This window comes from Scyliorhinus canicula, chromosome 1, assembly GCF_902713615.1.
Source record: "Scyliorhinus canicula chromosome 1, sScyCan1.1, whole genome shotgun sequence".
NCBI lineage: Eukaryota > Metazoa > Chordata > Chondrichthyes > Carcharhiniformes > Scyliorhinidae > Scyliorhinus > Scyliorhinus canicula.
Window position 1 is genome coordinate 98098596 of NC_052146.1, and position 144179 is coordinate 98242774.

The window sequence follows — 144179 nt, forward strand, 5'->3', positions numbered from 1 at the left end:
CTGAAACCACCAGCTACCCACCCCAGGGCTGCATCCGTCAGACTGTCTCACACTATGCACTTTCTGTTTCCCCTCAGAATAAGACCGCCCATACCAGTGGGAGTAGGAGAAGATGAGCGGGACCGCTGTACCTGCGGCCCCTCACCAAATCAGAGCAGCGGGCTCTGGATGTGGTTGGTGTGCCCGAGGAAAGGGCAGTCACTGGGGTGGAGATCGATGTCGGCCGAAGAAGTGAGACCCTGCTGAGTGGCGATTCCTTTTGACGCATATGTCACCCCCCCTCACCCTGACACCAACCTCACACCACCCCCACATCACCTCCTCACCCCACTCCACACACGCATCCCCCCGCCCCCGGTTTGTGGTCGAATCGTGCATCCTGTTTTGTGTTTTGCAGGACCTGGTTATGGGGCGGGACCTTCAGGTGTCTCCTGCCCCTATCCACAGCCAAAACCAGAGCCCTGGGTGTCAAGCAGCAGCGAGGATGATACCGACACGGACGGGAGCCATCAACCTGAGACCCAGACTACCCCGGAGCTCGGGTCAGGGGATGACACTGACTTCCAATCTCAGCTGTCTCCAACAACGTCCACCAACCCAGAAACACTCACCTCGATTGGGCACTTAGTGAAGAGGCTCCTTGGACACTATCTGGTGTGCATCACACAAACGCTCTGGTACAGCAGGTAGAGGTAGGAACTCCCAAGGGGGCGGACAGTTGGAGGGTGGGCCGACCCCAGGAACTAGCTCCGTCCAGACCTGTTCCGGGCTTCTGGAACAGACAGTCCCAACGATCGTCGAGATGCAGTCACAGAGCCAAGGTCAACATGAGGGGTTGTCGGCGAATATCCAGCACCTGCAGGCGCAGGTGGAGGAATCCAACTCCATGCAGAGCATGAGGTGGCATCTGCGATGGAGGCCTTGGGGGTGAGAAATTTGGCTAAGGATCAGCATGTCCAAGGACTGGGGAAATCCATGCAGATAGTGGCCAAGGCTCAGGACAGGGCTGTCTTTTCCCAGGCAGCCATGTGGCAGTCACCTGGACATTGCAGCCATTCCTGAGCGTGGCCCAGTCACAGCAGGTGATGAATGGGAATGTCAGTAGCATTGCTGGCCGATGTGGCACAGAGGCAGAGGGAGGTGGCTCAATCCCAGAGGGAGATGGCACAGGCATAGAATCATATAATTTACAATGCAGAAGGAGGCCATTCGGCCCATCGTGTCTGCGGCAGCCCTTGGATAGAGCACCCCACTCAAGCCCAAATCTCCACCATATCCCCATAACCCAGTAACCCCAGCTAACACTTTTGGATGCTAAGGGCAATTTAGCATGGCCAACCCACCTACCCTTTGGTCTGTGGGAGGAAATCGGAGCACCCGGAGGAAATCCACGTAGACACAGAGAGAATGTACAGACTCCGCACAGTGACCCAAGCTGGGAATCGAATCTGGGACCCTGGAGTTGTGAAGCAACAGTGCTAACCACTATGCTACCATGCCGTCCACTGGCTGATATGGCACAGACTCAGAAGGTGGTGGCACAGTCACAACGTGATGTGGCGCAGTCCCAGTCGGAGGTGGTCTACTCCCTGTGCTCCTTTGCCGTGAGCATGCAGACCCTGGTTGAGGAGGCAGTGGGCCTCCAGGACTGGCAGCACCAGGTGGCGGGGAAGCCTCAGGGGATAGCTCCACTTGGTTCCTGTTCCAAGGAGTACCCCGGCGGGTGATCATGGGGAGGTGATGTGGCCTGTGCCGGTGACTGCCGCAGGAGAGGTGCCGGACCACCGCAACACCTCGGATACCCCCCTCCTGCCCTTGGCACGTCTGGTGGGCACCAAGAAGATCAGGGCGGTACCTGGGACACCCAATCAGCAGCCGGCGCATCCAGGCCCAGTCGCCCCAGTAGACGCTCGGCGAAGGGAACCCAGGTCACAGGGCGGGAATCACAGCAAGCCGCCTCCACCCCTGCTGTACCGTTTGGGGAACCACCTGAACAGAGTGTTAGAGCCATAAGGCTAGAAAAGTAGACACCATTAGTGTCATGGGTGCAAGGCACAGTTTAGGTAGGGACTAAGGCACAAATCTGTAAATATATTCTCACATTAAACATCTGTGCACTATGTTACAACCTGCTTCAGTGCTCTGTCAGAAGGGTGTGATGGGTGGGCTGATCAGTGCGGGCTGCAGAGGGGGCACAAGTGGGGGGGGGTTAGGATGGGCAGACGTTGGGGGTGGGCTTGTCTCAAGGACCACAGTTTAGCCAGTGCTCACCTCTACGGTGTTCCACCCCTAACCCCTCACGATCACTACCTCCACCACCCCAGGGATTTGATGGGACCATAAGATGGAATGGCCAACTCACATTCAGGAATCACCCAGGTGGACGTTGGAAAGTGCTACCGTGGGCAGGAGTCACACGTTATCAAACAAAGCGGAGCACCAGAGCACATCCTAGATCGGGTTGTCACCATCTTCCATCTCATGGAGCAGATCCACTGTTACTGCCAACTTAGGGCCTGCACCCCGTAGAGGGGGTGGTCAGCCGGAAGGAGTGGGGGGAGGCGGTATCCATGCCCCTGGCCAGCTCGCCCCCATCCTCAAGTCGGTGAACCTGGAGGCGCTCGGAGCGTCTTGTGTGCGTTGGCCCTGGCGCACACATTGTACGGACTCTCATGCCTGCCTGAGCTCCATGTCCTGTCCATCCTCACCCTCCCGCGCATCCTCCTTGTTGGACGGGGATTGTCATTCATCCTCCTCCTCCAGCACATCACTGCTCTGTTGCGCAATGTTGTGGAGAATGCTGCAGGCCACCACAATACGGCCAACCCAGTGCCGTACTGGAGGGCTCCTCCAGAACGGTCCAGGCACCTGAACCACATCTTCAGGAGATCCAGCACTGGCATCTCCACATCAGGTTAGGTGGGGCTATGGAGTTAGGGTGGGGGAGTGGGCCTAGATGGGGTGCTCTTTTGGAGGGTTGGTGCAGACTGGATGGACCCAATGGCCTTCTTCTGCACTATAGTGATTCTATGGATTCTAGAGCAGCATTCATAATTTGGAGGATTAGGTGAGGGAAAGTAAAAATATGTATTTTAGGACAGCTATGATCTGTACTACAATAAGTTTATAAAAGTGCTATCCTTCTCTATATAATTGTGAATTCTAACGGTGGGAGATGAGGACTGCACAAATATTTGTCCACAATACTGGAGTAAATCACTTTGGAAAAATATAGAATCATAGAATTTACAGTGCAGAAGGAGGCTATTCGGCCCATCGAGTCTGCACCGGCCCTTGGAAAGAGCACCCTACCTCAGCCCATACCTCCACCCTATCCCCACACCTCCACCCTATCCCCACACCTCCACCCTAACCCCACCTAACCTTTCCTGGACACTAAGGGCAATTTAGCACAGCCAATCCATCTAACCTGCATATCTTTGGACTGTAGGAGGAAACCGGAGCACCCGGAGGAAACCCAGGCAAACACACATGGAGAACGTGCAGACTCCGCACAGACAGTGACCCAAGCCGGGAATTGAACCTGGGACCCTGGTGCTGTGAAGCAACTGTGCTAACCACTATCCTACCGTGCTGCCCTGTTCCCTGTCTATCAAGTGACAATGCCTGTTTCATTTCGATTTGTTTTAATGCATTTTTGGCAAGCAAGGACCAGCCAACACATTGATTACCACTTGAGATCAGTCTTCCGAGAACACCAGTTTGCCCTGGTTGGAAATGAGGTAAAATTGGGCAACAGCGACAAAAAAAATGAATGATAAATGAATATATGGACTGACAGTGGGCAATTCCAAAGTCTCACTGACAGATGATGCCATGTGCAAAATAAAGTTAGAATTGTCTATTAAATGTAACACCTGTGGCTATGACTAATCTTTCATTCTCACTCCACAGTATATTTCCCACTTTCTGTTTTTTAGCTTCCACAAAGGGTCATCTGGACTTGAAACGTTAGCTCTTCTCTTTTCCTCCAGGTCACGGTGCCGCTAGACCTGCTGAGATTTTCCAGCATTTTCTCTTTCGTAACAACATTTTTGTTTAGTTTTATTGCTGGTTTTGTGAGGTGTGGTTGAGAGATGGAGAGGGAAAAACAGATGCATTCCCCCACCAAGAAAAAAAAGCTGTGAAGCTTTTTCTAAGTTGTTGTTGTCATGTGATGTGGGAGATAGAAGCAGGAAGTGGCGAAGTTCATCCATTCCAACCCGGGCCGTTTAACGGGTCCTGAGACCGACCAGGTGATATTAAAACCGAACAGCCTGCCCCCCTCCTCTCTTCCCCCTTCATATGATACTGTCCTTTTTGGAAGAAAAAAATTACGACCCCATAACAACATGGTCAGATTTGTCTCTAATATGTACCATGGAAGTCACAGGTGCCTTTTCTGCCATGTCCGAACTGGAACCATCATCCTGACCGCTTCTTACACGGTGAGTGAGATAAATGGACTAAGTCATTATTAATAAATCAGAAATAAGTTTTGTGTGAAGTGGTCAATTCCCTCCTCTTCACGGGCGGCGGAGAGAAGATATTAGGTTCGCCGAGGGAGAAAGAGAGACAGTTTTGTCTTTTATCCCGAGGCCTTTTTTAAAAAAAAACATGAGTGAAAAAAGGAGCCAGTTAACTGTGAGATGGACATTTGTGGTTTTGGGTTTGTGGGGCTGCGGAATTTGAAGAAGCGAGTTTGTCCTCTTTCCTCCCTCCGCTCCAACCGCCTCCAGGCGCGGGCGGGCGCGAGGAGCAGCCGTTACCAACGGATTTCCCGTTTGAAATTCAAAAAAAATTTGTTTTACTCCCCCCCCCCCCCCCCCCCAATAAAATGAATGTTGTTTTGATCATTATAAACACTTTAAAATAGCTCGTGGTGTTTAAAAAGGAAATGGTTGGGGGGGAGGAGAGAGACATGCAAGACTTGCATTTTTAAATGTCCGAAATCTAGCAACTCCTAGAGGGACATAGATGTAGTCCATTTGGCCCTTCACCCCTGCTCCGTCATTCCATAAGATCATGCCTGATCTAATGGTGGTCGCAACTCCACTTTCCTGTCTACTGCCTAATAACCCTCGACTCTCTTGTCTCTCAAAAGTCTCCCTCACTCAGCCTTGACCATATTCGATGACCCAGCCACCACTGCTGCTTTCTGTGGAGAATCCCACATGCTAATGACCATCTTGAGAGAAAACATTTCTCCTCATCTCCTTACGAAAAGGGTCACCTCATTTAAACTGATTCCCCTAGTCTGAGCTCCTCCAAAAGAGGAAACAGGCTCCTTCTATCCACCCCTGTGAAGTCCCCTGAGGATTGAGTATGTTTCAATAAGATCACCTCTCATTCCTCTAAACGCCGATGGATAATAGCCCAACCAGTTCAACCTTTCTTCATTAGATACACCCTTCATCCCAGCCAAGTGAACTTTTTCTTAACTGCATCTAACACAATACTGTAATATCCTTTTTCAAATAAGGAGACCAGAACTGTACACACTACACCAGATGTGTCTGACCAAGGCCTCTACAGCTGTAACAAAGCTTTTCTACTTTTATATTCCATTCTTCTTTGAGTAAATGCTGCAGTGGTTCAAGAAGACACTTCACAGGAATGTTATGAAACAACAATCTGACACCAAATCACATAAGAGAAATTAGGGCAGCTGTCCAAAAGCTTGGTCAAAGAGTTCAGATTTAATTTGCCTCTTGAAGGAAGAAATATGAATTAAAATTGAAGTTTAGAGAGATAATTCCAGAGCTAAGTGCCTGGGCACCTGAAGGCTCTAGCCGCCAATGCTGGAGCAATGGAAATCAGGGATGTAGAGCTGCACGGTGGCATAGTGGTTAGCACTGCTTCCTCACGGCACTTGGGACCCAGGTTTGATCCTGGCTCCGGGTCACTGTCCGTGTGGAGTTTACGCATTCTCCTTGTGTCTCACCGCACAACTCAAAAGATGTGCAGGCGAGGTGGATTGGCCCCTTAATTGGGGAAAAAAATTAATTGGATACTCTAAATTTATTTTTTAAAAATCAAGGATGTACAAGATGTCAGAATAGAAGAAGTGCAGATATCTCTGGAGGCTGGAAAAGGTTACAGAAATAGGGAGTGGTGCAGCCATGGTGAGATTCGAAAGCAATATTTGACATAGTGCTTAACCAGGAGCCAATGACAGCCAGCAAGAACAAGGGTGATGCAAAGTCATGAGCAGCGGAGTTTTTGGATGACCTCAATTTTACAGAGGCAGAGAGACCAGCCAGGAATGTGTTAGGTAACAGACATGGATGAAGGTTTCAGCAGACGATGAGCTCAGGTAGGGAGTTGAGGTGGTGTAAAAAGGTGAAAGTATCTATATAATAACACTTTAATATGAGTGACTCATTTTTATTTTTAACCCTTTTGAATTAAATACTTTTTCCAACAAAAATGTGCTTTGTGTAATTCCACTTGTTTTGAGAAAACTTATGCTGTTTTAATTGTTTCCAGTAATGCATTTTTTGTATTTTTTAGTTGGTGTCAGCAAAAATGTAGGAATAATGTCACTACACTTCCTCCTTTAAAATGTATATTCACGTAATCACCTCTACCTTCTCTGTAAACCTTGAAGTCATCCCAAATGTGAATCCTTCCTACCACCTTACAAGCTCTTTATAGCTTGTTTCAGATCAGTTATGTGGTTCAAATCATTTAGAAACCAGATTTATATTTTATTCTAAGTGCTTCACTGGTTAACTAGAGTATTGCACAAAACAAACCAGTCTTAAAATCCATCAACCATCATCTTTTAATAGGTTTTTGTCCTTGAGTTTATTCTAATCTATTTTCAAAAATAAACTAACTCAAGTGATCTGATGACTGTCCTGCCACTTTTCACTGTGCTGAGCCTTTATCAAGGACCATTTACCAGAAGCCCTCCACACAGCAGGCTTTCAGAAATGTAGACCTTTTGGCATATAGGGTGCCACCATTGCATTGAGTGGGACTGCTTTAGTTTTCCAATGAGGAATAATAATATAATCTTTATTAGTGTCACAAGTAAGCTTGCATTAACACTGCAATAAAGTTACTGTGAATATCCTCTAGTCGCCACACTCAAATAAAACACAAATCAACAGAACGGATCAGTTATATGTAATAAAAATAGAAAATGCTATAATACTCAGGTCAGGCAGCATCTGTTTACAGAGAAACGCAGGTCAATGACCTTCCATCAGAACATCAGGTCATTTATTATTCAATGTACATTGAAAGCTGCCAAATGTGTATCAAGAGGAGAATGAATGTCTTTCCTTTCAAAACAAATTTGTAGAACTGATTGTGGACACAAAATATGGTAACGAGGATTTTTAGCAAGATGTGCACTCCTGTAGTTAACTATGGGAAAATAAGGGTAGAGATTGAGAGGCATAGAAATAAGACGAGTATTTCATTAAATATATATGAACGTTACAACATCAAAACTGGTTATTCAGTGAAACCAGTTTTGACTGGTTTTAGCTTATTTGGCTGGTGCCAGGTGGACAGTTAAAATTGCTGAATGACTTGCCCTCTGACATCCTGTATAGATCCTGCCACCTTCAATTTTAACCTACTGTTCAAAACAGGTGACAAAGCCACTGACCTAAAGCCGGCAGGATCCTTCATCAAAAATAAAGATTGGAGTTTGACAATTTAATTGGTCTCAATGTTGCTTGATTTCTTTTTCTCAACACACCATGCCAAGTTTTTTTTTCTTAAAAAAAAATGTATTTTGTTACAAACATGTATCAACAAATAAACACCCCGGGAAACATGCTTCCCAGCAATCAACTACATAGTCTGTACAAATTTATTTCCCCTCCCCCCCGCGACGGACAGCTCCTCAAACACGGTCACAAACATTCCCCCACTTTTGTAAAACCCCTCTGAAGAGCCCCTCAGCTCATACTTTATCTTCTCCAACCACATGAAGTTGTACATGTCACCCAACCAAACTACTACCCCCAATGGCGATGCCGACCACCACTCCAGTAAAATTCGCTGTTGGGCAATCGGGCATTGACCTTCCTCCTCTCCATGTGTTCCGGCTTCTCTGAGACCCCAAATATTGCCACCAAAGTGTCCGGGTCCACCTCCTTCTCCACTATCCTGGCTAAGACCGCAAACACTCCTGCCCAGAATCTTCCCAATTTTTTGCAACTCCAAAACATGTGTGCGTGATTCGCTGGCCCCCACCCGCACCTCTCACATTCATCTGCTACCCCCTGAAAGAACCCACTCATTCTCGCCCAAGTCATATACACCCTGTGCACCATCTTAAACTGTATCAGGCTCATCCTTGCGCAGGAGGAGGTCCCGATTACCCTATGCAGTTCCTCACTCCATATTCCCCAATTGATCTCCCCTCCCAACTTCCCTTTCCATTTCTGCTTGATCTTCACCACCCGCTCGCCTCCCTGCTCCACCAGAGACTTGTGTATATATCCCCAATTCTTCCCTCCCCTTCCACATCCGGAAGCAGCAGTTGCTCCAGCAGGGTGTATCCGGCAACCTAGGGAACCTCCTCCAGACCTTTTGCGCACAATCCATAACCTGCAGTTACCTGAACTCACTCCCCTTCGGCAGCTCTACCATTTCCCTTAGCTCCTCCAGACTGATGCACCCTTCCCTCAAATGTAGATCCCTCACCTTGACCAGCCCCACTTCCTTCCACCTCCAGTATGAACTATCCATCCCCCCCCCCCCCCCCCCCCCCCCGGCGGCTTAAACCCATGATTCTCGCACAGCGGCATTAACACCGATGTCCCTTTAACCCCAAAATGCCTCCTCAACTGATTCCGTATCTTCGCCATAGACTGCACCACCGGGCTCCCTGAATACCTACTCGGAGCTATTGGCAACGCTACCGTCAATATAGCCCTCAAACTAGACCGCTTACAAGATTCCTCCTCCATCCTAGCCCACTCTACCCCTTCTCCTTCCCACCACCGCCGCATCTTAACCACATGCGCCGCCCAATAATAATGAAGCAGATTCGGCGAAGCCAACCCCTGCTCTGCCTCCCAACCCTCCTCACCTACCCCGCCCATATAAAGTCCGAAATGATCATGTCCAATGTCCGAAAAAGGCCTTTGGTATAACGATTGGGAGAGCCTGAAAAATAAACAAGAGCCTCGGCAGAATATTCATTTTCACCACTTGGACTCTCCGTGCCAATGTCAACTGCAGTGTATCCCACCTCTCAAGATCCTCCCTGGCCTCCTCCACCAGCTTTGTTAAATTCCACTTATGGAGCCCTGTCCATTCCCTCGCTACCTGAATCCCCAAATAACTAAACCTATCCCTCGCTACCATAAATGGCATCCCCCCCTAAATTAGACATCTGTCCCAGCTCATTCACTGGGAATACCTCGCTTTTCCCTACATTCAGTTTGTACTCCGAGAACCCTCCAAACTTCCCCAGCTGGCCAAAATCCTTCCCATACTGCCCTGTGGATCCGAAACATACAGCAACAGGTCATCGGCAAAGAGCGACACCCAATGCTCCCTATGTCCCCTCATAATCCCCTGCCACTCTGCTGACCCCCTAAGAGCCATCGCCAACAGCTCTATGGCCAGCGCAAACAGCAACGCCAACAGTGGGCACCCCTGCCTCGTAACCCTGTGTAAGACGAAGCTTTATGAACTCACATTATTCATTCTCAGACTCGTTCTTGGTGCAACATACAGCAACTGCATCCTTGCCACAAATCTCGCCCCAAACTCAAAACCTCGAACAAGTATCGCCCCTCCACCCAATGAGATGCCTTCTCCCCGTCCATGTACACCACCTCCAGTACCAGAGCCCCCGACGGATTCATCACTACATTCAACAGACGTCTTATATTACTCGCGAGCTGCCTGCCCTTCACAAAGCCTGTTTGATCTTCTGCAACTATCCCCGGGACACACTCCTCCATCCACCCTGCCATCAACTTAGCCAATACTTTCACAAACGTGTTCAATAGTGATATGGACCGATAAGACCCACGTTCCACTGGATCCTTCTCCATTTTCGGGATTAGCATGATTACTGCCTGTGTCATCGCCTCCGGCAGCTCCCCCTTCTCCAGCGCTTCATTAAATGCCCCCAACAGATGCGGTGCCAGGTCCGTCGCAAATTTCTTATAAAATTCCACCTGGTACCCGCCCGGCCCTGGGGCCATCCGCGACTTCATATCCCTGATACTATCCAGCACCTCCCTCAGCCCCAGGGGCTCCAGCAACGCCTGCCTCTTTGCTTCCTCCACCTGGGGAAATTCCAGCTCATCCAGAAACGCCCCATGTCCCCCTCCTCTCCTCCCACATCTGCCTCTCATACAGTCCCTGGTAGTACCCTTTAAACGCCTCGTTTATCTTCCCTGGCTCCAACACCACATCCCCAGTCCGTATCTTCAATATTTTCCTGGACGCGGCCTGGTGCGCCAGCATGCGGCTTGCCTTCTCTCCAAACTCATATTGCACCCCTCTTTCCCTATGCAGTTGCCCTACCTGTCAAACTGCCCCTGCAACCTTTCCCTCCTCGCCAATCCCTCTGCGGTGGGCACCCTCAAATACTCCTGTCCACCTCCAGTATCTCGCTCACTAGACGGTCATGTTCCTCCCTCCTTTCCCTATCCACAGGAGCCTTTAATAAAATAATTCTCTCCCCCCCCCCCCCCCCCCCCCCCCCCCCCCGGACCACTGCCTTCAGTGCTTCCCAAAAAATGGTCACTGACAACTCCCCATTCTGATTCAGCTGCGCATACTCCTTAAATTGCTGCCCGCACCTTATCACAGAAACCTCCATCCGCTAACAGCCCCGAGTCAACCCTCCACCCCGGCCTCTGCTGTCGTCCCGATCTAAACCAAATCTCCAGCCAGTGGGGCACATGGTCCGAGATAATTATCCCCGCATACCCTGCCCTCTTCACCCAACCAAAATCCAACTCACTACAATATCAATCCTCGAGTACACCTTACAGAATGTGAAAAGAAGGAATACTCCCTTCCCCCTAGTTTCTGAAAGCACCATGGATCCACCATACCCATCCTCTCTATAAACCCCCCAGCTCCCTTGTCATTCGTACCCAACCCATCGAGTACACCGTTTTAAAAAAAATATCTTTTTATTGGCATTTAAAAAAATTATAAACAATTATGTACATTGTTGGCCGTGTTCATTCACTGTACAATACAGAAAAATTTGTTTTTTCCTTCCCTTGAATGCCCTCACCCAGACATAGGAACAGCTTCTTCCCCACAGCTACAAGACTCCTCAATGACTCCCCCTCAGACTGATCTATTCCCAGTAAGAACACTGTTCACAACGCCCTATGTTGCTCTTGCTCATCTATTTGCTTTGTTTGGCCTTTTGTTTCGCACTGTAACCAATTGCTGTTTGTTGATGTATCATTTGTCAATGTACTCTGTTGATTATTCTTTTGTCTATTATGTACGTACTGTGTACGTTCCCTCGGTCACAGAAAAATACTTTTCACTGTAATCCGGTACATGTGACAATAAATCAAATCAATCAATTAATAAATCAATCCCTTGCGTTCTCCTATTTACGGTCTGCCGCCATCTGGTCTGCGTGCGGTCCCTCCCCCCCCAGCCCACCAATTCCTGCCCACCCCCATTTTGTGTGTGTCCCCCCTGGTCGGTTTTAGGGGGGTGGTGTTTCTTCCTCTCTTATTCCCCTCTTTCTTTTCTTCCCCCGTCCGCTTTGGCCGTGTTTTTACTGTGGTGGGGGGTGGGGTTGCCCCCTGCCCCTGCGTTGACCCTTTCATATCTCTCCAGCCTTATCACATCTCCCCCCCCCCCCCCGGTTGTAGTTTCCAATGGTTCACCCCTGTCTTTTTCTTTTTCCTCTCCCTTTTCTTTCTAACTTTCTTGTTTCCCTATTCAATGTTACTGGCCTCAAACAGGTTCTGGAACAGGCCGACGAACTGCTCCCATGCAATTTGGAAGCCTTCCTTGACTCTTGGATGGCATATTAAATCTTCTCCAGGTAGAGACATTCCAAAAGGTCAACGAACCAGTCTGCAGCTGTGGGTGGTGCTGCTGATTGCCAACTCAGCAGGATTCTTCGACATGCGATGAGGGAAGCGAAAGTTAGGGTGTCTGCCCTCTTTCCCATGTGTAGCTCTGGCTGCTCTGACCCGAAGATTGCCACGTTTGGGCATGGCTTCACCCTCACCCCCACAACCTTGGACATTGCCTCAGAGAAGGTTGTCAAGAACCCAGCAAGTTTGGGACAAGCCCAGAACATGTGGGACTGTTCACATTTGTCCTCCACCTCTGGGAAGAAGCTGCTCATTCAGATTCTCGTTAGGTGCGCTCTGTGCACCACTTTGAACTGCATGAGGCTGAGCCTTGCGCAGGAGGAGGTCGTGTTGGCCCTGCTCAGTGCCTCGCTCCAGAGTCCTGACCCCACTTCTGTCCCCAGTTCGTTCCCCCATTTCCGTCTGGTAATGTCCAGTGGTATTTGGGCTCTGTCCAGTAGCTCTCCATACATTTTCCCACTGAGTCCCCTTTCTTTACTGTCTGTACTTATCGGGTCCTCCAGTAGTGTAGTCTCTGGGGCCCTGGGGTACCTTCTGTCTCTTGCGGAGAAAGTGCTTTATTTGCAAGTGTCTCATTTCCTGTCCTGTCAGCAGTTCCCACTCCTCTGTCAGTTCGTCCAGGGTCGCCAGTCTTTCCCCTACGTAAAATCCCTAACTGTCACTGTGCCCCGTCCCATCTCCATTTCCTGAAGGTAGTGTCTAGTATGGCTGGGGGGAATTTGCGGTTGCCGCAGATTGGGAGCCATGGGGGACATCCTAGTCAGCCTGAAGTGCTGTTTTAATTGGGCCACATTTCAGTGTAGCCGCTACCACTGGGCTTGATGTATATTTTGCCGAGGGGGATGGGAGTGCTACTGTAACCAAGGCCCGGATGGTTGTCCCCTTGTAGGAGGCCTCCTCCATCCACACCTACTCTGAATTGGGTTTGTTTACCCATCCCCTCACTTTTTGCCGTTGTGTTGGTTTGGGAACTCTCAGATTCTTACCCCACCCGGGCTGTTTTAAACGGGAGCCCCTCCAGCTCTCTCTCCCCCGTTTGGTTTCACTGGGAATGCCTCACTTTTGCCCAGGTTGAATATGTAACCCGAGAAGGTTCCAAACTCTTTCAGATGATTGCATGATTGCCTTCCGACCTTCCTGTGGCTTTGAGACGTAGAGGAGCAGGTCATCCGCATAGAGTGAGACTCTGTGCCCTCTGTCTCGTCTCTGGATGCCCTTCCAGCTTTTCACGGCCCGCAGGACTATCGCCACTATCGATCGCTAGCGCGAACAAGAGCAGGGAAAACGGGTATCCTTGCCGTGTGCCTCTTTGCAGCTGGAAGTTGGTTCAAACACTCGCTTTGGGAGTGTTGTATAGGAGTCTCACCCAGGCATTGAATCCCACTCCTAGTCCCGCTCCAGTACCTCGAGGAGGTACCTCCATTCGACTCTGACAAAGTTTTCTGCATCCAGGGAGACGATCACCTCTGGTGTTCTCTTCCGGGGGGGGGGGATCATTATTATATTCAGCAGCCGTCTGATGATCACAGTGAGTTGCCTACCCTTGACAAAGCCCGTTTGGCCCTCTGCGACCACCTCTGGTACGCAACTTTCCAGCCTTATGGCCAAGACCTTTGCGAGTTTTTTCGCGTCTACATTCAGCAGCGAAATGGGTCTATATGTTCTACATTCTGTCTGGTCTTTATCTTTTTTCGGTATCAGTGAGATTGTGGCCTGCGCTAACGTAGGAGACTATGTCACCCTTCAAGCTTCTTAGGTGGGCAAAGACTCTGGATCTTTTCACCGGGCCGTTAAGTCCCCTTGCGTTCCAGGTAATAATCCTGGTGGGGGATTTCTGACCCCCCCCCCCCCGGTCCTGCAAGATCAACTACACTTACCTGGTGGATGCGCCACTGCACTCTGGGGTTTTCCTTTGTTAGGGGCCGTCCAAAATGGGTCGCCTATTTTTCCCCCTCCAGGTTCACCTGGGCCTCCGTCTCATCTCATGAGGCCACTGGTCCGTCCGCATGTTGCTCTTGCCCCTTTCCTCCGCTTTTGCCTCTGCCTTCTCGTCATCCCCTCAAGCTGCTTTTCGTGGGCATCTTCTTTCCTTCTCGCACTGTTGATGCCTTTTGTATTTGGGGCAGGGGTTTAGGTGGCTTTTAGGGCCAAAAACTCAAATATGTTCACTGTGTTGGGTCCAACTGGAAGGAGAGCCACCTGATGTGTGTCCGCTCAGCACATCGGCACCGTCCGGCTCCAGGACACAGTTAAAATCTCCTCCCATGATCAACTGGTGCGTGACCAAATCAAGGATCGCTGCTAGCAATTCATTCATAAAACCCACATCATCCTAATTTGGTCATACACATTTACCAACACCACCGGCGCCCCTTCCAATACCCCACTCACAATCACACATCTCCCACCCGGATCCCTCGCCTCCTTCGCACTCTCAAATCCCATTTTTTTGCTCATTAAAATCGTCACTCCCCTCGATTTCGAATCAGACCCCAAGTGGAAAACCTGCCCGAAGAACCCCTTCCTTAACCTAACCTGGTCCTTCACATGGAGGTGCGTCTCCTGCAGAAATATCACCCACTCTTTCAACCCGCGACCTTTAACCGGCCCATTCAGTCCCTGGACGTTCCACGTTGCCAGCCTCACCGGAGACTGGCATCACTAATCCTTTCTACCGTCCGTCATCTTCCCCACCTAACTCCCGTCCACCTAATTCCACCCTATACCTAACCCATCCTAGATGGCCTGCTTCTCCACCCCTGAACATGTCATCTCTCACCCCCTGCCACGTCGCAAAAAATTTGTGGAGTCTCACGATCACCGCCCGCGTAGGCTCACCAGCTCTAGGCTTTTGCCTTGGGGACCGATGCACTTGGTCCACTTCAGGGGCCTTATCTAGCACCCCTTCCACCACCAGCCCCGCGAGCATCTTCGGGACGTACCACGTGGCACTCGCACCTTCCACTCTTTCAGGCAGGCCCACTATTCGCAGGTTCCCCCTTCTCGAGATATTCCCCTGCTCCTCCACATTTGCCCTCCATGTTTTACAAAGGTCTCCTAGGAGCCCCACCTCCAGAGCCACCACACGATCACTGTGGTCCGAGATCACTCCTTCGATCTCCTGAATCTGCGACCCCAGCACCTCCAAACCTGCACCTTCTCCACCTGTTCCATCAAACTCTTCAGGGGTGCCACAGCTCCTTCGATGGCCGACAAGCTATCCTCCCGCATTTCCTTCCTCTGCTGGCAGAATTCCTCCTTAATGAAAGCCATCAACTGCTCCAGCTGGGGCTTTCCACCTTGCACCAGCCCTTCCCCCTCAGCCACCTTCATCATAAGACAAGTCCTTCAACCCTGGAATCAGTCGAAGGAACCTTCTTTGAACTGTTTCTAATGTGTATCCTTTCTCGAGCAAAACTGTCACAGAACTTGAGATGTGATTCTTTTCACAATTTAATTGAGATGTGATCTCAACAAAGCTCTGTACAACTTCAGCAAGAGATCCCTACTTTTATATGCCATTCCCTGTGCAATGAATAACAATGTCTCATTTGCCATAATAATCACTTGTACCTGTATACAAACGTTTTGTGATTCATGTACCAGGGCACCCAAATTCTTCTGTACATTCATGCGACATGGGCATCACTGGGCCAGCATTTATTGCCCATCCCTAATTGCCCTTTCAGGGAGAGGTTAAGAGTCAACCACTTTGCTGTGGGCTGGAGTCACATGTAGGCCAGACCAGGTAAGGATGGCAGATTTTCTTCCCTAAAGGACATTAGTGAACCAGAGGGTTCACTGACAATACCACTATGCCACTGCCTCCCCGCCATCTAAAATTTAGTAGCCACACAATCCGTCCCTTCATCCAAGTCATTGATCTAGATTGTAAATGGGAGGCAGTGGTGTAGTGGTATTGTCACGGGACTGATGAGCCAGATACCCAGGTTAATACTCTGAGGGTGTGTGTTCCAATCCCACCAAGGCAGATGGTGGAAATTGCATCCAATAAATATCTGGAATTAAGTCTAATGATCACCATTAAACCATTGTCAATTGCCGTTTAAAAAAAAAACACAGCTGGTTCACTGAAAGTCCTTTTAGGGAAGGAGATTTGCAGCCTTCACCTGGTCTGGCCTACATGTGACTCCAAATCCTGAACAATGTAGTTGACTTTTAATACCCTCTGAACAAGCTACTCAGTTGTATCAAACCGCTGCAAAGTAAATGAAAAAGAAAGAAACCGGACTGACCACCCAGTATCTACCTACGAACTGGAAACAACAATGGCAAACCCAGCCTTGTTGACTCTGTAAAATCCTCCTTACTAACATCTGGGGGTTTGTGCCAAAATTAGGAGAGCTGTCTCACAGACTAGTTAACCAAAAGCTTGATGTAGTCATTGTCACGTGAATGACCCTTTAAGAAAGGTTTTTGTCTTATCTCATGCCATCAATTATGTCATTGTGGGTGGAGCTGGGCTGTGGCTGTGTGAGCTGTTTTTGGTTTCACTTTCACATTTGGCTGCTGTGGACTCGGACAGAGAACAGAAGTGTTTTGGCCTGTCTCTCTATTTTCATTTTCGAGTTGTTCCAAGAAAATAAATATTGATTTATAACTACCTGCTGTTTTGGTAACTTAAAAGATATAGTTTGCTTTCCAACGGGTTTAAACCTGCTGATGAGACATAGAACATACAGTGCAGAAGGAGGCCATCGAGTCTGCACCGACCCACTTAAGCCCTCAGTTCCACCCTATCCTCGTAACCCAATAACTCCTAACCTTTTTTTGGTCACTAAAGGCAGTTTATCATGGCCAATCCACCTCACCTGCACAACTATGGACTGTGGGAGGAAACCAGACCACCCGAAGGAAACCCACGCAGACACGGGGAGAATGTGCAGACTCTGCACAAATAGAGATGGGGTCAGAATCTTGAGAAAAGCCTGTCTGATTCAAGTGAGAATGCAGAGTGCTGGGCCACGCCCTTAAAAAGCTGCCTTTGGTTTATGGGACTTTGTTTTTGAACTGGAACAGTTAAGGGGGAATTCATTAATTATTATACATAGATTAATTACTGTAGCTGTGTGGAGAGACAACCCACGACCAATACCATCCAGAAAGACAAGTACAGCAGATACATGGAAATACAATCACCTGGAAGCTCCGCTCCAAGTCGCTCACCATCCTGACTTGGAATTATATCGTCGTTCCTTCACTGTCGCTGGGTCATAATTCTGGAATTCGCTATCTAATAGCACAGTGGGTGTATTTACACCACATGGACTGCAGCAGTTGAAGAAAACAGCTCACCACCACCTCATACTGAGTGTGAAATTCAATCATGTATGATTACTGTTACGTAGAGGCTCCTTTACAATGGATTCATTAATGAATCCTGTCTCATTGCACATTATTATACCAGGTTTCAAATAGCCTATCCTCTGGTTAGCTCTAGAACATGCTAATCTAATAAATTGTCATGAAAACACAAGATGAACTCATCTTCCAGGCGACCGTTGCCAATCCAATTTGTTTGAACATGTATGTAGATTAAAATCACCCAGTTATTGCAGTAATTTTCTTAGCCTCCATTAATTCTTCCTGTAAAGTTTGTCGTACAGTATGCTAACAAGTGATTTTTTTTATCTGCCCAAACTGATTCTACATCTTGATATTTAGAACAATGGTCATCTCCCACTTATGTATTAATGTCAACCTTAATGAACTCAACAATTAAGAGCTACCCCATCAGAAAGCTTACAGCCTTTGTGACTTTGCATATGTGGTGTTTCACAATGATCAGTGGAGGGAGCATTGCTGTTCACCATTTACATTCACAATTTGGACATTGGGATCAAAAATGCAATTACTAAAATGGCAGTTAACATCAAATTGGTGGGTGAGAGATAGTCAATACTGAAAAGGACTGCAAAACATTGCAGGAGGGCATTAATAAACTTGCAGAGATAGGTTACTTGTGACTTGGAAAGTGCAAGACTCTTGGGTAGAGAAATAAAGAATACAAATGCACAATCACTACAAGTTGCGCACCAAGTTAGCAAGTATTAAACAAAATAAACTAAGCATGAGGCTTTCTTTTAGAGGGATGGAATTGGAATTAAAAAGTATAGAAGTTATAATAAACTTGTATTGAGCCCCCTCCATATCAGAAAATGGATGCAGAGGCACTGTAAATTCTATGATTCTATGGAGAGGATGCAGAGATGATTTACAAGGATAATACAGAGCCTACACATCAAGAATGGATTGATAGGCTAGGTCTCTTTTCTTTTGAAAACATGAGGCTGAGGGTGACGTAATAGAGGTCTTTAAAATTATAAAACGTTTTATAGAATGGATACAGAGAGAATATTTTCTGTTATAGTAAATGGTACAACTAGAAGACATTGATTTAAGAGAGGGACCAAGCACTCCAATAGAAAATGTAGATGAAAGAGTGCAGAGCATGTGAAATTTGCTACCACAGGGAGCTGTTGAAGTGCAAAGTATAGATGCATTTGAAGGGAAAACCAGACAAGCATGAAGGAGAAGAGAATGGATGGCTACAATGGTAAATCTATCTGAGAAAAGTTAGGAGACAGCTTAAATGGAGCATAAACACTGAAATGGACTGGTTAAGACAAATGATTTATTTCTGTGCTGCATATCCGATATAATCTCTGCAATTGAGCAACATCAAGACTTGGAATTCTCACTTGTGTCCAGTCTTGTGCATCTTGTAGCTCACCAATGGACAATCACTATTTCAATATGCATTTGGAAATAGCAAAATGATCTTTTTTTCATCTTGCAGATTGTTTGGACAGTAATGGCTGGATTTGAACTGGTGAGATTGTTCAGGCCAGATTCAAAAGTAGATGTCTCTATGATTGGTATTCATCTTCAAGGTGTCTTTCATAGAGGTAAATTAATATTTTGGATGCTGTTACCTTAATTTTTAATGATTTGGATTAGAAAATCTGCAGTATGCTGTGGAAATGCTTCACGCGTAGTATGGCAATTAATTTTAGCACTAGATTGTGACGAGCAATCTTGCATATTAAAATGTTAAATTCAAAGATTCACTATAGATTTTCACATGGCTCCACTCTATATCAATGCAACCAGAGGTGATGAAATAAATTTAATGTGGCCTGGTAATGTAACGTTTTTGATTCAAGATATTAATTGAGCCTAAATTTGGGTAGATGAAGGGGAGAAAGTGAGTTATTTACCTTTGGCAGCTGCTTTTAAGACAAATGAAAATTGGTCTCCCTTTGATGCTACATGTTGGCTTTGATGCTCATATCTAGATCAAATCTACAGTGCTGAGCACAATTTAAACTATTGTTAGACTCAAAAAAAATACAAATACAAAATGTTCTGGTTTAAAGATACGTTAATTGAATAAAACTTTGGTTCTCAACCTTACTATTAAAAACAGGCTAATTAAAATGTTATGGAATGTTTTTAATTTTGAATAAACTAAAGATCAGTAAGTAAAGTAGCCATAGTCCCAGATGACCATAGGCTGCTTCCCCTTTGAGGGGGAGGGATGACATGGTGGTTTAACCTGAGGATCACAACACCTCAGGCAAGGGGCAAGATTGAGAAGGCGAGCCTTCTTGAATAACCTCAGCCAATGCGATAATTGAACCTGCACCTTATTCTGCCTCACAAATTAGCTGTCCAGCCAACTGAGCTAAACTGGCCCCCAAAAGCACTAAAGATGCACTGCTTCTGTCATTCATTATTGTTAAGGCAGTTTCCTAACTCACTTGATTAATTGTCCCAGTTTAATTCTACTATTCACGGCTATTTTCCATTAATACTTGGAAATGTACTATGTGTTTCAGTGGAGACTTTTACATCTCTTGTCTTTGACATTTTAATGTCTACCATCAGTGGCTTAGGAGTTTATGGAGTTATTAAGGTAAGGATTGACCAATTTTCTTTTAAAGTTTGCAGACTGTTATTTGCATTAAAAATCTGCTTAAATCACATGAGGTACCAGTCTTTGATAATGTAAAACTTACATTGCATTAGTTCAAACTTGTGCATCTGTTCTGGGATTGCCAATCTGGTTAACAAAATGGTGAGTGCACTCAATGTGGCACAACCTTGAATAGATTGAGCTACACTGAATTTTCTCTGTAACTGAATCTGGTATAAAGCCTATTTTCTAAATTTCAAAAATGAAAAGGTCATAGTGGTTTTTCACGGGATTGGTTGGCTTCTTTTAACATGGAACAGCAGTGGTATTTTTTATAACAACTGCAGAGAGTTGAGCTTTCAGCAACCATTATGCCTATGCATGCACAGGAGTTTATTTTGCTCTAGTTCTAGGGTTGCTTTAAACTATGACTAACACTATCTGCAATTTTATTTTCAAATAGACCCACAAAAGTTTGCCTGTAAAATTTTGTTCCTTCCTCTTTGAGCACAGCCACAATCCAAAGTATAGCCTGAATACATCCTCCCTCCTATTCCAGGCACAAGTGTGCTGAAGTCCTGGTCCCCACTCTATTCTGTTTTGCCAGAGGCCAGAAACCCAAGCCCTATGTCCCTTTCCAGGTGTGTACAAGAAAAGCTGGCGTGAAAGTGTTTAATTTGAATAACTTGAAGTAATGAAATAAATGTGGATTCAAAGGGAGAGAGAAACAGTCAAATGAATGAATCAGATGCTTTTTTACATTAATTGATAGTTTCATGGTCACCATTATTAATACTGGTTTTCATTCCAAGGTGTTTTAAATTTAAACTCCACTAGCTATCATGGTGGAATTTGAACTAGTGTCGCCAGAAATTATCCTGGGCTGCTGGATAACTAGTCCAGTGACATTACCATTATGCCACTATCTGCTCATTTTTTTTTTCAAATCCTTCCATGGCCATTCTTTATCGCAGTAACCTCCTACTGCTCAGCAACCCCATGAGCTTACCTTCACTCCTCCGATTCTGGTCTCTTGGGCATTAACAATTTATAATCGTTCCACCGTTGTTGTCCAGGCTTTCAACTGCCAATGTCCTAAACTCTCCACCTTTCTACCTTTTCTTTCTTTCAGATGCTCCATTAAAACCTACCTCTATAACCAAGCATTTGACCACCTGCCCTATTATCTCAAATATGTCAGTGTCTCATTTGTTTGGTAATGCTTCAATGAGGTGTCTTAGATTGCTTTACTCTGTTAAATATGCCATATAAACGCATGTAATTGTTGATCTGCCCCCTTTCTGAATCCATGCCAAATGCTGGATATGAGGTTATTACCGTATAAATAATCTTGGAATGCAAACCCATAGAATTAAACTGACAAAGGCAGCACGGATACAAAATTGACTAAGGGACAGGAATCTGTGTAATGGTGGAAGTTGTTTTTCGGACCAGAGTGAGTGTGCCTTGGTGTTATTCAGGCACTGATATTACGAAAACCACTCCTTTAGAACTCTATGAATGGAATGGACCTGGGCATCCAGGGGTAATTCAATGTTTGCAGATGATGCAAAACTCAAATGTAGTGAACAAGTAGGAGGACGTAGACCAGCTGATAAAACGGCAGATTAAATTTTAATGCAAGGTCGTGTGAAATAATAAATTTTTGTAGGATGAATGAGAAACGATTTTAAACTAAATGGTACATTTCTAAAAATGAGAAACAGATACACAAATTTTTAAAGGTTGAAATGGAAGGTGACAAGGTTGTTAAGAAAGCACGTGAGATCTGTGGCTTTGTTAATAGAGAAATATATAATAATCTTTATTGTCACAAATAGGCTTACATTAACCTGCAATTAAGTTACTGTGAAAAGACCCTAGTCACCACATTCCTGCGCCTGTTCGGGTACACAGAGGGAGAATTCAGAATAGCCAAATTACCTAACAGCACGCCTTGCGGGACTTGTGGGAGGAAACCAGAGCACCCATAGGAACTCCACGCAGATACACAGGGAGAACATTCAGCCCTACGCACAGAGTGAGCTATGCCGGGAATCGAACCTGAGACCCTGGAGCTGTGAAGCCAACGTGCTACCATGCTGCCCTGACTGCAAAAACATGGAAATTCTGCTTTAGAAAATTAGTTAATCTTTAATTAGCTGGAGTATGGAGTTCAATTCTGGACATCATAATTTAGGAAGGATCTCAAGTCCTTAGAGAAGTGCAGAAGAGATTTGCTAGAATGGCTTTTGGGATGAGGAAAGACAAACTTTAGTTATGAGGAGGAGAAGCTGTGGATCTCCTTTGAACAGAGAAGGTTAAGAGGAGATTTGGTGAGGTGTTCAAAATTATGAAATAGTTTGATAGAATTATTAAAGAGGAACTGTTTCCAGTGGCAGAAGGGTCAGTAACCAAAAGACACAAGTTTAAGGTGATTGGTAAAAGTACCAAAGAGGAACATGTTTTTTTTTCCACCGCCAATTGTTATGCTCTGTAAAGCACTGCCTGATGGAAACATTCGGTAGCGTACGTTCAAAAGAGAATTAGGCAAATACTTGAAAGAAGAAAAAAATACACTATCGGAAAAGTGCAGGGGTCGAATTGGCTAGTTCTGAAAGGGAAAAATAGTGATGACATGAAAATATTAGGGAAATCAAATAAATTGGAATGTCTCTGGTTGTATATTCTTAACTATTGTAAAGTGGAAGCTGCTTAAAGGCAGGGACCATTTGGTTGTGTTAATGGAACTCGTGCTTTTGATATGTTGATGAGCCTAGCAGCTGCAAACAGTTGGTAATAATGGGGAATAGAACATAAAGGTTTAGAATAAGGTGTTAGGAGGTTCAAAGGATGAGTCAAGGTGTGAATTTGCAGTTACATTCTGAAATGAAGGTAATTAAGTTGTGGAATAGAATCCAAGTTAATGGGTCTGTAGTTTCCTGTACCTGTTATGTCATCCATTTAATTATGGACACCATATTGATCTGATTGAGCAATCTTCTGATAACACCCCAGAATCGAACAAATCCCTCAATAATAGTCAAGTGTTTCACAGATCTCTTCTCTAATCTCTCCCAGCAATGTTGGATAAACAGCACCTATCCGTAGGGATTTATTTGTTTCGAACCCGATTAAAATTTCTATCGCATTTATAACAGTTTTTGAATTTTCTTGGGAAAGATGTGTTTGCCCATAACTTCATATGTGAATGCTTGGAGAAAGTATTTGTTCAACTTATTTGCTATCTTTTGCTCATTCTCAGGTCTTGATTTTTATGGGGGGATGTAAGGGTGCAAGGATGCCGAGTAGTGGACAACAAACCCAAATATTTTCGGGGCATCATCAGAACCTCATTTAAATAAATGTTTACGGAGTCCTGCCTGACACCTGTCCAGATTTATTAATTGGCTGGCACGTGGTGTGGGGAATTTGTTGTAGGATGTGGCAGCCAAGGACCGATAGGAAAGGTTTGCAGCTGTCAGTAAGGGAAGGAAACTTTGTAATCATGGGTATGAGGAAAGACAAATACCAGCAGTACCCAGGAGAAATGTACTCCCATGACATTAAATTAAGACATTTTCAATAAGTAATTATTTCAGCTTTTCAGTCTGTTATCCAAGAAACATACATGGAGAAACATGTGCTTCTAACGACTTCTTTCCTTTTTTTTGATCCAGTACTTTCCACATTTTCTGACTCCATTTGTATGTTACCTGGTAGGTGACATCATCATCTATTGCATAGAAGTGCTTGGCATCTATGTTGAACTTCCACAATATGTGCACGCCAAGCATTATGTTCAAAATGTGGTAAGTTTTATCTCTCAGGGTCTTGAATTTTCTATTTGGAAGTGAATAGTATTTGTTCCTTTTTTTTTAACTTAATTTTTCTTTGCATTTGTGTTCTTGGCTGAAGATAAGATTGATAATGGTGATTCCCTTACCTTGAGAACTGTCCCCAACTGCTTTTGGAAATCTGTTATCAATTTCTCCCCACCCAAAAAACACCATCACCTCACTATCTTTCCTAACTGCCACCTTATCCCCATGAATTGCTGCCCCCTAATTCCATGTCCATTTTTCTACAGCTCGGTTTGAACATCTCCAATTAGATTTCTGCAATTATCATGGTACTGAAGGCAGCCCTCGTTAAAGTCCCAAATGGTATCATCTGTGTATGTGAGCCAAGTGCACATTGCAATCTTTAGTATGGTTGGCCATGCCATCCTTTATTTTTTTTAAAATTATGTTGCCCAACTAATGGGAATGCCTCTGCCTGGTTCCCCTTAAACTTCCAATTGTAAACTGCAAATATCCTGTAATGGCTCTTAGTCCCACCCCATGCCGTTAACATTAGAGTCCCTCAGGTGCTATCCTTGGTCACCTACCATTTCGCATTTGCCATGCCCCACAGCAACATCATTGCCATCTGATTCCACAAGCAGTCTCTGATCTACTTCTGCATTGTCAGCCTTTATGCCTAGATCTGTATAAGTAACATCAAATGAGCACTGAAAGATTGAAATCATTGACTTTGGCTGTGTCACAAACTCCACTTCCTTGCCAGTGATTCTGACTGACTGTTGTGGGCTGAACCAGACTATTTGAAACTATTGCTTCCTATTTGACCCATGAGCTGAGCCATTGACTCCATATGTTCTCCCATCATAAAGGTGACTCCTTTAAAGGTGATTCCACCCATTATTCATGAAGGCCCCAACTTCTCAACCTTGCTCCTCAACTGAGGTGTGATCCTAGGTTAAATCAAAGGGGGAAGCAGCCTATGGTTTCTGGGACTACGGCAACCTTTACATTTTATCACCCACCTCCATCCCTAACTCAATTGCCCTGCTTTTTTTATTTGTTCATTGGATGTGGGTGTTGCTGACTGGGCCAGCATTTATTTTATTGCATATCCCTGGGAGCATTTAAGAGCCAACCACATTGCTGTGGATCTGGAGTCACATATAGGCCAGACCAGATAAGGACAAAAGGTTTCCTTCCCTAAAGAACGTGAACCAAGTGGGTTTTTACGACAATCGCCAATGGTTTAATGGTCATCATTAGACTTTAATTCCAGATTTTTATTTAATTCAAATTTCACCATCTGCCATGGCAGGATTCAAACCAGGTCCCAAGAGCATGACCCTGTGTCTCCAGTGACAATGGCACTATCCCAGTGCCTCCATGATTTTACTACCTCCTATAAACCTGAACTTATCCAAAACGTTGCAATCCATATCTTAATTATCCTTTTACTTTCTGACCTAGATCTGCTCCTGGTGTATCAGGAGCTTGAATTTAAAGCTCTCAACCACATGATCAAATCACTCCACAGCTTTTGACCTTTCCATTTCTGTAATTTCCTCCAGCTGTACTATCTTCCAGCCCTACTATGCTCCATCTCTGACTTCCTGTGCATTCTGCACTTTCTTTTCCCACCATTGGCTATGCCTTTTAACTGTCAAGGTTCCAAGCCCTGAAAATTGCCTAAACTTGTCTCCTCCCCTCCCTTAATAATCTCTTCAAAACTCGACCTTTTAGTCAGCCCTGTTGTATTTCCTTAACTCTGTCAAAGTTTGCTTGATAATGGAATATTTTTCTACATTGAAGGCAGTATATAAATATAAGTTGTTCAGACTTGATTGTAGATGTGTAATATCACTTGCTTTTTGATCAAACAAAAGTAGAGAATTGATCACGAGTTAGAGTCCATTATTGCAACACAATGCAAGGATTCTGATCTCATGCCATATGGTGTCATTCTTTGATGTAATTGTCGATTTTATCTCTTAATTGTAAAAGCTTGCTTATTTGCCTAAAACAGTAGGGTTTTGTCATCCAGATATTGAGGTAGGTTATTTCAGAGGGCATGTAAGTGTCAACCACATTGCTATGCATCTAGAGTCACATGTATGCCACCCCAGATAAGGATTGCAGATTACCTTCGCTAAAATCAACCAGACAGGTTTTCACAAAAATCAACGATGGTTCCAGATTTTTAAAAATCAAATTCAACTTTCCCCATCTGTCGTGTGGTATTCGAACTCAGGTCCCCAGAGGGTTACTCTCGGTCTCTGGATTACTAGTCCAGTGACAGTACCACTACACCACTGCTTCTTCCTGTGTTACAGCCAGCATACAGGTGGGATCTTCATCCCATCAGTCTAGGCTTGATTTCAACTCTGCTTTGAGATGTTAATCATTAATTAATGTACCATCCAGTCCTCTTTTAACATGCCTAAGAGGAAAAATAGTCTGATATATTGGAACACCCTTATTGATGTGAAGAGTCATGGATGTTTAGATTTTTCTTTTTATTATTATTATTTTCAGTTAATGTTACATGGTTTATATTTCTAAGTAAATGATCATTTTCCTGCCAAGTTTTTTTTCCCAGAAAGAGAAGCTGTGATTGAGACAGGCTCCACTAAAACCATTATAATGTACACCGTTCTGTTTCTATGTTTTCTGGCTTTGAAGGTAAGAACTTCAAATATTGTTGAATGCTAAATTTATTTGGTGTCTTAAAATAAGCAACATAAACTGTATCCTGTTGGTAGGCTATTGTTATGATAACTAAAGACCTAATACTTAGTTTAAAAGCCAATACTTAATCAAGAATATCTGGAGTCCACACTGAACCCACTGGATATTGCCAATATTAGCGTGACTTTTTGTAGATTCATTACACTGACAGTACAGGAAGGTTATTTAGCTCTGTATTAATAGTTGATCTTGCATCATAGAACTATAGAATTCCTACAATGCAGAGGAGGCTGTTTGGCCCATTGAGCCTGCACCAACCCTCTGAAAGAACACTCTACTTAGGCCAACTCCCCTGCCCTATCCCCGCAGCCCCATCTAACCAGCACATCTTTGGACTGTGGGAGCAAACCAGAGCATCTGGAGGAAACACGTGCAGACACTGGGAGAATGTGCAAGCTCCACACAGACAGTCACCCAAGACCAGAATTGAACCCGGGTCCCTAGCACAGTGAGACAGCAGGGCTAACCACTGTGCTGCCCCAGAATAGGTACTATAATCTATTTATCTACTTTTCCCTGTATTTCATATTCTACAGATCTAAATATTTATCCAAACAACCCTGAATGCTATCCAAGTTTCTCCTTTTGTTCCAGTGATAATCCTAAGTACATGCATACTTATTCTGGTTTGCCATAAAGTGAAGATGTTTTGCTAATACAAAAGCAAAATACTATGGATGCTGGAAATTTTAAATAAAAACAAAGTGTTGAAAATACTGCCTAAAAAACTTGGTTGATATTTTATGGTTGTAGCATGCTTAATTGAAAAATAAATGTCTGAATTTCTCTTGTCCACATGCTGGTTCTAACCGAGGCAAAGGATAAAATTTCATTACCCTTGATGATAAATGCGACCATTGTACCAAAAATACCTGTTTTTCTTATATTGGGGAGCTTAAATGATCAACCAACATATTATGATTCTGAGTTAGAATGCACATAAACATTTCTAATTGCACTATAAAATCCTTCTTTTAACTAAGTATCCAAATTTATTTAGTAAATAACTAGAATGTTCCACACTAATTGCTAATACACTTAACAAGTCAGCAACGTGGGAAAACACAAGCTATTTATTTCAAGTATTATTGCTACCTTAGAACTCAAAAATGATGTTCATCTGCTGTACTTCGGTCGAGAAACAGAGCGAGTGAAAGGGGAATTAAAAGTCAAAATAAACACATAGCAATCACAGACACCAATAGGTTCCACTCTTTGCTTGTCAGCCCGAGTAAATATCAGTGTAAACTAACTAGCAACACCTTTAATGAGATTTAATACATTACAGCTTACCAACTTTGTGCAACCTTTATTTACAGTTTGGTATTCATCCCATTAAAATAGTCATTTTTCATATCATAGTGGAAATCCTGACTTGATACCTTGGACTACTATGAAAAGCATTTTAAAAATATTTTGTACCTTGATTCAAGTCGTCTTCTGATTTTTGTCTGCAGTGTTTTTTCATCTACTCCACATGGAATTGCTACAAGTTTATTAAAGAATTGGAACAGGAAAGCAGCTTAGTCGACACTCTTCTTAATCTTCGTTCTCGGGTAAGAGCTATAATAATAATCTTTTATTGTCACATGTAGGCTTACATTAACACTGCAATGAAGTTACTGTGAAAAGCCCCTGTTAAGGTTATCCATGACCTGAACATCCAAAATGTTGTCTTCCTTCATTTGGATGTGATCAGTAGAAGTACATCCTAAAACAGACTTTTGAGTTCCCTCAAAAGTCCTTCTAATAATTCTGCCATTGGGAGCTGAACACATAGGCGGTTGATTGTGGACCCATGTCTGTAACACTGACACTGAACATTGGTTGCATGGTTTTGAATATCTCTCAGCTTCACAACCACAAATGAGTTTTCACCCAGACTTGTTAACTAACTTCTATTATTAATCATTTGTGTTTTAGGACAATTGTGATCAGGGATAGTGCATTGCCTGGATATTTTATGATGGTCTGTAATTATGTTAAAATTAAAGCTCATTGTACATTTGTGCTAATTGATGTATTGGTAAAGTACCATGTTGGTTATTATAGGTTTACAGTGCCAATCTTCAACATTTCTCATTTTGCTTGACATCTTGCTCTGTCTCAGCAGTGCAGTTTATATTTTCTAAAATATCAGGATTTCACATGTACAAAAGACAAACTAGGAGAAGGGTGAGCTGCTAAATGTAATGTGACTAGTAAAGCCTGTATAATCAAAACTGCATTCTACACTTGATTGGCATAACAGGCAGATTATTCTTTTTAGCACAAGTATTAACTGCCTCTAGATTACACATTATTTAATAGGGGAGGCTAATGTGTCATATTTAAGAAATTGGTATGTTCCTGTGGATCATTACAGGCACTGGAGAAGACTACCTGTCATCTCTTTCCCCCCCCCCCCCCCCCCCCTTCTCGCTCTCGCTCTCGCTCTCGCTCTCTCTCTCTCCAGCCATCCCTCACTGACACCTGTTCTTTCTTGGTAACTTGCCCAGCTACCATGTGTCATGGCGAATTATATGTAGGATATTTAAATATCAGGATCATTTAAATTGGATCTAATACACTTTCAATTTTAAGTACGAATTGCAACATAGTGATCGGCAAGTCATGGCTGTAGATCCTCCATCTTTCCTTTTTACCGCCCAGTACCCCTAGCAGTTTTATCTCCTGTTGCCCTAGCTACATTTATTCAGCTCAGCACAACTAGCCAATCAGTCTGTACCATTTCTGGTTATATGGCTTCATAAAATACTTGATAATGCATTTATCAAGCATGCAATTGTAGTAATACTGGTGTATCAACATGTCTGCTTCATAGTATTGATTTCATTAGCTAAAGAAAGGAAGTTTGAGATGAGGACAAAGAATTTGGATGGGAACAAATAGAGGTGTCAAAATGTGTACTTGGTCCAGGAATAATTTGTGAAAGCAAATCCCATTATGACCTCTGCAAACTCATCCGGGATGCCAAGAAACAATATCAGACCAAGCTAGTGTCACAGACTAGGGTTACACACTCTCGTCGGTTATGTTCTAAAGCAAAGCTGAGCAGAATCTCCGACAGCAGCGCACCCCTCCCCAATGAACTCGATGCATTCTATGCTCAGTTTGAGAAGGAAACCATCAAACCGCAATCAACTGCCCCAGCAGCCCCGGGCACCCCCATACCCACCGTCACAGCTTCAAAAGTCGGATTGGTCTTCCTGAAAGTGAACCCTTGGAAGGCGACAGGTCCGGACGGGGTCCCTGGTCATGCACTCAGATTCTGCGTGGACCAGCTGGCAAATGTGTTCCAGGACATCTTCAACCTCTCCCTACTCCGTTCCGAGGTCCCTACCTGCTTCAAGAAGACCACCATCATACCGGTGCCAAAGAAGAACCAGGCAATGTGCCTCAATGACTATCGTCTGGTGGCCCTGACTTTGATTGGAATGAAGTACTTCAAGAGGTTGGTCATGAGGCACATCAACGCTATACTCCCAGAATGCCCAGATCCACTGCAATTCGCATACCGCCGCATCCGATCCACAGCAGACGCCATATCCCTGGCCCTAGACTCATCCCTGGAGCATCTCGACAACAAGGACTCCTACATCAGACTCCTATTTATTGACGACTGCTCTGCCTTCAACACCATAATCCCTGTCAAGATCATATCAAAGCTTCAAAACCAAGGACTTTGCTTCTCACTCTGCAACTGGATCCTTGACTTTCTGACCCATAGACCATAAACAGCAACACCTCATCCACGATAGTCCTCAATATCTGGGTCCCACAAGGCTGCGTACTTAGCCCCCTATACTCCCTATTCACACAAGACTGCACAGCAAAATTTTGCTACAAGTTTGCTGACGACACCACCGTAGTGGGTCGGATCTCTAACGACGATGAGTCGGAATACAGGAGGGGAATAGAGAACCTAGTGGAGTGGTGCAACAACAACAATCTCTCCCTCGATGCCATTGACTTCAGGAAGCAAAGTACTGTTCACACCCCTGTCTGCATCAACAGGACCAAGGTGGAGATGGTTGACAGCTTCAAATTCCGAGGTGTGCACATCACCAAAAACCCACGTCAACGCTCGACCAAGAAAACACAGCACCTATATTTCCTCAGGAAACTAAGGAAATTTGGCATGTCAACATTAACTCTTACCAACTTTTACAGGTGCACTATAGAAAGCATCCTACCTGGTCCTGTTTGTGTAAATCATGTTGGCTGAGGTTTGTTACTAGGGTGTGTTGGTTATATTGTTTTGATCATGTGGAAATCTGACTTTTAAAATTGTTAAATTATGATGCTCGATCAATGACTCCAGAAGCGAGATTGGATGACAATTGAAGGCTTTATTGTACTAGATGTTTCCCCCAGCAGCGCAGGTACAGAATGCAGCAGCTGGGGAGACACGGGCTCTTATACTCCGCCTTACTGGGCGGGACCAGCAGGCAGGCTTCACCAATGATACAGCAGCCTCGGGTACCTCCCACACCAATGGTCTGACAGCATTATCCAGGGTACCGTAGTACCCCTAATAGCGACTACCACATTCACCCCCTGTTTTAAAAAAAAAAAGAGTCCGGCGGGGGTGGTGGTCTCACGTTATACAGTGGTTGAGGTTATGGTGGTACCCGGTATACATTAGCACAGTGTTTTGCCTCGTTACATGCCGCAACTATTTACAGTATTTATTTACAGTCAGAGTGAAAGAATTAGTCGATCGGGGGCCCTGGTCGTCCTCTGCGATCGTCGTAGCTTCGGTGGTGATGCAGGCGCTGGCTCGAGCATCCGTGGCTCCGGGAGCATGTCTTTTGCTTCTTCGGCAGCTTCATCACCCCTGGATGGGACCGGTGGGAGGACCGATTCACCTGGGAAGGGGGCGGCTCTGGGGTGCGCCAGTGGGAGGGAGGGGTGTGGGTGGGGACCCAGGGGGCGCCAGGACCCGAAGGGAGACCGTATCCTGTCGGCCATCAGGGTACGCCACTTAAGCGTATTGAGGGTTAGCATAAAGGAGGTGGACCCTCTCGACCAATGGGTCCAACTTGTGCGCTCGCACATGTTTGTGGAGCAGGATGGGAACAGAAGCTGCCAGCCAGGTCGGGAGCGAGATCCCGGAGGAAGGAGACGTTCGTGAGGTGTTTGGTTGGTCGTGGTACACAGCAGTGATCGGATGGAGTGGAGAGCATCAGGGAGGACCTCCTGCCAGTGGGAGACTGGGAGATTCCTGGACCATAGGGCCAGTAGGAAGGTCTTCCAGACCGTTCCGTTCTCCCTCTCTATACCTGTCCGTTCTCCCGGGGGTTGTAACTGGTCGTCCTGCTTGAGGCAATGCCCTTGCTGAGCAGGAATTGACGCAGTTCGTTACTCATGAAGGAGGACCCCCTATCGCTGTGTATGTAGGCGGGGAAACCGAACATTGTAAAGATACTGTGGAGGGCTTTTATGACGGTGGCTGCTGTCATGTCGGGCAGGGGATGGCGAATGGGAACCGGGAGTACTCATCAATCATGTTCAGTGAAGTCCACACTGAGGCGTTCAAAGGGACGGGAAGCCCTTATCAGGTGCGCTTTCTCTGGCCTGTAGAAGTGCGGCTTGCACTCCGCGCAGATTTGGCAGTTCCTGGTGGTGGTCCTGACCTCCTCGATGGAGTAGGGCAGGTTGCGGATCTTGATGAAATGGAAGAATCGAGTGACCCCCAGGTGGCAGAGGTCCTCATTGAGGGCCTGGAGTCGGTCCACTTATGCGTTGGCACATGTGCCGCGGGATAGGGCATCAGGAGGCTCGTTTAGCTTCCCGGGACAACACAAGATCTCATAGTTGTAGGTGGAGAGCCTGATCCTCCACCGTAAGACCTTATCGTTCTTTATCTTGCCCCGCTGTGCATTATCGAACATGAAGGCGACCAACCGTTGGTCAGTGAGAAGAGGGAATCTCCTGCCGGCCAGGTAATGCCTCCAGTGCCGCACAGCTTCTACTATGGCTTGGGCCTCCTTTTCAACTGAGGAATGGCGGTTTCTGAAGCGTGGAGGGTGCGTGAGAAGAAGGCCACGGGTCTGCCCGCTTGGTTGAGGGTGGCCGCCAGAGCTACATCGGACGCGTCGCTCTCGACTTGGAAGGGAAGGGATTCATCGATTGCATGCATCGTGGCCTTTGCAATGTCTGCTTTGATGCGGCTGAAGGCCTGGCGGGCCTCTGCCGACAGGGGAAATAACATGGATTGGGTTAGTGGGCGGGCCTTGTCCGCATAGTTGGGGACCCACTGAGCATAATATGAAAAAACTCCCAGGCAGCGTTTCAGGGCCTTGGAGCAGTTTGGGAGGGGGAATTAATGAGGGGGAACTCCATGAGGGGGCGCATGCGTTCGGGATCTGGGCCTATAACTCCATCATGCACTATGTAGCCGAGGATGGCTAGACGGTCGGTGCGGAACACTCATTTGTCCTTGTTATAAGTTAGGTTGAGGATTTTTGCGGTATGGAGGAATTTACGGAGGTTGTTGTCGTGGTCTTGCTGGTTGTGGCTGCAGATGGTGACGTTATCGAGGTATGGAAACGTGGCCCGCAAACCGTACTGGTTAGCCATTCAGTCCATCTCCCGTTGGAAGACCGAGACTACATTCGTGACACCGAAGGGAACCCTTAGGAAGTGGTAGAGCCGCCCATCTGCTTCGAATGCAGTGTATTTGCGGTCGCTAGGGCGGATGGGAAGCTGGTGGTAGGCGGACCTGAGGTCCACCGTGGAAAATACCTTGTGTTGTGCAATCTGGTTGACCAAATCAGATATGCGGGGGAGAGGGTATGCGTCGAGCTGCGTATACCTGTTGATGGTCTGACTATAATCGATGACCATCCTATCCTTCTCCCCGGTCTTTACAACCACTACTTGAGCTCTCCAGGGGCTGTTGCTAGCCTCGATAATACCTTCCTTTAATACCGCTGGACTTCCGACCTAATGAAGGTCCGGTCCTGGGCACTGTACCGTCTGCTCCTGGTGGCGACGGGTTTGCAATCCGGGGTGAGGTTCGCAAAAAGGGAAGGCGGCTCGACCAGGTGGGTATAGGGCTGCCGAATCTGAAAGTTAAACTTTGGAGGTTACATTGGAAATCTAACCCTAGGAGCGTGGCAGCGCAGAGGTGAGGGAGGACGTAAGAGGCGGAAATTTTTAAATTCCCTTCCCTGGACCGTGAGGTTCGCTACACAGAACCCTTTGATCTCTACTGAGTGAGACCCGGAGGCCAGGGAGATTTTTTGATTAACTGGGTGGATGGGAAGAGAACAGTGCCTCACCGTGTTGGGGTATATGAAGCTCTCTGTGCTTCCGGAGTGGATCAGGCAGGATGATTTATGCCCGTTGATGAGCATGGTCATCGTCGCGGTCACGAGCGTTCGGGGCCGAGACTGGTCCAGGGTCACCGAGGCAAGTCGTGGCAAAAGCTGGAAATTTTCTTCAGGCGATGAGTGGTCATCCGAATCGGGGTCTTGAGACTCCAGCCAAGATGGTGGCGCCCACGGGTCGCACATGGCTGGGGGTATGCAAGATGGCGCCGCCCATCCGTCACACGTGGTCCCTGGGGAGCAAGATGGCGGCGCCCGGGGCCCACACGTAGCTCGCGAGAAGGAAGATGGCGGCGCCCGCTGGCCGCACGTTGCTCATGAAGAAGGTTGGGGTGGCGGTCCTGTTTTCCCCACCCTCCCCGGAGACCGCGGCGACCGCCCGTGCCTGGCATACCGCCACAAAATGGCCCTTTTTGCCGTACCCTTTGCAGATGAAGGAGCGGGTCGGGCAGAGCCGCTGGGGGTGCTTGGCTTGCCCGCAAAAATAGCAGCGGGATCCCCCGTGGTTGCCTGGTAGTCGCGCCGCACAAGCTTGTGGGGGGATCGGGGATACATCAGACTCGGCCGCGGGGGGGGGGGGGGGTGGTTACACGCTGCCCAAGGGGCTGCCGTGCGGTCAGGGACGTATGCGTGGGCATTTTGGAAGGCCACGTCCATGGAGTTAGCAAGGGCCTGTCCCCCCTTGAGGCCTAGTGTCTCTTTTTCTAGCAGCCGCTGGCAGATTTGGGAGGACAGCATACCTGCAACGAATGCGTCCTGGATCAAAAGTTCTGTGTGGTCGCTGGCTGAAACTTGTGGGCAGTCACAGTTCCTATCTAACACCAGGAGCGCACGGTAGAAGTCCTCCAGTGATTCCCCGGGGATTTGCCACCTCGTCGCTAGCAGATGACGGGCGTAGACCTGATTTACTGGGCGAATATATTGTCCTTTCAACAGGGCCATCGCGTCCATGAAGTTGTCCGCATCCTCGATGAGGGTGTAGATTTCTGGGCTCACCCTCGAATGAAGAACTTGCATCTTCTGGTCCTCCGTGAGTGTAACTGTGGCCGTCCTGAGGTACCCGTTGAAGGTCGCCAGCCAGTGTTTGAAGGTTGTTGCTGCGTTTGCCGCGTGGGGGCTGAGTTGCAGACACTCCGGCTTGATTCGGAGCTCTATTCTTTAAAATCTAGTACAATAAATTGATGCTCGATCAATGACTCCAGAAACGAGATTGGACAACAATTGAAGGCTTTATTGTACTAGATGTTTCCCCCAGCAGCGCAGGTACAGAATGCAGCTGCTGGGGAGACACGGGCTCTTATACTCTGCCTTACTGGGCGGGACGAGCAGACAGGCTTCACCAATGATATAGCAGTCTCGGGTACCTCCCACACCAATGGTCTTGCAGCATTATCCAAGGTACCGCAATACCCCTAATACCGACTACCACAAATTATAAATGCCTTAATAAAATATTTTCGGCCCAAGACCACGAGAAACTTAATTGAGTCCTCAACACCGCCCAATCCATCACACAAACCCCGCCTCTCATCCATTGACCCTATCTACACCTCGCTACCTTGGGAAAGTGAGCAGCATAATCAAAGATCCCTCCCACCCAGCTTACTAATCCAAGTTCTTCCATCAGGCAGGAGATACAAAAGTCTGAGAACACACATGAACAGATTCAAACACCGCTTCTTCCTCACTGTTACCAGACTTATAAATGACCCTCTTATGGACTGGTATGATTAATACTACACTCTTGTATGCTTCACCCGATGTCGGTGTCGATGTATTTACATTGTGTACCTTGTGTTGCCCTATTACGTATTTTCTTGTCATGTATTAAATGATCTGTTTGAGCTGCATGCAGAAAAATACTTTTCACTGTACTTGGTACACGTAACAATAAACAAATCTAATCCAATACAATCCTTAGTTTAAGACATCACCTTCTGTCCTGAATATTTAAAAAAAAAAAATTTTTTAATTTTGTCTTTGGGTTTTTCAAATAGGACAGACCTCCACCGCCTGAAGATAAACCGAAAACTCAATAGTGAGTATAGTTTAGTATAGACAGTTACAAATTTTCTAAATCAGTTACAGAAGAAAAACTCAGGTGATTGAATGTGAACCAGGACAGAACAATTGTGAGAATGTTACAATTTTTAGTGCACCCTTTACCTTTTGATTTGTGTTATTTGCGATTGATTTGCTTCATGGTCCTTTTAAAATCAGTCCGTATCCTGAATACGATTCAACAATTATTCCTTTTGGTTGTTCTTCTTTGAGCTGGAGAACTGTTTTAACAACAATTTTCAAATTTTCACCACCTTATGCACTTTAGCTAAATTGAAACACTTCTTGGTTTACTTGACCTGTATTCATTGATATCATTGCGTAATGAAGCACTTCATTTTACATCTAGATCAAGCCACCGACGTATGAAGACATTATGAAGCTACCATTATATGAGGAAGTTGTAAAGAAGGCACCAGAAGAATTGCCACACAAGGAGTCTCCACCATCCTACACACAAATATAATTTACAGTGACCAAATGTGAACATGTCTATGTTCAGTATCTATCAAAATGTTAGAATACAGTCTTGTATTAAACAACCTGCTGAGTTTTAGAAGCATTCTTTTACTTGTACTTTTTTGCCTGTCCTATGAATTAATTTTATAGTTGGTACTCTTGTGGGCAGCATGGTGGAGCAGTGGTTAGCACTGCTACCTTACGGCGCCGAGGTCCCAGGTTCGATCCTGACTCTGGGTCACTGTCCGTGTAGAGTTTGCACATTCTCCCCATGTTTGCGTGGGTTTCGCCCCCACAACCCAAAGATGTGCAGGGCAGGTGGATTGGCCACGTTAAATTGTCCCTTAATTGGAAAAAAATGAATTGGGTACTCTAAATTTATATTAAAAAAAATAATTGTTACTCTAGTGATTTTTGAGGAGTTTTTCTGTTGCTTGTGTAAAGTGGAAATCATAAAGTCAGTGCCTACAAAAGTGAGGGCATTTCCCGTTCAAATGGGTATTACCTGTAGTAAATGTTAAATATCTAATATTGGTTCTGATAGCTATTGATGACAATGCTTGTGCATTGGAATTAATAATTTGCAGGTACATTCTAGTAAAGTTGAGGAGTATTGCGTTGAACTATTAGATAATGGGCTCGATTTTCTGAAATAGAAACAGTAAACATTGGAAATACTCAGATATAGCATAGCTAGATTTTCTGTTCATTGACTATCGAATCCACCACAACATTTTTAGATTGATGAGTATAACTCCTTTGAAAACCCGTCAACTGGTCTTAAGGAATGAATTTTAGATAGATGATAGCTAAACACTTTCAGTTGAGATTTCTTAACAGAAAATAACAATCTTTTGTTTCACAAAACTACAGTGCCTCATAAATGCATTTACAAGCTTAAAAAGTCATATCCCATCATGTTTTACTTAACCTGATAGTTGTATTTTAAGAGCTTTATGGACATTAAAGAATACTTTTGACAGTCATCAGATGATGCTTAACTCTGAAACTGCTTACTAATTGCTTGCATGTTGCACATGCTAGTGTCATTACAAACTAATTTAAGATTCCTTGAGGCTTTTAACAATGTTTTTTCATGGCCTAACCAACAAATCACAACTTTTCTAATATAATGGCGCACACTGCTTTCATCTCCAATACAGTCACCCTTCAGTTAAAGATTGTGTAGGTTGATTCGACTTCCTCACAACATGGTTACATATATCAGCAGAGGGTGATTTATTGGGGTGTGACTATAGAAGATTCAAGCTTCCATGAATTTCTGTCTGGTCAGAAACGAGCAATCAGTATTCCAGTGGAGATGCAATTGGTCAGAACCAATTTATCAGGTTGTTGAGTGAGACTCTTATGATTTTTAGCTCATATCAAACCAATTCTAATTTCTTTGCTGAATGTACGCCACACTTACAGTATTATAATACTTTACTGGCAGTGTAAAAGCTCATCATATCTTTGAACCAGACTGAAAATAAGATTGGCTGCCAAATATTTACTCTGTTGCAAGCAAAAGATCAGCAAGTTAAAATTGGGCAATCTTCTCGATGTTTAAATATTGCTGCAGAGTAATTTATTTTCGTGTATAATTGGGGTTGGTGGAAGAGGGAGAAAAATGCTTTGCACAATTTCTAATGGAATCATAAACCTGTTTATATGTCTTTGATTTTGCCACAGCTAAAAAACAACAGCAATCCTTCCCTCAAAATCCATTAAGAGCTTTCTTTAAAAAACTGTTGATTTCTTTAATTTCCATTTGAAAGGACAATATATCTAAACTTTATAAACATGTTCAATATCACATTTTTGACTTTTGTGTATTTACTGTTGCATTTTGAGGCATAGGATAGCTACAATGTTTTAATAATTCCTGTTCACTACTTAAATCCTGACTGGACATTTTCTGTTTCTATATTACTGCATATTTGAATTGTTCTAACTGCAGTACCTGTAGTTGAGAACACTATAAAATTCCTCATTTGAAAAGTGAGTTAGCTTCAATACTAGCTGCTTGTGTTGCTTAAAACCTACAGCATGCAAGAATAAGATTGAAGCATTGAAAGGATTGAAGAGATCATTCAGTGTCCCTTTTTAGATAATAATAAAAATGCTCTGATTAGAATGTAATCTTTGCTTGCATTTTTAAAGGTTTACATATTTTGAAATCTGTGGTACTTTGTTATGGTTAAACTGTGGCAAATGCAACTGTCCTCATTTCTGTGCAATAATATCATATAATTTTTTAAGCTGGTTCTGCTTCTGTACATTGTGATTTTCCATAAATAAATTGTACAAACACATTTTGTTTGATTTGTTAAAAAGCCTAACTTGTTGGAAACTTGAAACTCCTATCCAATGTGAGAACACTATGCAAAAATCCCTGTTCAGCCCAGAGCTTTTATCAGCACCACCTGACATTATCTCATCAATCATTTAGTCTCTCTTGCAAGTCGCTAAACTGAAGAAAAGACAGAAAGAACTATTAGCAACCTAAGAGTACTTCAATCTACACTGTAAAATCTTTTTTTTTTTAACAAGCGCAGCAGCATAGAGTATCTGCTTTGGTTTGCCATTGGCAACCTGTGTGCAAATTGCATTCAAAATTGTTTTAATTTTGAGACGTGCTTACTTGCCCCAAATGAATCATTTGCATACTGATAAACATAAAATCTGCCATAAATCAGTGAAATTAGGCAGCATTTTATAACATTTGTAAAAATTTGGTTGAAAAATTCCTAGATATATTTGAGTGGTTACATTCCATTTGTGATTAACTTATTTTCAGCTGTATGCATATTGAAACCAGTGTCTAGTCCACCACCTGTGATTAACCTGATTTTAAGTAACTGAAAGTGACTTTAAAAAATATATACACAATAATTTGCTCATTGTTTGGTGTACTAGGTTTTCTTAGTAAATTAAAAATTATATTTAAACATTTTTTAAATGCCTGTGTCCTTAAGCCAAAATCTTCATTTTATGAGCCTCCTTGTGTCATGATATGCAGACACTCACACAATGATATACAGGCAGGCACAGACAAGCAGCTAATGGACACAGAGAACAGGCATGATCAATAAGGAGGCAGGAGACTCTGGTGGGATCTGACTATAAAAGACACGAGGCACTAACACTCTGCCTCTTTCCACTGATGAACATCTAGAGAGTCAGTCACGGGTGTTATAATCTCACACCTCCACCACCTGGCTAAGAGCTAGTCTGGTTAGTCAGACAGAGTAACCACACTTAGGTTAGCAGAGAGTAGAACTCACAGAGAACTGTGCTATTAGTTCAATAAACCTGATTGAACTAACTTCAAGGTCTGGAGTATCTTTTTGATCTAAGCTGCATCCAGTTACAGCCAGTGTTGTACAAGTGTACCTAACACAACATGATACCAGGAGACTACTAATTTAAGGTGGCTTACCTCAGTCCGTTCTGTGACGACCAGCAACTGTATCCTGGCACCATGGAGAAGATTCAGGCTCCTCACCCGCTCAGGACCTCCGGCAATCTCAGTGCCAACTGGCAGACATTCAAGCAAAAGTTTCTGTTGTACATCGCAGCCTCAGACCTCAAGGGTGCGTCTGATGCAAGAAAGATCACGCTTCTCCTCTCAACAGCGGGTGATCAAGCCATCGAACTCTTCAACTCTAACTTCACCGAAGGCCAGGACAAGACAAAGTTTCAGACCATCTTGGACAAGTTCGATAGTCATAGTAAAGTGGACACCAATGAAATCTTGGAGCGCTACATATTCAAACAATGTCTTCTAGGTAAAGATTAATCTTTCAATGCCTTCTTAACTAACCTCCGCCAGCTAGTGCTGTCCTGCAACTTTGGTGATATTGCTGACTCCATGATCAGAGACAAAATCGTGTTTGGAGTTCACTGATCCTCTGAGAGAGCAGCTCTTAAAAATAAAGCTTATGACCCTGCCAGTCGCGATTGAAACATGTACAGTTCATAAGCACATAAATTCTGTATTCCCAATACAAATCGGCCGAAAATGAGAAACTTGCCTCCCAGGAGGCAGACTGTGTGCAGGCAATCTCCCGGATGCAGCGCCTCAGCATTGAAGACAGCGGCCATCTCGCACGCTTTTCCTGGAGCCCCACGCATGCGCAATGCGAACGGGATAACGAAGTGGCCCACACCCACGCAGGTTCAGACTTCTGCTGATCGCGCTGCGCATGCGCGACGACGTACATTGCGTCACAATGTGCCCGAACTGCGGCAAAACCCACTTCCATAAGAAAGAGGAGCAGGAGTAGGCCATCTGGCCCCTCGAGCCTGCTTTGCCATTCAATGACATCATTGCTGAACTTTTGTGGACCCCAACACCATAACCCTTAATCCCTTTATTCTTCAAAAAACTACCTATCTTTATCTTAAAAACATTTAATGAAAGAGCCTCAACTGCTTCACTGGGCAAGGAATTCCATAGATTCACAGCCCTTTGGGTGAAGAGGTTCCTCCTAAGCTCAGTCCTAAATCTACTTCCCCTTATTTTGAGGCTATGCTACCTAGTTCTGCTTTCACCCACCAGTGGAAACACCCTGCCCACATCTATTCTTAAAGGGACACTGCCCTGCAAGAGGCAGGCGATGTTTAAACTGGGAATCCTGGACACTATGCAGCCTTGTGCAGATCTGCACCACGAGTCTGAGGCCAGCGCTCCCAATTCCAACAACGGCGCGTCCAGAATGTGCAATGTCGATCACAGGATTCTGATCCTGGCAGTACAACGGATCCAGAGGATGAGTGCCTGGAGTCCGCCTACCGAGTGGCATCATTACCACACGTGAACATGCCACACCTAACTCATCTCGCATTCAGTCCATCCTCGCTGTGGATTCGGAGGACGAATGGTGTGTGGGGATGCAGGTCAACTGCTGCTCCATCCAGTTCAAGCGGACATAGGTGCTTCTGCCAACCTCTTCTCACAGGCAGACTTCAAACGCATCAAGAAGCCCCCCCCCCAAGGTCCTTCCAGCAGTCTGCCAGCTCCTGGACTATAATGGTAATGCCATCACAGCACTGGGATCCTGTCATCTACTCATCTCCAACTGGAGCTCCCATGCACGGCTAAGGTTTGAAATTGTCAAGCCGGACAGGGCATCCCTACTAGGCACGCATGCCTGCAAAAAACTAAACCTGGTTCAGCGGGTTTATTCAACGACATCCCCCAACATGGATCTTCAAGCTGGCATTGACACCCTCGCTCAGTATCCAGATGTGTTTGAAGCGATGGGCACTTTGCCATATCGGTACAAGATCCTACTGCGACCTGATGCCAAGCCAGTGGTCCATGCACCACGCTGGGTCCCGACTCCGCTGAAGGAGCGCCTGAAGGAACAGCTCAAGGGGATAATTTCCAGGGTAACCGAACTGACTGACTGGGTCAGCTCAATGGTGTGTGTTAGAAAACCTGGAGACCTGCACATCTGCATTGATCCCAAGGATCTCAACCAGAATATAATGTGTGAACGCTACCCCATCCCGAAGCGGGAGGAACTCACCAGTGAGATGGCACATGCAAGGTTTTTCACAAAGATAGGTGCGTCACATGGCTTCTGGCAAATCCAACTGGATGAGTCCAGCAGAAGGCTCAGCACCTTCAACACTGTTTGGCAGGTACTGCTATAACCGTATGCCGTTCGGCATCGTCTCGGCATCGGAGAAATTTCATCGCATCATGGAGCAGTTGATGGAGGGCATCGAAGGGGTTCATGTGTACGTGGACGTCGTTATCATAATGGTCCACGACCCCTGAGAAGCATGTTTCCCGTCTCCAGCAGGTATTCGGCCGTGTCCACGCCAATGGCCTGAAGCTGAACAGGGCCAAATGTTGCTTTAGCATGTCGACACTCAAGTTCCTAGGAGACCAGGTCTCTCAGCAGGGCTTGTGCCCTGACACAGACCAGGTCAAGGCCACCGCAGCCATGAAGGTCCCGGAAGACAAGAAGGCAGTATTGTGCTTCCTGGGCATGGTCAATTTTCTGGGCAAGTTCATCCCAAACATGGCCTCGCACACCACAGCCCTACGAAACCTAGTGAAGAAGTCCACTGCCTTCAAGTGGAAGGCGGCCCATCAGGCAGAGTGGTTGGAGCTGAAAGCCAAGCTCACCACTGCACCCGTATTGGCATTTTTCGACCCAGACAGGGAAACTAAAATCTTGACAGATGCGTGCCAGGATGGCATCAATGCGTTCCTGCTGCAACGTGATGACACCTCATGCTGGGCACCGGTTGCCTACGCATCAAGGGCAATGATGCCCACCAAACAAAGGTATGCACAAAAAGTGAAGGAATGCCTCGGCCTCCTCACTGGCATTCTCAGGTTTCACGACTATGTCTACAGCCTGCCGACATTCACAGTCGAGACAGATCACAGGCCCTTGGTCCACATTATCCACAAGGACCTTAATGACATGACACCTTGGTTGCGGCGCATCCTCCTCAAACTCAGAAAGTATGACTTTGACCTGGCCTACACACCTGGCAAGGAGCTCATCATTGCCGATACACTGTCCCGCTCCATCACCGTGCCTAGTGAACCGCTGAACGTCATCCGGCAAATTGAGTCACAGGAGCAGCTGTGTGCTAGCACCCTCCCAGCATCTAGTGAGAAGACCGCCAAAGACCCCCTCTTGCAGCGTGTTATGCAACACCTAGCCAATGACTGGCAATAAGGGCAGTGCCCTCAGTTTTTCAATGTAAAGGACGACCTGACAGTGGTTGATGGTATCCTCCTCAAACTGGACCAGATTGTAATTCCACACAATCTGCAGAGCTTGGTGCTCTGTCAAATCCATGAGGGCCACCTGGGTGTGGAAAAGTGCAGACGCAGAGCCAGGCAGGCTGTCTACTGGCCCGGGATTAGCCAGGACATCGCGAACATGGTCCTTAACTGTGCAACCTGTCAACGCTTCCAGCCAGCGCAGAGTAAGGAGACCCTTCAGCAGCATGAAATCGAAACCTCTCCATGGTCCAAGGTTGGCATCGACCTCTTTTTCATGCAAATAGTCGTGATAACATGTTAATCATTGATTACTTTTCCAATGAGCTTGAAGTCGTGAAGCTCTCAGACCTCACATCTCGGACCGTCATCAAGGCCTGTAAGGAGATATTCTCCAGGTATGGTATCCCACTCACTTTCATGAGTGACAATGGCCCATGCTTCAACAGCCATGAATTGTCTCTGTTTGCCCAGTCGTATCAGTTCAAACACGTCACTTCCAGCCCATACTATCCGTAGTCAGACGGAAAAGTTGAGACAGGGGTGTACATAGTGAAGCAGCTCATCTGCAAGGCCACGGATTCTGCATCTGACACTCTCCTTGTGCTGCTTACGTACAGGGCGAACCCACTGTCCACTGGCATGTCGCCGGCTCAACTCCTAATGAACAGGGACCTGCGAACAACACTGCCAACAATACACTTGCCCAACCCGAATCAGCTCCCGGTGCTGCAGAAAGTGCAGCAACTCCGAGACTGGCAAAAACAGGGCTATGATGCTCATGCGACCGATTTTGCCCATGTTATCCCCTCAGACACTGTTGGGGTTAAGATCCCTGCTGGAGACTGGTCAGCTCCAGCAGTCGTTGTGCGTCTGCCTGATGATTCTGTTGTGCGACGAGGCACTGCGCAAAGTTGCTTACCCGCAACCACATTCCTCTCTGTTTCCTTCTGTTGTTTTGTAACTTCCTGATACCTCGACTCACGAGGCCACCGGTCAGGCTTCAATCCCGCCCATCAAGCCGCTGTCGTCCCCACCACCCCTCTCCGGCGGTCGACCAGGATCAGACGCAAGCCACAGAGACTGGACTTATGAACATTTGTTCTGTTTGCTTTGTTCTGTGTTAATAGATAGAACAGTACAGCACAGAACAGGCCCTTCGGCCCTCGATGTTGTGCCGAGCAATGATCACCCTACTCAAGCCCACATATCCACCCTATACCCGTAACCCAACAACCCCCATTAACCTTATTTTTTAAGGACACTAAGGGCAATTTAGCCTGGCCAATCCACCTAACCCGCACATCTTTAGACTGTGGGAGGAAACCGGAGCACCCGGAGGAAACCCACGCACACACGGGGAGGACGTGCAGACTCCGCACAGACAGTGACCCAGCCGGGAATCGAACCTCGGACCCTGGAGCTGTGAAGCATTTATGCTAACCACCATGCTACCATGCTGCCCATAAGTTCTCGCATTGGACATCTGTTTTCACATGTACATATGTTCACATCCACTGCATGTATATATGTTAATATTGGCCTATTCTTGTAAATACGTTCACATGTCATCCAAACAAAAAAAAAGGGGAGATGTCATGATATGCAGGCACACACATAATGATATGCAGGCAGACACAGACAAGCAGCTAAAGGAGGCAGGAGACTCGGGTGGGATCTGACTATAACAGGCACTGACACTCTGCCTCTTTCCACTGATGAACATCAAGAGAGTCAGTCAAGGGTGTTGTTATAATCTCACACCTCCACCACCTGGCTAAGAGCTAGTCTGGTTCAGTCAGACAGAGTAACCACACTTAAATTAGCAGAAAGTCGAACTCACAGAGAACTGCTATTAGTTCAATAAACCTGATTGAACTAACTTCCAAGGTCTGGAGTATCTTTTTGATCTAAGCTGCATCCAGTTGCAGCCAGTGTTATACCAGTGTACCTAACACGACACCTTGAATGGCTGCAAATTAGCATAATAAGCAGAAGCATTAATTGGTGACTAAGTTTGTCAGGACATGCTCAGTTTAGTGGATCGGGCAGCTTATAGCACAGGAAATCCTAATTTGCAGCCAACGTATTTCAGCTTAAAATTAATCTTTTGCTCTTATCTGACTGAGTTGGAGTGAATGCCGGCAAACAAAACAGCGAAATCTAGCGGAAACTGTCCCAGTTTTCTGGATTTTAGCCGTTACTGATTATGTGGAAAGGTTGGAACACTTGTATTGGCAAACGGGACTGCAGACGAGGCTAGAAAGCACTCCATTTTCCTGAGTGTGTGTGGAGTGAAGACTTAACAGCTCGTGAGAAATTTAGTGATGATACGGAAACTGAGGGGCATTTCATTTGCAGATTTAGTTGTACTTGTTCAGAACGACCACAATCCTAAACCCTCAGTATTTGTACAACATTTCAAATTCCATAGTCATTTTCAGAAGACAGGACAGCCTGTAGCTGACTTTGTTGCTGAATTGTGCCAGCTCTCTGAACTTTGAGAGTTTGGGCTGTTTTGGTAGACAAACTTCAAGAAAGTAGTTTGTGGCATTCAGGAAGACAGCATTCAGCGGTGTTTGCTGGTAGAAGTCATACGTACTTTTGAGAAGGCTCTAGAAAGATTTCAAGACATGGAAATGGCTGCCACTAATGCAAAAGATATTGAGAATGCCAGTGGTGGCTCGCTGGCGGGTGCACTGTATAAAGTAAAGAAAGAAGCTGCAAGTAAAATGGTGGCAACAATGGAATGTTTAGGTTTGGTGTGGTGGGTCACACTGAATCACTGCAAGTTTATGGACTCTGTTTGTCACCAGTGTAACAAGGGGTATTTAGACAAGATGTGCCTGGATGCTAAGAGCAAGTCGAAGGCTAAACAAGGATTTTCAAATGCAAGGAAGCCTCAGTGATACTTGGAATACTCAGACCGGGCAGAGGAACACTACTACAACATGTTTATTATATGTGAGGAGTCTGCAGAGCCGATTTATGCTGCAGTGAAGGTCGATAAACAAAAAAATCAAGATGTAGGTGGACACAAGAGCCTCTGTATTGGTAATCTGTGAGGAGACCTTCAGGAAGATTTGGGGCTCTAAGCAGACACCAGCCATTATTCAGGCAGGAATCAACCTTCGAACATACACCAGTCAGACTATACCATTGCTTGCAGCATTAGAGGTGGACATTGCCAAGAGACAGGAGCATGGCTCTTTGTGATAAAAAAGCATGGACCGAGTCTACTGGGTTCGACTGGCACAGGAAAAAGAACTGGTGTAAGATAAGTCATGCAACATGTGACAGAGAATGCCTTTCAGAAATATCCTGAGATTTTCACAGGTGAACAGGGTACATTGCGGGACACTACATTTAAATTATTTGTAGATCCTCAGGCTGCTTGCTTTATCAAACAGGACAGTGTCCTATGCCATGAAAAGCAAAATGGAGGAGGTGTGTTACTGTGTAGTCGCAAAGCTCCCGAAGACTGACACAATGTATTTCTATTAAAATTTAGGCGGGGTAGAAGTGTTATGCATTTTATTTAAATCCATTCATGATTTCATCAGTAAGTGTTGACATCATTATTTTTAAAAATAAATTTAGAGTACCCAATTCTTTTTTCCCCACTTATGGGGCAATTTAGTGCGGCCAATCCACCTACCGTGCACATCCTTTTTGGTTGGGTGAGCCCCATGCAGACACAGGGAGAATGTGCAAACTCATCATTAGCTGTTGATTGGTGTGTGTATGACTGCCGTTAGTTCTAATTCTATTAAGTCACTGTTATTTTGATGTTTGGCTAGCTGTTTCTGAGTCCATATTGTATTTTAAACTTATTTTTAAAGATTAACTTTGTAAATATTGCATTTTGGCGACCATTTTGTGATCAAGTTTCCACATTAGTTTTGCTGCAAAACCCCTTGAATAAGTTAACTTTGAGTATTGTTACAATGAGAACAAAGAGACGTACAGCACAGGAACAAGCCCTTCAAGCCTGCATCGACCATGCTGCCCGTCTAATCTAAAACCTTGTACACTTCCAGGAGCTGTATCTCTCCATTCATGTATTTGTTAAGACACCCCTTAAAAGTCATTATTGTACCTGCTTCCACCACCTCCTCCGACAGCAAGTTCCAGGCACCCACTATCCTCTGTGTAATAAAGAAAAAAATCTTCCTCCCACATCTCCTCTAAACTTTGTACCTTGCAACTTAAACCTTCCCTCGCGCATCTCCTCTAAACTTTGTCCCTTGCAATTTAAACTTATGTCCCTTAGTAATTGACTCTTCCACCCTGGGAAAATGCATTTTGTGTATGCCCATCATAATTTTATAAACTTCTATCAGGTCGCCCGCCCCAACCTCCGTCATTCCAGTGAGAACAAACCAAGTTTATTCAACCTCTCCTCATTGCTAATGTCCTCCATACAGGCAACATTCTGGTAAACCTCTTCGGTACCCTCTCCAAAGTCTCCACATCCTTCTGGTAGTGTGATGACCAGAAATGAACACTATATTCCAAGTGTGGCCTAACTAAGGTTCTATACAGCTGCAGTATAACTTGCCAATATTTATTCTCAATGCCCTGGCCGACGAAGGCAAGTATGCCGTATGTCTGTTTGACTATCTTCTCCACCTGCATTGCCACTTTCCATGCACCCAGATCCCTCTGCCTGTCAGTACTCTTAAGGGTTCTGTCATTTACTGTATACTATGAGGTTTTTAGGAATATTATGTCTTGGGACTTTTTTAAATAAAGGTGAAATTAAGGGAGAATGTAATCTGTTCAAGTCTGTGTGGCTTGATTGCTAGAGATTAAAGGGAATCCTGATTGTTTTACTGGTAACAAGATTAAGAGGTGTTTACACCTGGAGACATGGCAGTCACGTGTGCTAACAATGACCGAGTCTCCAAAGTTCAAGAAAAATGTTTGGAATGTTGGATTATAAACAGTTACGCTTTAAATTGACAATTTAATTCCACAATAGAAATAGAGTTGGGGGCCTTAAAAATCACAAATCGGCATTTCTACTAGGCCCATATGATTCACATTACCATATAATGGGCTTTGAGAGGGAAGGATACAGAAGACAATATTGTGAAATCAGGTTACAGACTTTCCTAAAATAACACTGATTATCACAGGCAATCAGTATGCCGTAGCCCAGAGAGAGAGGGAGAGCTGGTGGTTCACTGCACAGGTGCTTGGATTGGAAAGACCAAACTTGTGAGGAGTTAAACAGGGCTGGAAGATTTGCCTAACTTTAGCTAGAGGGAGAAGTCTTCAGGAAATACACTGTGAGTTAAAAGTTCTGGAGTGAAAGTTTCCACGCTAAAATAGGAAAATATCTGAAGTAAACCCCGGGAGCTAAAATCGCTTTTGAGTAATTCTGGAAGAATTTAATTTTGGGAAAATGGACAGTGTAATGTATACCTGATGTTTTTTTTTAAGTTAAAAGTTCTGTTCTATAAGTTGCCTATAAAATGTGTCTTGTCAATAATGATTTCAGTGTATTTATTATAGTAAATGTCTTCATATTAAGGGGAGGTTTGTTTTAAATGGATTGATTAAGGATTAGAACAATGTTACAATTTTGATTTACTCTGCTGTTAAAGATAATTATTGCTAAACACCTCTCTCTGGGCATGAAAATCTCTATCTCACGCTAAAAATTCCAGAAATTTTAAAAATTAATATTTCAGTCTCCACTTTAATCCCATTTAATATTCCAATCCTTGTTTCCTGTAAAAATAAAAAGTGAATGATTAAAATCTACTATGAAGTCTGATGATTCTTTTCTGGATTGGCTACGTGATGACAATTATTGCCATGGAGAAGATTAAGAGAGACCAGCACCCAAGGGCACAGCCTTAGACTGAAGGGACAATCCTTTAAAACTGAGATGATGAATTTCTTCAGCCAAAGGCTGGTGAGTTTGTGGACCGCGTTGCCACAGAAGGCTCCACCCTCCTCAAACAATTGGCTCATCCTTGATTTTGAAAGGTGCACCCTGTACATTACCTTCAGCTGTATCAGCCCCAACTTTGCGCACAAAGTCGAGGCAATTACCCTCAGCAACTCCTCCCACCACAGCCCCTCCTTCAGCACTACTCCCAACTCTTCCTCCCACTTTGCCTTAACCACCCCCCCCCCTCCCCGCCAACCATAGGACCCCCGTCCTCCTCCAAAATTGTCTCATATATCACCAAGATGACCCTCTTCTCCACCCCGCCCTCCCTCCCACAGACAGCACTGCCTCCAACAACTAGGAGGCCAGCCCTATCGGTAAGACTTTCCTCGCAAAGTGCTGCACCTGCATATACTGAAACTTTCACCCTGCGCCAGCCCACACTTCTCCCCCAACTCTTCCAAACTTGCAAATTGCCCTCCCTGGGACAGATTCTTAAACCCCCTATCTTCCCATCCCAAAACCTCGCAACCCCCCTGACCTGGACCCCAGCCTAGCATGCTGTCTAAGCTGCCTGTAAATCTTCAAAGTGGTCACCACCTCTGGACTCACTGAATACTTCCTTGGGGCTAACAGGAGCGGTGGCTTTACCAGTTCCCACAAACCTGACCCCCTGCAAGAGCCCGCTTCCATCCTCACCCACAGAGCCCCCACCTTCTCTGCATTTGCCACCCAATAATCAACAAGTTTGGGAGGCCTAAACCCCCACTCCCCGCTGTCACCTCAGCAGTATCACCTTCCTAATCCAGGCCACGTTCGCCGCCCAAACAAACGAGATCAACCTATCCACTCTCCTGAAAAAAGCCTTGGGCAAAAAGACCGCAGACATGAAATGAAACAGGAATCGCGGCAAAAAATCCATCTTAACTGCCTGCACCCTGCCAGCCAACGACAGAGGGAGATTGTCCCATCTCAGCAAATCAGCCTTCACCCTCCCCACCAAATCAGTTAAGTTAAACTTCCAAAGTCCTGCCCAATATTGGGCCACCTGCACCCCAAAATACCTAAAATGAGACGCTGCCAGGTGGAATTGTAGTCCCACCCCCGCTTCCACTCCCGGAGGGGAAACCACAAAATACTCACTTTTCCCTAAATTCAGTTTGTACCTGAAAACGTCCCAATCTCTGGAGCAACCTCATTATACTCCCGACCGAACTGCTGGGCTCCAAAATACACAGACACAATTCATCTGCATATAAGGCCACCCTATGTTCCACCCGACCCACCGCCCCCCCCCCCCCCGCCCCACACTATACTTTTGACTGCAAAGAGAAAATGTACAACGTGCGAAAGGAGAGAGAAACCTGAGGATTCTCCGAGCAGAACAGCCGGTCAGGGATGACCTGCTCAAACTGCTCCAATGCATCTGCCAGTTTCTGCTTCTCTGTGAGCTTCCAGGGGTCTGTCGGGTGAGAAATGGGATCTGGCAACTGCGGTGTTATTAATTAACAACGCACACAAAATTATTTTCAGTTATCCTTTGATCTGGACCCAGTGAGATTCCCAGTGGAAGCTCGAAATGGGACAGATCTAGTAGCTTAAAGCAAAAGGTCAGCTGAAGGGCCTGACGATGATCCCGGCAATCTTCAAAAGTCCGTGCCTTTCTGGACTTTGGTTTATTTACAGCCTCTTTCTCCAATTCCTAATGTTTCATATTATTTACTTGGGATGCCGATTTGTAGCAGATCCCTTTAAAGTCTGCTTCTCCATTTTAAAGATCACTAATGCAGGGATGTATTCGTATTTTTCAGACAGGAACACTTCTTATCATCGTACCATTGATTCCGTCCGACGAACTCGGTTCAGAACCTTTGCAAATGTGTGGGTTGGCACATATAATTTAGCTTCGAAATCGAAAGTATCCGCACCTGGAGTTTATTGTTGCTGCCTAGTTTGTTGGACAGTTCAGGTGAAGAAGGAGCCGTGCTCCGAAAGCTCGTGTTTGAAACAAACCTGTTGGACTTTAACCTGGTGTTGTAAGACTTCTTACTGTGCTCACCCCAGTCCAACGCCGGCATCTCCACATCATAGTTTGTTGGAGATATGCGAGTCTTTGAGACTCTGGTCATGTTCCAACCAACAGCCGGATGCAGCCACGCCACAAGGAGGGGTTATCGTCACTGCTGAGCTGAATTTGATGAGGGAGCGCAGTGGCTTTTTGAAAGGTCGTTTCAGGGGCTGAGACGGGCTTCTGGCTGGCATTTGGCAGGACTCGAATGGGGTCGGTTATCAGGCGCAGCAACTGGGCGCTGATTCTAGAAATTACACTCATGCGGCACATTAAACCCACCAATAGAATGCGCAGATCGTCTGATCAATAAATAAACTCCACATCGCAGCAACTATCAGCACCTGCACTAAAACCGCTTTCTTCATTCTTGCACAGGCCATTTACATAGATGGGGATTTGTTGTAAAACGAATTTCTGGAAAAATGCCGGGATAAGTAAATATTTACCGAGCTAAAGTTTGTTCCTGATTTAATCAGTAGTGGTGAAGAATATAAGCAGCGTTTAGTTTGCTTCGGGCAGTGTAAGATTTCACAGAACATTTGCAAGTTCCAAATTTGGGGGAAGGGAGTGGGGGAGGGGCAAATATTGAAACGTTTTAGGTAACACACAAGAGTATTATCCCCAGTTCTGACCTCCATATTGCCAAAAGGATTTGAGGCACAGGACGAGGGGTGCGAAAAGAATTACAAGGATAATACCAGAGCAAAATTGTTATTGCTACCAGGAAATACAATAAATTGTGGCTTCTTTAGAGAAGGCCATGGATTTACATTCAAAATTATGAAGAGGTTTGATGTATCGACTCGTGGGGTGTCTAAAACTGGGGATTCATACATAAAATATACTCACCCATACATCGATTAAATAATGCAGATGAATCGTATTTAATCTGAAAGTATAGAACTGGCTACCACATAGAATAGCTAAGGCCAGTCGCATAAATTCATAAGTAAATGAGAGTGGACAGGAATAAAGTGATATGTTAATGGGTTAGATGAAACCAGGAAGCTCTCCTGAAGCATAAACACCGACCAAATTGAGCTGAGTGGTCTGGTTTAGTGATGCGAATTCTGAATCATACTGGGAGAAAATACACCTCAAGTTACTTGATAACAAAGGTTGGCATTTATCCAGCATTTAAACTGATGCAAAGAATAATTGACCCACACCTTTTGAACAACTTTATTGTTCGTAAGGGAAATTGATTAATTTTCCCTGTTTAGCTCCTAATGAAGGAGCAAATCCAAAAATGCTTAAAAAGAACTTAAACTTTCAAATATAATCAATCTTTCAAACGAGTGCCATAATTACTCGTCATCCCTTGAAACAATCAATGTCCATAACGAGCAGTGATCAAAATAACTCTTCTTTAATCACTTTACTTCCTTTACCCCAAGTGAGTGAGTGTTTTGTGCTTCAAAATGCTAAAGAACTGGAGTTTTCGGCTATTTTTCTGCAGCCTTAAGGATATACTGAATCATTGGGCAAAACATTATCTTCAACACACAGGATATGGATCACCTTTGTATCAATCAAATATCTTTGAGATATTTTGAACAGTAATATCAATTGGAGCACCACTGTTGCTACCAAAGTCGAGATGGGCTAAATCAGCACAGAACAGATATGAAACTTCCATGTCTGTGAGTGAGTGTTTTGTTATGATCGCATAATCTGGGATGTAGCCGAACATGAGGACAGTTGGTTTAATCGATCTTTGAGCGAGCGAAGCTTGGAAACAGGTTCAAGCAACGTTATAGCATTTGGAGGATTTATGCATCGCGCAGATAGTTGAAAGATTAAAAGGTCCTACGTTTTCAGATCATTTGGAAGATGGACAATTTTGAGACTACGTTACAGATAAGGGACAGCCGTCGGCAGGGAGGAGAGGTCGTTTTAAATAGTATTACTATAGAAGAGAAAGAAATCGAAATACAATTGCAAAGCAAGAACGAATTTAGCCTGAGGCTATTGAAAGTCAAAGGGCAGGATTGGAGAGTAAAGCAGTGTGGTTGGTGCAGGCTTGGGTCTGTATCTGTGCACAGTAACATGGTTCGGTGCTGAAAAGTGTCTGCAGATTTGCAGTTTTACTTTTTTCTCAGCTGCAGTCAATAATACAGAAATTATTCATTGGCACAACTGCATCAACGCTTCAGTGTCATCTGCCCGTATCCACTTGCTGGTCCCGGGAATTAACGGCAAAATTTGTATCGAGAAAGTCGAGGAATTCGGCTTTATTGCGAGGTTTCCACCTTGTGCCTTCTTGCTGTATTTTTGTTTTTTGCAAAACGGCCACCAAGTGTGGTTGTTTGGAGTTAGGGTGCTTAAAAAAAGAAAATAAACATGATTGGAATGTGAACCATTGCAACGAAAACTCAGACCCAGTACTCTACACAAATCCAACCTTTCCAGAAAACTAAACAAAATAGCTTTTGTATACTGATCAAAACAATGGCAAATTCAAATACTAATATGGGAATGTAGCTTCTGGAATATTTGTAATACTTTATTCCATCATGAACTCCTATCAGCTTAATTCTTTTCAGTCTTATTCTCCCGCATTTTTATTATCTATAAACCGCCGAAGGGTGGGGAATAATTTTGTCAAAGCTAAATTGCATCGCTTTTTTCTGGACCCCTTTTAGGTATTCCACACGTGTCAGGCTACATTCCAGCCACTTGAGGGGTGGCATGTTAATACCTAGACCAAGCATCGCTCTCTGCCACACTCTGTCTGCAGCCTGGACTCCTGCAACTGCTTCTGATCAAGATGAAGGGACTTTTCAGTGGATTGCTCCTCTTTACCCTAATCCTGGTTCAGGTTAATGGGGTTCCCAAAGTCAAACCTCCAAAACCTGGTCCTCAGGTTCCAACTGGTAAGAGGCTATATTCGTGTATTATTGTTTAAAAAAAACTAAGAGCTTTCCCTGTTAAGTTAACCTGATTCTTTTATAGTATATAGATCTTTCGAAACCATAGCGTGCATAAATTCACCAGTAATTACGAAAACTGTTTTCCAATTTGCAAAACCAGTTTTCTTACAAGAAAATACTGCAAATGCTGGCGATCTGAAATAAAACCCGAAAATGATGGAAATAGTCAGCAGGTCTGGCAGTATCTGTGGAGTGAGAAGCAGAATTAAAGTTTCAAGTTGAAAATGACTTCTTCAGAACTCGATTTCTTTGGAAGAATTCAGCTGCATTCAAATCAGTTTAATGTTGGATAAGTAATACAATTAGTGATGTTATTGGAATTTTATTTATGAAATTGGGGTTAATGCAAAATTTTGACTCTGCTATTTATTGTTCAAAATTTCTGACTATATTTCTCCACAGATTACATGGTCTCTGGGATGCAGAAATTTCAGGCTGAAATCCTGGTGATTACTTTATTGTCACTGGGCTAAAGAGTTTAGTAAAGGTATCAAGGTATATTGCACTTAGCATTTAAAATCAATGTAAATATTCATACTCATTTACAGAATTAGGTCAAATTAATGATGTAGCAACCTGTGCTTCAAAATGCTAAAGAACTGGAGTTTTCGGCTATTTTTCTGCAGCCTTAAGGATATACTGAATCATTGGGCAAAACATTATCTTCAACACACAGGATATGGATCACCTTTGTATCAATCAAATATCTTTGAGATATTTTGAACAGTAATATCAATTGGAGCACCACTGTTGCTACCAAAGTCGAGATGGGCTAAATCAGCACAGACCAGATATGAAACTTCCATGTCTGTATAGTTCTGTACCACATTACATGGGGCACTTACAACCATCAATATAACTAATTTATTGTTGCATTTTTGGTTGTTGGGGGTAAAGTTCAGTGGAAAGGATTTTTTGTGTGTCTCCTATTACAGTGGTTAGTAATGCTAGAACTAGTGTTACAGCTATTGCTGGCATTTTCTCAGTCCCTGTAAGCATTAATTTTTTGTGTGAATAAAATAATAATGTGAACTATCAAGTATCTGCTGCATACACATATTCAGTGCTCCAAATTATTTTTCTACTGTGTGAATAAAATAATAATGTGAACTATCAAGTATCTGCTGCATACACATATTCAGTGCTCCAAATTATTTTTCTACTTTCCATGTAATAGATTGTAAGGATTTAGATTGCCTATTACAATCATCTCTACTTTTCTTAATGAGTAGTGTTATGAGGAAAGGTTGAGCAGTTTAGGGCGACAGTCATTGGAGTTTAGGAGAATGAGAGGTAATCTTATTGAAACATATAAGATTCATTCGGTGGGTAGTGGGGGCAGCGGAGAGGTGCTTGACAGATACTGAGAGGATGGTTCCCCTCATGAGGGTATCTAGAATTAGAAGGCACAGTTTTAAAGTGAGATAGAGATGAAGAAGAATTTCTTCTCTCAGAGGGTATTTAATCTTTGGATTTCACTACTTCAGATTGCAGTGGAGGCTGAGTCATTTAATATATTCAAGGCTGAGTTAGACAGATTGTTGATCAATAAGGGAGTCAAGGGCTGTAGAGGACAGGCCAGAAAGTAGAGTTGAGGCAATGATCAAATCAGCCATGATCTTATTGAATAGCAGAGCAGATTCGAGTGACCAAATGACCTACTCCTGCTCCTAATTCTTATGTTCTCGTGTTATGTCCTTAATAGCGGTGGTTCTTTACTAAGTTCCCTAATGATCAACCGTGAATTGTACCATTATGGTATTGCTTTCCATGGCATTATGCTGCTTGCTGTTCTTAATAGGAACAACAAAACTCTTCCTGACTCAGTTTGCCAAAAACACAATTATGCTGCATCAAACAAAATGCATAAAATGATAAGGCGCAGAAATAGAACAAATAAGAGGAACCAATAATCAGGGGACATAAAGTTAAAGTAACTAGAGCAAGGTTTAAAGAGGAATTCACTTGCAGTGCCATAAACACAGGGTTACCGACCAAAAGCTGGAAAATGGGATCGGTCTTTTCCAGCCACTATGTTCCCAATGGGTTAAATAGCCTCATTCCGTGCTGTGAATTTTCTACATTTCGATCAGTTTCAAGAGTTGGTTAATCAGAACTCATGTCTTCGAAGTACGATGTTTGTTGAACTTGCTCTTTCTCGGCTCTCCCAATAAAAAGGGCTCTTTTTTAAAATATAAATTTAGAGTACCCAATAATTTTTTCCAATTAAGGGACAATTTAGCATGGCCAATCCACCTAACCTGCACATCTTTGGGTTGTGGGAGTGAAACCCAGCAGACACGGGGAAAATGTGCAAACTCCACATGGACAGTGACCCAGGGCCGGGATTCTAACTCGGATCCTCAGCGACACAGGCAGAAATGCTAACCACTGCGCCACAGTGCTGCTCCTAAAGGGCTGGTTTTTGACATAAATTAGTGATAATACTCTGCATTCAACCAATTTCTTTGTGTGTGCATGATCCTAGAATGGGCAGCATGGTAGCATAGTGGTTAGTACAATTGCTTCACAGCTCCAGGGTTCCAGGTTCGATTCTCGGCTTGGGTCACTGTCTGTGCGGAGTCTGCACATTCTCCCCTTTTGTGCATGGGTTTCCTCCGGGTGCTCCGGTTTCCTCCCACAGTCCAAAGATATGCAGGTTAGATGGATTGGCCATGCTAAATTGACCTTAGTGTCCAAAATTGCCCTTAGTGTTGGGTGGGATTACTGGGTTACGGGGATAGGGTGGGGGTATGGGCTTGGGCAGGGTGCTCTTTCCAAGAGCTAGTGCAGACTCGATGGGCCGAATGGCCTCCTGCACTGCAAATTCTATGAAAAAAAAATTCTGCTATGGTTTGCAAAGTTAAAGTCAATTTTGCTACCAATTTACAAGCAGAGCATTATTTTTAATAAAGGATGCTGTGTTATTACCTTGCAGTGGCTCATTTGTTAAACGTGCTGTTAATATAGTTAATGTGTGGAAACTAAAATGGTCCAGGTCCATTCCTGGTCTACATAGAGTTGATTGATTCCACCAAGATAGTTGTGGGGATACTTCAGTTGGCCTCCGTGCCTCTAGGCTAGAGTGGAGAAAATAGCTTCAGTGACACCTGCTGGAAGGCAGAATGTAACCAGATATTGGGTGAGGAGAGGGTCGGGCTTGGCTCTGGTCTTCTCATGACCTAATTATTTGTTGGAAATTACTGTGTAATTTTATACACTCATAACTGGACAATGGACTGAAATGCCAGAAAATGAGCTTTCATGACATAACTGCACATAATATAAAGCAATATATGCAGGATAAGAGCTGAAGGATAAAGATTTCAATAAAATAATAAGGTCCATGTTATTAGCAGCAGTTTACCAGTCATAGATGAACTTTAATATGCTATATTAGTAAATAAAATCAAACATTTCTGGCATTGATTGCCTTTTTATTTGGTAAATTCAGCACAAAATCTGATCTTAGCACCTATCTAGAGTATGTAATTCTGCCCTGAAATGCAAATTCATCGAAAGAGATGTTTTATTTTTAAAAATTTGCCTTCTTTCACTCCTTTCTTTGCTTCTTTCTCTTACAGGTCTTTGCAAGACCAAACCAACTGACCTGGTCTTTATCATTGACAGCTCTCGGAGTGTACGCCCTTCTGAATTTGAACAGGTGAAAGTGTTTGTGTCCCAGGTAATAGAATCCCTTGACATTAGCCCAAATGCCACCCAAGTTGGGGTGGTTAACTATGCTAGTACCGTCAAAAATGAATTCACCCTCAATGCACATCGCAACAAGGCTAGCGTCTTGCGAGCTGTCTCCCAGATCCAGCCACTCTCCTCCGGCACCATGACTGGCCTCGCCATCCAATTTGCAAAGAACATTGCTTTCCGTGAATCTCATGGGGCACGGGTCAAAGCCAACGCCGCCAGCAAGGTATTTATGGAAACTTCTTTTTAAAGTCTGGTACTGAATAATACTTCTAAAAATCTTTGATATAGTTTTCCTCTTTTAAAAAAAATAATTTACTGTATTTTAAATAATTTGATCAGAACCAATTTGATTACTCTCTTAGTTTCAATTATGACAAGGTTTGAGTGGTTTTCAAAGTGTTCAGCTGGAGCACTAGTTTCCCATCCACCCAAGGAAAATTTGCAATTTCATTAAATGGCATTGCCAAGTCTGATAATATCTTTTCCACTGTTCCCAATATTTGGGAAGTCAAAATGCAAAATGCAAAGATTTAAAATATTGGTGTTTATCATGTATTAAGTATGGATGGCCATTTTAAGAAGAAGGTGAACTGAAGGTCACTTTATCATTGAAGTGGCTGACAAATCAACAGTAAATCAAAAATGCATCATTGCAAACAGTAGCTAGTTTGTGGGAATGAGAGTAAGATGCTCATTGCCATTCATGTCCACTCCTCAAACAACTTACAAGACACACCGGATATTCCTACCTTCCTCCCACTACAGAACCACTGCTTTCAAAATAGTCTGAACCTAGTGTTGTAACAAGGGGTGCAATTTGTGAACAGTGCATGCACTCAGGGATCTTGATGGAAGAAAAAAATCAGATGACTTTCAAACAGTGCTGAGGGATCCAACAAAAGGGCAAAACATACTTGACTTCATCCTCACCTACTGCCGCAGATGCATCTGTCCGTGAAAGTAACGGTAGGAGTGACCACCACCCGGTCCTTGTGGAGACGAAGTTCGGTCTTCACATTGTGGATACCCTCCTTCCTCTCGTGTGGCATTACCACCCGGCTAAATGACATAGATTTCAGCACTCAAGACTAGGCATTTATGAGGTGCTAAGGGCCATCATCAGCAGCAGAACTACACTCTGCCACATTACAGTCCCCATACATACTGACCCCAGCCAACAAGATGGCACTGATTGCAATGGAGCGCGCCCATACCACTGATGGGTTGACTGGGGCCAGAGGGCACCTGGGGGGATGACGTGGGGACACATGCAATGACACCTATGAACCCTGACAATATTCTGCAAATAGTACTGAAGATGTGTGCTGTAGAACTTGCCATGCCCTTAGCCAAGCCATTCCAATACAGCCACAATAGTGGCATACTACCTGCAAATGTGGAAAATTGTCCAGGTATGTCCTGTACACAAAAACAGGACAAATCCAATCCAGCCTGTTACTGACCCATCAGTCTACTCTCAATAATTAGCAAAGTGAAGGAACATAGAACATAGAACATAGAACGATACAGCGCAGTACAGGCCCTTCGGCCCTCGATGTTGCACCGACATGGAAAAAAAAAAAAAACTAAAGGCCATCTAACCTACACTATGCCCTTATCATCCATATGCTTATCCAATAAATTTTTAAATGCCCTCAATGTTGGCGAGTTCACTACTGTTGCAGGTAGGGCATTCCACGGCCTCACCACTCTTTGCGTAAAAAACCCACCTCTGACCTCTGTCCTATATCTATTACCCCTCAATTTAAGGCTATGTCCCCTCGTGCTAGCCACCTCCATCCGCGGGAGAAGGCTCTCGCTGTCCACCCTATCTAACCCTCTGAATAAGTCATCAACAGTACTATCAAGTGGCACTTGCTTTGCAATAACCGGTTCCTTGACATTCAGTTTGGGTTCCGCCAGGGTCACTCTGCTCCTGACCTCATTACAGCCTTGGTTCAAACATTGGCAAAAGAGGTTAACTACAGAGGTGAGGTGAGGGTGACTGCCCTTGACATCAAGGCAGCATTTGACTGGGTGCAGCTTCAAGGAGCCCAAGCAAAAATTGAGTCAATGGGAATCAGCGGGAAAATTCTCCACTGGTTGGAGTCACGCACAAAGGCTAGTTGTGGCTATTGAGGTCAATCATCTCAACTCCAGGACATTGGTGCAGGAGTTCCTCAGTGTATTGTCCTTAGCCCAACCATCAATATTTCAACAATGACCATCCTGCCATTGTAAGGTTGGAATTGGGGATGTTTGTGGATGACTGCCCAATGTTCAGCATAGGTTGATTTGTTTTCTCTTCCATTATTACAGTTCCAAAGTTGGAAAAATACAAGCTAAAAATTCTGTCTCCTTTAAAATTCAAGTAGATAATAGAAAGCAAAAAACTGCAGATGCTGGAAATCCAAAACAAAACCATAAGATGCTCAGGCAACATCTATAGTGAGAGAAACATGGAGTTGACATTTCTGGCCAATGACCTTTCATCAGAATTGGCGTGAATTAATAGCTACTTCGACCATAAACTAATTTTTAAGTTTTAAATGTCCTTTTTCTTTTTTTAAATATTTTTATTCAAGACACTTTCAATTCATGTACAAACACAGGAAGCTATTAGTTTTATTAACTTGCCATATTACAAAACAAACCCCTCCATCTCACTCCCCCCCCCCCCACCCCAAACATCTAGCACTCCTTAAAGAAGGCAATGAGCAACCCCACCTCGAGAAGAACCCTTCCTTGGAACCCCGAATGGCAAATTTTATTCTTTCCAAATGTAGGAATTCCGCCAAGTCACTCATCTATCATGCTGCTTTAGGCCCTCCAGAGCCCACTACCCTTGCAAGATCCACCTCTGGGATATCAGGGAGGCAAAGGCCAGCACATCCGACTCTCTCCTCACCTGCGCTCCCGGATCCTCCGACACCCTGAATATCGCCACCCACAGGTTCGGGGTCATCCTCACTCTCAAAACCTCTGACATAACCTCCGAGAAATCCTTCCAAAACTACACCAACTTCAGCAAGACCGGAACATGTAAGTGTGGTTTGCCAGCCCTCTTGAATACCATGGGGCTGATTTAGCACAGGGCTAAAGAGCTGGCTTTTAAAGCAGACCAATGCAGGCCAGCAGCACGGTTCAATTTCCGCACCAGACTCCCCAACTAGGGGCTTTTCACAGTAACTTCATTTGAAGCCTACTTGTGACAATAGCCGATATTCATTTCAATTTTCATCTCATCCACATTAATCCTGGGACAAAAACGAGTCATCCATGTCATGTGAGCTCTATGGACCAGTTTGAATTGAATTAGGCTCAATCTTGCACAAGAGGAGGTTGCATTTACTCTCCAAAGGGCCTTGCTCCATCCCCCACTTCAAACCTTTCCCCCAGCTCTTCCTCCCACTTCCATTAACCCTCTTCACCGAGGCCCTCTCCCTCTCCATGAACTCACCATAAATATCGGAGAACCTACCTTCTCCTACTTCGTCCTCAGACAGGGGATGGGATTCTCCGTAACCCGGAATCGAGAATGGCGATTGGTTAGAGAATGGCTCCCGACGCCAAAATCAGGGCAGGCGCCGGTTTGACGGCCCCTCTGCCCCACCAAATCAGTGTCATAGGGATGCGCATCGCCGCAGTCACAATGCTGTTCGTGCGTCATCAGCTGGCCCACCCGCGATGCTGTCCCTCTGTTGGGGCAAGTTCCCAAAGGCGCGGGCCACGTGTGGTCCCAGCGGTCGGGGGCCTGGCGTGCCGGCTGCGGACAGTGTCCAACGCCACTACACTCGGCCAAGATCCGTGCCACTGGCCGGGGGGCTTCTGCCAGGACTGGGGAAAGTGGTGGGGGTGGCCCGGAGTTAGGCTGTGGTGTCAGTGTGGGCGGGTACGTAGTCCAGCATGGCCGGCGCCATGTGTTCCGGCGCGACTGGTGTGGGTGTAGGCATGCGTCGATGCAGCTTGTCAGCCCTGCGCATGGGCAGCCCGGGATCCGGTGATTCTCCGGCCACTTTGAGGGTTTCGCGTTGATTTTCCCGATATGTAACACCACGGATTCTCCATTGGTGCTGGCACCTAGCCTCAGAAATGGAGAATCCAGCCCATAATCATTTCAAGCAATGATGGAGGTGGCATTTTCGGAAACGAGGCCAACCCTTCCTCACAAAATGATTTGCAAATATCAAAATCCATTACACTGCAGCAACTCATTGATCTCCACCAACTCCCCTAAATCTGCAAACCTGTCCATCACAAACAAATCTCTGAACCTCTTTATACCCTCCCACTCCCACACCCTGAAGGTTGAGTCCAATCCTGCTGGGAAAAATTTATAATTACCACAAATCAGTGCCCTCAGCGACATGCCTTCCATCCAAAATATAGCCTGTACTGATTCCAGATACTGAGCGATGGAACCACCACCGGGCTTGTGGAGTTTTTGACAGGCGAGAACAGGATAACACCAGTGCCCTCAAATGTGTCCCCCAACATGAAGCCTCCTTCATCCACCCCATACAGACCCTTCCCCCACGACCTACTTCCGAACCTTCTCCACTTTCGTAATTCAACAAATTCGGCAAAGCCAACCCTTCTCTCGCCTGCCTCTCTCCAAAAGCACCCTCCTAACCCGAGGTACCCTTCCCACCCATAGAAAGTCATAAATCAACCCATTTTTCCTTGCCGAGAAAGACTTGGGGACAAAAATTGGGAAACTCTGAAAAACAAACAGAAATTTCGGTAAGACCATCATCTTCACAATCTGAACCCTCCCTCCCAATGAATGAAGGAGAACAGTCCACCTCTTAAAGTCATCCTTCATCTCCTCCACCAAATTCAATTTATGCAACTAAGCCCAACTATGCATCACCTTATTCCCAGACATTGAAAGCTCAACTTGACCAGTCTAAATGGCAACTTCTCCAAACCCCTCCCCTGCATCCGAGCATTAATCAGGAAACCACCTCGCTCTTTCCCACATTGAGTTTATACCCTGAGAACACCCCAACCTCTGTCAATACCCCCATAATCCTGTCCATACTCTCCCCAGGTCCGTGACATACAACAGCAAGTCATCTGCACACATGGACACTTGATGCTCCATCCCCCCTCTCTCTATACCCCTCCACCCCGTGGCAGTCCTAAGCACCATCGCCAGTGGATCAATCGCCAATGCAAAAAGCAACCGGGACAGCAGACAGCTTTGCCTTGCGCTCTGGTGCAAACAGAAATACCCCAAACTTTTACTGTTTGTACATACACTGGCCGTGGGAGTCCTGTACAACAGCATGATCCAATCCATCAACACTGGCCCAAAGCTGTGTAGAGACCTGGGTTAGTGACATGGCTGGGTTTCTCAGTCTTGAGAAAATAAAGTTTGCAAAGAGGCCGACGTCCTGGCCTTTGCCTCCCTGGTAGCCCGGAGATGGATCCTTTTAGTGTGGAGGGACTCAAAGCCCTCGAGTGTGGAGACATGGGTCAGTGACATGGTTGGGTTTCTCAGTCTTGAGAAAATAAAGTTTGCCTTAAGAGGGTCAATGTTGGGGTTCTCTCGGAGGTGGCAGCCGTTCGTCAACTTTCTCGGGGAAAATTAAAATGTCGGCAGAAGCAGCATTCTGAAGGGCGGGCGGGGCGGATAGGTGTTAGATGGTTGAGGTGTGTGAAGATTGGGTCGGGTGGGGAAATGTTTATTTTACCATGTTAATGTTATTGTTTTTGTTATTGTTTAAAAAAGTTTGCAAATACCTTAATAAAAAAATTTTTTTTTTTAAAACACTGGGCCAGAGCCAAACCACCCCAGCAATTCAAACAAGTAATCCCATTCAACCTAGTGGAATGCCTTCTCCGCATCCATAGATATTGGCGGCACTGGATTGAGTCCGCAGCCGCCACGCCGAGTTCCCGGCAAGTAATACCATGAGAGACCCACACCGTCGGGAACGCAGCCAGCCTGGGGTGTGGAGCATCGGGGGGAGAGCCTCAGGCAATGTCCTGAGGCCGTTGATACTGCATGCGGCGTACTCCTAGAGTACGCCGCTTTGGAAGGAGCGGAGCATCGCAAAAGCGGCGCCCCGATTTTGGCGCAAACTTTGATTCTCTGGCCGATCGCTGAACACGATTTAGGCATCGGCGACCATAGAATACAGATGTCAATTTCGTAATCGGCAATTGGACATGCGCAGCCACGGACCTGGCCATTCTCCAGCCATTTATTTCATGGCAGCCGGGAGTTTTACGTGGCACGGCTGCTAGCCCATCACCGGTCGCAGCGTCGGTGAGGAGGTGCCGCCGATTTATTCCAAGTAAAACGCCACAGATCCTCTGCACCTAGCCTCAGAATCTGAGAATCTGACCCTATGTTCTCCTGCCAGAGCTGCATTGCACCGGTTTTACGATCCCCTTGCGATCGTAAAGCAGGATGCAATTCAATGTTCCACGGCATGGAAGTGGAAGACGTGGGATTCCCAGGGAGTCCCACTATTGAGCCGCCACCTTGACCGTGCGGCACAATAGCCCAGTCGGTCCCGGCCCCCACTCCAAGGCATGAGACCCCTGTAATACCAGGACCCCCCACCCTCCCACCCAACAGGGATTTCCTGCCGAAGGGACTGACAGCTCGTAAAAAACATCTGCAGCTTTAATCCATTCACATTGTTTCACGCTTCAGTGGCCTAAGTGGTCAAACCCCAATGTTTGGAAACATTGACCACATCAAAGAGAGGCAAGTTCAATTAAGTCACATGCTTGACTGATTGGAATGCACTTAAGGGGGGGGGGAGGAGATTCAGGACTCAGATTATTGTGGCCCTGGTGTGGTCGACCTCGCAATGCACCAATGGTTGCCCCCTTGGCCCACCGCGAGGTCCTCCATTCCAAGTTCATGAATGTTGAGACCACAAGTGAACCTCGCCCACTTGATTCCCAGCTGTGGGGGATGGAGAATCAAGGGAGGGCGGAGCATAGGATGCAGGACCCACAAATAGATGCAAATGGGTCATTCCCATGCTCGCACTGGTGTGCGGCTTGGAACTCATTCACACTACCAACAGGCGGTGAGAGCATGGCATTCGGATCGGCAGCCGGCACCGATCTCGATTTTGCCCCGATGCCCGATTCTCCGACCCATCAGGGAACGCATTCTGGGGTCCTGGATTCATTTTTGCCTCCATTTCCTCACCCTTCGGAAGCGTCATTACCACATTTCGTAAACTTCAAATAATAGATGATAGCTGTCGCCCCTTCATGAATCCCGTTTGGTCTCTCCTATCATTCCCGGCACACAGTCCTCAATGCTCGTTGCCAATACCTTGGCTAACCACTTAGCATCCACGTTCAAAAGCAATATTGGTTGATACAACCAACACTCCTCTGGATCCTTATCTTTCTTTAAAATAAGTCAAATTGATGCTTGTGCCAGCGTAGGCAGAAGCATCCCTTTATTAAATGAATCATTAAACATTTCCACTAGGAGAGGCCCTTCTCAGTAGCTCTTATAGAATTCCGTTGGGAATCCATCCGGACCTGGGGCTTTCACAGCCTTCCCAGACTACATCGATCTGATATACCTCATCACCTCCCCCAACCTCACTGGGGCACCCAACCCCTGCACTTTTCCCTCTTCTGCCACTGGGAAATCCAAGCCATCCAAGAACCCCCTCATGCCAAGTGTCTCGGGGACTCGGTCACTGAGAGCCCCCCTTTACCACACACAAGTCTACGAAATGTGGTGCCTGATATGACACCAGAATCACCAAATACTCTGCCCCAATCTCCCCCGACAACAATGTCATGGCCATAACAAAGAAATCGATTTGGAAATATACCCGACGCACATATGAGAAGAACGAATATTCCTTCACCCAAATCATCACGGATCCACTCCCCCCATTCGCTCCATGAACCCCAACAATTCCCATACCATTTCCGACATTTTCATAGTCTTGGGGCACGACCGATCCAGCCTAAGATTCAGAACCGTGTTGAAATCCCCCTCCGTAATCAACCGATGCGAGTCCGGAACCTTTGCCAACACTCTCTTCATGAAATCCACATCATTCCAGCTCGGGTTATAGACATTTGCCAACACCAAGGGCACCCCCTTAAATCTCCCACTCACCATGACATGTCTGCCCCATGAGTCTCCCACTATACTAGTCACTGAGAAAGCCACCCACTTACTAATTAACACCGTAGTCCCCCTTTGTCTTCATATTCAACCCTAAATGGAACACTTGCCTTGCTCAATCTTTCTTCAACCTCATATGATCTTTCATCTTCAGGTGCGTCTCCTGCATAAAAATCACATATGCCTTCAAAAGCTCTTTAAATGAGTGAAAACACAGGACCTCTTGATGGGTCCATTCAGGCCCCAAACATTCCATGAGGCCAATCTGGTCGGGGGTGAGGGGGGGTTGGTTGTAGGTGCCACCTCAATCAGCCATGTCCAATTTTCCGTTGACTCCCCTCGGCTCCTGTCTCGCCTATAACCTGGGTCACCTCAAGATGGCCGTCACAATCGCCCTCCAACTAACAAGAAACCTTCGATGTCAGCCACTCCCCCCCCAAACCAACAAAGAAAGCCCCACCCCCCGACTCACCCTCCCAACCCAAGCCCAAAACAGAGAAACAAAAAAACCCCAGAAAAACCAATCCCCTTTCCGCGCCCCCATAACCCACCCCAACTGTCCCCCCCCCATTTTGCTTCTGTTAACTCGCAAACCTACTAGCATGGTGACCCCGGCCCGAGACAAAGCATGCACTTCCTTTATACCATGGCCCCCTTATTTCCCCCCTGCCCCACCTTATAACTGCATCGCACCAAGCTCCTTCACCCACCCTCCGCCCCCCCCACCCATGCTGCCCACCAAACCCATACATCTTAATATTACCAAAACCAACACCTCCAAATTCAGGGAGGGAAGTAGTACAACTTCAAACTTCATCTTCAACATAATTAACAATACTGATAGTAGAACCCGGATGGTAGTGATATTGGTGGGTAAGAGGGTGAGGTTTCAGATGGAGAAGGCGGTGGCTGGCCTGGGGGTGAGGTGGGGGGGGGGGGGGGTGGGTTGGGGGTGGGGGGGGGCAGGTATAGCAACATATGTTTTAGAGGTTGTTTAAGGCTCAGGTGGACAGGGAGCCAAGAGAGGAGCGGCATCAGCTGGTAGAGGAAATTCTGGAGGTGGATGGAAAGTATGCAGAGGATCCTACTCCAGATCTTCTGGTGAGGAGAAAGGAATTCCAGGCAAGGTTTGACCATCTGTCCACAGGAAAGGCGGTTCGGCAGCCGAGGTGGCTGAAGGGGGGCTGTTTACCAATTTGAGGAGAAGGCCAGCCGCTTGCTGGCAGGTCAGCTCTGCTGGCACACGGCTGCAAATAGATTGTTCGAGTTCAGGATGGGGCAGGGGAGTTGATGGTGGCACCAGAGAAGGTGAACAAGGCATTTGAGGAGGATGAGTCAGACAAGAGGAAGTTTTGGGGGCAGTTGGATTGTCCTGAAGTAGGAGAGGAGGAGAGGGAAGAGCTATAAGAGCCAATGGGAATGGAAGAGGTGTGGGCAGCGATAGGAAAGGTGCAAGCGGGGAAGCACCGGGGCCAGATGGTTTTGTTTCCCGGTGAAGTTTTATAAAAGGTTTTTGGATAAGGTGGCGCTGCTGTTGGTGGAGATGTTTGAGGATGTGGTGGCTAAGGAGGTACTCCCGGAGATGATGGGAAAGGTATCCATTTTACTGCTGCTAAAAAAGGACCCGATGGAGTGTGGGCCGTATAGGCCAATATCTCTGTTGAATGTGGATGCCAAGATTCTGGCTAAGGTGTCGGTGCTCAGGTTGGAGGGGCATGTCTAGAAGGTGATTGGGGAGCATCAGATGGGGTTCATAAAGGGCAGGCAGTTGTCATAGAACATGTGGTGTCTGCTTAATGTGCTGCTTTCTCTGGCAGAAGGGAGGGAGTCGGAGGTGGTGGTGGCGCTGGATGCAGTGAAGACATTTGATCGTTGGAGTGGAGCTATTTGTTTGTGGTGTTGGAGAGATTTGGGACTGGGCCCAAGTTTGTGAAGGAGGTTAAATTGCTGCATAATGAGCTGATTGAGGTGAATTCGGGGTACATTCCGTTACATAGGGGAACGACGCAGGGTTGCCCCATGCCCCCCTCCTGTTTGTGCTGGTGATAGAGCCCTTGGTCATAGTGCTGAGGTGCTCGGATAAATAGAAGGGGGTAGTAATGGGGGGAGAATGGATCATGGGGTGTCTCTGTGCGTTGATGATCTGTTGTTGTATATCTCCAACCCGGGCTCTTCGGTGGGGGATATAATGGAACTGCTAAGGAGATTTGGGGCTATTTCATGCTGTAAATTAAACTTGGAGAAGAGTGAGTGTTTTGTGTTACCTTCTCCAGGGGTGGGAGTAGGTTTTTGGTGGTTGCCATTTCAGGTGGCAGCTACCTACTTTAGGTACTTGGGAGTGCAGGTGACTCGGGATTGAGTCCGGGTACGTAAATTGAATTTTCTGAGCCTGATGGATAGGGTCAAGGTGGATTTATTGTGATGGGACAGCCTTCCCCTACCATTAGCAGACCGGGCGCTGAGAACCCGGGTTCGATCCAAACTGGGTCACTGTCCGTGTGGAGTTTGCACATTCTCCCCGTGTTTGCGTGGGCTACGACCCCACAACCCAAAGATGTGCAGGGTACGTGGATTAGCCATGCTAAATTGCCCCTTAATAGAAAAAAAAATTAGGTACTTTCAATTTTTAAAACATCATTAGCAGGCCGGGTGCAGGCGGTTAAGATGAACATTTTGCTGCTGTTTTTACTATTTCGGAGCCAGAAACATTGTTTAATGGGGATGGAATGGTTGATTTTATCATTTCCGTGAGCGGGTAAGGTGGCAAGGATAAGCAAGACGGTGCTTCAAAGAAGATGACAGTCAGGGAGCCTGGCCCTTCCAAACCTGGGGCGGAATTCTCCGACCGCCCGGGGGTTCGGAGAATTGCCCGGGGCTGGCGTCAATCCCGCCCGAATTCTCAGCCACCCGGGAATCGGCGGGGGCGGGAATCGCGCTGCGCCGGTCGGTGGGCCCCCCTCGGTGATTCTCCGGCCCGCGATGGGCCGAAACCCTGCTGCTGGTAGGCCGTTCCCGCCGGTGGGAAACAAAGCACGTCTGGTGCCGGCGGGATTGGCGGCGCGGGTGGGCGCCGGAGTCCTGGGGGGGCGGGTGGGGGCGCGGGGGCGATCTGGCCCGGGGAGTGCCCCCACGGTGGCCTGCCTGCGATTGGGGCCCACCGATTGGCGCGCGGGCCTGTGCCGTGGGGGCACTCCTTTTCTTCCGCCCCGCCATGGCCTTCACCATGGCAGGGCGGAAGAGACCCCCCTCCGCTGCGCATGCGACGGTATGACGTCAGCAGCCGCTGATGCACCGGCGCATGCGCGGACTTCTGCCGGCCGGCGAAGGCCTTTCGGCCCCAGCTGGCGGGGCGCCAAAGGCCGTTCGCGCCGGCCAGCGGAGCGAGAGCCACTCCGGCATGGGCCAAGCCGCTAAAGGTGAGGAGAATTCCGCACCTTTGGGGAGGCCCTTTGCCGGAGTGGTTCACGGCACTCGCCCCGCCGGGTAGGGGAGAATCCCGGCCCTGATGTATTATTATTGGCTGCGAACACTGAGAAGGTGTGGGGCTGGGGCAGGGAGCCGGAGGCTTTTTGTGGGTGAGGATGGAGGCAGGCTTTTGTAAGGGGTCGGGGTTACGGGGGCTGGCAGTGGCGTCACTTCTGCTTGCCCCAGAGAAATACTCGGGAGTCCGGTGGTGGCTACGTTGAAAATGTGGAGGCAATTTCGGCAGCACTTTAGCTTAGGGGCTGGTTGAAGATGATTCCGATATAAGGGAACCATGGGATTGAGTCGACGAGGTTGGATGCTCGGTTTCGAGGATGGGAGGAGTGAGGGGTGATGGAAATGAAGAGTCGATTTCTAGAAAGTTGGCTTGCAAGGAGGAGTTGGGGGAGAAGTTTGGGTTCCTGCGGGTGGAGGTTGTCAGGTCCATGCAGATGCGGATTTTGCGAAAAAACTTTTTTCCTACTTTTCCGGTGGCATCACACTCCTTATTGTTGGAAGGGAGCTATCAGTGATGGGGCTGGGAGGAGGTCATATTGGCAATCTACGCAAAGATTTTGGAGAAGGATATGGCATCTCTGGGAGTGGGGGTAAAAGGCCAAGTGGGAAGAGGAGCTGGTGATGGTGCTGGAGGGTGGGCTGTGGTGTGAGGTACTGCGGAGGGTGAATGCCTCAACATCATTGCGAGGCTGGGACTGATACAGCTAAAGGTAGTACATAGAGTGCACCTGACAAAGTTGAGGATAAGCCGGTTGTTTGAAGGTGTGGACGATACTTGTGAGTGGTGCGGGAGGGGCCCAACCAATCATGAACATATGCTGTGATCCTGCCCTAAGTTGGAGAAATTTTGGAGGTTGTTCTTCAGCACCATGTCAACGATCTTACATGGGGATTCCAGTCTCCTGGAGGCCATATTTGGGGTGATGGACTTGCCGGAGTTACAGACCAGAGTGGGGGGGATGTTTTATCATTCGCCTCATTGATCGCTCGTAGGCGTGTCCTATTTGTGTGGAGGTCAGCTTCTCCACCCTATGTCTCGGTGTGGCTGGGGGATCTAATGGAGTTTTTGTGTCTGGAAAAGGTGAAATTCGCTTTGAGCGGGGCGAGTGATGGATTTCACAAGAGATGGGTTTGGTTGTACTACATTTCAGGGAGCTAGTTACCATCGGCTGTTAAGGGGGAAGGGGGGACGAAGTGGGATACTTGGTTGAGGTGAGGTTCCTGGGGTGGACGGGGGTGGTTGGAGGTTTGAGGTGTTTTTCGTTGTTATGTTGAGTGTTTAAAATGTTAAAATATTAAAAACGGGAATAAAATTATTTTTTAAAGAAACATAATTAACAATAAAAAGTGGGAAGGGCAGCACAGTGGTGTAGTGGTTAGCACTGCTGTCTCATGGTGTCGAAGTCCCAGGTTCAATCCCGGCTTTGGGTCAGTGTCAGTCTGGAGTTTGCACATTCTCCCTGTGTTTGCGTGGGTTTCATTCCCACAACCCAGAGATGTGCAGGGTAGGTGGATTGGCCACGCTTAATTAGAGAAAATGAATTGGGTACTCTAAATTTATGCGGAAAAAAAACAATACAAAATGGGTAATGCTAACTTAAACATATTGATCCACTTCACGCGAAAACATCCCATCCCACCCACTGAGTAAAATTTCCCCATTCCAGGTCACAGGCAAACCCAACCAAAATCCAAAGTCTTCAAACATCCCCCAGTTCTGGTCCCTTAAAAAGTTACCCATCTCCTCCGGCATATCGAAGTAATGTTCCTTTCCCCATGCGTGACCCACGGGCGAGCAGTGTAAAACATCCAGAATAGGGCAGCATTTGCCCTATTAAACCCAACCTTCTCCAGGTCCTCGGAGGCTGCGTCTCTTTTTTTTATCTCAACCGCAAGGAATTCAACCAACTGCTCAATCGACAATTATGTGGGTAATGATGCCATGGGTCCCTCCGCCATCTTTTTCCTTGCCACGCCACTTGCGTCCTCCTGGTCTGAAGAGTGTCCTTTATTTAACACGCTCCTCATGAGGTACCCTTTCAACATTCCCCACTGAATAATAAACCTTGCGCTTTATTATTCACACTTTTTCCACCCTCAACTTCCCTGTAAAACAGGCAGAAAGGGCGAAAAAAATCCAAACTCGGGCAGGAACCACCTTGTGCGAGACTACTCCATTCACTCCATGCGTCCACCGGAAGTCGGCGAATATCCTTTTTCTAACTTATCCCACTGTATCATTACTGTTCAATGTGTCCAAATATTTCTGTTCCCTTAAGAAATATTTTCTAAGAAAATCACTTGATTTTTTTTTTAACAAACAATTTTATTGAGGTATTTTTTGGCATTGTAAACAGTTAAAGATTACAGAAATATGCAAACAACAACGGAAAACCAACACTTCAACCAAACCATAGTGCACATAACCGCTCCTCTCCTATAAACACTACCCGCCTATGTATGTCTGACTTGATTTTAATCAAGTAAAGTACGATTGCTTTCAAATGGTAAATACCAATCTGAAAATTGCACAGAATACAAAGAGAGTCCTGTCATAGTTCTGGAGAGGTACAGTCTGAGAACTGTACGGTGCATGTGCTGTGTGGAATTGTGTGTCTATACAACACTGAATGAAGTTACAGTTATAGGAGGATCAGTGTTGAAGAAAAAGTTATTTGAAAAAACACAAAGTCAGAAGGAGTTGTAAGATGTGTGTAGTTCGCCAGGTCCTATGAAGAGATTCTGTGTCTTGTAGTTTAACAGTAAGTGTTTTAACTATTCATAACTATGTACATATATAGAGTATAAGGTCTAAACTAGGAGCTATCTCCATGCTTGCCTCCACACACATCTCTGTCCAGTACAAGACTGCCCTCTAGACTTGGATCCTTTATATCACAGTGAGGGCGGTACTGTATCGACTACCAAATTAACGCTTTCTATGCCAGACCGTTATATTACAGGAGTATTATTAGAGGTTTGGTTTTATAGAGTCATTAATAGGCTGAATTTGTGAATGCCAGTTGGAGTAAAACTGGAGGCGGCCTCATGGAGTCAGGGGGGTGGGAGCCTCACTTCATGCACCTCGGGACCCGGCCCAGCACCCGCCATGCCAGGCCATGTCTGCGGACACTAGCCATCCAATGGAAGCGTCGACCCTCCACAATCATCACCAGAGTAGCTGACACCTATTTTGTTTCAATTTTATGTGCCTGTACTTCAGCCTCCATTTTGAGGCGCCCTCTCTGTCTTTCTACATGTTTGAATCACCAGCTCCCACCTGAGCCTGTGGGGCTGCTAATGTGTCATTGCTGGATGGTCTGCTTTTTGTCCTCCAGTTTCAGGAGCCCACCCACCATCCTTACTAGAATGACAAGTGCACCCTCTGGTTACTTCATTGCCGTGATAATGTAAGCCTGCTTGTGACACTAATAAAAATGATAAAAATGGTATTTCTTTAACAATTGCATTGGGGTATACTTCCCACACAGTGCAGGGTCAGGATCTTGATGTTTTCCTGACCATAGAGAAACATTGTTGGTTGATTTAGGAACAGAAAAGACAAAGGGCTGGATTCACTGATTTTGGGCCTACGTGTGGAGGATCTGGGCGCCCCACGTCAAAGCAATCGGCGGCGCCCCCTCCTGCGACGAGTGAGAGGCTAGAAGCTGTGCCGGATGAAACCCCCGGCTCCCATGCTAAAAACAGCTGGAGAATGGCGGGGTCCGTGGCCGCACATGTGCACGGCGACGACCTGCAGCTAGTGCCCCCATGGCCACCTCCTGGCCACCCCCCACCAGTCCCCCCAGCCCTCAGCAGGCAGGCTGGTTCCGTGGGGGCCTATGTTCCTCCGCGCTGGGCCACTGTAGAGCTCCGCCATATTGCCCGGGGGCCGGCGTGAAGACGGGAAACCACGCGCATGTGTGGAATCATGCTGGCCGTGGCTAGCAGGGGGCTAGCAGGCAGCTGTCGTCGAGCTCGCAGCTCCAACTGTCGATATGGACCCCCGCATTTCCGGGTTATGCACGGCCTCCAGCGGCCGCACTGTGCTCCATGGCGGACTCAGCCTGCGGACGTGGACCCCCAAAATAGTGCCCCGCATCAGGCCCTCTTCCGGACTGCTCGCACACATAGTCCCTGTGGTGAATGTGTAACCACTATAAATTCACACTGTATATTACTGTGTCCCTGTAGGCTCCACCTGTGAGCCGTTGCGCTGCTCTGCCCACAGGGGGAGATGAGGAGCATGTACAGGGCTCCGCCCTTGGCTTTGTCCCCAGCAGGAAGTATAAGTGCTGCGGTCCTGCGAATCCGCTCTCAGTTCAGTATAGTCGCAGGCAGGCTCAGTTGTACACCGATTAAAGCCACAGTTTACTTCAACTCATGTCTCTGAATGAATTGATGGTCGCATCAGTCCCAGTCCCAGTCACTTGCACTCCGATCGCCCCGGCCCCCGACTGTGGCGGCCGTGGATGAGTTTCCTGAACTGCAGGACCAGATTAGAACCGCACCGTCGGGAATTCAGCTGGTCGGGGCGGAGAATAGCTGGGCCGGCACCATTTCTCTACTAATGTTGACCTCCCTCAGTTCTTCCTTCTCACTAAACCTTTCATTCTCCAATATTTCTGGTATCTAATTTGTGTCCGCTTTTGTGAAGACAGAACCAAAGAATGTATTCAATTGCTCAGCCATTTCTTTGTCCCTTATTATGCATTCCCTGTTTCTGTCTGTTGAGGGCCTACCAATCTCTTTCTCTTCACATATCTATAGAAATGTTTAGTGTCTGTCTTTATGTTCCCTGGAAGCTTCCTTTCGTGCTGTACTTTCCCCTTCTTAATCAATCCCTTCGTCCTTTTTTGCTGAATTCTAAACTGCTCCCCAATTCTCAGGTCTATTATTTTTCTTGGCCAATCTGTATGCTTCTTCCTTCGATCGGATACTATTTCTAATCTCCTTTGTTAGCCGTGGATTGGCCCTCTTACCCGCTTTACTTTTGTGCTAGACAGGAATGAACAGTTGTTGTAGTTCCCCCATGCGTTCCTTGAATGTTTGCCATTGCCTATCTACTGTCATTCCTTTAAGTAACTCCCCCCAATCTATCAAGCCAAATCACGCCTCATATCTTCATAGTTCCCTTTATTAAGATTCAGCACCCTAGTCTCCGAATCAACTACTTCACTCTCTATCTTGATAAACAACTCTATCATGTTATGCTTGCTCATCCCCAAGGGGTCTCGCACAGCCAAATTGGCATTGATTCCCTTCTCATTACACAGTCTAAGATGGCCTGCTCTCTAGTTGGTTCCTCCACATATTGGTCAAGAAAACCATCCATATACACTCCAAGAATTCCTCCTCTACGGCATTGTGGCTAATTTGATTTGCCCACTCTTGTGAAGATTAAAATCGCCCATGATCACCAATATTCCCTTATTACATGCAGCTCTAATTTCATGTAAAATGCCATTCCCAACCTCACCACTGCAGTTTAGGGGTCTATGTATGATACCCACTAATGTTTTTGCCCCTTGGTATTTCTCAACTCTACCCATACAGACTCCACATTGTCAGACCTAATATCTTTTCTCACTGCTGTGTTAATTTTCTCTTTAACCAGTAGTGCCACGCCACCACCTTTTCTTTTATGCCTGTCCTTCCTAAATACTGAATTCCCTGGGACATTAATTTCCCATCCCTGGTCATATCTCCGTAATCCCAATTATATCATATCCATTTATATCTATCTGCGTGATTAGTTCATCCACTTTATTGCAAATGCTCTGTGCATTAAGACACAGAGCCTTAAGTTTGTCTTTTTCACATTGTTTGTCTTGCTCCCAATATTTTACTCTTTTGCCCTGTTTGAATTTTGCCCTTGGTTTCTCAATCTATCACTTTTCTTATTCACTTTGCCATCTTTTGTTTTTGTCCTTGCTCCCTCTTTCTCGGACTCCTTGCATAGGTTCCCATCCCCCTGGCATATTAGTTTAAACTCTCCCCAACTGCTCTAGCAAATAGTCCCCTTAGGACATCAGTTCCAGTCCTGCCCAGGTGTAACCCGTCCAGTTTGTACAGGTCACACCTTCCCCAGAACCGGTCCCAATGACCCAGGAATCTGAAACCCTCCCTCTGACACCATCTCTTCAGCCACGTATTCATCCAATATATCGTATCATTTCTACACTGACTAACACGTGGCACCGGTAGTAATCCTGAGATCAGTACCTTTGAGGTCCGATTTCTTAACTTCCTTCCTAGCTCCCTGTATTCTGCTTTTAGGACCTCATCGCTTTTTTTACCTATGTCGTTTGTACCGATGTGTACCACGATTTTAGTTTAGACGGGCAGCATGGTCGGCACAGGCTTGGAGGGCCGAAGGGCCTGTTCCTGTGCTGTACTTTTCTTTGTTCTTTGTTCTTTGACCACTGGCTGTTCACCCTCCCCCTCCAGAATGTCCTGGACCCGCTCTGAGACATCCTTGACCCTAGCACCAGGGAGGCAACATACCATCCTGGAGTCTCGTTTGCGGCCACAGAAACACTGTTCCTTGTACAAGCAGCTCATGGGGAGATGTTTTCCTTGTTGACTTTATCTAAGCTTGTCAAGGTCCTGTACACCTCTATCAAATTTCCCCTCAATCTCCTTTGATCCAAGGAGAACAGCCCCAGCATTTCCAATCTAACCTTGTAACTAATTGCACACTGACTGTCCTATTCCATAAGCCTCAATTTTCTTAACCAGTCTTTTATGTGGTACTTTGTCAATGCTTTCTTAAATCCATATAGACAACATCCACCACATTCCCTTCATCAATATGCTCTGCTATTTCGTCAAAGAATTCAATTTGATTAGTCAAGCACAGACTACCTATTGCAAATACATGCTGACTTAGTTAACTCAAACCTCTCCAAGTGCCTGTTGATTTTTTCCCCTGATCAAGGATTCCAAAACGTTACCCACCCTTTCTGTCAGACAAACTGGTCTATGGCTCCTTGGACTGTACTTGCATCTTTCCTTGAATAAGGCTACCAAATTTGCCGCTCTTCTATCATACCTCGGGAAGCTTGAAAGATTAAGGCAAATCTTTCCGTTATCTCTATCCCCGCTTCTTTTAGCAACCTGGGACACAAGACATTTGGATCAGGTGACTTATCTACCCTCGGCATAGCCAACCCTTCCAGTACTTCTGCCTTTGACTTTTCACACTATCCATTGCCTTCACTATCTCCTCTTCCACTGACACATTGTCAGATTCCTCTTCCTTAGTAAACACCAATTGCAAAAGCTTATTTAATATTCTAGCCTTGCCCTGCGTTTCTATGCATATATCGCCCTCTTAATCCCTAATAAGACCAATTCTGCCTTTTGTTATCCACTTACTACTTACCTGCGGCTGGAAGATTTTTGATTTCCCTTTCACCTTGACTGTATTCTGTTCTCATGCTGTCTCCTTGCCAGTCTTAGGCTGGATTCTCCGCTCCCCGACGCCAAAATCGCGTTCGGCGATTGGGCGGAGAATCCATTTTGCGTCAAAATCGGGAGAGGCGCCGGTATTTCAATTCTCCACCCCCTGAAAAATGGCGTAATCTAGGAGTACACCGCGCCGAGTATCCCCCACCTCAGGCCATTGCCTGAGGCTCGCCCTGCGATGCTCCATCCCTGACCGGCCGAATTCCCGACGGCGTGGGGCTCTCATGGTCCCAGCCATTTGGGAACCTTGTGTGGCAGCTGCGGACTCAGTCCAGGGCTGCCACAGTTGGGGTAGGACCGATCAGCGGGAAGGAGGGGCTTCATCCGGGGCTGGGGGCTCTGAGGGTGGGCCGTCCAGGGCTGCGAGCAGCCGCGTGGGGGCACTACGTTGGCGGTCCAGGTCCGTGGGCTGAGTCTGCCATGGAGCATGGCACAGCCGATGTAGGCCGCCGCCATGCCCATGCCCAGCCTCTGAACCGGACGTGCAGGGGGCCGTATCGGCAGCTGGAACAGTGAGCTCTACGCTGCCTACCTGCTAGCACCCAGCAAAATGGAGAATTGGTGGCCTTTTGACACCAGTTGTCCTGGCGTAAAAGACCACTATTTTCATGCTGGCGTGGGGACTTAGTCTCCAAAATGGAGAATCCAGCCCCTTGTTTTCCTCTTTATCTTCCTTCTCAACTTTTTATATTTGACCTGGTTTTTACTTGAAGAACTCACTCATCATACACCGTCCTTTTCTATTTCATCATAATCTCTTCCTCCCTCGTCATCCATGGAGCCCTGTTTTTGGCTCCTTTCCTTTGTTGTAATATGCCTAACCTGTAATTGAAGCATCTCTTCCATTAAAAATTGTTCTGTTACAGCTTTTTCCTGTCAGTCTCTGCTTTCAATTTACCCTGCCTAGATCCCTTCTCTTGACATTGAAATGAGCTCTCTTCTCCATTAATTTAAACATTATAATACAATGATCACTCTTACCCAAATGCTCCTCCGCAAATACTTGCTGCATTTGGTCCACCTCATTTCCTGGCACCAGATCCAGGATTTTCTCCTTTCTCATTGGGCTAAGAACATAGAGATTAAGGAAATTCTCCTGAACACATTTCAGAAATTGCTCCCTCTCCTTACCCTTTACTCTAACATTGTTCCAATCAATATTTGGTAATTAAAGTCCCCTAGTATCACCACTGTATAGTTGATGAGGTGAGAGAAGGATCTATCAATCTCATTTATTTTCTTCTCTTCTCAAAACAATTGATAGATTACAGTGAAAGATATACAGACAATATTCCAAAGCATTAGCAGACTAGCCAGAAGCTGCTGAGGCGAGAAATATTTGGAATGAAAAAGGAACACATTTTCTTCAAAACAGCTTTAGAACTGGAAGAGACACTTTTAAGATCAGTGGTGTTAGTGATGCTAAAACTATTGGTGAAAAATAATGGCTAAAGGTTCAGTCATGAAAGGTGAAAGTTGACAGCTGTGTGTTGGACTTGTCAAAGGCATGTAGAAACCATCCAATGAATTTAAAGAAAGTACATCCAAGGAGGAAATCAAGATGTAATACCAACCATTGTACAATGCGAGCGGCCAAGGTTCTGTTGGCTGAGGGCACATAACCTGTCAGAAGTTGATGAATGTATATTGGAGGCATCAGTAAAATAATGATAGCGCTGGTTGATGAGTGGAGGTCATTATTATGGAAAAAGACCAAATCCCCTAATTTGATGAAAAAATAACCAGATATCAAAAGCTGGATTCTCCGTTTGGTATACTGATCTCCTGTCGGAACTAAATTGCTTCTGGTTTGAGTGGCACCCAGAAGCAATTCCCTCTCTCTTCCCCTGAAAATGTATGCATGTCGGGGAGTGCCAGGGAATCTGTTCTGAAAACCGCTATTGGGCTGCCATTTTGAACAAACGGCCTGATGCCAAGGCCCAGTGGCTGACCCCCTCACCCCCACAATGCAAATGCTGCCCCCAATCCCCGCTGACAAGTAAGGGCATCCTCCACCCTCCTTCCCCACCACCATGGGACTTCCTGGGTCACCCTTCCTGCAGAACGCATGCATTATGGTGACCCAAACGCCCCATCTGTTCCTCCCATCAAATCCCCCCATCAGAGTCCCCCGCCACCAGAGTCCCCCGCCACCAGAGTCCCCCGCCACCAGAGTCCCCCGCCACCAGAGTCCCCCACCCCCTATCTGGAAGTTAAAGAGCAGACCAGGCAGAAACAGTGAAAAATCACTGTTTTTTCACTTACACCTGCTGCCGCAGACAGAGGTGTAGAAAGCAACAGCTTTACTTCATAGAAAGCCAAAACCACGTCACAAGGCTTTACACCCTGTCCCCCAACCCTTTGATCTGCAAGGCATTTATTCACTTTAAAAGAGAAAAAGCTTTTAGTAGGCTGAAACTGACAGTTATAGCTTCCATACAACCAGATATTTGGATTGTTTGTTTTCATTTCCCTTCATGCTTGAATACATCTCAGGTACCTTGCTTTGAAACTAACCTTAGTGGTTATAAACATCGAGCTATAATTGACAGCTCCTGGCCACATCAAAAGCAGCTGTGCTCTCTGCTGAGAAAAAGAGAATGCGAAAGCACTTACTCCTAGGCACAAGATTCTCTACCGCATCAGGAACTCAGCTACCGGTGCTGGGCGGTGGACAATTCCCTCCTTCCCACCCACACCCCAGCCAGCTTTTCTTGCACAGGCAGTGATTTGAGAGTGTTCATGGAATCACGTAGTATTTTACAACACAGAAACAGCCATTCAGCCCGATGCCAGTGTTTACATACCACAAATACCTGCTCCCACCTTGATACATCCCACTTTGTCAATATACCCTTCTACTCCTTTCTCACTCAACTTGATCTAATTCTTTATTTTTCCAATCATTTTAACTATCCCATGCAGTAGCAAATTCCACATTCTCACAGCATGGCAAATTGTTTTAAAATTTTCTGTGCTCGACCCTATGAAAAGCTTTGAAGATGTGTAAGGGCAATGGCAACCAACTCAACAAAGTGTTAACAGAGTGGAGAATTGCAATACACCAGCAGTGGAATCACCATACTGCATTGTGAAATAACTCAAACTTTTCAGTTTGATAGTTAAAAGTCACAGCAGCTTGCATATCTTTATAAAGTTGAGATATAAGCTGCAGGATTTTCCATGTGTGGGATCCTCTGCTTTGCCAGCAGCGCACCCACATCTGCGGTTTTGCCGATGGCATGGGATGGCCACAATGGGAAATCCCATTGGCTGGTTGCCAGAAAAGGAGGATCCAGCAGCCAGCGGGGGCACGCTCGCTCAAAAATGGGGCTGGCGGAATGAAGAATCCCGCCCAAGGTGACAACAACAGAAATTGTAAGTAGAAGAGTAATCACCTGTTATAACCTGCCTGCTTACCATTGGCTGGGGACTAATGACAATCCCACAATCCTGTGGGAGTATGAGCTTCCCCAATGAGGGGGGTGGAGAAATCATTAGCAGACCCCCTGCATAAATAGAGCTGGCCAGTTTGGAACCAGCAGAGAGAGAGAGGAATGAGCAGCAAGGGAAGTTGCTGCTGCTGTTGTATATATATTATTGTAAATAAATGTTATTTCTTTGCATCCTGAAAACTCTTGCTGGATTCTTCGTGGCTCTCACAAAATCACCTTTCTTGGGGATAGAATTAATGTAACAAATATTTCTCAGAGGAAGCAACAATGCGCTGGAAATAAGAAATCTGGAAGAAAAAACACTGGGCAGAACAGTGAGAATCATTGCATTGCAGTGTAACTCTGGCACGTCTTTACATTCTGCTATTTCGCCCCATTTAAGTTGCATATCTTACAAAATATCGTCATTATAAACATACTGTGCACTCATGAAGACTTTGGAGATTCTTTCCACACAAAGTGCACACTGGGAGGAGTTAGTGTGGTGCTTTTGATGCCCCCTATTGGGCAGTTCTATCATAAATAACAGAACAAACTGGTAACATTCCATTCTCTTCAACAGATAAAACACAGGCCAAAGGCTTTTTGCACATTGCTCTTCTTTTATATGAGAGAACAGACAATGTAACTCATTTTAGCACTTCTTGTGGGAAACAGGTCTCCAAAACAAACAAATATTAATTTCTATTAATATTTAGTTATCAAAATTATGTTAAATGTATACTTTCACAGCTTTAAGTTTTATGTTGTGAAAATAGATGAATTCCAAGTGTGTCAAGCATAAATCTACTTAAAATTCCCAGATGTGTATAACAGTATAGTATTAATTTCAGGACTGCTTAAGGACTATGGTCACTACTGGTGCCTGTATCATTCTAAGATTAAATGCTTTGAAAAGCATTGTCTAAAAATATTTTTGAAGTTGTTTTGGATTAAGATTTGATAGTAGTAATAAACACAGATTCATGAGCCTTTCTGGCTTCACGTAATGCCAACCCAAAAATTATCAACAAAATAAAATCAACATTGGATTTATGTCCAATTATTCATGATTAAAACTGACCATTTTTGTGCCCCATCTACTCTCAGGTTGCCATCATTGTAACTGATGGCCGGCCACAGGACCGAGTGCGAGAGTCAGCCACACAAGCCAAGCAGACTGGCATTGAAATCTTTGCCATTGGCGTAGGCAGGGCAGAGATGAACTCACTGCGCGAGATCGCCAGCGAACCTCTGGAAGAGCACTTAGACTATGTGGAAAGCTACAGCGCTATAGAAAAACTTTCCAACAAATTCAAGGAAGCATTCTGCGGTGAGTAATGCACCAAAGAAAGGAGAATGGTGTCAATCCAGTAGCATCGCAGTTAAGAGGTCAGCCCATTAGATCATAATTCTGGGTAACAATATTTACCCATCAGTACTCAAACTGGACTGGTACCCTTTTTAATCTGGTACTCAAGTAGGTACAGTTTACTTCTGTTTACATAATAATTTAATTTTCTGAGCATATGATTAATGCTTAATGGGAAGAGGAGTTCAACAAGGGTGTTTTTTTTTATCATTGGTCCTCTTCTGGTGTCTATGTTAAAACAATGATTAAAGAAGTGTTTGAAGACACAGAGCCTGACGTAAAGATTGGGGTTGCGGAGGGGGGAGAAATTATAATATCCATTAGATTTTCAGATGCCAAAGCACTTGTAGCAAGCACAGAAGAAGGACTAATAGATCAGTAACAGGAGGCATGAACTTTGGAATGAAAGTGAACATATAAAAACGTAAGTAATGCATATCTCAAAATCACCAAGACATTTTCATATATTCATGGAAGGAAGAAAACTAGAACAGAGGCAGAGCATGCTCGAGGGCCTTAGTGGTCTATTCTTGTTCCTCATTTGTATGATCATCTGATCCAGTATTTAAGAAGCATAACATCTGCAGGTGGAAGGTACAACAAAAAAATAGGAACAAGGATAGCAATGCAAGAGGCTGTGTTTGGTAAGAGACGGTTGCTAACCAGAAAGCTGAATAAACAACTCAAGAAACAAACTGTAAGGAACTTGATTTGGAATGCTGTTTCATTTGGATGTGAAACTTAGTCCCGATGGAAAGGGGAGACCAAATTGCCAAAATGCTTTGAAATGTGGGCTTCATAGAATCATAGATTCATAGAATTTACAGTGCAGGAGGAGGCCATTCGGCCCATCAAGTTTGCACCGGCTCTTGGAAAGAGCACTCCACTTTAGCCCACACATCCACCCTATCCCCTAGTAATCCCACCCAACACTAAGGGCAATTTAGCATGGCCAATCCATCTAACCTGCACATCTTTGGACTGTGGGAGGAAACCGGAGCACCCGGAGGAAACCCACACAGACACGAGGAGAACGTGCAGACTCCGCACAGAGGAAGAAATTATCAATGCTGGATCGTTTGAAAACTGGAACTTGTTATTAGCAAATGAATAGACTGGCACATGACATAGAGACATGGGAAGACTATAAGCCAAGGACCTGCCTGTAGCCAGAACACACATGCTGACAATGATGATTCATGGTGGGGTGGGGAGGGTGAGCACCACTTTTATTGCAGGCATTTCTAATTGTGCATCTTATTTGATATTCTGTTTATAATCTATTAATGAACAGTTTTAAAAAATAACCATAATTGTATGTTATCTTTCCTCTGCAATATATAGGTTTAACAATATTACATTTACTGTATATGTATGTATAGTGAAAGAGTTGAACTGTCGGTCATCAACTGATTCACTGATAGAACAGTTTGAAAGGAACATAATTCTGGGAACCTTGGTTTGTGGCCAAAAACATTTCTATCTTCAAATAATCCTGTTGATACTCTTGTAGTCTGGATGCACAAGTTTTCGAATATTTCCTTTCCTGTGATTGATATAGCCTGAATTTTGGTGTTGCAGTGGTGGATCTGTGTGACAGTGGAGATCATGACTGTGAACACATCTGCGTGAGCACTCCTGGCTCTTACAAATGTGCCTGCAATGAAGGATTTACATTAAATCCGGATGGAAGATCATGTGGCAGTAAGTTTTGTTTCAGCACGGAATTACAAAGTTACTGAACTGAACGTTAGCTAACCTGCACTTGCATTTATAAGGTAAATGTATAAGGTGCATCAATGCTTGCCCTATCGATTCAGCTACCCAACATTATATACTACCCACCCCAATGCTAACACCTTAAATGGATCCAACAACAGAGATTAAAAAACGGGCGGGGACCCCCCGGGGGCCGGAGAATCGCCCGGGGCTGGTGTCAATCCCGCCCCCGCCGTGTCCCGAATTCTCGCCCCCCCCGAGATTCGGTGGCGGCGGGAATTGCGCCGTGCCGGTCGGCGGGCCCCCAGCGGCGATTCTCCGGCCCGCGATGAGCCGAAGACCTGCCGTTGACAGGCCTCTCCCGCCGGCGTGGTTTAAACCACATCTCTTACCGGCAGGATTGGCGGTGCAGGCGGGCTCCGGGGTCCGGGGGGGGCGCCCCCACGGTGGCCTGGCCCGCGATTGGGGCCCACCGATCGCGGGTGGGCCTGTGCCATGGGGGCACTCTTTTTCTTCCGCCATGGCGGAGGCAGAAGAGACCCCTTCCCCTGCGCATGCGCCGGTATGACGTCAGCAGCCGCTGACGCACCGGCGCATGCGCGGACTTATGCCGGCCGGCGAAGTGCTTTCAGCCCCAACTGGCGTGGCGCCAAAGGCCGTTCACGCCAGCCGGCGGAGTGGGAACCACTCCGGCGCAGGCCTAGCCCCTCAATGTGAGGGCTTGGCCCCTAAAGATGCCCCTTTGGGGCGGCCCGACGCCGGAGTGGTTCACGCCACTCCGACACGCCGGGACCCCCCGCCCCGCCGGGTAGGGGAGAATCCCGGCCGTGGTTATTTTCAGGATGAATCTGGGAAATTTCTCCCCAATTCCCTAAACAATGAAGTTAGCTCCAGGAGACTAGGGTTGCCCATGATATACGACCAAATGTACAAGTCCAGATTTGTCTTAGCCTTTGCCAGGCACTATTGGCAACTTTTAGGTAGGATAAAATGAAGCTGATTTGCTTGTTCACAATCTTCCCAAATTAGCCCATTAGTATGATTGCAGCCATAAACCTGGGAAAATGTAAGAAGCACATTGGTGGTGCCTATAAGTGACAATGAAGCCTAAGATGTAGGCATTAGTCTGCAGATAAGTGATGGAATAGTCCTGTACCCAGTCCTGTATTTAATGGATATTGAAGTAGAGGTGATATTGCATGAGGCGCTTACGATCAGTGTTGCTTCGCTCTCTGTGCTGTGCTATATCAACTTCAATAAGCTTTCTACATATTTGCCACCCTCAGTGTGAAAAAGTTATATTTTAACTGTTTATTCGCCTTTTCTATGGTTTGTTGTCCTGGAGGATATTTGGTAATTAATATTATCCTGGAATCCAATTTCCTTGAAGATCATTAATATGACAATAAAATCAACTCAAAGATGCCTTTTTTTCCAATATAAACATATATCTTAGATTATTATTTCATCATAGGTGAGGCACCCAACCCCATTGATCAGTTTACTGGCCTTTCTTTGTACTACCTCTGTCTCCTATTGTACCCACATCTGTACACAATATCAAGTTGGTAATGGGCAGACATGCTTTGTACAAGTATTTGTGATGTATATGGTGTAGGGATTCAGTTAATACTGACTGTATTGTCCATCAAATATGTGGAAATATTGTTTGGATCAGCGGTTAACATTTTGCTGCATTTATGCACCAATTAGCAGAAATGCTCTAAAGGAATCTGACTTGTGCATTCTAACTCAAATGTAGCACAATGACCAACTTGTAATCTTCTGAGATTACACTTTTTGAACCTCTTCCAAAGACCTTGATCCTGAGTTTATCTTCTATCTGGCCTCATCGACACAATCTTCAAAGGAAATGCTCCTAGTTATCTCTCTGCTTCATGTTATCATTTATTGTTATAGTTCATGGGGAAAAGTAAGTTTTCTCTTCTTTAACCCTTGCTTTTAACTTTGTGTACAGCTTGCAGTTCAGGAGGTGTTGATTTAGCTTTTGTCATCGATGGGTCGAAGAGTGTGAGACCTGAAAACTTCCAACTGGTAAAAAGATTCATCAATCAAATTGTTGATGCTCTAGAAATTGGTGATCAGAATGCACGCATTGCCCTTGTTCAGTACTCAAGTTCAGTCAGGACTGAATTCCCTCTCAACAAGTTCAAAAGTAAACAAAACATCAAGACCGCAGTCAAGAAAATGGACTACATGGAGAGAGGAACAATGACAGGTCTGGCGCTGCAACATCTGTCTGAAAACATTTTTGTCCCTTCACAAGGAGCAAGAGAGAACATCCCAAAAGTTGGAATCGTCTTTACAGATGGCCGTTCACAAGATTACATTAATGATTTCGCTCAGAAAGCCAAAGATAAAGGTAATAATTGCTGAAAAATTTACTTTTTTAAAACAAAATCCATTATCCTCAATCCTTATTATGTAGGAGAGAAAACTGCAAAAGTATGAAGAAAGAGCATGTGAGTGGAAGTAATTGGATAGCTCTTTCAAAGAGACATCAGGGGCACAATGGATTGAATGTGCTTTGAGTCTTTCCCAGACTTTCCAGTCCCACCACAGCTGCAGCGATATATTCAAATCCTTGTTGACTTTGGTGGACCGGAAGACCCCACCAGCAAGGTGGGGGGAGGGAGGGAGCGGAGAGGAAGACCCCACCGAGAGGGAGGTAGGGGAAGAGGTAGGGTAGGGGAAGAATTCTGCCGTATGATTCTATAAGAAAATTGTGATGTGATTTCCCCCCCATGTTCCCCACCTAATACATGGCCCATTATGCTACTGTTTATTTTATAATCAGGATTGAATTAATGACATAAAGTATATGACACCATAAAGGCAAAATTGCCCTGCCTTCGCCATACTCCACCTCTCCCTTCATTTGTCAAGACAAGGTTAATTACCGTCCAATTCCCAATGTGCAGAATTAATAATAATCTTTATTAGTGTCACAAGTAGGCTTACATTAGCACTGCAATGAAGTTACTATGAAAAGCCCCTAGTCGCCACATTCCGGCACCTGTTCGGGTACACTGAGGGAGACTTCAGAATGTCCAATTCACCTAACAGCACGTCTTTCGGAACTTGTGGGAGGAAACCGGAGCACCCGTAGGAAACCCTCGCAGACATGGGGAGAACGTGCAGACTCCGCACAGACAGAGACCCAAGCCGGGAATCGAACCAGGGTCCCTGGCGTTGTGAAGCAACAGTGCTAACCACTGTGCTGCCACAAAAGTTCTGCGTGACAAGGTGAATTTACTGATCCTTAGTGCAACATGTTGATGGAGATGCCTGTTCGGGTACATTGAGGGAGAATTCAGAATGTCCAATTCACCTAACGAGCACGTCTTTCGGGACTTGTGGGAGGAAACCGGAGCACCCAGAGGAAACCCACGCAGACACGGGGAGAACATGCAGACTCCGCACCGACAGTGACCCAAGCCAGGAATCAAACCCTGGTTCCTGGCGTTGTGAAGTAACAGTGCTAACCACTGTGCTACTGTGCCAAATTACCAAGAACTTAGAATTGTCTGTGAACAATAGCAGGCTAGAGAATGCTTATGAAATGGAAATGAACAATTATCAATTATCCATTTCTTTAGCTGCTCCATATTCGCTCTTAAATCTACATTCTTAATTTTTTCAACTCCTCAAGATGAGAAGCATCAGTGCTGTTGTACAAAATAATTATTGTTTTGGAAACCCATTATTAGTGATGGAGCGCACCCAAGTCAGGTGTAGCAAATGCATATGCAGAATAGGGTTTCCTCTACTCTATTCCATAACGTTCCTCAGCTTTAACCTTAGTAAAATAATCCCGGCTGCAGCAAAGTGGTATTATTCAATTTCTCACGTAATAGAGCCTTCCCCCTCTCCCTCCCTCCATCTCCTTCCCCTTCTCCTACTCCCCTCCCCTCCCGCCAACCACCTCCTTCCCCTCCCCCCCTACCCATCCCCCCTCCGTCCCCCTCCCCATTCCCCCTCCCCATCCCCCCAACTTCCCCCTCCCCATCCCCATCCCCCCTCCGCCCCCTTCCCATCTCCCCTCCTCCCCCTTTCTCTTTCCCCCTCCCCCCTCTTCCCCCTTCCTCCTCTCCTCTGTCCCTTTCCCCCCTCCCTTCTCTGTCCCCTCCCCTCCTCTACCCCCCCCCCTCCTCTGTCCCCTCCCCTTCTCTGTCCCCTCCCCCTCCTCTGTCCTCTCCCCCACCTCTCTCCCCTCCCCCCTCCTTTCTCCCCTCTCCCCTCCTCAACCTCATCCCCTTCCCCTTCACTGTCCCCAATGATGGGGCCCCAATGGGTTTCCTCCCACCCAATTAAATGCCCCAACCTGCAAACATGTCTCTGGAGAGGGCATTAAATTCCGCCCTAAAGATCTGACCCTCTCTATCACAACATCTGTCTCCATATCTATTACAGTCCTTAGCTTCTCTTCCTGTGTAGAAATCACATTCTGATATTGTGAAAATATCATAATTCTTAATGTTTCTGTCCATCAGTCCTGAAGGACTGAGTGTCCATTGGCAAGCCAACATTGGCTGGCTAATCAATGAAACCTTTCCTTCCAACAACGATAAGTTGCCCACTGGAGTTATTGAATGGTAATGTGAAGTCAATTATCCCACTTCATGTTCCAATAACACCAATTCCAACACTCTATTGCTCCAGATAAAATTGGTTGATTCAACCAAGATTAGGGATGAGACTGAAGCTCCACCTGACTCACTGCTGCTATTATCCATCAAGTGGATGGCACTACAACAATTGTTATTCTCTATGTGTTATGGGAGCGGCATTTTCAGAACCCCAAAATGTATCATGGAGTTCAACCAACCTCTCTCTTGATTGGATTGTTGCCTTTGAAGCACACGGCTTGTTCCCCAGGTGTGGTATTGCAATTATGGACACGTGGGTTTTTAAACACAAAACAATGTTTATTCCATGAATTCAACTTAACCTTCTTAAATAAACATTGGATCCCTTAACACTCCTTACTTAAAAGATAACCCTGAAAATAATACAACGCTAAATAATCCCTCAAAATGTTCCGTCAAACCTCCAAAAGACTTAACACCTTTAAATGGAAACACATCAGGTTAAAGACATTACTATTGTGAGTTTAAATCACCCAAATGATTCAGAGATAGTCTTTCCTGGCAGAGATCATGGCAGATCCAGCTCACTGCAAAAACACAGACACACCCAAGCTCTTTTTCTCAAAACTGAAACTAAACTCCCAAAAAGCAGAAGTGATCTCAGCTCAGCTCCCCCCTCTGACATCACTTCAGTAATATGAGCTGCTGCATTTCTTAAAGGTACATTGCTTAAACATCCATTTCTTAAAGGTACTCTCACATGACACTATGTTATATGAACCTAATCTGCAAGAATGATAGCATCATATCAAGTTCTAAATACAAAATATTCAGCAATGTTGACAATCGTGCTAATGCATTCTTATGTACAAAATGTAATTAGAAGTTCATATTTATCTGTTTCAGGAATTAGGATGTTTGCAATTGGAGTGGGGAATGCACTTGAGGAAGAATTAAGGATAATTGCTTCAGATCCAGTTAAGGATCATTATCATTATACTGCAGATTTCAAGACAATGAATCAAATTGCAGACAAATTACAGGTCAAAATATGTGGTAAGGGAAATTCTTTCAATACAATTCAGTCTTTTGCTATTGCTGTCTTAATCCAGAGACGTTCACGTTTTTTCAGTTTGGGGAATTCTGCAAATATTGACACTCTCAATACTCTACACTATTGCCATGTGCTTGAGAACTGCCTTCAACTAGAGCTTAAATCCATGAACCAATATTCAAATTTCAAAATGACAGTGTCAGCTTCTCAAAGGAATACAGTGCTATTGTTGCAGGACATGTTTTGTTTAGCTTGCAGCAACAGATACAATGATAGCAAGTCTGAATTAGAACTTGTCATGATATGCAGACACACACATAACGATATACAGACAAGCAGCTAATGGATACAGAGAACAGGACATGACCAGTAAGCAGGCAGGACACTCAGAGCTGGGATCTGACTATAAAAGACATGAGGCACCCACACTCTGCCTCTTTCCACTGATGAACATCTCGAGAGTCAGTCAAGGGTGTTGTTACAATCTCACACCTCCACCACATGGCTAAGAGCTAGTCTGGTTCAGTCAGACAGAGTAACCACACTTAAATTAGCAGAGTCAAACTCACAGAGAACTGTGCTAACTGTGCTATTAGTTCAATAAACCTGATTGAACTAACTTCAAGGTCTGGAGTATCTTTCTGATCTAAGGTGCAACCTGTTGCAGCCAGTGTTAGACCAGTGTACCTAACACGACAGAACTTGTCTGTATTATGGATGACTTCAAATTCCTTTGTGTAAAATGGACAAATGGTGAAGTATTTTGTACAAACTAGCTAAAAAATTTGTCTCTATAATGATATGTTTTAAGTCAACACATTATAATGTGGCATGGATTTTCAGTACTGATCTTGAACTGTATTACAACTCCATGCAGGGGAACACCCGAGCAGTAATCATAACATAATTAGTTTTAATTGCATCGGGCAAATGAAGGTTACCAGACATGGGCTGTGTGTAAACATGGAAATTGGATATGTTATAATAAAAGGGGAAGATATCATAGAATCCCTGCAGTACAGAAGGAGGTCATTTGGCCCATCGAGTCTGCACCGACCCTCTGAAAGCGCATCCTACCTAGGCCTAATCCCCCACCCTATCCACATAACCCCACCTAGGGACAATTTAGCATGGTGTATCCACCTAACCTGCACGTTTCTGGACTGTGGGAGGAAAACAGAGCACCCAGAGGAAACCCACGCAAACAACAGGGAGAATGTGCAAACCCCACACAGACAGTCACCCGAGGTAGGAATCGATCTCAGGTCCCTGGAGCTGTGAGGCAGAAGTGCTAAGCACTGTGCCACCGTGCCACCCCAATCTTGGATAAAATAAAGAACCTTGAAGTAGATTAACTTGTGGGTCCAAATTACATTAATCTAAGGGTGAATAATGAAATGGAGCATATGATTTGCAAGGCCCTTGCACTTATCTGTAACAGCTCCTTGGGGTCTGCATCTTTTCCTTTGGATTGGCAGAGTGTTTATATGGTGCTGCTTTTCATAAACAGACAAATTGGATCCAGGAACTATAGGTCCACAAATCATGAGTCAAAGATTCTAAAACATCTCAGGGATCACTGAGATAGGGAAGATATCATCAAAAGCACGCAACATGGCTTCTGGAAAAGTTAACAAATTAACGAGAATTCTTTGAGGAAGTTAAAAAGTTTGTGGACAAAAGCATCCACTGCAAATTGTTTACTTCAACTTCCAAAAAACCTCTGATAATGATAACACAATAGGTTACTCTGCAAGACAAAATCTTGTGGTCTCAGTGGGGAACCGTTGCAATGTTTTCGGAATTGACTACACTCCCAGAGGTTAAAAGTTGTGAGTAATGACTATGGATCTGCTTGGAGGCCGATTACCAGTTGTGTCTCATTACTAGTGAAATTCCGTAGGGATTTTCTTATTATTATTTTCTTAACTGGCCTAGGAAAAGGCATTGGGCAAACGGTCTTCAGGTTTGCAGATGACAAGAAAATTTGTGCAAGTATCAGGAATATGCAAGAGAATCCCGTAAATGGACTTAAATGCATCAGAGGATTGAGCCAAATGCAGGCAAATATCCTTGAACAGACAAGTATCATGTAGTGTACTTGGGCTTGAATCAATATCGTGTGTACATATATGTAACACTACACAGTACTGAATTAAAATCAATTCAGAGAGCAAGGGATTATGGCATTATTGTTCATTACGCTGTAAAGGTTTCTCCAAGATTATTGGTGCATTCATTTTACTGGGAGGAATATCATATGCAGCCAGTGGACAAATAATCAGTGTCTGTGGCAGCAAGCCATTCCATTAGCATTCTGTGAAAGATTCACAACGTGTTGGTAATTGAATCTTTCTTACTGCTGCAACCTGTATGATCTTTCTGTTCTGAATGTCACAATTCAATTACAATCATTTCATTCTGCTGGATTGCTGTTTACTGTCAAGTTACCAGCTTTTCACAGCTATGAGCACAGCTAGACAAAGACACATAAGGCTGATTCTGTGTCTGGCCATTCCTGACCTGGACCAGTGCCCACAGAGATTGCTAGTTGGGTGGCCACAGCTCCACAGTAACTGATTCTCCATCCATTAACTTACCTGTAGGCAAAGCGAGGCACTGCATTTCCTCAATTCTGCGGATGCCCAATCTCAGAATCACCCCGAAACAATCAAGACGACTTTAGACAGTTACTTTGGTGTGGATGAAAATTTGTTGCAAATCTTAACAGTTAGTATTTCCTCATCATAATTCATGGTGTGAAAAATGGGCCTTTATTTAAAAACGAATAGCTTTTTGGTGTCCAGTTAACATTTTAAAAATTACGAGACAACCCTGCAAAAGGCAAATAGTTCCATTCCAAACTGGAGAGATGATGGGCGACTAAGTGTCGACGCCGGCGTAAAAACAGGAGTGTTTTACTCCGGCGTCGGCGCCCATTCCGGGACCCCATTCTCCAGCCCACTGGGGACTAGCATGGCCCTGGAGCAGCCCATGCCGCTCCAGCTGCCGATCCCGGTGTGAACCCGGCGCCGCAAACGTCTTTAAGAACAGAACTTCAGTTGAGAGAAGAGACTCAGAATTGCTTTTATATTCTTTTGTATTGCTTTTGTATTGCCACAACCTTGCTCGGCCATCCCGAGGGCAGTTATTATGGTCAGACCTAGTTTTTAAAAAGTAGATTTATTTCCCGAAAGGACAATTGATGAGACTTTCATGGTCACCTTACTGAGACTAGGGGCGGGATTCTCCGGTCTCCAACGCTAAAATCAGGTATGACGATCGGCAGGAGAATAGACGTTGCCACCGAAATTGGGGGCGCCGACACTTTTGTGATACTCCTCCAAAACAGCATACTCTAGGAGTACGCCGCACATCGTCGCGACGGCCTCAGGACGTTACCTGAGGTCCTCCCCCAGATGGGATGAGTTCCCGGCGGCATGGGTCTCTCATGCTATTTTTTTCCGGGAACTCGGTGTGGCGGCAACAGACTAAGTCCTGCGCCGCCATAGTCCGGGGGAGCCGATCCACGGGCAGGGGGAGCTTTGGCGAGACTGGGAGTACTGGTGGGGGCTGGTCCGAGGGTGGCAAGCCTGTCCAAAAGGGGGTCACTATTTAGCAGGCCGAGTCCACGTGCGGCAGGCGCCATATTGCGCGGCGTGGCCACTGCAGGCCGCCGCTATGCAAATGCATAGCCACGGACCCGGCAATTCTCCGGCTGTATCTGGAGCTAGGGCCGGGGGCTCTATGCTGCGTGCCTGCTAGCCCTCCACCAGATGGAGGATTGGGGTCGTTTTGCACTGTTTTTTCGGTCGTAAAATGCCACTGTTCCTTGCTGGAGTCAGCACTTAGTCTCAGAATCGGGGAATCTAGTCCTAGGTTTCTAGATTCTAGCGGATGAATTCTCTGGTCACCGACGGCAAAATCGTGTTTGGCTATCAGAGTTCCCAACCAAATCAAGGCCGGCGCTGCTTTCATGATGCTCCGCCAGCTCCAAAGCAGCGTACACCCGCCACGTATCGATAGCCTCGGGACGTTGCCTGAGGCCCGCCCACCGATGCTCCGCCTCCGACCGGCCAAGTTCCCAACAGCGTCGGTCGCGTGTGGTGTCATCCGTCGGGAACTTGGCGTGGCGGCTGCGGACTCAGTCCAGCCACTGTTGGGGGAAGGCCGGTCCGCGGGCAGGGGAAACTTTATCAGGAACTGGGGGCACTGTGGGGAGTGGTTTGGGGTGCGCGAGCCGGCCAAAGGGGGGCATTATTTTGCGGACCGGGTCCACGAGTGGCCATTTTATGCCATTTTGCCTGGTGTCAAATGCCACCGTTCCCATGCTGGTATGGGGATATAGCCCCAGAATCAGAGAATCCATCCCTTGGAACCTATGACCTGAGAACATTAGCTTGGATCGCTAGAGCACCAATCTAGCGCAATTATCACAATTATCACAATCCCACCTTCTACCCTGAGTGGAGAGAGCAGGAGAATCAGAACCAGAAATGAGAATAGGAGGAAAGAGATCAGAGTCAAACCCCAGCATTATTCTTTATACCAGGTGTACAAATAAGGTCATTGCGTATTACAGCACAGAAAGAGGCCCTTCGGCCCATTACATCTGTGCTGGCCATCTAGCACCTGTCTATTTTAATTTCATTTCCCAGCACCGCAGCTTGTATGCTATGGTGCTTCAAGTGCTCATCTCAATACTACTTCAATGTTGTGAGGGTTCCTGCCTCTACCAACCTTTCAGGCTGAGAGTTCCAGATTCCCACCACCTCTGGGTGAAAAAGATTATCTCCAACTCCCCTCTAAACCTCCTGTCCCTTACTACAGGACACTGGAAATTGTATACATTTACATTGTATCACCACAACTAACATATCTCTATTGAAGAGCATCACAGTGAAAGGCATGAAAACTGCATTGTGCAGATCTACATCTAAGTAACATTCATGCGCCAACTCATTTACAATTCCACTGCACATAACATCCCAATAAGCATGGCCTGTGCTGCAGCTAGTGATTTATAGGACAACTAGAATATGTTTGTATTTTTCCATCACATGTTTTGTTTTGCTTTCAGCTGCACCACCCAAAGATCCATGTGCCTGCGAATCACTTGTGGAGTTCCAGAGAAAGGTCGAGAAAATAATTAAAACACTGACATCAAAACATATCCTTTTCATCCCATGTTTGTTTCAGCATAAAAATTTACTGATATCATATTATCCACATTTTAGTTTTATCACCTTAATGGAAGAAAAAATGTGTATATGGTATAAAAGTTTATTTCCTGAACTCTCACTGTGAAATGCATATTGCTGCTTGTGAACGAAGCACACAGAATGGATCAGCTATTGGCTGTATACATAATGGAAGGCAGCATCAACAGTGCTGTCAAGTGGCACTAACTTAGCACATAACCTGCTCACAGAAGCTCAGTTTGAGTTCCACCAGGGCCACTCAGCTCCCAACCTATTACAGCCTTGATCCACACATGGACAAAAGAGCTGAACTCAAGAACTGTGGTGAGATTAACTGTAAAGCAGCATTTAAGCAATTGCGGCATCAAGGAACCTTAGCAATACTGACTTTGATGAGAATCAGAGAGAACATTCTCCACTATGGTTGGAGAAAAACCTGACATAAAGGAAGATGCTTGTGATTGGTGAAGGCCAATCAATCATCTCGGTTTGAAGGTATTGCTACAGGATTTCCTCTGCATAGTCTACCAGACCCAAACATCTTCAGCTGCTTAACTATGACCTTATTTGCATCGTAAGGTCAAAAGTGGAAATGTTCATCAATTGTGCACTGTTCAAAACCATTCACAACTCCCCGGATAATGAAACAGTCAGTGCTCATTTGCAACAAGATCTGAACATTTAGGTTGAGGCTTAAGTGGGCGGTACGGTGGCACTGCTGCCTACGATGCTGAGGACCTGAGTTTGATCCCGGCCCTGGGTCACTGTCCGTGTGGAGTTTTCACTTTCTCCCCGTGTCTGTGTGGGTTTCACCCCCACAACCAAAAGATGTGCAGGTTAGGTGGATTGGCCTCACTAAATTGCCTCTTAATTGGAAAAAATAATTGGGTATTCTAAATTTATGTTTTAAAGAAAGAGGAAAAACCTGGGCTGGATTCTCCGCCCACCACGCCACATTTCTACCCTAACCAGCCAGCGGGATTCTCCGTTACGCTGGCCGGTCAATGGGGTTTCCGATTTTGGGGAAGCCCCATGCCATCGGGAAACCCTCGGGCACTGGCAAAATGGAGAATCCCGCCGGCGCAAAATCCCTCCCAAGGTTTAGGCTGATAAGTGGCAACTAACATTCTCACTACACAAGTGTCAAGCAATGAGAGAATCTAACCACCTCCCCTTGATGCTCAACGATGTTACGATTGCCGAATCCCCCTCCTGATTCTCCAAAGCCCGTCCACCATCTACAAGGCACCATTTGGCATGGTGGTGGAATACTCTCCACTTGCCTAGAAAAGTCAACTCCAACAACACTCAACTCAGGACAAAGCAGCCCACTTGATTGGCACTCCATCCACCAATTTAAATGTTCACTCCTTCCACCATTGGCATACTGTAGCAGCAGTGTGTACCACCTACAAGAGGCACTTCAACAACTCGCCAAAGCTCCTTAACAGACCTAGATAAACAAGGACCGCAGGTGCAAAGGAACATCAACCACCTTTAAAATCTCCTTCAAGTCATGGGACTAGAAACCCAGAGACCCAGCGTAATTCTCTGGGGACCTGGAATTGAATCCCACTGTGACAGATGGTGGAATTTAAAATTCAATAGAACATCTGGAATTAAAAGTCCAATGAAGACCATGAAACCATTGCCGATTGTCATAAAAACCCATCTGGTTTACTCATGCCCTTTAGGGAAGGAAACCAGCTGCCATTACTTAGTCTGATCTAACATGTGACTGCAGACCCATATCAATGTGGTTGACTCTTAAGTGCCCTCTGAAATGGCCTAGCAAGCTACTCAATTGTATTCAATTGCTACAAACGAAACACAAAGGAATGGAACCGGACGGACCACCCGGCTTCCACCTAGGCAAACCCAGCTTTGTCAACTTTGCAAAGTCCTCCTTATTAATATCTGGGGGCTTCTGTCAAAGTTGGGAGAGCTGTCTCATAGACTAGTCAAGCAACAGCCTGACATAGTCATACTTATGAAAGTATTCTTTACTGATAATGTCCGAGACACCACTATCATCACTGGGTATGTCCTGTCCCACCGGCAGGACAGACCCAGCAGAGGTGGTAGCACAGTGACACACAGTCAAGAGGGAGTTGCCCTGGGAGTCCTCAACATTGATTCTGGACCCCATGAGGTCTTCTGGCATCAGGTCAAACATGGAAAAAGAAATATCCTGCTGATTGCCATGTACTGACACGACCCCCCCCCCTCAGCTTTTGAATCAGTGCTCCTCCACATTGAACACCACTTGGAGGAAGCACTGAGGATGGCAAGGGCGCAGAATATACTCTGTATGGCAGACACCAAGAGTGGCTCGTAGTACCACTAGAGACTGAGCTGGATGGGTTCTAAAGGACAAAACAGCTAGACTGGAACCAACTGGAGGGAAAAACAAACTTAACATTGTTACGTCCCGCTACAGGAATGTAACTTGTATACCACATCCTACATCTCAGAGTATGAACTACCCAGGTGACTTAGGGCAGAGCTTCCTCCCAATTGGAGGAGCTCCCCACAGGAAATAAACCCTGACCTGGAAGCAGTTCGGGGAAGGCGACCCTGCAGGGAGTGGAGTGGAATGATAATTGTGACTAGTGTGGAATAGTGTGGAATAAAGTGAGTTATACCCTGTCAGCCTGGCCTCTTATGGAGTCCTTGCCTCCATCTACAACACTGGTGACGAGGATCAGGTAGAGCTGCCGTGGTCGGCAAGTGCTGCAAAAGCAGATCGTTTTTCAACTACTTCAGGAGGCCACTCTCCAGCCGGCAGGGATGGCACACATGTACCAGGGATGGTAAACCCGAGCTTTTGACGCTGACTCGGACGATTGGGCCCAGAATGTCAAAACACTTCAACTTTGTTTTGCACAAACGCTATCACCAATGATGAGCGACAGATCGTCACTTTACTGACCGCTGTTGGCGGACGAACTTATGCAGTGATCAGGAACTTGACCTACCCGGACAGGACGTTCACCACGCTGATTGACTGGGTGACCCGTCACCTAATTCACAGCCCTTGATTATGGTCTGACGGTCCCGTTACCATATCGCCTCCCAGATGCTGGAGGAGACCACCAATGATTACTTGGTGTGCCTACGGGGACCCGCTGGCCCTGCAATTTTGGGACTGGCTTGACTGAATCACTGTGGAACCGCTGCGTTTGCTGACTTCGGGACGGGAGATCCAGCGGAAGTTGCTAATGGAGACCCTCTGGCACTCGACAGGGTCGTCGACATAGCACTCACCCAGGAAAGCGCCGACTGCGGGCTCCAAGAACTCCAGGGCCTGGCGGTCCTGAACATTGGCAAGACCGCCAGCTGACGACTACCTGATCGTCCTAGGGTGGAAGTCACCACAGGACCCACAACCGCCGCTAAACGGACACCCCACAGAGATGGAACTAGACACGGGAGCGGTGGTTGCGGTCATCAGTTTCTGCACATTTACGGCCAATAAGAGAGATCTTCAGATGCTGGAGCTTCATGACATGGGTACTTCATTGGCCCTGTATACCAGGAAGCATTTAGAAATTGAGCGCACCGCCCATGTGCCCATTTCATGCGGAGTCCAGTCCGGGTGCTGACCATCGGTGGCCGTCCGCGGCAATGGGCCCAGCCTATTTGGGTGTGATTGGCTGCGTCAACTATGTTTGGATTGGCGTGTGCCAGATGGACCCCCGTGGGTCGGATGGAGTGCTGTCCAAGCTCCCTTTGATTTTTGCCGAAGGCCTCGGGACCATTAAAGGAACTATAGCCATGATCAAAGTGGAAGAGAATGCCCAGCAACAATATTTCCGTGCATGCTCTGTGCTGTGTGCACTTCGCACCAAGGTAGACCAGGAATTGGACCGTTTGGAGCAATTGGGTATTATTCGCCCCATCCACTATGTCAATTGGGCTATGCCTGTGGTCCCCGTGTTGACGCCAGATGGGTCATTTTGGCTCTGTGAACGATTACAAAATGATCATAAACTGGGTATCCCACCTTGACCACTACTCGGTCTCTCGGATCGAGGATCTCTACGCCCGGTTCAGCAGAGGAAAAACATTCACTAAGCTGGACATGAGTCATGCATATTTGCAGTTGGCACTTGAGCCAAGTTCCCGGAAATACGTGATGATGAATACCCATCGGGGACGGTACAAGTATATGAGGTGGCCGTTCGGAGTCCCCTCAGCGTGTGCGATATTCCAGAGGGTTATGGAGAACATTGTGTAAGAGTTGGCAAGGGTTGTCATCACCGGGACCTCGAATCAGGAACACGTGGAGAACCTAATCGTTGTCCTCGAGTGGTTTGCTCAGGTTGGGGTCCCCCTCCGGAGGGAAAAGTGGCTTTTCCACGTGGAAGAGGTCCCATATCACGGCTCCCGAATGGACAGCAAGGGCCTCCATGCAGTGGAAGAAAAGGTGCGAGTGATTCGCCATGCGCCCATCCCTCATGACCAAATGGAGCTCCGCTCTTTCTACTACTACTACAGGAAGTTCATACCCAGGATGGCCACGTTGGTCAGTCCACTCCACCAACTACCGAGGAAGGAACAGAAGTGGGACTGGGGCCCCCTGCACCAGCAGGCGTTTCACGAGGTGAAGCAGCGTCTCGCGTCAGATGAATTGCTGACTTACTTTGACCCGGACAAGCACCTGCTCTTCACATGTGACGTTGCGCCGTACACTGCAGCAGAGGACTTCCAGCCAGCGACGGTGCAGATAGCGAAGCAAGTTCTGATATGGATCTTGGACAGAAGCGACAATGCGCCGGCACCGATTGTACCGCCAGCTAAGATCCTCGCGTAAGCGGCGGTCCCCGGTGCACTACACATCTCCCAGGCTGGCTGTAACACCACTGATCTCTGCCCACAACCCAAGTGGCCATGGGACCCTCCACCAGAGGACATGGGCATTTTTCTGAACTTCGGAGGGGGGTGGTGTTACGACCCCCCACAGGGACGGACCTTGTGTAGTATCCGATTCCCCTCCTACAACACAGAGTTTGAGCTACCTAGGTGACTAGGGAGCGGAGCTTCCTCCCAATTGAAGGAGCTTCCCACAGGATTTACGCCTGGACCTGAAAGCAGTTGGGGAAGGTTAAACATTCCAGCTCCAGGATATCACTGCAGGAGATCCTCAGGGTAGTGTCCTCAGTCGAACCATCTTCAGCTGCTTCATTAATGACCCTCCTTTCAACCATAAGGTCAAAAGTGGGAATGTTTGAGGATGACTGCACAATGTTCAGCACCATTTGTGACTCCTCAGATACTGAAGCAGTTCATGTCCAAATGCAGCAAGACCTGGACAGTATCCCGGTTTGGGCTCACAAGTGGCAAGTAACAATTGTGCCACACAAATGCCAGGCAATGACCAACTCTAACCATCATCCTTTGACGTTCAATGGCATTACCATCAATGAATCCCTCCTATCATAATCCTGGGGTTGCCATTTACCAGAAACTGAGCTGGACTAGCCATACAAATATTGTGGCTACCAGATTCCTACAGCCGGGAAATTAACTCCTGATCCCCAAAAGCCTGTCCACCATCCAAGGCACAAGTCTGGAATATAATGGAATACTCTCCACTTGCCTAGATGAATGCAGTTCCAAAAACACTCAAGAAGCTCTACACCATCCAGGACAAAGCTGCTCACTTCCACAATTAACCACTCCACCACCAGCGGCCACGACCACAACCATCTAGAACAGTGGTTCTCAACCGGGGTCCACATGGATCCTGGGGGTCCATGTAACATTACTGGGGGTCCACACAAAACAAAATACCGAATTGGGGGTCCACGGTGATATTTTAGTGGTCCATAGAGCAATTCTCCTTCAGAACAATTGTTATTACTGAGAATCAAGTAGAAGAAAAAAATGTTTGTTTTCATGATGAATATTCACCTTTCTCTCTCTCTCTCTCTCTCTCGCACTGACAAAGGTCAAAGAGAGATTATAATCTATCTAATTTACCTTGAGGGCTGAAGGGGCTCAGAACCAAAAAGGTGCATTTGCTGTGTTTATTTTTGTGGTACTGTATTCTGAGAAAAAAAACCCCATACAGGTTGATGACAAATGGGTTTATTGTGCTTTAATGACAGTTGTTGTTGAAGATTGCCCGGGCTATTGTCCCCTCGGAACAGCCCGGAGAACCTGACAGAAGCAGCTTATTAAATACCCACGGTTGACCTGACGCTTATGCCACGTTTCTCCTTGACAAGTTTAATGAATGATTTAACACAGTAATCACTAGAAACTGTGTATATTTGATATGAATTGGTTATTTTTAGAGTAATTTAATTCAATTTAGTCAGTAAAAAGATTTTTTCATTACTTTTCATCTTAGAATAAGTTTGGCAACGTACGAAAATACCGCTAATCCGTTTCCAACCCTCACGGTGAGGTAGATGGACTTTAGGATTAGTTTACCACGCATATAAGAAGCTTTTTTTTCTGCGGAATGGCTATGGGGGTCCACAAAAAAATATTAAGAGGAAAAGGGGTCCATGGGTTAAAAAAGGTTGAGAACTCCTGATCTAGAAGGACAAGAGCAGCAGATACCTGAGAACCCCACCACCTGGAGGTTCCCCTCCAAGTCACTCACCACCCTGACTTGGAAATATATCACCGTTCCTTCACTGTCGCTGGGGCAACATCCTGGAATACCCTCCCTATCAGCACAATGGGTGTACCTACACCTCAAGGACTGGTTCAAGAAGACAACTCACCACGACCTTCTGAAGGGAAACTAGGGATGGGCAATAAATGCTGGTCTAACCAGTGACATCCCATCCCACAAATTAATTTGAGAAACATTGGCCGCGATTCTCCCAAAGGGAGACAAAGTGCCGACGCCGGAGTGAAACCCCGAGAGTTTCACTCCGGCGTCGGAGGCTGCTCCTCGCCCCCTATTCTCCCACCCCCAGGGGGCTATGAGCGGTGTCGCATCAATCTCACGCGCCGGGCCTTCACGCTTGCGTCAAAGCGGCGCCGTCTGAATGATGCGGCTGGTGGCGCCTAAATGACGTCACCCGCGCAAGCGCTGGTTGGCCGGCGCCAACCCGCGCATGCGCGGTTGCCGTCTTCCCCTCCGCTGCCCCGCAAGACATGGAGGATTGATCTTGCGGGGCGGCGGAGGGAAAAGAGTGCGTCTTTCAGAGACGCCGGCCCGACGATCGATGGGCTCCGATCGCGGGCCAGACCCTTCCTGAGGACCCCCCGGTGCTCGATCCTCTCTCCGCCCCCCACAGGCCCCACATGCAGCGGTCGTGCGATGTTCACGCCGGCAGCGACCAGGTGTGGTTGGCGCCAGCGTTAGCCGGTCGTATTAGGCAGGCCGCTCGGCCCGTCCGGGCCGGAGAATCGTCGGTCGACCGGAGCGGCGATTCTCCGAGCAGCCTGTCGCAAAATGCGACACGCCGTTTTGGGGGGGGGAGAATCGTGTGCGGGTGCCAGGACGTGGCATGAATTGCCCGGCACTCCCACGATTCTCCCACCCGGCGCGGGGGTCGGAGAATCGCACCCATGATCCTGACTTGGAACTATATCGGCGTTCCTTCACTATCGCTGGGTCAAAAATTTGGAACTCCCACTGTAGATGCACCTACATCACATGGATTGCAGCAGTTCAAGATGGTCTTGTCAGGAAGAATTAGGGATGGACAGTTGGTTGGCTTTACTGGTGATGCTCCCGTCTCCCGAATGAATAAAAAACTGTTAAATACAAGAATTTTGTAGGTATTCTTGATTTTTAAGTTTTTGAACAGTAGGAATAGTTGTTATTTGATTTCTCAGTATCTAGAATTTACAGTCAGCTTGCTGATATGTAGCACAGTTTGACAAGTTTAAGTTTGTGTAAACATGTAAGATTCAGATTGTAATAGATAATTCAATGAAAATTTGAAACCATTAGAACACTATTATACAAATCACTGAAGATTAATGTTTTGACTCATGCAATATTGTCCTTAACATTTTTTATACTAGGTGCCTTCACAAAAAAACTGGCAGCTCTTGAGAACAGACTCCTTGTCTAATAGATTTTGGTACAATTTTCCTGACATCGTCACTAAGTACCCTATTGTAAAATACTGAAAACATGCTTATTTAATATACAAAAGCATCTGAACTACTAAAAATGCTTTCATCTATTTTAAAGTGTCTTATCTAGTTAACCTTCTCTGAGCACAGGAACCCTGTAATGTTAAGTATAGTCAGTTCCAAATGGACCAAGCCCTGTGAATTATGTCAGAAACTTTGAATATTTTTGCAGTATATTTTGTATATTAAAGCATGTTGCCAAATGTAAAACTGAAATGTAATTTGTATTTATATTGTAATTTACTTGATACCAATATTCATCATTGATATCAATACTGATCAAATCCCTCGGCCATATTAATTTTCAGCCTATATATTTTGTCCACTGATTAAAAAATTAAGCGTCAAAATACAGATCACACATCCTATTAAAATTTGGCCTAAAACAAAATACCCAATGAAGTCCAGAAGCAAACTATTGTAGTTATTGATAAAATCAAAGCTGATAAGATGCAAAGAAAACAGCTAAATGAAATGAACTTGTTGGACAAAACCAAGAAACAAAGTGTCTTATGTGTCTCATTTTTAAAATCTGGATATTTATGAAAGTATATTTAAGAAAAGAGGTATCATGCATTTTTAAGAGGTTTTATGGGTGTTTTCTTATCATCTTGGTAAAACCTAGTTTATGTCAGAAAATAAAACCAATTAAAGTGGCCTAAAAACATTCAAGCTCTGGACAATGATTTCTTTAATTGCATTATCATTTCTCCCCTGTGGCCAGTTTGTTGGACTCTGACTCCATTGATTATAATATTCTTGCTTCATATTGAAAATCTGAGCTGAAAGCTGTCTGAGAAGTGATGGCCGTTCACACCAGTTCTGAAAACTTTATGGTGCACTGGTCAGACCACACTTGGAACATTGTTTTTGGCATTTTTAGAATGAGACAAATGAAATGAATGGGAGAAGCCCGAGTTTAGATGACCACAAGATCGAACTAATTGAGCCTAGTACTGATTGATACTCATTTGAAAATTTTACGCCACTGACAAGAACAGGTTGACTGTCTCCCTGTGGAAGATGGAACTTAGTAAAGAATCTTTTTGAACTGAAAATTTGTTGTTTTCTCTCCAAATACGAATGCCTCTATAAGAAAAATCCTTAACTGGAAAAAAACCCTCAACAAACTAGAACCAGAATCAATTAACCATAAAATTAAACTCTCAACAGAGGGTTCTCTAGCAAATTGACCCCCTCCCCTTCACCTGCATAGTATGCTTTGGGCGAACATGTTCTACTTCTTTGGGATAACCAATAATATCACCACCGCTCATAGAGAATAGACACCAATATGTTCCAGTGTTCCACACCCTCCCACTCTCCCCCCCCCCCCCCCCCCCCCCCCCTCCACCAAGCAATGTCTCAATTTAACTATCGCTTCCTGATTTATCTCATTTTTCCCACTCTGGTGATGCCCTTTCTTCAAAAATTCATTTGTGTGGTGTTAGGTCACTCTCATGAGTAAAAAGCCGGCATTTGTTGTCTATTTCTAGTTGTCCTGAAAAGCTGGTAGTGGGCTTCCTTCTTCAATCACAGGACAGTTTAATACAATTAAAGCGCTTGTTAGACCTTTTCCGAATGGCAGTTAAGGACTGGAGTCACAGATAGACCAGGCCAGGTTGGAACAGCAAGTGTGAATTAGTTGAGCTTTTGACAACAATCTTCATGGCCATCTTTACTCGAAGTTCAAAAGTTCAATTGGTCCATGACTAATGGATCGCATTCGAGCGAGAACCCATCAAGGTCTGGAGCCTCCATACATTCTTTGCTGATTGGCAGCTTCTGCTGTCAGAGACAGGGATGGAAGGGAGAGAAGGAGGAAGGTGGATGCCTCCAAGGGGAATGGGTGATGGATTGCGGCCAACCCACAACTCCAAACCTCCAACCTCCTGGGTAAATGGTCATGGCTGACAAGGCTTATCTCTATCTCACTTTGTTGGTGCATCCACCAATTGCAGACTAGAGGCGACTTCATTGATTTGCTGGGGGAGTCCTATCTCACCTTCAGCATAAGGCACAGTCCTGGGTTCCCTTCTCCTTTCCTCTCTGCTTCTTTCCATTGTGTGTGTCCGCCTTTGTATTTCCTCCCTCCCCACCCCCTCCCCCCCCTTCCACTCTTCCTCATCGCTATTGGCCTCGAATAGGTCTTGGAACAAGCTGATGAACAGCCGACCCTCGGATGGCGTATTTGATCTTCTCCAGGTGGAGACATTCCACCAGGTCTGCCAGCCAGTCTGCAGCTATGGGTGGTGCTGCCAGACACTAGCTGAGCACGATTCTCCGGAGTGCGATTAGGGAAGCAAAAGCAAGGGAAACGGCCCTCTTCCCCATGTGTAGTTCTGGCTGTTCTGATACCCCGAAGACTGCCACTCTCGGGCACAGCTCCACCCTTACCCCTAAAACACGTGGGTGTGGTTGGCCGGTCCCCTCTGACACCGTTCACATTTGTCCTCCACCTCCGGGAAGAACCTGTTCATTCGGATTCTGGTTAGGCGAGCTCTGTGCACCACTTTGAACTGCATCAGGCTTAGCCTTGCAGAGGAGGTGGGGTTGGCTGTACTTAGTTCTTCGCTCCAGAGTCCCCAACCCAATTCCATCCCGAATTCGTTCTCCCATTTTCGTCTGGCTTCGTCCAGCGGTAGTCTTGCCTTGTCCAGCAACCTTCCGTATATCTTCCCACATTTCGCCCCCTCCTTACTTTCCGTGTTTATTAGTTTTCCTCTATTAGTCCCTCAGGTCCTGGGATATCTTGCCATTACCCTGTGAAAAATGTGTTTAATTTGGAGGTGCGTGAGTTCCTGTCCTGTCAGTAGGTCCAGGTCCTCCGTCAATTCACCCAAGGTCGCTAGATTGTTCCCTAATGTAGAAGTCCTTGACTGTTAGCGCCTAAGTCCTGTCTCCATTTTTTAAAAGGTGGTGTCGAGCATGGCTGGTGGGAATTTGTGGTTGCCGCAGATGGAGGCCATCTCAGTTAAACTGAAATGCTGCCTCATTTGGTTCCATGTCTTCAGTGTGGCTACAACGACTGGGCAGGATGCGCATTTCATTGGGGGATGGGAGCGCTGTCATGGCGAGGACCCATAGGGTCATTCCCTTGCAGGATGATTCCTCCAGCCTCACCCAGTCCATATTGGATTCACGTATCCACTGTTGCTCGTTATGCTTTTCCTTAATTGCTCTGTTTTAATAACCTTTGCTCTAGAGTCGCCAGGTATCTTTCTGATACCACCACAAGGTTCAAAGCCAAGTACTGATCAATACACCAGTTAGTAAGTTTGAAATCAATACACATTTATTATACACACAGTCAATCATTACTCATGCATAAAACTCTACTTGCTAAACTATCATTAACACTAAAAGCCTATACTTAGCTTCGAATGGTCCACCAGGTCAGAGGAACAATGGCCTTTGTCCAGTTCTGATTCTGTTGGCTTCGAGCTGGTACGGAATAGTAGCTAGGAGCATCTATCTCATAGCGTGCGTTGATCTGAGACCTACTTGGTTGATGCAGCTGTTAGGCAGGTCTCTCCTCGCTGAGAGCCAAGAGCCAAGAAGAACAAACTGAACTTAGGGACGCTATCTTATAGGTCCCAGGGGTTTCGCGCCCTTCTGGATGGACCCCGGACTTGGTCCCAATTAATTGGACCATGTCCCAATCGTTGGTATTGATTTTCTCCAATACCGGGGCTGTTCCCTGATCGTTGGGCGGGCCCTAGGTGTTCGTTGGCCTGCCTTTGTTTTAGTTCCCACCGGGGAGTCTGTCCTCGTCTCGATTGTTTCAATGTTTCTTTTTGTCCCTGGAGATAGCTCATTAATATGCTAATGGCTATTGGTTTTGGTTCTGTCTGGGGTCTGCAAAACTTAATACACAGGAAACCTTGCACCTGCTTGTGTTCCCTGTAGCTGTCCAATTTTCCCTACATTCCAAATGAGTGTCCATTTTGAAATCGGGACGTGGCCACCCCAGGTGGCTACACCACCCCCTCACTCTCTCCGCCGTAGCTGTCCAGTGGTAGTATTGTAAATTAGGCAGGGCCAGCCTGCCCATACTTTTCCTCCTTTGCAGTGTCGACTTCGGGATCCTTGGGTTCTTCCCCCCCAACCCCCTCCCCCTCCACCTCCACACACATACAAACGCTATGATCATTTTGTCTACCTGTGCAAAAAGGCTTGGGGATGTAGATCGGTATGGATCTAAACAGGAAAAGGAACCTCGACAGTACTTTCAATTTGATCGTATGCCCCCACCAGGGAAAGCAGGAGTGCATCCCATCTTTGTAGGTCATTTTTAACTTCCTCTGTCATGCTGGTCAGATTCCTCATCTGGATCCGTGTCCAATCGTGGGCTATCTGGATCCCCAGGTGGGGAAATTTGTTTTGGACTAGTTTGAATGGTAGACCCTCCAGCTCTGTCCATCCCCCGTTCGGGTTCACCGAGAATGCCTCGCTCTTGCCCAGGTTAGGTTTGTCGCCCGAGAAGGCCCTGAACTCTTCCAGAAGTTGCATGATTACTTTAAGGTCATTCTGTGGGTCCAAGACGTAGAGGAGCAGACCATCCACATAGAGTGACACTCTGTGATCTCTGTCTCTTCTTTGGATGCCCTTCCAGCTTTTCGCGTCTCGCAGAGCGATCGCCAGGGGTTCAATTGCCAGGGTGAACAGGAGTGGGGACAGTGGCCATCCCTGCCTTGTGCCTCTGTACAGCTGGAAGTATTCAGGACTGGTGGTGTTGGACCGAATGTGTGCCTTGGGGGCGTTGTACAGGAGTTTCACCCATGAGGTGAACCCCGTCCCTATCCCAAACTGTTCCAGTACCTCAATAAGGTACTTCCATTTGACTCTGTTGAAGGCTTTTTCTGCATCCAGGGAGACAATCACTTCTGGTGTTCTCTCCCTGGAGGGAGTCATTACTACATTTAACAACGGCCTGATGTTCGCAGTCAGCTGTCTACCCTTGACAAAACCCATCTGGTCCTCTTCGACCACCTCCGTACGCAATTCTCCAGTCCATTAGCCAGGACTTTCGCTAGTACCTTTGCCTCTACATTGAGCAGTGAAATGGGTCTGTATGATCCGCAATCCGTCGGATTTTTGTCCTTTTTGGGTATAGTGATATTGGAGCCTGAATAGCGTTGGAGGCAGGGTGCCCCTCATTAGTGAGTCTGTGAACATGTCCCGAAGGTGTGGGGCCGTGGCTGGTGCAAATCTTTTGTAGAAGTCCGCCAGGAACCCGTTGGGTCCCGGCACCTTCCCCGCCTGCATCGAGCTGATCTTCTCCATGATCTCTCCCAGTCCTTTTTTTTACATGTATTTTATTGCCAACGTGTATCAAAAAAGGTTACAGCACATAAACACCCCGGTAAACATACATCCCAGCAATCAACTATCCTGTCTGTACAACCTTTCTCCCTTTTTCACCCCCCCCCCACACCCCACCCCCACCATGACGAACAGCTCCTCAAAAACAGTCACGAATATCCCCCACCTTTTCTCAAACCCCTCTGCTGAGCCCCTTAACTCATACTTTATCTTCTCTAATTGCAGGACGTCGTACAGGTCATCCAACCAAGCTGCTACCTCCCCCCCGTGGCAATGTCAACCCTACTCCAGTAAAATTTGTTGCCGGGCAATCAGAGAGGCAAAGGCCAAGACATCGGCCTTCCTCCTCTCCATGAGCCCCGGTTTTTCCGAAACCCCAAATATCGCCACCAAACTTCCTCCCCCACCATCCTTGCTAGGACCGCGAGCACTCCCGCTCAGAATCTTTCCGATTTTTCACAAGCCCAGAACATGTGCATGTGATTCGCTGGCCCCCGCCCACATCTCTCACACACATCTGGAAGAACCTACTCATTCTTGCCCAAGTCATATGTACCTTGTATACCACCGTAAACTGTATCAGGCTCATCCTTACACATGAGGAGGTCCCGTTTACCCATTCCATTTATGGAGCCCCATCCATTCCCTCGCTACCTGAATCCTCAAATACCTGAAATTGTCCTTATCAACCTTAAATGGCATCACCCCTAAATTGGCTCGCCTTCCCAGCTCATTCACCGGGAAAACCTCACTTTTCCCTACCTTCAGTTTATATCCTGAGAACTCCTCAAACCTCAACAGCAGGCCAATGATCCGTCCCCTACTCTCCAGCGGATCAGAAATATACAGCAAGAGATATCGGCATAGAGCGACACCTGATGCTCCCTCTGTCCCCTCATAATCCCCACCACTCCGTCGACCCCTAAGAGCCATTGCCAAAGGCTCTATGGCCAGTGAAAACAACAATGGCAACAGTGGGCACCACTACCTTGTACCCCTGCATATTTCAAAGCTTTGTGAGCTCATATCATTCGTACTCACACTCGCCCTTGGTGCCACATATAGGAAGCGCACCCATGCCACACATCACGGCCTAACCCAAACCTTCCCAGACTCTCGAACAAGTGCTACCACTCCACCCGATCAAATGCCTTCTCCGCATCCATGGACACCACTACCTCCAGTACCAGGGCTCTAGACGGATTCATGATCACGTTCAACAGCCGTCTTACATTATTTGCGAGATTCCTGCCCTTCACAGAGCCTATTTGACCCTCTGCAACCACCCCGGGACACAATCCTCCTTCCTCCCTGCCAACAACTTAGCCAATACTTTCATACATCTGAGTTCAACTGTGCTATGGGCCTATACGACCCGCATTCCACCAGTTCCTTTCCCTTTTGTGGGATTAACATAATCACTGCCTGCGTCATCGTCTCCAGAAGCTCTCCCTTCTCCAACGCTTCATTAAGTGCCCCCAAAAGATGTGGCGCCAGGTCCATCGCAAATTCCTTATAAAATTCCGCCGGGTACCCATCCGGCCCAGGGGCCTTCCCCAACTTCATACCCCAGATACTATCCAGCACCTCCCTCAGCCCCAGGGGCTCCTCCAATGCCTGCCTCTTTGCTTCCTCCACCTGGGGAAACTCCAGTTCATCCAAAAACTGTCCCATGTACCCCTCCTCTCCCCCCGGGTCCACCTTGTATAATCTCTGGTAATACTCCCTAAACACCTTATTTATCCTCACTGGCTTCCACACCACATCCCCATCCCAGTCCGCATCCGCAATATTCCCAAGGATGCAGCCTGCCTCTGCAACAGGTGCACTAGCATGCGACTCACCTTCTCCCTATACTCATACTGCACCCTTCTTGCCCTACTTAGCTGCCCTACCACTCTTTGTCAGCCTGTCAAATTGCCCCTGCAACTTATTCCTCCTCGCCATTCCTTCCATGGTGGGAATCTTCAAATACTACCTGTCCCCTCCACTGTCTCGCTCATTAGGCAGTCATATTCCTCCCTCTTTTCCCTATCCGCGTAAGCCTTGAACAAAATAATTTCCCCTCCTGGACCACTGCCTTCAGCACTTCCCAAAGAATGGCCGCTGACACCTTCCCATTCTAATTCAGCTCCACATACTCCTTAATCACCGCACATACCTTGTCACAAAAACCTCCATCCGCCAACAGCCCCGAATCAAACCTCCACCCCGGCCTCTGCTCTCGTCCTGGTTTAAGCCGAATCTCCAGCCAGTGGGGCACAGGGCCTAAAATAACTATTCCTGTGTACTCTGCCCCCTACACCCCAACCAAAATCTTGCGGCTCACTACAACATAATTGATCCTTGAATACACCTTATCAACGCGTGAAGAGAAGGAATACTCCCTTCCCCTGTTTTCTGAAAATGCCATGGATCCACCATACCCATCCTCACCATAAACCCTCTCCCCCTCCCCCCCCTGCTCCTTCACCATTCGTATCCTACCCATCGACCTGGGGCTCGACCTATTCACCCTCGGCTCTAGGACACAGTTAGAATCTTCTCCCATAATCAACTGCTGCATGGCCAAGTCCGGGATTGCTGCCAGCAACCTCCTCATAAAACCCACATTGTCCCAATTTGGTGCATACACATTTACCACCAGCATCGATGTCCCTTCCAATACCCCACTCACAATCACATATCTCCCACCTGTATCCCTCATTTCCTTCGCACTCACAAATCCCACTTTCTTGCTCCTTTAAATTGCCACTCCCCTGGATTTTGAATCAAACCCTGAGTGAAAAACCTGCCTGACCCACCCCTTCCTTAACCTAATCTGGTCCTTCACATGGAGGTGCGTCTTCTGCAGAAAGACCACCTCTGCTTTCAAGCTCCTGAGGTGCGCAAACACCCACAATCTTTTAAATGTTCCATTAAGTCCCCGGACATTCCACATTATCAACCTGACTGGAGCCTTACGCCTCCAATCCCCCCCCCCCCCCCCCCCCCCCCCCCGACTGTCGCAGATGTGTTTCTCTCTGGCCCAATGCAAGATCTTCTCTTTCTCCACAAATTTGTGGAGTCTCACGATCATTGCCCGCGGCAGCTCCCCACCTCTAGGCTTCTGCCTCAGGGACCTGTGTGCTCTGTCCACTTCAGGGGCCTTACGTAGCACTCCCTCTGCCACCAGCCCCGCCAGCATCTTCGAGATGTACCTTGTGGTACTCACACCTTCAGGCAGGTCCACTATTCGCAGGTTCTGCCTTCTCGAGGTATTCTTCTGCTCCTCCACCTTTGCCCTCAACATTTTGCAAAGGTTTCCTAAGAGCCTCACCTCCGCTTCCAGAACCACCACATGATCGCTGTGGTCCGTGATCACTCCTTTGATCTCTCAGATCTGTGACCCCTGCATCTCCAAACACCTCTCCACCCATTCCATTGAACTCTTCAGGGATGCCACAGCTCCTTCGATGACCTTTAAGCAATCCTCCCGCATTTCCTTCCTCTGCTGGTGGAATTCCTCCTGAATAAAAGCCATCAACTGCTCCAGCTGGTGCTTTCCACCTTCCCCCTCAGCCATCCTTACACTGGCTGCTGCAGCAGAGGTTTCCTCTTTGGCCGGGTCTCTCATCGTCTTCTGCCGGGTTTGGTAGCCAGCGGACATACCACTCCTGGAGGAAACTACTCCTCCAGCCTTCAACTACACCTTTTCGTCAAAATTATACCCAATATCGGATAAAAAGAGCTCTTCTCTGTACCTTTGAGCAGGAACTGCCCTGTGTGCGACCACTCATACCATGGCCGTCACCGGAAATCCGATCTCTCACAGTCCTATTGATGCTTCCAGTTCCCCCTGCCTGTCGTCCCCATGACTGGCATGTCCAGTCCATCGAAGAACCACTCCATTTCCACGTCCCCGTCGGGGGGTTCAGAGGTGTACAGCCCTTGGTAGAAGGTTTCAAATGCTCGGTTGACCTCTTTTGGTTCGGCTGCCAGTCTGCCTCCGCCATCCTTTACCTGCGCTATCTCCCTCATCATCGATTGTTGCCTGGCTGCCCTATCTTCCAGATCTACGCACCTTGTAAGCTATAATCTCTCCCCTAATCACAGCCTTCAGTACCTCCCAGAACGTGGAAGGTGAAACTTCCACGTTCTGGTTATTATTAATGTACTCACCTATGGCCTGTGATATTTTCTGGCAGAAGACCTTATCAGCCAAGAGGTCCATGTCTAACCTCTATGTGGGACGTTGGGCATGGCCCATCTCCAACCTCACATCCATGTAATGTGAAGCTTGGTTAGAGATAACTCGCGCGCAGCATTCCGCCCTGACTGTTCCGGGAAGCACCGCTTTTGCCAATGCAAATAAATCTATCCTTGAGTATGCTTTGTGTACCGGCAAAAAGAATGAGAATTCCTTCTCACCAGGGTGCAGGAACTGCCATGGGTCCACCTCCCCCATCTGCTCCATGAATGCTCCCAGTTCCCTAGCCCCTGCCTGCCCTTTTCCCTGATCTGGGGTTCAATCGGTCCGTCAGTGGATCTGTACATAGTTGAATTCTCCCCCATGATCAATCCGTGTGTATCAATGTCGGGGATTTCCATCTTTTTTATGAAGTCTGTGTCATCCCAGTTGGGCACGTACACATTAGTCAGGACTACCGGTACTCCGTCTAGGACATCGCTAACCACGGCATACCATCCCCCTTGGTCCATAACCATCCTTGCCGCTGTAAACTTCATTCCCTTTTTAATCAGTGTGGCTACTCTCCTGGTCCTCGTCTCGTAACATGAGTGATATGTCTGTCCCATCCAGACTTTCCTTACCCGCAGTCGGTCCTTCTCCCTCAAGCGTGTCTCTTGCAGGAAGACTGTCGGCTTTCAAACTTCTTAAGTGGGTAAAGATTGAATCTTTTCACTGGTCTGTTGAGTCCCCTGATGTTTCAGGTGATAATCCTGGTTGGGGAGGTTTTAGTATCCCTGCTCCTGCAGGATCAACCATACTTACCTGGTGAACGTGCCCCTGCACTCTGGGGTTTCTCTTTGTCCAGGTGGCACCCAACATGGTCGCCAACTGTGTGTAACACCATGTGGGTGCGCCCCTGCACTACAGGGTTTCCCTTTGTTTAGGGACCCTCCATAGTGGTTGCTTGCAGTGCCATCTTGTTCCCTCAACCTGCACCTTACCTGCTGAACTTTTTTTTACCAACTTTTTTTCCCCGTTCTGTACCTTTTGTGCTCTTCCCCCCCCCCCCCCCCCACCTCACCTTGTGGTCCAACAGCTCATCTGCCTGCTGCTTGTGGCCCTTTCTGCCACTTCTGCCATCTCTTCGACCCCTCAAACCCCCATTTGCTGGCATTCTTTTGTGGTTATTCTCTTCTTGCCATTGAGGTAAATTTGTCTTCGAAGTTTTGAGCAAAATTTGATTAAAAGTGTCTTTTTGGTTCTGGTCTGGAGGAGAGCCATTTGATGCGCGTCTGCTCAGCACATCACCGTCACCAGAAGTCTCAGCGAAGAATTTTGCTGGAATGGCGGTTGCTATGCCAGCAGGGATGGTGGCCTGACTAAGGGACCTGTACGACTTCCTCCATCTGGAGAAGATTAAGTTTGAATTGAGGAGATCAGCAGAGAGCTTTGAGACACGATGGGGATTGTTCACAATCATCTGTGAGGAATTGTTCATCACGGAGGTTGGGGGAGGGAGGGGAGGGGGTGAAAAGGGGAAAAGCTTGTACAGACTGTAAAATTGCAAGCTGGGAAGAATGTTCCCCAGATTATTTATGTTTTGTATTTTTGGGTATGTTTGGAATACAATACATTTAAAATAAAGTGTTTATCTTAAGTAAGATTATGTAGTTAATGGGAGGAGCCAGGGGCTGGAACAGTCAGGTGCTAAGTTCAGTTGAAATTGGGGAGATGAACAGACAAGCAGCTTTTTATCAAATGCTGGGAAGTAAAACAGTAGTTTGATACAGGCAAGAATCTGCAAGTTGGTTCCTGAAGGATCTCTCTCTCAAAGTGTGTATCCCAGACATCTCTTTACAACAAGTATTCCTGGGTTGGCTAACTGTATTTAAAAGTGGACTTTCATCTGAGATAGGTTTTGCTTGAGTGAGTATTGTATGCATTTGGTGCAGTAAGGATTAAAAGTCTGGATTAGTGCGTGAATGACTACTGTAGCCATGCTTTTAAAAATCCTGGTTTGCAAGACAGCTAAGTTTTTTGGGAGCCAGAGGTGCAATTAAAGCATCGGAAACATTTGGGCTAATGGACTTTTATTTATATTAAGAGGGTTTCCTACAGAGGAATTAATTAGAGACATTGTGGTCAGTTTAGTAAGATTATGTAGTCAATGGGAGGAGCCAGGGGTTGAAGCAGTGAAGTGTTCCGGTTCAGTTTTAGTCTATAGCTGGAAGGCAAGCTCATAAGTTTCTGAAGACAAATGGCCAGAGATTCTGCATTGTTCTGACAGGGTTCAGATCTATCTTTGCAAAAAGTCTCAAAAGGCATCACTTCACAGCAAGAATTCTTGAGTGCTAAACTTATTTAAAAGTGGACTGGGTAATGAAGTGGTTTTGTTGTTTGAGTGGAAAAATTTAGCAGTTAACAGTTATTGGGTCTCTGTATTATTTAGCATTGTTTCAGGGTAATTGGAAGCTATTTTATTGTGTGATGTTAAAGATATTTTAATACTGTGTTAGTAATAAAGTAATAAAGGGGCTTTTCACAGTAACTTGAAAATTGAAGCCTACTTGTGACAATAAGCGATTATTAATATTAAAGTTTGTGATTTACGGTAGGATCATGGAGGAGGATAAGGTTTCCATGGAAGGGATTAAGGCCAAGTGGGAGGAGAAGCTAGGGATGGCTTTGGAGTAGGAATTATGGTGTGAGGTGCTGCAGAGGGTCAATGCCTCAACATCGTGCATGAAGCTGGGTTAGTTTCAATTAAAAGTGGTGCACAGGTCACACTTGACGAAGACGAGGATGATCCGGCTGTTTGAAGGATTGGAGGATAGCAGCGAGCAGTGCTGGAAGAGCCCTGCTAATCATGATCTTATGTTCTGGTTCTGATCGAAGTTGGAGAAATTTTGGGGTCATTTGTTAGCACCATGTCAGAAGTATTGCATATAGATTTGGAGCCTGGTCATTGGAGGCCATATATGGAGCGTCAGACCTGCGGAGTTGCAGACGGTTGTGGGGGCAGATGTCTTAGCCTTCGCCTCGCTGATTGCTCGCAGGCGTGTCCTGATGGGGTGGAGGTCAGCTTCTCCTCCCGCTGTCCCTCGGCGTGGCTGGGGGATCGAATGGAATCCCAGTATTTGGAGAAGGTGAGAGGGGCAGATGAGGGGTGCTACAAGAGATGGGGTTTGTTTATCTTACGCTTTGGGGACCTGGTTGCTGTCAAGGGGTAGGTGGGTAGGGCAATTTGGGAGGGGTGGGGGTTTGTGTTTAGTTTGTGTTTATTCTTTGCAAAAATTTTAAAATATTGAAAATTTGAATTAAAATATTTATGTTTTAAAAAGTAATAAAGTTTTTGTTATGAACCAGATCCCTATTTTTCATGAAATCACTCTTGGAGCGAGGTATCCTTTTCATAGTCTCATTAAACTAAAACATATTGGGGTTTCTATCCAGCATCCTAGCCACTGTTGGGGTCTGATCCGGGATCATAACAGATCAAAGGTCATAGTTAGGAGTTAGTGTTTCATTGTCATTGTTAAGTATTGTTTAACGGGTAGTTGCAAGCTATTTTCTTGGGTGATGTTAAAGTTGTTTTAATCCTGTGTTAGAAATGAAGTTTGTTTTAAAACACCACATCCCTATTTTACACGAAATCACTCTTGGAGTGAGGTATCCTTTCCTCACAGTCTTATATGTTAATAAAATATTGGGGGGCACAATTTAACGGCCTCAACGCATTTGACTTTCTGTTGTGACAAAGCCATTGAATCATGTGAGAGGCCTCTCACAAGATTCATGACACTCGTGACATCTTGCAAGATTCAACCAAACCTTGCGAGGCGTCGATCTGTATCTCACTCGTGCTGGGCAAGATCCAGATAAGCATATTGATACGATGCTGGAAGCAGATTCAAAAGAGAATTGGATTAATATTTTGTTATAACCTGCCTGCTTACCATTGACTGGGGACTAATGACAATCCCACAATCCTGTGGGAGTATGAGCTTCCCCAATGAGGGGGGCGGAGAAATCATTAGCAGACTCCCTGCATAAATAAAGCTGGCCAGTTTGGAACCAGGGAGAGAGAGGAGTGGGCAGCAAGGGAAGTTGCTGCTGCTGTTGTATATATATGTTATTGTAAATAAATGTTATTTCTTTGCATCCTGAAGACTCGTGCTGGATTCTTTGTGGCCCTCACAAAACTGGCGACGAGGGTTAAAGTGAATAGCTGTCTACACTGCTGAAGCCACCTCCCTGGATTTTTGTTGGATATAGGTTGGAAGTTGTTTTCTATTACACCATGCCTCTGTATGGACGTTTGGATGTTTTTGATGCTGCGCTGGAAAGCTGGAACCAGTACGCACAACGGATGCGTTACTATTTCTGGGCAAACAATATCACCGAAAACGAGCGCCAGGTGGTCATATTGCTCACCGCCTGCGGCCCGCATACGTTTGGGGTGATTAGGAGCCTTACGTACCCAGCTGCGCCGGACACCAAAACGTTTGATGAACTTGTGAACTTAGTGGGGCAACATTTTAACCCAACCCCATCCACGATAGTCCAACGTTACCGGTTTAATACCGCTGAGAGGAGAATCCCTTGCCGACTTTCAATCCAGGCTACGCAGGATTGCGGAGTACTGTGACTATGGTGAGACCTTGTCAGAAATGTTACGCGACCGTTTGGTTTGCGGTATTAACAATGCGGCCACCCAGAGAAAGTTGTTAGCCGAGCCAACATTGACTTTTCAGCAGGCCATTCAAATAGTATTGTCCCGAGAGAGCGCAGAACGGGGAGTGCAGGAGCTACAGGGAATGGAGGTGCATGCCTTGGGGCACAACCCCTTCCGTCCGAAAGCTTCCCCCTGCATCCCTGCAGTACCTTGGGCGAGGCGATGTCCGGATCGACGCCAGTGGCCGTCGGTCATTCCTCCCCGAAGGGAGCCTTCTCCAGAACCAATGGATGAGGAGCCATGTCCATGTCAGACTTGTAGGCGCCGACCCCATCGTGGACGCTGGTCTTGAGGGCGCCAGAGGCGGCGTCGTTCCGACCAAAACTGGGGCCAGCCCAGGGGCTGTACCTTTCATTTGGATGAACCTGCAGCGACTACTCCCGAGGACGTGGAGATGGAGGACGCCGGCTGGCATCGAGCAGCTGCATTGTGTGGCAGCTCCCCGTGTGGCCCCCATTAAAGTGACAGTACGGGTCAATGGTCACCCGCTTGAGATGGAGTTGGACACTGGCGCAACGGTCTCCGTGATCGCCCAGAGGACATTCGACCGCATCAAGCAGGGTATACAGACCCTTTCATTAACCGACACAGGTTGGCCACCTACACGGGGGAACCATTGGACATCACAGGAACTACGATGACCCCTGTTATTTATGGACGCCAGGAGGGACGTTTCCCACTTATCGTGGTGCACGGCCATGGGCCCAGCCTGTTGGGTCGGGATTGGTTGCGCCATTTGCAGTTGCAGTGGCAGCACATCCTCCAAACAGCTTCTGGAGGGTTGACTGAGGTGCTAGGACGATACACAGATGTATTCCAGCCCGGTTAAGAGAAAATAAAAGGGGCTGTAGCCCGTATCCAAGTGAAACCAGGAGCCACGTCACGCTATTTCCGGGCACGCCCGGTGCCTTACGCCTTGCTCGAGAAGGTAGAAGGGGAGCTTACTAGTTTGGAGACTTTGGGTATCATCAGGCCCATCTGTTTTGCTGACTGGGCAGCACCAATTGTACCTGTAATGAAGCCAGATGCCACAGTTCGCTTGTGCGGCGACTATAAACTTACAGTGAATACGGCCTCCCGACTCGACCGATACCCAATGCCTCGCATAGAGGACCTCTACACAAAGCTTGCAGGGTTCTCATTCACAAAATTAGATATGAGTCATGCCTACCTGCAGTTGGAGCTGGACCCTGCCTCCCGGCCATATGTAACGATTAATACACACCGGGGCCTGTATGAATATACACGTTTGCCCTTTGGAGTATCCTCTGCCTGCGCAATTTTTCAACGCGTTATGGAGGGCATTTTGAGAGGTTTACCGCTGTTGCTGTCTACTTAGACGACGTTTTGATCACAGGGACGTCGGAGCAGGAACATTTGGAAAATTTGGAGGCTGTCTTTAGACGCTTTTCGGAGGCTGGAGTTCGTTTACGTTGCACAAAGTGCGTCTTTCAGGCGAAGGAAGTAGTCTACCTGGGTTATCGGGTAGACCGCGAAGGTTTGCACCCCGTCGCAGAGAAGGTGCGCGCGATTCAACAGGCCCCCGCCCCCGACTGACATTTCGCATCTTTGTTCGTTTCTCGGCTTCGTAAACTATTACAGAAAGTTCCTCCCCAATCTGGCAACTATGCTGGCCCCGTTGCACCTTCTGCTAAAGAAGAATCACACCTGGGTTTGGGGTCAGCCGCAAGAAACCGCTTTCCGGCGGGTAAACAACAATTGTCGTCGTCTGGGTTACTAACCCATTATGATCCTGGAAAGCCTTTGCTCGTCACATGTGATGCATCCCCGTATGGTTTTGGGGCCGTCCTGTCCCAGAAGTTGGAGAACGGGGACGAGCGGCCGATAGCCTTCGCCTCCCGCACATTGACTGCACCGGAAAAAAAGTACGCGCAGATCGAGAAGGAGGGCCTGGCGGTGGTCTTTGCGGTGAAATGCTTCCACCAGTATGTGTATGGTCGCCACTTCACTATCGTAACTGATCATAAGCCTCTCCTGGGACTTTTCAGAGAGGATAAGCCAATACCGCCCATTGCTTCCGCACGTATCCAGCGCTGGGCTTTGTTGCTCGCTGCCTACCAGTATTCTCTGGAGCACAAACCAGGAACCCAGATAGGGAATGCCGATGCACTGAGCCGAATGCCTTTATCGACCGGCCCCATGTCGACCCCCATGACTGGTGAGGTGGTTGCAACCCTAAATTTTATGGACACCTTGCCTGTCACGGCATCACAGATCCGTGAGTGGACCCAGACGGAGCCAGTCCTGTCAAAGGTTCGGCACATAGTCCTGTATGGTGGGCAGCATAGACAGCTCCCAGGCGAGTTGCGGGCATTTTCCTCCAAGCTCTCTGAATTCAGCGTGGAAGACGGCATCTTTGTGGGGGAACGCGTGTGATTGTCCAGGAAAAAGGACAGGAGCTGATACTGAGAGACTTGCACAATGGGCATCCAGGTGTGACCAAAGTGAAAATGTAGGCCCGGAGTTATGTCTGGTGGCCAGGCCTCGACACCGACATTGAGAAGGTGGCCCAAAACTGCTCCATTTGCCAGGAGCATCAGAAGCTTCTGCCGGCCGATCCCCTACATCACTGGGAATGGCCAGGGCGGCCTTGGCCGCGCTTGCATGTGGATTTTGCCAGCCCTTTTCAAGAATCCATGTTCCTGCTATTAATTGACGCCCAGTCTAAATGGCTAGAGGTGCATAAGATGGGAGGCACAACGTCCTGCGCAACAATCGAGAAGATGCGTTTGTCTTTCAGTACGCATGGCCTCCCCGAGGTGCTGGTCACGGACAACGGCACTCTGTTCACAAGTGAAGAGTTTGCGAGGTTCATGAAGATGAACGGCATATGCCATATCCGCACTGCCCCTTACCACCCGGCTTCAAATGGGTTGACGGAGCGCGCAGTGCAGACATTCAAACGAGGCCTCAAGAAGCAGTCTTCCGGGTCAATGGACACGAGACCGGCTCATTTTTTGTTTTCATATAGGACCACCCCCCATGCGGTGACTGGGGTAGCTCCCGCAGAACTCCTAATGGGCCGGAGACTTCGCACCCACCTTAGCATGGTTTACCCGGACATTGGCGCAAAAGTACACCGCACACAAGAATGGCAGGGACATGGTTTTTCTCGGCATCGGCCGATTCGGCAGTTTACGCCCGGTGACCCAGTGTTCGTTCGAAATTTTGCTGGTGGTGCCCAGTAGGTCCCTGGCGTAATATTTCGCCAAATGGGCCCTATCTCTTACCAGGTGCAAGCCCAGGGTCGTCTCCAGCGCAAACATGTAGACCATGTTCAGTCCAGAAGACTATCACTTCCAAAGATTCCCTGCCCCAGGAGCTCATTTCTATACCCACAGCGACCAGACACAATGGAAAGTATTCCTCACAATCTTCCTCGCGTGCCTCACTCAAAGCCTGCGCAGGTCGTGACAGAACCGCGTGGAGATAAAGACGCCGAGATGACGGAGGCAGCAGACACTGACTCCAAGATGGAGACACAAGACACCTCAGAGGGGGAATCCTCGGGCCCACGGGTCGTGGATGGACAACCGTTGCGCAGTTCATCACGGAAGCGCCGGTCTCCATCTCGTTACACGCCGGCCGATCCAGCACCTCGTGCAAATGGGGTCCGGCCTGCGGCAAAACGAGTCCGACACCCTCCTTCTCCAGGGTCTTCGGTGGATTCCTTGGGCTTTGGGGGGAGGGATGTTATAACCTGCCTGCTTACCATTGGCTGGGGACTAATGACAATCCCACAATCCTGTGGGAGTATGAGCTTCCCCAATGAGGAGGGTGGAGAAATCATTAGCAGATTCCCTGCATAAATAAAGCTGGCCAGTTTGGAACCAGCAAAGAGAGAGAGGAGTGAGCAGCAAGGGAAGTTGCTGCTGCTGTTGTGTATATATATGTTACTGTAAATAAATGTTATTTCTTTGTATCCTGAAGACTCGTGCTGGATTCTTCGTGGCCCTCACAAAATATTTGAAGGCAAAGTATTGCAGGGTTATGAGGAGTGTGGTTTATTGGTTCTCTCCACCAATGAGCTGCACAGGTATGATGGGCCGAATAGCTCCTTTCTGTGATTATTAATTGGAACAAATAAGGGCCGGGATTCTCCGACCCCCCCTGCCGGGTTGGAGAATCCCCGGGGGGGGGTGCGAATCCCGCCCAGCCGACCCAACGCCGGCTGCCCTATTCTCCGGCGCCATTTTGCGGGGGCCAGCGGGATTCCACGCTGGTCGGGGGCTGTTGACAGCGGCCTCCCTGGCGATTCTCCGGGCCCCGATGGGCCAGTGGCCGTCCAGTTTTGGCCAGTCCCGCCGGCGTGAATTACACACCTCACGCACGGCGGGACGTGGCAGGTAAGTGTGAGGGTGTGGTCCTAGGGGGGTGGGGAATTGCGCGGTGGTATCCGATGATGGCTTGGCCCGTGATTGGGGCTTACCGATCCTCCGGGCGGGCTGTTTCCGTGGGGACCTTCTTTAGTCCGTGCCGGGCCTCTGTAGGCCTCTGCCATATTGCCCGGGGCCCGGCACGGAGAAGAGAACCCCCGCGCATGCGCAGAAATACACCGGCCGGTCCGTGCATGCGTGAACTCGCGGCGGCCCTTCGGCGCCGACTGGAGTAACGCCATGCACTCCAGCGTCAACCTCGCCCCCGAAAATTTGGAGAATTCCTCAATGCCGATTGCCGCCAGTTTTCCTGCCGGCATGGGGACTTAGTCTGCAGAAGGGAGGATCCCGGCCAGCGAATCAACTTGGAGCAAATTTCCTTTAAATTCAAATTTTTAAATATGTGATCTCAGTTCTACATTTCCCACTGCTTACTAATTTTAGGGTCAAAATAAAAGTGTGCAATGGTACCATAAGCTCACATCAGTGAAGGAAAATATACTGTCCTTCTCAGATCTCACCTTCAATTCCCCATGGTTAAGTTTACATTTCTGGTTTTAATTCCTGCCAAAGTTAAATTCTTTTTGCTAAGGAAAGAGCATACAGTGACAGACTGGCGCAGAACATCGACATTTCAATTCTGGAACATGTGCTTGAATCCAGTCCAGCCGGGTTAGATATTTCCTTTCTTGCCCTGCTGTAAGAACTTTAATTGCAATGTGTTTTGACAATTTAACCCAGTACTTAGTAGATGCTGACCACATAGTTCTCAACAAGCTTAGAAATTGGCACCAATAGGGACTTAATTGGCAGACTTAGTTGGCAAAACCATAAGGGAAATAGACATATCACAAATGGGCATTAACATCATTGGAATGTGCACAGAGAAGTCCATACATGGGTAAAATGTGTATTTAAACATGGGGCGAAATTCTCCCCTACCCTGCGGTGCGGGGGGTCCCGGCGTAGCGGAGTGGCGCCAACCACTCCGGCGTCGGGCCTTCCCAAAGGTGCGGAATTCTCCACACCTTTAGGGGCTAGGCCCGCGCCGGAGTGGCTCCCGCTATGCCTACTGGTGCCAACGGCCTTTGGTGCTACGTCCGCGCACGTGCCGGAGCGTCAGCGGCCGCTGACGTCACCACCGGTGCATGCGCGGTAGGGGGGATCTCTGCCGCCTCCGCCATGGTGGAGGCCGTGGCGACGGCGGAAGAAAAAGAGTGCCCCCACGGCACTGGTCCGCCTGCTGATTGGTGGGCCCCGATCGCGGTCCAGGCCACCGTGGGGGAACCCTCCGGGGCCTGCTCGCGCTGCCAATCCCGCCGGCACAGAGGTGGTTTAAACCACGTTGGCAGGATTGGCCTGTCAGCGGCGGGACTTCGGCCCATCACGGGCCGGAGAATCGCAGCGGAGGGCACGCCGATCGGCGCGGGGCGTGATTCCCGCTCCCGCCTATTCCCGGGTGGCGGAGAATTCCGGCCACGGCGGGGGCGAGATTTACGCCGGCCTCGGGCGATTCCCCGACCCTGTGGGGGGTCGGAGAATTCCGCCCAAGTTGCTTGCAGTTTTGCAGATTGACATGTCTTCTGTCTCCTTTTTTAAAAGTTGTTTCTACTCTCTAGATGTCCACATAGTTTCTCTTTTTACAATTTTCCAGCTTTGTTTAAATGCACACAACCTTGGTCTCTTCAATCCAAGCATAAGCATAGAACAATGAAGACTGACTGCCTCCACCTCTCTGCTCTCTCTAGCTTTCTCTCACAGATTCTTCCAGACTGACTTGATAAGGTTCATTGATATTTTGAAAAGAAATGCAGCCCAATTCTACCATGCTTTCCTATTAATCTTTCCCCTTTCAAAGCCCATCTTTTAATAATCTTTAATAATATTTATTGTCACAAATAGGCTTACATTAATACTGCAATGAAGGTACTGTGAAAAGCCCCTAGTCGCCACATTCCGGCGCCTGTTCAGGTACACGGAGGGAGAATTCAAAGTGTCCAATTCACCTAACAGCACGTCTTTCAGGACTTGTGGGAGGAACGGAGCACCCAGAGGAAATCCATGCAAACACGGGAAGAACGTGCACACTGCAGAGATAGTGACCCAAGCTGGGGATCAAACTTGGGACCCTAGCGTTGTGCAACAACAGTGCTAACCACTGTGCTACCATGCCGCCCATCTTCATAGTGTTATAACCTGCCTGCTTACCATTGGCTGGGGACTAATGACAATCCCACAATCCTATGATGGAGTATGAACTTCCCCAATGAGGGGGGGCAGAGAAATCATTAGCAGACTCCCTGCATTAATAGAGCTGGCCAGTTTGGAACCAGCAGAGAGAGAGAGAGCGGCGAGCAGCAAGCGGCAAGCGGCAACAGGCGAGCAGCGAGCGGCAAGCAGCAAGCGGGAAGTTGCTGCTGCGGCTGCAGCGTTATTGTAAATAAATGTTATTTCTTTGTATCCTGAAAACTCGTGCTGGATTCTTCGTGGCCCTCACAAAACATAGTAATGCGAATCACATGGGTATTGTATCCATATAGTTATGCTAATTAGCTAACTTATAGATTCCCCACAACTTCATTATATCTTGGAATTAAATAGACTATTTAAAGTATAGCTGTTTACAAAAGCTAACATTCCTAACATCTCCCTGGTACTTGGACACTAATAGTCTATGCATGGCTGCTTGGGTCATTTGTTACAGGTGTGAATATGTTGCACCTTCTTTCCAGTAGAACAACCAGTGCCCAAAAAGAGACAGTCCCAAACATAATGCTACAATTCTAGTTGGTGTTACTACTGGATGGAAAGGTCCCAGAATAGAACCCTGTCTAAAGAGCGTGATGTTTACTTTTTTTTGAAAACGTGGATGAACAGAGTCACAGGATTGCCAATCAGCTTTTAACAAACAAACAATTATTAAACATGACACACTCCACTCTGAAACCAAATTAACTTCTGTGGATTCCTCCTCAACTTTCCCCAGGTGATTCTTACATCATGTGCCAACTTTTTTGACTGGGCTCCAACTTCCATACAAGTGATTTGAAACTCTACTCTCAAGAAGATGTGCTTTAGAATCTTCTATCAAACAATGCTTTCCCGCAACTGTTCCCAACGAGGATATGCTTCCAGTATTCCTTTGTCTTCAATGTTTTCAAACTTTCACACAAATTCTCTGAGATCAACCAACTAATAGTTTCATAGTTGCTTCAATTGTTGCCTCACAGGCTGTAGTAAGATATCATAAACCTCAAAAATATTTCAGATATCTCTGTCTTCTCACTAGCTAACTCCTTCTCAGCTCGGTCTGTAACCTCAATTAAAAGTACCCTGTTCCAGTTTACTCTGTTCTTTTTTTTTAAAGTATTTTTATTAAGGTTTTGCAGAATTTTTCATAATAAAACAGTAGTAACAATAATAACAAAACAAACTAGAGTGAACATTAACAGTGCAAAAAGAGAATACACAATAACAATTAAATAGACATTACCCCACGCGATCCAATCTTCCCACACCATCCCAATGAAGCACTCACCCCCCCCCCCAACTGCACCCCCCCCCTCCCCCACCCCCGACGGATTGCTGCTGCTGCTGACATTTTAATTTTCCCTGAGAAAGTCTAGCGCCTTCAAATTGGCCACCTCCGAGAGAACCCTAGCGTAGACCTTCTTAAGGTAAACTTTATTTTGTCGAGGCTGAGAAACCCAGCCATGTCGTTAACCTAAGTCTCTGCACTCGGGGGCTTCGAGTCCCTCCACATTAATAAAATCCGTCTCTGGGCTACTAGGGAGGCAAAGGCCAAGACGTCGGCCTCTTTCGCCCCCTGAACTCCCGGGTCTTCTGACACTCCAAAGATCGCTAACTCTGGACTCGGCACCGTCGTGTGTTAAGCACCTTGGACATTGCCCTCGCGAACCCTTGCCAGAACACTCTAAGCTCCAGGCATGCCCAAAACATGTGGACATGGTTTGCAGGGCTGCCCTTGCACCTTATACAACTGTCTTCTACCCCAAAGAACTTGCTCATTCTCGCTGCCGTCATGTGTGCCTGGTGGACCACCTTAAATTGAATTAGACTGAGCCTGGCACATATGAGGAGGAACTAACCCTACACAGGACCTCTGCCCACAGACCCGCTTCCAATTCCTCACCTAGCTCCTCCTCCCACTTGCCCTTGAGCTCCTCCACCGGGGTTTCCTCTGCCTCCTGTAGTTCCTGGTAGATATCTGGCACCTTCCCCTCCCCCAGCCAGGTGCCGGAGACCACCCTGTCCTGTATCCTCAGTGGCGGCAGCGTCGGAAAGGCCACTACCTGTTTTTTCAGGAAGGTTTGTACTTGCAGATATTTAAAGGCGTTTCCTGATGGCAGATTAAATTTGTCCTCTAGCGCCTTCAAACTGGGAAAGCTTCTGTCTATGAAAGATCTCCCATCCTTCTGATGCCTGCCTTCTGCCAGCTCTGGAACCCGACATCCATCCTACCCGGGACAAACCTGTGGTTGTTACATATCGGGGTCCAGACCGACACTCCCTCCACCCTCTTGTACCTCCTCCACTGCCCCAGATCCGCGGTGTCGCCACCACCACCGGACTTGTGGAGTTACGGGGCGGCAAGAACGGCAAAGGAGCCATTATCAAAGTTCCCAGACTAGTATCTTTACATGATGCCGCCTCCAGCTGCTCCAACGCCGCCCCCCCCCCCCCCCCCCCCCGCCCCCTCCCCATATCGCCCACTTCCTGATCAGAGCTATATTGGCCACCCAGTAGTAGTTACGAAAGTTCGGCAGCGCCAACCCCCCCCCCGACTGAGCTCCAACAGCGATCTCCTTGCTCGCGGGGTCTTATTCGCCCACACAAAGCCCGTAATGATCCTACTCATCCGCTTAAAAAAGGCCTTAGGGATGAAGATGGGGAGGCACTGAAAGACAAACAAAAATCTGAGGAGGACAGTCATTTTCATGGTCTGCACCCTCCCTGCCAGTGACAGCATGTCCCACCTTTTAAAGTCCCCTTTCATTTGCTCCACCAACCGGGTCAGGTTGAGCCTGTGCAGGGAATCCCATTTCCTGGCCACCTGTACACCCAGGTAACAAAAACTTTTCTCTACCATCCTGAGCAGCAGCTTTCAGCCTCTCCTCCTGCCCCTTGGCCTGGATCACAAACAACTCGCTCTTTCCCATGTTCAGTTTGTACCCTGAAAAACTACCAAAATCCCTCAGGATCCGCAGAACCTCTCCCATCCCCTCCACAGGGTCCGAATCAGTCCCCGCCAGTTCCTCGAGGCTCTCAGCACCATAGATAGTGGTTCTATAGCTAGGGCAAATAGTAATGGGGAGAGGGGACACCCCTGCCTCGTTCCCAGGTGAAGCTTGAAGTACCCCGACCTCAGCCGGTTTGTACATACACTTGCTACAGGCGCCTGGTACAGCAATTTCACCCAGCCAATAAAGCCCTCACCAAACCCAAACCTCCCCAGCGTTTCCCACAGGTACTCCCACTCCACCCGGTCAAAGGCTTTCTCTGCGTCCATCGCTGTTACTACCTCCGCCTCCCCTCCCTCTGAGGGCATCATAATAATATTCAAAAGTCTCCGGACATTGGAATTGGCTTTACCCGATTGCATGCCCTCTCTACCCTTGGCAATCTTTTCCAATTCAATCGGGGCCCCCAGCTCCTCCACCAGGTCCTCTTCCACCTTTGGAATCCTCAACTGGTCCAAAAATTGCCTCATCCCTTCCGCTCCCATCGGGGGCTCCGACTCGTATAGTTTACTATAGAATTGCTTAATGACTTTGTTCACCCCCCCCCCCCCCCCCCGCATCCAAGACCGTGTTACCCTCCTTGGTCTTTACTCCCCCGATTTCCCTGGCCGCCTCCCTCTTTAGCAGCTGGTGTGCCAGCATTCTACTCGCTTTCTCCCCATACTCATAGACTGCCCCCCTTGCCTTCCTCAGCTGTGCTACCACTTTCCCTTTGGTCAGCAGTTCAAACTCCGCCTGCAGACTCAACCGTTCCCTCAGTAGCCCCGCCTCTGGGGCCTCCGCGTATCTCCTGTCCACTCGGAGTATCTCCTCCACCAGTCTCTCCCTCTCCGCTCTTTCTCTCTTTTCCCTGTGGGATCGAATTGAGATGAGCTCCCCTCTGACAACGGCCTTCAGAGCCTCCCAGATCGTTGCCGCTGCTACCTCATCCGTATCGTTTGTTTCCAGGTAATCCTGGATGTTCCTGCTAATCCGCCCACAAACCTCTTCGTCCAGCAGCAGCCCCACATCCAGTCTCCAGAGTGGGCGCTGCCCTCTCTCCTCACTAAGCCGCAGGTCCACCCAGTGCGGGGCATGGTCCGAGATTGTGATTGCTAAGTATTCTGTCCCTGCCACCTTTGGGATTAACGCTCTGCTTAAAACAAAGAAGTTTATGCGGGAATAAACCTTGTGAACATGGGAGAAAAAAGAGAACTCCTTCGCTCTCAGCCGCGCGAAACTCCAGGGATCCACCCCCCAAATCTGCTCCATAAAACCCTTCAGTTCCTCAGCCACTGCCGGTCGCTTCCCTGTCCTGGACTTCCCTGTCCTGGTCCAGCTCGGGGTCAATGACTGTGTCAAAGTCTCCCCCCATGATCAGGTTGTGTGACTCTAAGTCCGGGATTTTGCCTAGCATGCGTCTCATAAATTCCACATCATCCCAATTTAGTGCGAAGATGTTCACAGACACAACCCGGACCCCTCCCACTTTCCACTCACCATTATATACCTGCCCCCCTTATCTGCCACAATTCTCCCAGCCTCGAATGCCACACCCTTACGGATCAGAATTGCTACCCCCCTGGTCTTCAAATACAGCCCTGAATGGAAAACCTGGCCTACCCATCCCTTTCTCAATCTCGTATGACCTGCGAGCTTTAAATGTGTCTCCTGAAGCATTGCTACGTCTGCCTTTAACCCCTTTAGATGCGCAAGCACGCGCGCTCTTTTGACCGGCCCATTCAAACCCCTCACATTCCCCCCCCCCCCCCCCCCCCCCACTCCACCGCCGACAAGCCATCGCCCTTTTTTGGCCAATCTCGAGCCCGCGCCCTTCGCTTCCTCGAGCGTCCCCACAGGGAGCCACTGCCCCCGACGCTCAATTGGTACCCCTAAATTGATACCTCCTGTCAGCAAAGCAGCATCCCCCCTCCCCCCCCCCCCCTCAACAGCCCCACGACCCAAACCCCCCCCCCACCAAGCACCAGCTGATCACTTGCTCACCCCCCACCATACTCCCGAGAGTCAGCTGACCCTGGCAGCTCCCACCCCTGGCGCCGATCAGACTGTCGCCTCATTGTCTGGACCCCTCTCCCCACATGAATAAACCAATTAACTACCTCTGCAGCCCCAGTGAGTAAATAGTAATATGAAACAAAAAATAAACAGAAGTGTGGTAATACCACTGTATACATATGTGTGTGCCCCTATTAGGGGATGTACAATAGTACCTGCTATTACAGGTTTGTCGGTAAGCCCCTGCATAGTTTGTCGGTAAGCCCCTACCGGCAAGCTCCTCCCACAGGGAGCAGTATAAATATCCATGAGGTCTCCTGAGCTGCCATTTTACAGCTCCACTTGAGGGAATAACATCTCATGGTAATAAAGCCTCTTTTGTACCGTTTCGTGTTTCTGTGTGCAATTGTTAGCGCATCAATTTATTACCGTGAGATTTCCCTAATCATGGACGTCAGAATAAAACCCGACCGCCTGCAGCTGGATCCGCAATCGCCGAACGGCAGGAAAGACTTTAACCACTGGCTGGCTGTCTGCGAGGCCTACATCACCTCAGCGGACCCTGAACCATCGGAAGCTCAGAAAATTCAACTACTTTACTCAAGGTTGAGCTCCAGCGTGTTCCCGCTGATACAGGACGCGCCGACCTACACCCGTGCTATGGAACTGCTCAAAGAAAATTATGTCCAGTCGACGAACACTGTTTGCGAGGCACGTATTCTCCACTCGCGTCCAGCCACCAGGTGAGTCGATTGAGGACTTCTGGCGGGCCCTTATCCCTCTAGTATGGGACTGCGAGTGCCAAACCATCACGGCTACGGAACATTCTATTCTCCTCATGCGAGATGCATTTGTTACGGGTATTGTATCGGACCCCATCCGGCAATGACTGCTGGAAGGGGCCGTGCTCGATCTAGCAGCGACGAAGACTTTAGCGCTCTCTATGACGGCCGCTTCCCGTAATGTGCAATCCTACCCCGCCCACTCATCCTACCGTACGGCCCACCCATCCTACCCCTTGTGGAGCCCGCTACCGGCCCCCCCGACTGGGGCCGCTCCCGCGCAGTATGCCTGCGCTGCTCGCCATACCGATCATCCTGGGGGTCCCCGCTGCTACTTCTGCGGCCAGCAGAAGCACCCCCACCACGCTGCCTGGCCCACGCCGCGACCTGCAAATCTTGTGGCAAGAAAGGCCAATTTGCAGCGGTGTGTCAGGCCGGCGCTGTTGCCTCTATCGTGCCCGACCTCTCCCCCTCTCCCCAGCCGATCGCACAATGGGCCCCGCCGTCCGCAGTTCCCGGAGCCACATGCGAACAGTGGGTGCCGCCATCTTGTCCCGCCCCCTCAACGTGCGCTCCATGGTTGACGTCATCTGGCCCCGCCCCCACAATGTGCGCTGCACGGGCGCCGCCATTTTCTTCCCCGCAGGTACTCCGGACGCCGCCATTTTGTCCTCCCCTCGGGACAGGATCACGGGACCCGGGTCGCTTCCGCTACGCATCGGAATCTTCGGACTCTTCGGACGATCGCCCGCTACTTGCCTCCATGATGCTCGACCAATCCCGTCCTCGCAACCTGGCCACCGCTTCAACGACGGTGCTCATCAACGGCCACGCGACCTACTGCCTACCTGACTGCTGGAGCACCGATAGCTTCATTCATCCGGACACGGTAAGGCACTGCTCCCTCGCGGTCCATCCCGCCAACCAGCGGATCTCCCTGGCCTCCGGATCCCACTCTGTCCAGATCCGGGGCTTCTGTCTGGTCAGACTCACCGTCCAAGGCGTGGAATTCAGCCGTTTCCACCTGTACGTTCTCCCCAACCTCTGTGTGACACTTTTACTGGGCCTGGACTTCCAATGTAACCTCCAGAGCCTCACCCTCAAATTCGGCGGACACCGGACTTCCGGTGGCTGCAATGACGTAGGAAGCCACACATTTGGGAGCTCCCGTTTTAAACGGACTTTTCGGCTCTTTTGAGAGCGCAAAACGGAAATTTTTCGACGTCTCCCGGTGGGGGAAGGTGTGCTGAACGACTTTCCCCGCAGTCCATGACTCAAACTCGGAGTGGAAAGGGGGAAAAAACGGCAGCAGCTCCCCAGAAGAAACGGGGGAAGGAATCCAAGATGGCAGCCGGAGGAGCTCCAGAGGAGTGGAGGCTGTGGGCCCAGGAGCAACAAGCTGCTCTCCTGCGCTGCTTCACAGACTTCAAGGCTGAGGTACTGAGCTCTCTGCAGGAAACAAACAGAAGGCTGTCGGAGATTCAGACCACCCAGGGTGCTGCCATCAAGGAGTTGCAGACGCAGGCCACTGAACGAGAGGAGGAGGCCGTGGTCCTCGTGAGTAAGGTGGAGGGGCACGAGGCACTCCACAAGAAGTGGCAGGAACGCTTCGAGGAGCTTGATCACCGCATGAGGCGGAAAAACCTGCGGATCTTGGGCCTTGCGGAGGGGTTGGAGGGGTCGGACCTGACAACCTATGTGGCTATAATGCTGAACTCGCTAGTGGGGTCCGGGTCTTTCCATCTGCCCTTGGAGCTGGAGGGAGCGCACAGAGTGCTGGCCAGGAGGCCTAAGGACAATGAACCCCCGCGTGCGGTGCTGGTGAGGTTCCACCGGTTCAGTGATCGGGAGTGTGTGCTGCGCTGGGCCAAGAAGGTGAAGAACAGCAAGTGGGAGAATGGGGTAGTACGGACCTACCAGGACTGGAGTGCGGAGGTGGCTAAGCGGCGGTCCGGATTTAATCGGACGAAAGAGGTGCTTTAAAGGCAAAAGATAAAGTTCGGAATGTTACAGCCCGCGCGCCTGTGGGTAACATATTCGGACCGGCACTATTATTTTGATTCCCCGGAGGAGGCGTGGGCCTTCGTGCGGACGGAGAAACTGGACTTGAACTAGGGGTTGGGGGTTGCGGGGTCGGTTGTAATATTTTAGTGCTGGATTCTGCTGTTGCTGTGTTCTCTTTTTTTTTGTACTTTTGCAATTTTGATATGGTTATTTACGGGGGTGTTGTTCTGCTATGTTTTTTTTTGCTGTGGGGCATTGTTTGAGTTGTGTATCTTGCGGGGAGGGTTGGGGGGGTTTGTTGTATTCTATGTCGGGTTGGGGGTATGGAGTGGGGCTGGTATTTAGGAGCTGCGTCAGAAGGGTGTGGTGGGGCAGTGCGAAAGCGCGGGCTTTCCTCTGGTTTCCCGCGCTGCGGGGCTGGGGGGCGGAGACTGTGACGGGGGAGGCGGGGCCTTAACTGGTTCTTCCCCGCGCTGGAGCGGTGCCTGGAGGAGGGATAGATTGGGGGATGATCCCACTTTGGGAGGGGTCGGGTTATTGGCGGGAGTTTCCGGGGTCAGCAGAAGTTAGCTGACCCACGGAAGTACAATGGAGGACGGTTCGCGGCTGGGAGGGTTCCTAGCCTGGGGGGGAAGGTAGGGGGGGAAAGGGGAATACCGGGTTGCTGCTGGTAGGGTCAAGAAGGAGCTGGTGGGGGCTGGGGGGACACAGGTGAGGTGTTGTCGCTGTGAGGACTGGGTCGGGCAGGGGGTGCTGGCCTGGGGCGGGCAGTCGACGGGCTATGGCTAGTCGACGGGGGAGGGGGGCGGGACGCCCTCTGATCCGGTTGGTCACATGGAATGCGAGAGGGTTGAATGGGCCGGTGAAGTGGTCGAGGGTACTGGCTCATCTGAAGGAGCTAAAGGCAGATGTGGCAATGCTTCAGGAGACCCACCTGAAGGTGGCGGACCAGGTCCGCCTGAGGAAGGGATGGGTGGGGCAGGTTTTCCACTCTGGGTTGGATGTGAAGAACCTGGGAGTGGTGATTCTGGTGGGGAAAAATGTGTTGTTTGAGGCATCGGAGGTGGTGGCGGATAAGGGGGGTAGGTATGTTATGGTTAGGGGCAGGCTACAAGGAGAGAAAGTGGTACTGGCTAGTGTGTATGCCCCAAATTGGGACGATGCGGGCTTTATGAGGCGTATGTTGGGACGGGTCGCGGATCTGGAGGCGGGATGTCTGATCATGGGGGGGACTTTAATACGGTGTTGGATCCTTCACTGGATCGGTCCAGCTCTAGGACGGGTAGGAGGCCGGCGGCAGCAAAGGTACTGAGAGGGTTTATGGACCAGATGGGTGGGGTGGATCCATGGAGGTTTGTGAGGCCGAGGGCATGCGAGTACTCTTTCTTCTCCCACGTACATAGGGTCTACTCTCGGATAGATTTCTTCGTGGTGAGTAGGGGACTGATTCCGAGAGTGGAGGAGGCCGAGTATTCGGCCATTGCAATCTCCGACCACGCTCCGCATTGGATAGAGTTGGAGATGGGGGAGGTGCTGGACCAGCACCCGTTGTGGCGGTTGGATGTGGGGTTGTTGGCGGAGGAGGAGGTGTGTAGGAGGGTCCGGGCAAGTATTGAGGGGTACCTTGAGGTGAATGATACGGGGGAGATTCAGGTGGGGATGGTCTGGGAAGCCCTGAAGGCAGTGATTCGTGGGGAGCTGATATCCATCCGGGCACACAGGGAGAGGAACGAGAGGAATGAGAGGGATAGACTGGTGGGAAAGATGCTGGAGGTAGACAGGAGGTACGCAGAGGCACCAGAGGAGGGACTGTTGGGGGAGAGGCGCAGCCTGCAGGCTAAATTTGATTTGCGGACCACTAGAAAGGCGGAGGCACAGTGGAGGAAGGCACAAGGGGCAGTGTACAAACATGGTGAAAAGGCGAGTAGGATGCTGGCTCATCAGCTCCGCAAGCAGGATGCGGCTAAGGAAATTGCTGGAGTGAGAGATAAGAGTGGGAATGTGGTGCGGAAGGGGGTAGAGGTGAATGAGGTCTTCAAGGACTTTTACGGGGAACTGTACCGGTCGGAGCCAACGGGGGAGAGGAGGGGAATGGAGAGGTTCCTTGACGGGCTTTCTTTCCCGAAGGTGCAGGAGGAGAAGGTGGAGGGGTTGGGTGCGCCGATTGAGCTGGAGGAGCTAGTTAAGGGGATCGGGCAGATGCAGTCAGGGAAGGCACCGGGGCCGGATGGGTTCCCGGTGGAATTTTATGAAAAGTTTGTGGACCTAGTGGGCCCCTTGCTGGTGCGGACACTCAACGAAGCATGGGAAGGGGGGACTTTGCCCCCGACGATGTCGCGGGCGCTGATCTCGTTAATTTTAAAGAGGGACAATGACCCCCAGCAGTGTGGTTCATACAGGCCCATATCTCTCCTCAACGTGGATGCTAAGGTGCTGGCAAAAATCCTGGCCACCAAGATAGAGGACTGTGTGCCAGGGGTTGTGCACGAGGACCAGACAGGTTTTGTGAAGGGAAGGCAGCTGAATACGAATGTGCGAAGATTGTTGAATGTCATCATGATGCCGGCGATTGAGGGGGAGGCAGAGATAGTGGTGGCGCTGGATGCGGAGAAGGCCTTCGATAGAGTGGAGTGGGGGTACCTATGGGAGGTGTTGGGGAGGTTTGGATTTGGTGAAGGGTTTATTAGATGGGTGAGGCTGCTATATGAGGCCCCGATGGCGTGCGTGGCCACGAATGGGAGGAGGTCGGAGTACTTCCGGCTTTACCGAGGGACCAGGCAGGCTTGCCCCCTGTCCCCCTTGTTGTTTGCACTGGCAATCGAGCCGCTGGCGATGGCGTTGAGGGATTCAGAGAGGTGGAGAGGCTTGGTGCGAGGTGGAGAGGAACATAGGGTGTCGTTGTATGCCAATGACCTGTTACAGTATGTGGCGGACCCGGTGGGAGGGATGCCGGGGGTGATGGAGTTGCTAGCTGAGTTCGGGACCTTTTCAGGTTATAAATTAAATTTAGGCAAGAGTGAGGTGTTTGTGGTGCACCCTGGAGACCAGGAGGAAGGAATTGGTAGGCTCCCGCTTAGGCGGGCAGGGGAGAGCTTTAGGTACCTTGGGGTGCAGGTGGCCAGGGACTGGGGGACTCTTCACAAACATAATTTCACCAGACTTGTAGATCAGATGGAGGAGGAGTTCAAGAGGTGGGACATGCTGCCATTATCGTTGGCGGGGAGGGTACAGTGCCTGCCCATCTTTATCCCCAGGGCCTTCTTTAGGAGAGTGACTAGCAGTATTTTGAGCTTTGTGTGGGCGCATGGGATTCCGAGAGTGAAGAGGGTGTTCCTGGAGCGAGGGATGGATAGAGGCGGGCTGGCGCTGCCCAACCTTCTGGGGTACTATTGGGCGGCCAATGTGTCAATGGTGCGTAAATGGGTGATGGAGGGGGGAGGGGCAGCGTGGAAAAGAATGGAGATGGCGTCATGTAGAGGTACGAGCCTGGGTGCCATGGTAACGGGGCCGTTGCCGCTCTCCCCTAAGAGGTTTACCACGAGCCCGGTGGTGGCGGCGACCCTAAGAATCTGGGGACAGTGGAGGCGGCATAGGGGGTAAACAGGGGGCTTGATGGAGGCTCCACTGGGTGGCAACCATCGGTTCATCCCGGGGAACAAGGATGGGGGATTTAGGGGGTGGCAAAGGGTGGGCATCGGTAAATTGAGGGACCTGTTTATTGGCGGGAGGTTTGCGGGCCTGGGGGAACTGGAAGATAAATTTGGCCTTCCCCAAGGGAACATGTTCAGATACCTGCAGGTAAAGGCGTTTGCTAGGCGACAGTTAGAGGGATTCCCTTTGCTGCCCTCGCAGGGGACGATGGACAGAGTGCTTTCGGGGGTGTGGGTCGGAGAGGGGAAGGTGTCTGACATCTATAAGGTAATGCAGGAGGTGGAGGAGTCGTCAGTGGAGGAGCTGAAGGCTAAATGGGAGGAGGAACTCGGGGGGCAGATAGAGGACGGGACTTGGGCGGATGCCTTGGAGAGAGTCAACTCTTCCTCCTCATGTGCGAGGCTTAGTCTCATCCAATTTAAGGTGCTGCACCGGGCCCACATGTCCGGGACTAGGATGAGTAGGTTCTTCGGGGCTGAGGACAGGTGCACCAGATGTTCGGGGAGTCCTGTGAACCAGGCCCATATGTTCTGGGCATGCCCAGCACTGGAAGAATTCTGGAAGTGGGTGGCGGGGACGGTGTCGAGGGTGGTTGGATACAGGGTCAAACCAGGGTGGGGACTCGCGATTTTTGGAGTTGCGGTAGAGCCGGGAGTGCAGGAGGCGAAAGAGGCCGGTGTCCTGGCCTTTGCGGCCCTAGTAGCCCGTCGAAGGATTCAGCTACAGTGGAAGGATGCAAGGCCCCCAAGTGTGGAGTCCTGGATCAGTGACATGGCGGGATTTATAAAACTGGAAAGGGTCAAATTTGCCCTGAGAGGATCAATACAAGGGTTCTATAAACGATGGCAGCCTTTTCTGGACTTCCTGGCTTAAAGATAGGTAACTGGGTCAATAGCAGCAGCAACCCGGGGGGCGGGGGGGGGGGGTGTTCCTTATTGTAGTGTCTATTCTGTAACTTTATATTGTGTTAATTTGCGTTGTTGTTAAAATGCTGTGTTGTTCATGGAGGTGGGGCGAATGTTTATGATTGTTAATATTATTGTTATTTTTGGTATTTTACTAAGGTGCGTTATTGTTGTGTAAATTCAAAATTTTTCAATAAAAATTATTTCAAAAAAAAAAATTCGGCGGACCCTTACCTCCACTCACCATTTGCGGCCTCACGATCCTCAAGGTTGACCCTCCCTCTCTCTTTGCCAACCTGGCTGCAGATTGCAAACCCGTCGCCACCAGGAGCAGACGGTACAGCGCCCAGGACAAGACCTTCATCAGGTCCGAAGTCCAGCGGCTGCTTAGGGAGGGTATTATCGAGGCCAGCAATAGCCCCTGGAGAGCTCAAGTGGTGGTGGTTAAAACTGGGGAGAAACACAGGATGGTCGTGGACTACAGCCAGACCATCAACCGGTACACGCAGCTCGACGCGTACCCCCTCCCTCGCATATCTGATATGGTCAATCAGATTGCACAGTTCAAGGTCTTCTCAACAATTGACCTGAAATCCGCCTACCACCAGCTCCCCATTCGTAAATTGGACAGTCCCTACACTGCCTTCGAGGCGGACGGTCGCCTCTATCAATTTATTAGGGTTCCCTTCGGCGTCACTAATGGGGTCTCGGTCTTTCAACGAGAAATGGACCAAATGGTTGACCGGTACTGACTGCGAGCCACGTTTACGTACTTAGATAATGTCACCATCTGCGGCCACGACCAGCAGGACCATGACGCCAACCTTGCCAAATTTCTCCACACCGCATCTCTCCTCAATCTAACTTATAACAAGGAGAAGTGCGTGTTCAGCACAGACCGCTTAGCCATCCTCGGCTACGTAGTCCAAAACAGACTACTGGGGCCCGATCCTGACTGCATGCGTCCCCTCATGGAGCTTCCCCTCCCCCACTGCCCCAAGGCTCTCAAACGATGCCTAGGGTTCTTTTCTTACTACGCCCAGTGGGTCCCACAATACGCGGACAAGGCCCGCCCACTGATCCAGTCCACGCAATTTCCCCTCGCGGCCGAGGCACAACAGGCCTTCGCCCGTATTCGCTCAGACATAGCCAAGGCTGGTATGCACGCAGAAGATGAGACACTGCCCTTCCAAGTAGAGAGCGACGCTTCAGATGTCGCCCTTGCCGCCACTCTAAACCAGGCAGGCAGACCCGTGGCATTCTTTCCCCGCACCCTCCATGCCTCCGAAATTCGACATTCCTCAGTTGAAAAGAAGGCCCAGGCTATCGTTGAGGTTGCGTGGCACTGGAGGCATTAGCTGGCCAGCAGGAGGTTCACCCTCCTCACTGACCAACGGTCGGTTGTCTTCATGTTCAACAACACGCAACGGGGCAAGATCAAAAACGATAAAATCTTGCGGTGGAGAATCGAGCTCTCCACCTATAATTACGAGATCTTGTATCACCCTGGCAAGCTCAACGAGCCTCCAGACGCCCTCACCCGAGGTACATGTGCCAGCGCACAAATGAACCAGCACCGTGCCTTGCACGAGAGCCTTTGCCATCCGGGGGTCACTCGTTTGTACCACCTAATCAAAGCCCGCAATCGGCCCTACTCCGTCGAGGAAGTGCGGACAGTCACCAGAGACTGCCAGGTCTGTGCGCAGTACAAGCCGCACTTCTACCGGCCAGACCGCGCGCGCCTGGTGAAAGCGCCCCGCCCCTTTTAACGCCTCAGTGTGGATTTCAAAGGGCCCCTCCCCTCCACCGACCGCAACACCTACATCCTTAGTGTGGTCGATTAATTCTCTAGGTTCCCCTTCGCCATCCCATGCCCGGATATGACGTCTGCCACCGTCATCAAGGACCTCGATTCCATATTTTCTCTGTTCGGTTTCCCCGACTGCATCCACAGTGACAGGGGATCCTCATTCATGAGCGATGAGCTGAGTCAGTTCCTGCTCAGCAGGGGTATCGCCTCCAGCAGGATGACCAGCTACAACCCCTGGGGAAACGGGCAGGTAGAAAGGGAGAACGGGACGTTATGGAGGGCCGTCCAGCTGGCCTTATGGTCCAGGAACCTCCCAGCCGCTCGCTGGCAGCAGGTCCTCCCTGATGCGCTCCACTCCATTCGGTCACTGCTGTGCACCGCTACTAACAACACACCCCATGAACGTGTTTTTACCTTCCCTAGGAAGTCTACATCCGGGGTGTCACTCCCGACGTGGCTCGCAGCTCCAGGGCCCGTCCTACTTTGTAGGCATGTCAGACTCTACAAGGCGGACCCTCTGGTGGACAGGGTACGCCTGCTCCACGCGAACCCCCAGTATGCCTACGTGGAGTTCCCCGACGGCTGCCAGGATACAATCTCGCTCAGGGACCTGGCTCCCTCGGGTGCCGATCCCACGCCCACACACCTCCCCACCCACGCGCCACCCTCCTTTTCCCCGGCGCCCCCAACATCAGCCCCACCAGGTCCATCCCTCGTTCCCCTGCCCACACTAGAGGACATGGAAGATTTCGGCACGCTCCCGGAGTCGTCCAGCCACTGGCCAACACCAACACCGCTACCACTGATGCCATCGACGCCGACACCACCTGTGCAGACGGCGCCACCGCTGCTGCATCGCTCTCAACGAACGTCAGACCACCGGACAGACTCAACCTATGACGGGCACCGGGTTGCAAGATGGACACCTGATTTTTTTCTCCCCCCCCTGTAAATAAATCACTGCTTATGTATTATAGTTTCACGTCACCCCGCCGGACTCATTCTTAACAGGGGGTGAATGAGGTAATACCACTGTATATATATGTGCGTACCTCTATTGGGGGATGTACAATAGTACCTGCTATTACAGGTTTGTCGGTAAGCCCCTGCATAGTTTGTCGGTAAGCCCCTTCCCGGCTAGCTCCGCCCACAGGGAGCAGTATAAATATCCATGAGGTCTCCTGAGCTGCCATTTTACAGCTCCACTTGAGGGAATAACATCTCACAGTAATAAAGCCTCTTTTGTACCGTTTCGTGTTTCTGTGTGTAATTGTTAGCGCATCAAGAAGACACCAACATTGCCCCGTGAGGAGACACTTATTGAACCAAGGCTCCAACTTCCTGAAAACCACACTTAGTACAGGGCCCCCTCCCAGTTCTTTCAACTTCAAACTCCCTGGAAATGTCTCGTCATTCTCTAGTACACATAACTAGCTCTTCTTTAGATTTCTGCCACTTCCTCCCTTGCCCCTTACTCCATTGTATGGTTTTTCATCTCGCAGAGCTGTGAAAGATGTTCCCCCTCCAGCTGTGAAGATTCATCTGCTTCTTACAGAGATGAGAGAGGGCTGTTCGCTCCCTAGTTTCCTAATTCCATCTGCTATGAATTCAGCTAAAAATAAACTCAAAATACCTTCCTACCCTAAAGTTGCCTGTGGATACTTATTCTTCCTCCAATGCTCGTGCTTACCTTTAACACCGCATGCTCTCTCAGCACAATACAGTTTGAAATTAAAACAAAAATCCCCATGCATGCAAACATTTTGTCTAACATGAATTTAACTAGAGTCATACTTTTTCTTACACAGAAACACTAAATTAAACCTACTTACCTCTATACCTTATTTCTAACCTACAGCATACAAATATAGATTACTTAAAATTACCTCAGCTTCCTGACAATGACAATTTTACAAACTTCATATCTGTAACAATATTTACATCTTTATCGCATTGAAACTGGCAACAGTGGCATAATAGCTTCTAAAAGGATGGCTACACAAGCTCAGGCTTCCCAATCTGTCCAAAAGGCTTTTATTATTCACTAATTAGCAAATGCAAAGTCCCTAAGTCAAGCAGTTTGTTCCGGTGCTCCTATGTTGAGTATGGATAGGCCTCTGCTGAGTCTGTGGATTGGATATTCTTCTGTGAGGTGGTGTATAGTTTGCTTTCTCCAAAGCACAAAGGGAGTTGGCACTAATGCATCATCTGTGGCCAAGCAGGGGCTGTGGCCGGTCCTAAACCTGTTAAGTGTGAACCACTCTTTCCTTGAAAGGATGAAAGCTGCCAGCTGTTGGGTTGGATTTGAGACCAGGTACTTGTTTGTCATGCTGAATGGTTCCCATTCATTTGTCCAGGTAGAATTTGCGTTGAAGTCCTGTGTGGGAGGATTTTTTCCAGATCAGTCTTCTTTATGAGACTAGTACCTTGGGTGGGCCAAATAGATCAGCATGAAGTGGCAGGTGGTGGGCATTGCAAACTTTTTCTTGCTTTTTAAATCTTTTTATTGGCATTTTCAAAATTTAGAAACAGTTATGTACATTGTAGATCGTGCTTATTTACTGAATTATACAGAAAGGTTTGTCTTGTCCTTCCCTTAATTTACATTCTTCCTTTCTCTGGCTCGATGTGTGGTCCTTCCTGCCCGCCCTCCTTGTGTCTCCCTGGTTGGTTTTTCGGGGTGGCGGTTCCCCCCCCTTTTCCCTGCGATTAGGGAAGCGAGAGCTAGGGTGGCGTCCCTCTTCCACATGTGTAGCTTTGGCTGCTCCGATACCCCGAAGATTGTCACCCTCACAACTTTGGACATTGCCTCAGAGAGGGCTGTCCAGAAGTCCGCAAGTTTAGGACAAGCCCAGAACATGTGGGTGTGGGTGGCCTCTGGCACGGTTCACATTTGTCCTCCACCTCCGGGAAGAACCTGCTCATTCGAGTTCTGGTCAGCTGCGCTCTGTGCACTACTTTGAGTTGCAGGAGGCTAAGCTTTGGCAGGAGGAGGTGGAGTTTGCCCTGCACAATGCTTCGCTCCAGAGTTCCCACCCCACATCTGTCCCCATTTCATCCTCCCACTTCCATCTGGTCTCGTCCAGTGGTGTTCGGGCTTGGTTCAATAGCTAATGCAAACTTTTTCTATCATTTTGTGAGCTGTTGCAAGTTGACGGATATGCGGAGGAACGATTTTTTCCAGGACAGAGAACCAAGGAAGTGTAATGTTTCAGTAATGATACACATGACAGCATTCAGCTGGGTGTCAACTGTGCATGTTGACAAACAGAGGCTTAGTATTCATCATGAGTGTGTGAGTGCTGAGGTTTGGAGGTTGATGGTAGCAGCACTTAATGTTCAGCCTGCTAGTTTGGCAATAAATTGTTTCTGGGCTTGACCTTGGCAGCATTTGTTTTCCCAAAAGACCAGTGTCCTATCTATGGTCACTTCAAGGTATGATGGAGTTTGATGGTGTTTTATCTTGTAACCATTCATTTGGATGTTAAGCTCTTTTTTGCCTTTGCATTGTAAAGATGGAATAAGCTGGATACTGTTTTTGCAGGGCCTGGCTTGAGTTGCCATGTGTTGCAGTATTGTTCATGTTTTGGCAATTCCTCGTTTGAGGTCCGATCCCAGGTGTCGAAGTTGGGGGTTTTGAGTTATGAGGCAGATATTAATTTTCGGGAGGTATTTACTGGGAAATCATTTATGTACTAGTTGAACAGGGTTGGAGCCAGTACTGAGCCTTGAGGAGCCCATTGTTTTGTCTTTTCCATGTACTTTTTGCCTGTCCAAGATGAACTCTGAACCTTTGATTGTTCCACAATGTTCTGATGCTTCTAGTTGCCCGGTGGGATAGGGGTGGGGTGGGGGTGGGTGTTGGGGTGGGGGAGGGGAGTGACAGCACCTGTCTTCACATTTTTCACAGAATATTACAGTACAGAAGTAGGCCATTCGGCCCATCAAGCTTAACAGGCTCTTTGAAAGAGCATAATACGCCTCCACCCTATCCCCGTAACCCAGTAACCCCACGTTTTTGGACACTAAGGGGCAATTTAGCATGGCCAATCCACCTAACCTGCACATCTGGAATTAAAAGTCTAATGATAACCATGATCATCATTAGACTTTTCATTCCAGATTTTTTTTCAAATTCAAATTTCACCATCTGCAATGGCGGGATTCGAAAGCAGTGCCTCAGAGCATTACCCTAGGCCTCTGGTTTACTAGCCCAGTGACAATACCACTGCACCACCGCCTCTCCATTTTTTCCGAAAGCCGTTATAGGTGGTAAGGGCCAATAAAGTAAAATCACCATAGTCTCAGGTGACCTTAGGCTCCTTTCCCTTTCAGAGGGAGAGCTGACTGGTGGTGATTTAACCTGAGAATCACCATACCTCAGGCTGACAATGCTGGTTCTTAATAAATAACCTCAACCCCACGTTGTTGGCCTTGCTCTGCATCATGAACTAGCAGTCCAGCCAACTGAACTAAACAGACCTCAAAGGGCCAGTATCTGCTCCCCTGTGCAGTGGTCCTTGTGGAAACCAGCTTTGTCAATGCTAAGGACTTCTTCTACAGTTGAGGATATGTGCTGAAGGATGAAACGTTTAAGGATTTTATTAAGGACCAACAGGAGAGAGATTGGACAGTAGCTAGCTGCAGGTATGGAGTCCTTTCCGAGTTCTAGTATGGTGATGACATTTACTGTCCGCTATTTCTTTGGAATGGTGTTGTAATTTATGACCATTGTGTAAAACCGGATCAGCCAGGCAAGAGTGAAGGGCCTCAGGTGTTTCATAAATTCTGTTGTGATATTGCCATATCCTGCTTCCTTGCCACACTTCAAGCCCTATCGACTCTTCTTTAGTCCTTCAACCTTAAAGGGCTGATGTCTTCTCTGTGCTGCTGGTGGTGTTAAATCAGTTCACCCTGGATGTTTATTTTTGTGCTTTTGTCCAGGGGTGCTTTAGCCATGGCATGCAGGTGGCTGCAAACATGATTGGGTGTAACTGAGTGCTGGTTATGAGTGGGTGGCTTTTGGGCTACCCAAGGAGACAGATTAGACTCTAGTACTTCCTGCTGGAGTTTGTGATGTTCAGCCATGATACGGTTTCTTTCCACTTGGTGCGGCATGCGACTTTGGGTGTAATCGATCTCCTGATGCTTCATATGCCGTTCGAAGGGTAGCACTCGCTTCATCGCTGGGGCAGCATTGTAGCACAAGTGGCTATCACTTTGGCTTCACAGCGTAGGGACCCAGGTTCGATTCCCCCGCTGGGACACTGTCTGTGCGGAGTCTGCACGTTCTCCCCGTGTCTGCGATGGTTTCCTCCGGGTGCTCCGGTTTCCTCCCACAGTCCAAAAACGTGCAGGTTAGGTGGATTGGCCATGCTAAATTGCCCTTAGTATCCAAAAAGGTTAGGAGGGGTTATTGGGTTACGGGGATCGACTGGAATTGAGGGCTTAAGTGGATCGGTGCGGACTTGATGGGCTGAATCGCCTCCTTCTGCACTGTATGTTCTATGTTAATCTAAGCATGGAATATAGATGAGTTCATAACCTCAGGGAATTGCTGTGCAGGCTGCTTTGTAGATGGCACCACAGAGACAGTTATAAACTTCATTAACATTAATGTGTTGTAGTTGGATTGTTGAGATTCTGCATTCCAAAGACTCACTGTATCTTGTCCAGTTGGTGTTCTGGAAGTCACATCACACCTACCTGGGGCTGTTGACTACTAGAATGTGTGGGCCTATATGAACAAGTAGAGGACGGTGTTGGCTGTATGAGAAGTTATCTCAGACCAGGCATTGCCAAACTCGGGGGCGTGACCCGCGGGTGGGTCGCGGACTGGTGTTGGGAGGCTCGCGGAGCCATCTGTCGCGGCGCTCCCGATCGCGCAAATCTGCGCACAACAGCCGCAACAACTGGCTGTTAATAACGCCGGCCTTCAAAATGGTCGCGAACGTGTAAAAAAAGTGCGGCCGCACTGTGCATGCATGCCAGATCATCGGTCGCAGCTTTTTGTTTTACAAGGTTCGAGGGGGAGTGTATTATTCATTTATTTTATTCATTTAATTTTATTTTTTTTTTCATTTATTTTATTAATTTTATATTTTTTTACAAGTCCGGGGGGGTTTATTTGATAAAATTTTACAAGAACAAAATGCAGAACTTTGGACAGATAGAGACTCCATGCTTTCCGACACCGGAAGGCTTCACCTTCATCCACCAGGTTCCATTGGAGGAGTGTGTATGAGGGCCAAAGTGACCGAAAACCATTTCCACCATTTTTGTCAGCAGCAAACAACAGCAGGTACGAGAAAATGGTGGGCCACGCAGGTCGGCCTGCGTGGGTCACGAAGGTCGGCCGGCATGAGTCACGAAGGTCGGCCAGGTTGGGTCCTGAAGGTTGGCTGGTTGGTAAAAATGGGTCCCCGGAAAAAAAATTTGAAGAACACTGATCTAAGACAATGCTCTGTGCAGGTTGGGGACTCCCGTTAAGAGAACGGATCCACCACAGTTCAGGAGCGCACTACCTACACCATCTGGCTGCATGGAATGTTCCTCGCTGTTTGGAGTCATGTCTAAGTGTCAGATCATTTCTGGATGGCCATTCTGCAAGCGCCTCACTATCACTGCACAGTACTGGGTACCCCAATCTGAATGGTGGCTATTATCACAGAGCACCACATAAATGGCTGGGTGGGGGAGGGTTGTAGCCACCTGGGGTGCCCACGTCCCGATTTCAAAATGGACACTTGCAGAGAGTAACGGGAAAATTAGACAATG

General features: G+C 47.4%; 2 protein-coding genes across 3 annotated transcripts; both read left to right on the forward strand.

Annotated features, from left to right (window-relative positions):
• The first annotated feature begins 4178 nt into the window (after positions 1-4178).
• On the forward strand, positions 4179-36648 carry LOC119965333 (lysosomal-associated transmembrane protein 4A-like). Of its 2 annotated transcripts, none has more exons than XM_038795965.1 (8): positions 4179-4448; positions 18889-18997; positions 19931-20007; positions 23688-23819; positions 26397-26492; positions 28016-28114; positions 35898-35933; positions 36306-36648. In XM_038795965.1, the coding sequence occupies exons 1-7, from the start codon at positions 4353-4355 to the stop codon at positions 35910-35912; spliced, it is 624 nt and encodes a 207-aa protein (XP_038651893.1). In that variant the 5' UTR covers positions 4179-4352; the 3' UTR covers positions 35913-35933; positions 36306-36648. The 2 variants fall into 2 exon arrangements, with proteins under 2 accessions (XP_038651893.1, XP_038651884.1); XM_038795956.1 differs by having other exon boundaries at positions 4183-4448; positions 35893-35933.
• Positions 36649-53838: 17190 nt separating this feature from the next.
• On the forward strand, positions 53839-103035 carry matn1 (matrilin 1). The gene is made up of 8 exons (XM_038795978.1): positions 53839-54024; positions 57666-58009; positions 81409-81631; positions 83252-83374; positions 85368-85772; positions 88906-89055; positions 94134-94223; positions 102250-103035. Exons 1-8 carry the CDS (start codon positions 53919-53921, stop codon positions 102300-102302), a joined length of 1494 nt encoding a protein of 497 aa, XP_038651906.1. The 5' UTR covers positions 53839-53918; the 3' UTR covers positions 102303-103035.
• Positions 103036-144179: the final 41144 nt, after the last annotated feature.

Excerpts from the sequence above, each read along its gene's own strand:
- matn1 (XM_038795978.1), top strand. The coding sequence starts at position 53,919 with ATGAAGGGACTTTTCAGTGGATTGCTCCTCTTTACCCTAATCCTGGTT. Across the intron at positions 54,025-57,665 it reads TGGTCCTCAGGTTCCAACTG|GTCTTTGCAAGACCAAACCA; the intron begins GTAAGAGGCTAT and ends TTTCTCTTACAG. Across the intron at positions 81,632-83,251 it reads ATTCAAGGAAGCATTCTGCG|TGGTGGATCTGTGTGACAGT; the intron begins GTGAGTAATGCA and ends TTGGTGTTGCAG.
- LOC119965333 (XM_038795956.1), top strand. The coding sequence starts at position 4,353 with ATGGTCAGATTTGTCTCTAATATGTACCATGGAAGTCACAGGTGCCTT. Across the intron at positions 20,008-23,687 it reads GAGTTTATGGAGTTATTAAG|TACTTTCCACATTTTCTGAC; the intron begins GTAAGGATTGAC and ends TTTTTGATCCAG. Across the intron at positions 28,115-35,892 it reads TTCTTAATCTTCGTTCTCGG|GACAGACCTCCACCGCCTGA; the intron begins GTAAGAGCTATA and ends TTTTTCAAATAG.